A 144,179-nucleotide genomic window follows, 5' to 3' on the forward strand; every position below is an offset into this window, starting at 1 on the left:
GAAGCCAGAAAAAATAAGAAAGTAATCAAGAATCTGTCCAAAAGAAACCAATTAAGAACAGTATGAATGCTTTCATGATGCATGGATCTGTTAAAACATGTATCTGAGCTCCTCCTCCTGATCCAGTTGGTTGTAGTTAACATCGGCAGCCAAAACAAAATTTGTGTAGATTGAGGGATAAAAGAAGATCATTTATCCGTGCATCTATGCGGCCGGCCGGCCAGATCGATATCTAAAAGCTAGCAAGGTTGTTCGATGGTAGTTATATACCTAGCGAAATTATGGGATAAGCTCACGATCAGTACGCCGTGGATAAGTACCAATTAATCTAATATATATATAATTAATAATAATACCAAATGGGTCAGTGGAACCTAGTCTAACCCGCTATGATTCTGTGGCGATTTAAGAAAAAAAACACGCTCAGATCTAATGGTGGATTCTTAGGTGGTAGTTACCACTAGGTGGTAGAATCCATTTTCCCTATATATATATATATATATATATATATATATATATATATATATATATATATAGGGTCGCGCTATTCGTCACCCTGGATGAGGAATAGTTATTCTTCACCCCCTTCTATTTTACCATCAATGCACCGTAATTTTACGTTTCGTAAGTTTTGTCTTATTTCCGACGCAAAAAGGGACCGTGAGAAAATATATAATCGCCGTAAAAATATTTTATGTTATGTAAAATTACAAACGTAAAAACATAGTCCAAAATACACATAAACTGCAAATTTTCTTGTCTTATGACCTATATTTTTATTTTCTTGTGTCAAATTTTACCTAGTGAATCAATAAGAATGTAACTATTTGAATTCCAAACATAATTTAATTATGAAATGATCGTAAGATTACCTCGGGTGAAAAATATCTCATTCTGCACCCCGGGTGATATATATATATATATATATACATCTAGGCTATTCTGTTACGCGTAACAGAATATTATTCTGTTACCCTTTTTGAACTGACGAATTCGAGCGGTTGAACCGATCTCTCGTTTTCGTCGAACTTATTTTTCAAACATGAATCATATTGAATGCGGACAGGGACGGGCATGGTGTCTCCCTCCACCCCCGCCGGGGCGCACTTGTCCCATCCCACCCCGCCACCCCCCTAGCACCGCCTACGCGGTACCTCGCCACCATGAACTAGCCGGCGCCAGTACGCCACCATGGATTCTCTCGATTCGGATTCAGGGGTGGCCTCGATGGTGGCAATGGAATGGTGGCTGAGGTCCAGGGCATCATGGGAGGCGAGGGCGGCGCGTATGCCATCGGGGTTAGTGGCAGCGAGGAAGTGGAGCTCTTGCAGGAGAGCCCAGATGCGGCGCCAGCGGGGGCGAGGGCGCTGGTCTGAGAGGCGACGGGGGCGTCCAGGAGCTTGAGGAGGATGTGGATGAGGAGGTCGTCCGGCAGTGCGCTGAGCTGGTCCTCGACGCCGGCGGCGTTGAAGGGCGGCCGCTACTCCGGCATGCGCTCCGTGGAAGCACGAGGCAAGAGGTATGCGGTGCGCCTCAGGTCACATCGGGACAGCGGTGGCTGGGGATGGGAATGGATCGGTACTCGGGAGGAGGCTGCACTCAATCGATTTGGGAGGATCCAGGGACGACGTCCTGCTCCAGCACTTGAACCTCGGTTGCCTCCGCTGGGAACGACGCCAGGCTGCTGAACACCGTCCAAGCCTTGGGTGTTGGCGACCTCGTCATCTGCCTCCCCAGGCACAACATTATGATAAAGGTTGTTTGAAGCTAGTTTGTTGGGGTAATCATTTCATAAGTGTAAAATCAACACTGAACCTTGACATGGAAATTACTGCAATCCTGGATTGTGCCTGAACTCTACTGGAATCCTGCAGGCAATTCCTCTTCAGGCATCAATCTTGTTTTCCATTCCCCTCGCCTTGCATTGGGAAGGATCTGAAGCTGGTGTTCACAAGTACGGCCTCTACTCTGGACTGCTATCGGTCTCCACCCATGAGGCGACGCTATCAAGGAAATCTAGGAGGTCTTGCTCCCATGTATTTGTTGATGAATTGCTGCTCTGTTAATCCTTTTGCTTGCCTGCGTGCAGCACTTCCTGTGGTGTTTGGTGGAAGATTAGTCTAGTTGAGCACATCTTTGTAGATCCTAGATTTTAGTTTTTCTATTTTTACGTCTTGCAAGACTGACAGCCTTAGGCTGAGACCCTTGTATCAAGCTGGTTTTGTTTTTCTATGACAAATGGAGCCGGGGAGGTTGCCTCCTTATTCATCTAAAAACATGGAAATTACTGGTTTTGATGCCACTATGCTTCGATTCAGATGATTCAGTTCAAACAATAGTATTTCAACAAAAAACAGAGTACTCGTACTGTTCTATTTGTGTGTTTGTACTAAGCTATTTTCACATATTGAACTTTACTCTGTTTTTTTGATATGGTTTTCCTCATAACTTAATTTAACCATTCGAACTGATGATTACGTTAGCTCCAAACTTTTTAACTCATAGTAGCAAATCTCTTTAAGTTATCTTTGTTCTCATTTGAACTTATGGCGTCACCACATCCGAACTCGTGGTGTTCATCACTTTTTAGGTGAATTCCTTGTTATAATTTTTAGCATTGGCACAAGCACTTCAACTAGCACTAAGAGGCAGCATGAAGGGCCAGCATCGTCAGTAACTTGAACCCATGGGTGAGTTCATAACTGCGCCTTTTAGACAGTAATACTTGAATATCTCAGAAAAACATCCAGATGAAAACTACAATTAGAATAAGAAAAGCACACGCACACAACACGCACAACCCACACCAGTACAACACATGAGCACACGCAAGCATGGACACGAAGCCGTCGTCGTCCAGCAGACGCACGCCATGGCTGGGCTTGACAACTCGAAAGGCTCTGACCTCGACCAAGTGCAGTAGTTGAGCCACACTGCTGCAGGACAGCGAGGACGTGCTCGAACGGATGTCGCTGGTGGGAACCAGTGGGATCGAGGTTGCTGCTACGATGAACCGCCTACGGAGGTGGCGTTGAACGGCCTGCAGTGGTGGCTGTGATCGGCCAGGGCGCTCCTAAAGACATGACAACATAAAAAATCTTAGTGTTACAAGAGATAATACAAGCAAAGATGCACTCCAGTCATATGAGCAAATGAATAAAAATTCAGCCATACAAGCCAAAAAGAAATGAATAATCACATGTAATTTCCAGAAAGGGAAGAACATTTTGAACTCTTTTGCAAGTATATGTGATAAACAGATACAATGTATCCATTGAACTGACTTTTTTTTGCAATGAACTTTTGTGATATAGGTACTAGAATTTGTACCAATAGTTTATATATACCATGTCAAAAGCAAACAACGTGCATATATATTGATCTGCTAGTCCACATCAACAAGCACGACACCAACATACAACAATAACCAGTTATGGCACCTTGACCCGACCTCCTTCGACCTATGATCTGGTGTCGTTGGTTTGTTGTCCTTGCTATCAGTCGCAATGCTCCTGAGCTTGGCTTAGACTGGTAGTAGAACTTACCGACTCTCCACACTAGCACTGAAGACATTTACACAGACACAAAATGAACCTCCTAGCATTTATTCTGTGAACTTTTCTCAAGGTACACATGTTTCCCTAAATTTGCAAGTTGATTTTCTTCTTTCTTTATCAGATAACTTACACATATATACCTTCTTTACAAAATTATATAAACAACACCACACGTGTGTACTGGTTTATTTGAACATCCCATAAGTATAAAATCTGTATAATAAGAATAAAAGTGCTTTTTAGGAGTACTTAGGGAGTGAATACAAGCTTATTTAGAACATGCTATCAAGAATTCAGCAAGGGGAATGGATGTTCTTCAAGAGAATTTAGGGGAGAGAGCGAGGGGAAACCCTGGCGGCGGCAATATGAGGTTGTGGCAACTAATATGACAGTGGGCTTGACCTCATCCGAGCATAGGAACTAGGCGAATGAACTTACCACGTCCATGTCAGCACAGGCAATCGGACATTGGCAGGGAGATGTAGGCCTTAGTAGCTTGAGACGTTTGGACCTGCAAAAAATGGTGAATGAACTGCTAACCTAGGCACATGAACGCATTGGTTTACCAGTTAATACATCCGTCTCATTATTCAGTTTTACCAGTTAATTCAAACAAACCAGAAGTGTAGCTTAGTTGCGAGCACTTGAATACGAGGAAGTCCAACTCTGCTGCAATCATAAGGTCCACTAGAGCATCAGAAAAATGTAATCATCCAAGAGTTCTAGTACAGAGCATGTATAACACTGAATTTGTTTCTTCGAACTTACCAGTTTTCAGGGTCAGAACTTTATCTATGCATTTTACCTATCCTACTGAGGGCTTGCAGATGTCAGCTTGGAAAACATACCCTCCTTTTAGCATTCCTTCATTGTTTATGGAAGAACGCCAAGAGTTATTGCATGCCAAGTCACATCATAACAGCCATAGAACTATCGAGTGACAGAATTAATAAGTACAGAGATCAATTTTTGTAGTTATAACCAAAATAGTGAGCTTGAAACAAATCCTTGTTCATGATGCATTTTTCAAACCCTCCCGATGCTCATTTTGGATCATTTTTTCCTGAACTCCCAGATTCCAGAACTACCGGGTGTTCTGGGTTTTTTTATGAACTTTTTTGTTATATCTTATTCAAAACTTAATACCAATATAACCTTTTTTGTTATGATGGTACTGATCTGTTTGTAATGCTGTTACCGATCTTCTGAAATATACACCGTGGACCCATCAGACTAGTGACCTGCCATCTCAAACTTAGGATATTGGATTTATCTCCAAGATTAGATAGTAAATCAAGTGGCCTTATACTGATTGCTGAAGCGTTTGTACATGTAAACTTTTTTTGCTGAACTGCTACAATTTTTCTGCTCCGCACTTACTACCTCTCAAGGGTGAACTGATATCAAACTTCTATTTTTTGCCAAACTGCTAAAAAAATCTGTGTTGTTTACGTCCATGGCGGTAGTGTGCAGCAAGTCGAGCATGTAGTGTGTGTGCTGGCTGCCAATGCTGTTTGTGGTCTCCGTTATTACGGAAAGCATGCTGGCCGCATCTCGAGCAAGCTTCCATAGAATTGACATGCAGAATTCAAACTAATATAAAAGATGTTGAATCCATCAATGATCATACATCAGCTTGGACTATTGTGTGTGCTCGACTTGGACGACCGTGCAGTGCTTGGTGAAGATGGTGTCCGCGATTCTACTTGGACTGATATCTACGCTCCACTTGGACGACTGCCAGTAACCATGGTGGACGAGCTCATGGCCGAGGGTGGCTTAGGCTACAACCGGGAACTGTAGGTGGCCGTGCTTGTTCTCGGCAATGAACTCGACGAGGTGGAGGTGATGAAGGGAAGCAGGGATCACAGGTGGCCTTCATCTCGCCACCGGATATGGGGTGCTCGCGCTCGTGGACACCGAGGACGGGATCGACAGCAAAATAGGTAGCCTCCCGAGCTGTGGTGTCTAACGGCTCAGCGATGTTTGTTGAACGGACTGGTTTGGCAATAGTGAACGGCCGGGGCGCTGCAGTGATAGAGCCCCACCGGCGGGAGGAGGTAGCGTGGTGAGCTTAAGACTCCATTTGTGCAGGGGAGCACCGGGTCTGCAATGTACTTTTTAGAAAGGTGTACCTGTACTTCTCAAAGTAATGGAATAGGGTACTTTCTCCTATAACTTTTTAAATTCAAGTATGACGCACCCATCGGTATTTTAAGCACTATGATTTGTAGCCCTCACAAAGGAAAGCATGAGAATTATTCAACAAAACACAAAAAGTGAACAACAAAATATTTTTTGATTTACCAAGTGATATGTATCTAGAGTGCAAAGCTATCAAGCAAATGCACAATACTTTTTCCTAACACATGAGGTGGATGTATGCGTGCCTTGTAGCGTAGGGTTGTACTAACACACTCAGCATCAGGAAATTTCCAATTCGCACAAGATCAAACTGCACCTGTTCATGATGCGAAGGCCAGCAGCCTGGCTCGTCATCATCGAACTGAACCCCGCGCCCCTGTTGAACTGCTGAAACATTTTAGTATGGATTAGATACAGTTCCAAACTAGTACCTGAAAATCCCATCCGCAAATATGCATGTAAGCTTCAGAGTTGGAAGTAATCTAAACATAGCCATCTCAAAACATTGAAACTGATACATGCACGCAGGAACGAAACAGGTACAAGCAATACAAACAGGCAACATGAGCAGAAATCTCTAGATGGATAAGAACAGAGCATCAAGAAGATTCATCAAATTCATACCAAAAATGCCGGATTAGGGGGCGGAGCACGGGGTGGCCTGCATGCTACTCTTTTTTGAGTGACCGGAAGCTAAGCAATAAGTTGGACTGAGGAGTTGTAGATCTTCCAATTGACTAGCCCCAACGACCACATTGGCAGCAGCATGAACGTTGCCAACTGAACGGGCTCTGGTGGTGGTGGTGAACGGCCTGGTGACTGAGCTTGAACGGACTATGAGCTGAGGCGGCAGAGGGCGATGCTGAAGTGGCAGTAGCAACATGGGGTGGATTGGGGAGGCGTGGAGGAACGCAGCCGGCAGTATTGTAGGCCACGATGGCCGTGGTGGAGGGTGGTCTCCAGGGCTGGCTGCGTACAGGGCTGCAGGGAGGCAGCTGGGTGGAGGATGGCGCCACCGGTGGCCACTTCCTGAGCTCGACACCAGCAATAGGAGAGCAACACTCAGCCGGGATGGCACATGGTTTGGGGTTAGCACATGGAGGCGGGAGGCGGGGACGGCGCGTGGCGGCCGTGGAAGGCCGGGATTGTGCTCGGCGGCTGTGGGAGGCAGGGACGGCGCGCGGCGGCCGTGGGAGGCAGGGACGGCGCGCGGCGGCCGTCGGAGGCAGGGACGGCGCGCGGCGGCCGTCGGAGGTAGAGACGGTGGCGGCGGCCGGGGGAGGCAAGGACGGCGCGCTGTGACCGGGGCGGCGGTGCGATGGGGTGCCCGGTGGCAGGGGCGGCGGCACGGTGGGGGGGCGGCGGCACGCTGGTAAGGCCGGCTGGTCGGAGCGGCCGCTCCCCTCGCTGCCGAAGAAGGAGTTGGGAGAAGTGGTGGGCCGCGGGGAGGTTGTCGGGCCCTATAGGAGACCGACGGTAACAGAATAATATTCTGTTACTAGTAAGAGAATAGCTCTGTCCTATATATAATAGTGTTACTATTCATCACCCAGGGTGCAGAATAAGTTATTCTTCAACCAAGGTAATCTTACGATCATTTCATAATTAAATTGCGTTTCGATTTCAAATAGTTACATTTCTATTGATTCACTACGTAAAATTTGACATAAGCAAATAAAAATATAAGTCATAAGACAAGAAAATTTACAGTTTATGTGTATTTTATACTATGTTTTTACGTTTGTAATTTTACATAATATAAAATATTTTTTACGTCGATTATATATTTTTTTACGCTCCTTTTTTGCGTCGGATATAAGACAAAACTTACGGAACGTAAAATTACGGTGCATTGATGGTAAAATAGAGGGGGTGAAGAATAACTATTCCTCACCTAGGGTGACGAATAGCGTGACACTATATATATATATATATATATATATATATATATATATATATATATATATATATATATATATATATATATATATATACAGCCGGTCAATTCTGATAATATTATCAGAATAACTATTCTGATAACAATTCCGCACTGCATGCTCAACGGGAGGGCACTGCACTTTCTTTAGCTGGAGCACTGCATTACAGAGGCAAGTGAACTTCTCGTCGGAAAAAACTGCACGCGTTGTTTTTCGGTACTGTTTTTGTTCTAAGTTTTTAACCGTTTATCGGAACGTGGCGTATGATATACCGTTGGAAAGCTATGGATTAGGCGCAACTTCATCATGTTAATCACTTTTCGAGATTCCTCACGGTTTAAGAGCAGTTTTGAAAATGGTGCGACCCACAAAGAGTGGCAGCGAACGTTTTTTCGAGTTTTTTTCTAAACCGCTTGTCGGAATGAGGCAAATGATACACCGTTGGATAGATATCATCAACGTTTAAGAGCAGTTTCAAATTTACTAAATCACGGAATTCTGTTTTTTTTTAATTTTTGCAGTTTTCGGTACTGTTTCCGCTCTAGTTTTTGAAACATTTGTCGAAACGAGGCGTGTAATACGTCGTTGGAAAGCTATGGAGAAGGAACAACTTTCATATGTAGAAATAATTTTAAGATTCTTTACAGTTTTAAGTTAATTTTGAAAACCGTGCGGCGGACGACGAGAGGCAGCGGCCGTTTTTCATGAAATTTTCACAAATCGCTGGTCGAAATGATTCAAATTATACGCCATTGGAAAGATATCGACGAGACGCAACTTATTCATGTAGAACACTTCCGCTAATTCCTTACGTTTCGGACACTGTTTTTCGCGGACCCAAAATCGATGAAGGAAACTGCGTCGGACAGAAAAACGCACTGCTTCGAACAGGAAACCGCACCCCATTAGATGGTCACTTACAAGATGAACAACATCAGACACCCGACCGCACTGCTTCAGTTAGGAAACCGCACTGCATCAAATGGTCAAGTGAACGGCATTACATTTTTTGTCGTTTCTCTACCATTTTTCATTTAACACATCTTTGCACTTCATTTCCTTCTTTCTTTTTTCTGGTTGAAGGTTTGGGTTTCCACATTGGCAAGTTGTACACATGCAAAGAAGCGAACCGCATGGTCAAGGTAAATGAGCTGCAACACAATTCGAAATGAACTTCTTTGGTAAACAACTTTCAAACGAGTCCATATAACTTTTACACATAAAATCATCAAACACTGAAAAATGGTTGCACTACATGTCCACATGGTTGAAACTGCGTGCTCATGTCTGTACATCACCATGTTTCGCTGCAATCAAATGAGTCCCTATAATCTTTATACAAAAAAAATCCACAAACACAAAAGCAGCGTCTGCACTACATATGCAGATACTCCAATCAGCAATTTCTGAACACATACAAATAAAGTCCCAACAACAGGGCGAGCTGCATGCAAAATTCAACCTTTTTTAAAAAAAATCTTCTAAATTTTCTGCACTTGGCAACATAGTGGACTGTTGGGAGATGCGGCGATCAAACAAGTGAGCTGCACTTCAAATAAAGTACTGTTGTTTTCTTCTATACATTTCAGGGCTACGAGACATGGAGAATCCACAACACAAACACATACAAATTACAATGAGATGGGACTTTTTTCGGTGAAATGCAAGTCGGTCGCCGGTGCACTGCATGTCCAACCCCCCACGGCACTGCACCTGGGTGCCCTTGCGACTGCAAGCAAAATCTGAAAAAATATGCAAAAACTGCAACCCCCACAGCACTGCATGTCCAAAAAAGAGAGAGTGACCACTAGCTTTTTTTGATGTAAATGTGACCCATGAACAAAAACGCACGCGAAGCAAAACAAATCACCATGCTGGCGAACTGCAATGAGGGTCTTCGGGAACTGCCGATGCTATTTTGCACCTCTGGATCCGGCGACCAGGGGGTGGGGATGAGAGGGGTACTGGGGAGGACCAAATACGCTGGCGAGCTGCACAATCACATCGTGCGTACTGCACGGCAGCGACAAAGATAGAGCACGACGGCGCTGCACGATGCAGCCACCAACGTGGTAGATGGCGAGGGATGGGCAGCACGGACAGCAGCTGCACCACCTGAGCCCCCCATCCTCGACCTCCTCCTCCGGCGAGCCAGGCGGCTAGCGCGACGGGATCCCTTCTTTCCTCCTCCCGCGGGCACCGGGCCGCCTGGATCCAGCGATGGGAGTGAAAGAGAGGCGCGGGGCTCCGGGGTCGACGAGGTGGGGCTGACTGGGGAACACACGCATGGGGGATCCACGAATCCAGTGGCTACAGGCGCGGTGGAGGCCGGATCCGACGATCGCCGACGTCCACGGCCACTAGAGGGGAGGTGAGGGCGGTGGTGGGAAGCCGGGAAGGTGCGGGAGAGGGAGGCGGAGGAGGATCGCGTGGAGGAGCTCCGGTAGTGGTCGTAGGGGGGCGGTGGCCGCCAGATCCGGTGGAGGAGGCCTCGCCGGGCGGCAGTGGCGGCCGGATCCCACCATCGCCGCGGGGTGCGCTGGTAGTTGGGACGCGCTGGCCCGAACCGGCCATGTTGGAGGAAGGAGGCGGGGTGGGGCAGGTCCCCGATGGAGCTGGAGGAAGGAGGAGGCGGGGCTCCGGCGGTGGAAGGAGGTGGAAAAGGAGGGGGCTCGATGGGGGAGACGGAGGTGGCACTAGTAGAAAAAGGGTCAAACGTGAAGCACATTTGTGCCGGTTTGAATTTGAGTCGGCACTAATGTACCGGTTCGCTGTCGTTAGTACCGGTTCGTGGCGAACCTTTAGCACCGGTTCGTGCCACGAACCGGTACTAAAGTGAGTGGTGGCAGGATGTTGTCAGTCCGGGGCCCCTCCAGCACCTTTAGTACCGGGTCGTATCACGAACCGGTACTAAAGGTCGTCGTACATAGACCCTTCGTCCACCCGAGCTTGCTCTGTTCTTCCCCTTTCCCCTGTCCTCTCTATTCTTTTCCCTCTTCCTCTCAAGCTCATCACACATTTTGCCCAAGATTTGAAGGCCCCCATCCATTCAAAATGATCACAAAGGTTAGCAACTCTTTCCGTTCATCTCTCGTTGCTAGATTAGCTCGTGCAATGCTTTATATAGTGATTGATTTTTGAGTTTAGTAATTTGGGAGGAATTATATATATGTGCTAGTATTTGATTTATATGCAATTTGAGGTCAAAAATAACACTTAGTTTTGCATATGCAGGTGTGGTTTACTTAGTACCTTCTAAATCTCCATCGTAACCACCGTCGATCGCTCGCAACGTCCCGTCGCCGGCACCACCTTGTGGTGAGCCTCTTGTTCATGAAGTTTTATATAAAAAAATGATGTTTGTGTGATTTGGATATATAGTTACTCGTATAATTATCTTACCCATACGTTGTTTGTTATGCATAGTGCCATGGTTTTGATATCCGTCCCCGTCATCCCTCGTCCGGGTTATGATTCGGATGTGGTATATTCTTTTTTAAAACTATTCATTGCATTTCGTGTTTATGACAAATTATGCCCATCAAGTTGACATAGATATTTGTATGTAGGAGGTAGTTGAACCCGAAATTCGAACCGACCCTATTGTTGAGAGGTTAGATTTAGTTGAAAGAGAAAACGAGGATTTGAAGGAAAAATTGAAAAGAATTGAGGGGGAGAAGATGGAATTGGAGTTGCATGTTGCCAATGTTGTCGGATGATCACAAGATTAAGATGGAGAAAATGCGCTTGAAGATTAGAAGGATTAGAAAATATGCCATTCATAGTGAGGCTTGGTATCATTATGCTGTTGAATCAATTGTTATCTTAGTTGCGATCTTGATCGCATTTGTTGTTGCATTTGATCGAGAGTTATTTGTTTGTTGCATTAAAGTGTTGTATGCTCTTTACGTATGAACTTTATGTATTGTATTAATTTGATGTTTTTGGTGCTGTGTATTGAAGATGAGCCAGCAATGGATGTACAATGACCGATGCTCTCCTGAGTTCATTAATGGCGTGCGTACTTTTCTGCTTGCGGCTGAGGCAAACAAGCGAGCGGATGGTTTTATGCATTGTCCATGTGCTGGCTGTAAGAAGGGTCGCAATTACTCTACGTCAAGAACCATTCACGTCCACCTGTTTGAGTCCGGTTTCATGCCCCACTATAATGTTTGGACCAAGAATGGCGAAAGAGGGGTTATGATGGAAGACAATGAAGAAGAAGAGGACGACGACAGCTATCCTGGCCATGGGTTCCCTGAATACAATGATACAACTATGAGGGTAGAAGCTGAGCCGGTAATGCGGGAAGAAGCTGGGCCGGCAATGCGGGAAGAAGCTGAAGAAGAGGCATCGGATGAGCCCGTTGATGATCGAGGTCGGGCCATTGCCGATGCAAAGAGAAACTGCTCAAGTGATTTGGAGAAGAAGAAGTTGCAGCGCATGTTAGAGGATCACAAAAATTTGTTGTACCCGAATTGCGAAGGTGACAAGAAAAAGCTGGGCACCACACTGGAATTGCTGCAATGGAAGGCAGAGAATGGTGTATCTGACAAGGGATTTGGAAAGTTGCTGGTAATGATAAAGGATATGCTTCCAAAGGACAACGAATTGCCCGAGAGTACATACCAAGCAAAGAAGGTTGTCTGCCCTCTAGGGTTAGAGGTGCAGAAGATACATGCATGCCCTAATGATTGCATCCTCTACCGTGGTGAGTGCGTGGATTTGAATGCTTGCCCGGTATGTAGTGCATTGCGCTATAAGATCAGCCGCGATGACCCTGGTGATGTCGAGGGCGAGCGCCCCAGGAAGAAGATTCCTGCCAAGGTGATGTGGTATGCTACTATAATACCACGGTTGAAACGTTTGTTCCAAAACAAAGAGCATGCCAAGGCGATGCGATGGCACAGAGAAGACGGTAAGAAAGACGGAAAGTTGAGAGTACCCGCTGACGGGTCGGAGTGGAGAAAAATCGAAAGAAAGTACGGGAAGGAGTTTGCAGATGACGCAAGGAATGTATGGTTTGGTCTAAGCGCAGATGGCATTAATCCTTTTGGGGAGCAGAGCAGCGACCATAGCACCTGGCCGGTGACTCTATGTTTGTATAACCTTCCTCCTTGGTTGTGCATGAAGCGGAAGTTCATTATGATGCCAGTGCTCATCAAAGGACCTAACCAAACCGGCAATGACATTGATGTGTACCTAAGGCCATTAGTTGAAGAACTCTTACAACTGTGGAATGGAACAGGTGTACGTGCGTGGGATGAGCACATGGGAGAAGAATTTGACCTAAAGGAGTTGCTGTTCGTGACCATCAATGATTGGCCTACTCCCAATAACCTTTCAGGACAGGCAAACAAGGGATACCGCACATGCACGCACGGTTTGGATGATACCGACAGTATATATTTGGCTAATTGTAAGAAGAATGTGTACCTGGGACATCGTTGATTTCTTCCGAGCAGGCATCCCGTAAGAAAGAAAGGCAAGCATTTCAAAGGTGAGGCGGATCACCGGACAAAGCCTCGCCACCGTACTGGTGTTGTTGTACATGATATGGTCAAGGATTTGAAGGTGGTCTTTGGAAAGGGTCCTGGTGGACAACCTATTCCGAATGACGCTGACGGACGCGCACCCATGTGGAAGAAGAAATCTATATTTTGGGACCTGCCCTATTGGAAAGACCTAGAGGTCCGCTCCACAATCGACGTGATGCACGTGACGAAGAATCTTTGTGCGACCCTTCTTGGCTTCTTGGGCGTGTATGGGAAGACAAAAGATACACCTGAGGCACGGGAGGACCAGCAACGTATGCACGGAAAAGACGGCATACATCAGGGTCATGCAAGCTACGCTCTTACCAAAGAAGAGAAGGAAATCTTCTTTGAATGCCTGCTTAGTATTAAGGTACCATCTGGCTTCTCGTCGAATATAAAGGGAATAATAAACATGGCAGAGAAAAAGTTCCAGAACCTAAAGTCTCATGACTGCCATGTGATTATGACGCAACTGCTTCCGGTTGCATTGAGGGGGCTTCTACCGGAAAACGTTCGATTAGCCATTGTGAAGCTATGTGCATTTCTCAATGCAATCTCTCAGAAGGTAATCGATCCAGAAATCATACCAAGGTTAGAGAATGATTTGGTGCAATGTCTTGTCAGTTTCGAGTTGGTGTTCCCACCATCCTTCTTCAACATCATGACGCACGTCCTAGTTCACCTATGCGAAGAGATTAACGTTTTGGGTCCTGTATTTCTACACAATATGTTCCCCTTTGAGAGGTTCATGGCAGTCTTAAAGAAATATGTTCATAACCGTGCTAGGCCAGAAGGAAGCATCTCCAAGGGCCGTCAAAATGAGGAGGTCATTGAGTTTTGTATTGACTTTATTCCTGACCTTAAGCCGATTGGTGTTCCTGAATCGCGGCATAAGGGCAGACTGGATGGAAAAGGCACGCTAGGAGGGGAACAAATAATATGTATGGACGGACATTCTCTCACTGAAGCACACTACACAATTCTACAGAATTCCGCCTTGGTGGCTCCGTATATGGACGAACACAAGAATTTGCTACGCTCCAAACACCCGGAGCGGTCTGATGACTGGATTACACGTGAACAAACCAGGAGTTTTGCCAGCTGGTTGCAGACACGTACCATGCATGACACCTCTATTGAAGATGACCTGTACTTGCTGTCCCAGTTACCATCTTCGAATATAATGACTTTCAAAGGGTACGAGATAAATGGTAATACATTTTACATGATCACCCAAGATAAGAAGAGCACCAACCAAAACAGTGGTGTCCACTTTGATGCAGAAACCAAGACAGGAAAGGAAACATATTATGGCTATATACAGGACATATGGGAACTTGACTATCGACGTGGTTTGAAGGTTCCTTTGTTTCGGTGCAAATGGGTCAATATGACACGAGGCGGGGTAACGGAAGACCCGCAGTACGGAATGACAACAGTGGATCTCAACAATCTTGCGTATGCAGACGAACCATTCGTCCTAGCCAATGATGTGGCACAGGTTTTCTATGTGAAGGACATGTCTACCAAGCCAAGAAACAGAAAAGATAAGGAAGCGAATGCATCGTACGATGAGCCAAAGCGCCACATAGTTCTTTCTGTGTAGAGAAACATCATGGGAGTGGATGACAAGACAGACATGTCAGAAGATTATGAAAAGTTTGATGAAATTGCTCCATTCACAGTGAATATTGACCCGAGCATCACGTTAAATGATGAAGATTTTCCATGGTTACGGCGCAAAGGGACACACGCGAAGAAAAAGTTTCACACCCAAAGATTTGGGATGTGATCGGCTTCACTATCATCACTTTCTTCTGTGTTTCACACCTAGGAGGGAATCTCTGTAATAGTTAGGGTAGTTATGTGTTTTGGCATTTGAAACGCTAAATGACCCTGAAATTGAAAAGCATTTCAAATGAACTCAGAAAAGGTTGAAAGTTGGCATGGTATCATAATTTCACCCACATAGCATGTGCAAAAAATTAGAGAGGGTTACCGCAAAAACTGGATGCACTTCGTGTACTAAGTGGACAATCTCTTTCGAAGTATCAGGGTTTCGGACGAAACCTCATCCGTTACAAAAGGCATTTCATTTTTTAAATAACCTAATCATTACCAAATTGAATATAATGATAAAACACATTAATATTAAACATAAGAAAAAAGAATCACTGAAAAATCAAAATCTATTCTCAAAGTTAAGTTATTCACAAACTAGTGATTCACACAAATTTCAAATAAATCAAAATTTAAACTATTCAAATCTGTAAACTACCGGTACTAACAGAAAGTTTGTAATGTTTTGTACCTAAAGTAAAAATATTCACAAAGAAACTCTAAATACATCAAAAAAACAACTCAAACAAAAATAAATAAAGGAAAAAAAAAGAAAAAAAAAGGCCACCTACTGCGCCACAGTGGCCTGCATACGACTAGAAACCCAACCTGTTGTTGGGCCAGGATGCAGGCCCGCAAAGGCCCAGTAGGTCCACAAGGCAGCACAGAACATTTAGGCCCAGTAGGCCTGCTTTGGAGAGGAGCTCGAGGGAGCTACCGCACTGGGGCTTATAAACCAGTGCGGACGCCCCTCGGCTGGCGAGGTGGGACTAAACATTTCGCACCGCACCTGCTCCAGTGCACCCCCTTTAGTACCGGGTGGTGGCTCAAACCGGTACTAAAGGGGGTGTCTTTAGTACCGGTTGGAGCCACCACCCGGTACTAAAGGCTGCGGTTCCCGCCGCTTGGCCTGGCCCAAACAGGCCTTTAGTACTGGTGGTGGCTCCAACCGGTACTAAAGGTCCATCCTATATAATTAAGCACTTCAAAAATTTCAGTTTCTCATCTGCTTCTTCTCCTCTGCCCCGTCGCCCGCCGCCCCCGTCTCCATATCCCTCGTCGCCGCCCCATCCCCGTCGTCGCCGCCCCGTCGTCCCCGTCCCCGTCGTCCCCGTTGTCACCGCCGCGCCGTCCGGGCCCGTTCCGCGTCATCCCCGTCCCCGTCATCGCCGCCCCGTCCCCGTCGTCGCCGCCCCGGCCCGTCCCCGTCGTCGTCGCCATGTCCCTGTCCCCGTCGTCGCCATCCCCGTCGTCGTCGCGCCCGCCGCCGCCCCCCCTCGCCTCTCGCCTCGTCGGTGAGCACACACACACACATACATTTTTTTTAGTTTTTTAGTTATAGAAATAGTTATAAAAATGTTAGAAATTTTTCTTTTTTTTAGTTATAGAAATAGTTAGTTATATAGCATTGTTAGAAATGTTATAGAAATGTTAGAATTGTTAGAAATTTTTCTGTTTTTTAGTTATAGAAATAGTTATAAAATAGTTAGAATTGTTAGAAATTTTTCTGTTTTTTAGTTATAGAAATAGTTATAAAAAAGTTAGAAATTTTTCTTTTTTTTAGTTATAGAAATATTAGAAATGTTATACAAATGTTAGTTATATATATAGAAATGTTATAATTTTTTTCTGTTTTTCAGTTATAGAAATATTAGAAATGTTATAGAAATGTTAGTTATATAGCATTGTTAGAAATGTTATAGGAATGTTAGTTATATATAAATGTTAGAAATTTTAGTTTCTCAAAATCCAATCATTAAAAAAATGTTACTTTTTGGGGGCATATAGCTAGTATTTGTTCTCGACGATTCCCGGCCCGCATCCTCGCCATCGACCCATCCGCGATGACGTCCGGATGACCCATGTCCGGGACTGGGCTCCACCGGGCTAGCACTGGGAGGTGTTGCCTGGAGGGGCGCGCCGCTTGATGAGGAACCCGGCCCCGGGTCCCGTCGTCGACCCTAATCTCGTTTGGTGGCGTTCGCGTGGGCCAGTTTCGGTGAGGAGGGAGCCGGCCCCGCCGGAGGTGGTACGTCGCCGTGTCAGGGAGGAGGACGAGCACGTCCATCGCTACATGGTTGCATTAGAGGGCGGCAAGTTCTCCAATACCTGGCAGTTTCTTCAGGGATCTCACTTCAGCTATGATCCTGTGAGGGTTCCTTCTCTTTGGGTGTCCACCACCCGCGCCGCAGGAACCGCGAGTGTCCTAGATTCTTCTATAGTATTCGATCTTTATTAGCTACCTAGCCAGTGATGTACTCGATATATAATATTCGAGACGATGTATTCGAGATTATATATTATTCGAGACGATGTATTCGATATTATATCTATTATTTGAGACGATGTATTCAAGATTATATCTATTATTCGAGATGATGTATTCGAGATTATATCTATTATTCGAGACGATGTATTCGAGATTATATCTATTATTAGAGACGACGTATTCGAGATTATATTCGATGATGCTTATTATGTACTATGATTGATTCAGTTTTTCCTTATTAATTGATTGCATCCATTCATTGTAATTTGAATATATTTCTTTTGGATTAGTTAAACAAAACCTATGGCGGACAATACCGGCAGAGAGGGAGAAGAGGACCTGTTCAATATCATACACAATCCTCGCAGGCCAGATGATGATCAGAATGAAGAAGATTATGACGGCTCCGAATATCTAAACAACACCGGGGAGGGTGATATGATATTCGATCGCGACGACCGAATTGATGAAGTCATGAACTATGACTATAAAAATGTTGATCTTGAAACAACAAAGACCGGCAAGGTATATATATTTATATAAGTAGGCATCTGGTGATCATCACATGATTTAAATGACTTGAAGATATATTAACGAATCGATCTTTCTTCTTTCAGCCATCCGGATCGAGCAAATCTTCAGGCAAAAGGACGAAACGAGGCCCGAACAAAAAGGTGAAGGAGGGCGTAAAGTACAATATCGAGGCAATCAGACCTAATGGCGAACCATTCGCGCCTAAGAAGATTGCGGAGAAGTTCGTTCGTTAGTGCGGAGTTCTTGTGAAGGACCAACTCCCGATCTCCCTTCAAGAATGGAGAGAGCCAGCAAAGCCACGTCCAGGAGTTACTTTTGTCGACGACAGACAAAAACATTTGCTTTGGGAAACGCTCATGGAACATTTCACCCTACCAGATCATTTCACAAAAGCAGATGTGGAGAAAGTCAAGGACGCTGCTCTTAGGAAGATGGCGGTTGCATTCAAGAACCACAAGATTCGTGAATGGGCCAAGTACGTCAACGGAGGAATGAAGACTCCAGTATTCGAGGGAACACTAGAGAACCAAAGTGCTCATTGGGACGATTTCATGAAATTCAAGGATTCAGAATTATATAAGGAACGGTCAAGAATAAACAAGGCCAATGCCGCAAAAAAGGATAAGTTCCATAAGTTGGGGCCAGGTGGCTATGCGGTGGGAATGCCTAAGTGGGATGAAGTTGTCACTCCAGAAACATTGACCTGGCCCCCAGGTGCAGGACTTGGTTCTATGCGCATGGGGGGGAGTTGGACCCGAAGACAGGCAAAGTTTCCAAAAAGGCATGTCTGGACGGAGCCGACGATAAGCTACTTGTTGCAATAGAAGAGGCTCGATCTGGGTTGTTTGAGCCCAATAGAGAGAACGACGAGCTTACACGTGCCCTGGGAAATCCAAAACACCCGGGAAGAACACGAGGCATGGGCACTATTCCGTGGTATGAGGGGTTTTCGGACTGGAACACGGACTACAGAACCCGTGCGAGAAAGAAGATTGTGGAGGAGAAGAAGAGGAAGATGGAGGAGGAGCAGAGGAAGCTAGACTATGAACGCCTTCAAGGCCTAGAATCAGCGCGCATGGACTAGGCAATCAAATTCCAGTGGCAGCAGGAGCAGATCGACTCACTTAGCCAGCAAAGGGGGTCTCAGTAGCTAGCGGATGATCCACCAATGGATAGCACCGTCGCATCCATGCCGAGAAGCAGCGTGGGTTCCGTCCCGGGCGATGCTTTGCTGGATAGCTACCTAGTGGATGACATCATGGAGAACACTAACTGCGAGCTACACTTCAAAATGAAGAACATATCCATGAAGGTGGCAGACGACCTTGCTTTTACAAATCCCCCCGAGGCAACCTTCCATTGCAACCCGATTCCAGCGGGCTATGCTCGTGTCTTGGTTTATGAGGTGGTGGACCAATATTCGGGGCTAGAGCTTGACATTCCTGTAGGTGACGAGGAGCACACACTGGGAGAGGCCCTCCATCGTATCATCCTATGGAGAAAGGATTGCATCATCTTTCGAAGGCCACCGACACCGCGTCATCCGACTGCTCCTCCAAGTCCACCAACACGTCAGGCCACTCCTCCTCCAAGTCCGGCACAGCTACAGGCCACTCCTCCTCCTCCAAGTCCGGCGAAGCATCAGGCCACTCCTCCTCCAAGTCCGGCATAGCTTCAGGCCACTCCTCCTCCTCCAACTCAGCCACGTCAGCCGTCTTCGCCGCCTCAGCAATAACAGAAGAGAGCCGCCTCAGCTATGGTGCATAGCGGTACAAGTCGAGGTAGTACTGGAGGTACAGCCGGAGGCAAGCGATTTCAATATGGTCCAAGCCTCGCGCCTCTTCCGCAGAGGCCTTACGACAAGTCCGAGGAGGAAAACTTAGCCATATCAAAGGCCGAGGTGGAAGCCCATTTTGCACCGAAACCGCCACCGCCACCAAGGGAGAAAGTGCCTGAGGAAAAGATTGACCACTTCATTCATATGGCTACACCACCAGAACCCAAGCCTGTTGACACAGACTATGAGCGCCACATCAGGAAGTTAAATCGAGCACGTCTACAGAAAGAGGCGAGCTCGAGCTCGAGCAAATCAACTGGCAAAACATGCGGTAAAACCGTTCCCCAGCTGGGAGAACAGGCGGTGCAATCAATCCCCCCGCCTGTTGTGCCAACAACAAATGAGAGTAGGCGCGCCCAATATTATTGTGGGCAAACCGTTAACGTTCCCGGGCTGGGCGATGTGGTAATAACCGAGGAGCATATTGAGCAGGCTGAAACGCTCATGCTCACTGTTGGACAACTCCTCGATATCAATCCCATGTCTCCGACTAGAGAGGAGGAAATAAAACAGAAATATGTCCGGGGCCAACCTTTGGTCGAGCCAGACGAGCCAGACGAGGTATGAATTGCATCAATGGTACATGGACATTACCAAGTTTTCCAATCGTGTGTCCCTCATGGTGAATGTCAAGAAGGATCATTACTACCATGAGAATGCTGTGTCTATTGAGTATTCAGAACTATTTCAGCTATACAATCAAGACGCACTCGACAAATCTATCGTCAGTTGCTATTGTCTGTAAGTGATTTCTTTCTGTAATTTAAGTCTCAAGCTAGTTGTAGTGATCATTTTGATCAATCATTACCTGTAATTATCCTCACTATATTCTTTTATGTGGTATTATGCAGGATGAAGATTTATGAAATGAAAAAAGGTGGACGCTATGGCATTGGGTTCATTGACCCAAATACCATTAATGAATACATATGGAAAATAGATCCATATCACGAAAAAAGTGTAGAGGAAAGCATGCTAGAGTTCTTCAAGTGCCTCAAATACAATGAAGATATACTACTTCCTTACAACTTCAAGTGAGTCACACTGTCTTGTACTACAAATTCTGTTTTTTCCTACTAGCTAGCTACATGTTTTTGCTTAATTAAATATGCCCACTTAATTAAGACATGCAAACGTGTGTGCATGCAGATTTCACTGGATCATGTTAATCATTAAAGTTGATGAAGGAACAGTTGAGGTACTAGACTCACTACTTAAGAAAGCAAGTGACTACACCATCGTGAAGGGGATAGTCAACAGGTAATTTCAATCATTATTAAGTATATCTCAGCCTATTTAATTAGTTCGTCATTTCCTGATAACAACTATTTAATAACTCATTTATTCATTTTCTTTATCGGCGGGCAGGGCTTGGGCAAAGTTCATAAGGGCCACTCCAGGCCCATGGAAACAAAATCTGATATGGTATCGACCCCACGTAAGTAATTAAGTAGTACTAGCTAGTTGCCATCTCTTTAATTATCATGCTTGATTAATTATTATCTGAACAAATTCCATTCTCGTAAAGGCCCTGAAGTAGGCACCGGGGAATAATCTGTGTGCATACTACGTTTGCGAGAACATTCGCATGATGGCGTCCGAAAGGAGCAGATCTCAAAGACAGGAGTGGGTACGTTTGTCAGAACTCTATTCACAATTTTTACACCATTACCGATATCTAGTCACACAACTAATACACATGCATATTGATCTCCTTCTTAACAGTTGAAAGATGTGCGGGAGAAGCTCCTAACAGAGGACCGCATAGAAGCAATTCAAGAGGAAATAGCGGGATTTTTGCTCGACCAGGTCATAGATCCCAAAGGAGAATACTATTACCCGCTACCGCCCCCATGAACCACTTCCAATTGTTATCGTGCTCCGAAGGCACCAATTAGCTAGGCTAATGCCACTGGCTCCGAAGGCACCAATTAGGAGAAATTGTATATATATATATATATACATGTGTGTATATATGTGTGAATTAATTAATTAATGGTGGTTGTGAGACATTCGATGATATATATATATATTATGATTGGTTCTATTAGAAATTCTATTTATATATATGCATAACGTGTACAATATGTAGTATCGTAAAATACCAGCAAACGAAAAAGAATTAAATGGAAAACACAAAATTAAATGAAAAAGAAATCATAAACCCAAAACACCCCTAACATTTTAATACCGGTTGGTGACACCAACCGGTACTAAAGGGCTCCCTACCCCCGAAGCTGTCTCGTGCCACGTGTTGCCCTTTAGCACCGGTTCGTGCTGAACCGGTACTAAAGGGGGGGCCTTTAGTGCCTACATTTTAGCGCCGGTTACCAAACCGGCACTAAAGGGCCTTACAAACCGGTGCTATTGCCCGGTTCTGCACTAGTGTGGGGAAGAGGATGTCGTGGGGCAGCGAGATGTGAAGAAGTGGATGTGGGTTTTTTTGTGTGCAGTTCGCCTCGTTTTGGGTCTGTAGTGCGGGTCGGGGTGGGTAGAGTATAGTTTCTTCGGTGTTAGCAGAATAAGAGGAAGTGTTATTAGAATAAGGTCTTAAGGGTTGTTATTATAATAGACCCACCCTATATATATATAATGTCTCACAACCACCATTAATTATTCACACATACACATGTGTGTGTATATATATATATATATATATATATAATTTCTCCTACATGTTGCCTTGGTGCATTCGGAGCAATATGACAAGTGGTTCATGGGGGCGGTAGCGGGTAATAGTATTCTCCTTTGGGATCTATGACCTAGTCGAGCAAAAATCCCGCTATTTCCTCTTGAAGTGCTAGTATGCGCTCCGTTGGTAGGAGCTTCTCCCGCACCTCTTTGAACTGTTAAGAAGGAGATCAATATGCATGTGTATTAGTTGTGTGACTAGATATCGATAATGATGTAAATATTGTGAATAGTGTTTTGGCAAACGTACCCATTCATGTCTTTGATATTTGCTCCTTTTGGACGCCATCATGCGAATGTTCTCGCAAACGTAGTATGCACACAGATTATTCCCCGGAGCCTACACTACAAAAAAAAGACACATCCGTGACATTTTGGGCCAAACGAAAAAAACTTCTGTCATACATATGACACTTCTATGATGATAATCGTGACAAAACCCGGTATCATCATAGATGTGGTGGGCTCGTACTTCTATGACAGAAAATGGGCTTTTCGTCCTGGGCGGGCCGGAGACGCAGCTGCATGACATTCTTTGGGCCGTCCATGACGGAAAAAACCATGGTAGAAGCGAGGGGGAGGAAAATTTCGGGGAGTTCCCGGTTACGGTGGGAGGTCGGGGGCCGAGCGATGCGCGTTTCTCTCATACACGTATGCACGTGTGTGCGAGGCGTTGGCTCTAACTGAACCCAAGCGAGGCGTTGAGCTCTAACTGAACCCGAGCGATTGCACTGCAGGCTACGCGTTACTGAACCCGAGCGATCGATCGATGGCTGTTAACTGAACTCAATCGAGCAATTTCTTCACTACTGCTGCTAACTGAAGCCGATCGATTGGATAAACAGTGAGCGTTGCGCGCGGGGGGGGGGGGGGGGTTGGATAAAAAGTGAGCGGTGGCGTTGCCTCTGGATGAACAGGACCCCGTGGTGTGGTGGAGGGCTGGATGAATAGTAGATGGTGGAGGGGTGCCCGTGGAGGGCAGGTTGAACAGGACCCCGTGGTGTGGAGGGCCAGATTATTAGTAGACGGTGGAGGGGAGGTTGAACAGTAGCCGGTGGAGTAGCGCGCGGTGGAGGCTGGATGAACAGGAGCCCGTGGAGGCTGGAGAAGGTCGACGGTAGCCCGTGGAGGCTGGAGGATGTCGACGGTGGAGATGAACAGTATCCCGTGGAGTCCTGTTTTGCGGTACGCCACACCCCTCCCGATAAACAGGACCCCCGTTTCGACCGTAGGAGGTCCGTTTCGTCTGTTTTGTGGTACGCCACACCCCTCCCGATCAACAGGACCCCCGTTTCGACCATAGGAGGTCTGTTTCCTCCGTTTTGCGGTACGCCACCCCCCTCCCGATCAACAGGACCCCCGTTTCGACCGTACGAGGTCTGTTTCCTTCATTCTACGGTACGCCAGGCCTCGTTTCCATCGCCTGTTCCATCCAAGCCCTCCCGATGAACACGACCACGCATTGCGTTCCGACCCAGCCGGTTGGCTACCACGCGTTCCGTTGCCTCCCGATGAACATGACGCATTACGTTGCCTCCCAATGAACACAACACATTCCGTTGCCTCCCCATGAACATGACGCATTCCGTTGCCTCCCCATGAACACGACGCATTCCGTTGCCTCCCCATGAACACGACGACGACGCTGTTTCTCCGTTCCGACCCAGCCATGTACACGAGCCCTGGCCGTACGTATGCGCGAGTAGGCGTTCGAGACCCTACCCGTACGTACACATACGTGGCCGTATTTTCTTTCTTGCACCCTGGCCGATGTAAGTACGTGTACATGCTACGTGCGCGCCTCTACTATGACACGTGCGCACCTCTACATCGACCAGTATGTACGTACACGTTCACGACCAGAATGACAAAGCTACGTATGCTTCGACCAGGTGGGTCCCGACTGTCAGGCACTTCGTTGCCTGCGAAGATGTAGCTGGTGGGTCCCAGCAGTCAGGGGGCGAATCGTTTCTTTTTTGCCCGAACGTACTACCTTGCGTGCGAAGGTGTAGCTACTGGGTCCCAGCAGTCAGGGGGAGAATCGTTTTTTTTTGCCAGGATGCACTTCCTTGCGTGTGAAGGTCTAGCTGGTGGGTCCCAGCAGTCGGGGGGCTAATCGTTTTTTTTCGGACGCACTTCCTTGAGTGCGAAGATGTAGGTGGTGGGTCCCAGCAGTCAGGGGGGCGAATCGTTTTTTCGGACGCACTTCCTTGCGTGCGAAGATGTAGCTCGTGTGTCCCAGCAGTTAGGGGGCGAATCATTTTTTTCGCGAAATACGGTGGCCCGTCCGGTGGGTCCAGGCTGTTAGGTGGAGGAATAATTATTTTGCGTGTAATAAGGAGGCACTTGCTTGCGGCTGTCGTGGACCCAGCTGTCAGCCTCTCCACGTACAGTCCACGTCCGATGGAAGTCGTTCTTTGACCACGTTGACCAGGCCGCGCCGAGAGCACCATGGCGGTGGACGACGGCGAGGCTTAGGAAGGGGACAACGCGGAGCCGGGGAAGACGCGGCAGTGGATGCACACGCGGAGAGGAGTACGAGGGTTCACTGGTTCGGCTGCGCTGCTGTCACCGCAGAATAACAGGGGGTGTGGGTGAGTGGAAGGATGGCCTGGCCAGCGATTGGAGTAGTAGGGGGTGGTGAGGCCTCTGCGGCAGCACATCCGGCCACGGGAGGCAGGAGCAGGCGGCACGACCAGCGCTGCTTTGGGCGGCTGGAGCAAGAAGACCAGAGGTTGAAGAAGCACGACGGACGTTGGATAGACATCGTACGGTCACTGCAGCTAGAATCGTTTATATTGACTAAGTTGACAAAGCCCTTGGTAAATCAACTTAGCAGGCCCACAGGTCAGCTTCCGAAACAGTACGCCTCAGATGTTAGGGGGAGGAATCATTTTTTGGGCGGGTGAAGCTAGAATACCCAAGATTGAAGAAGAAGCACGGCATCCATTGGATGGACATCCAAGGGCCACTGCTGCTAGAACCGTGTGTTGACTATAAGTTGAAAAAGTCTTGCATACGCGTCAACTCTGTTTTTTTAGGGACGCGTCAATTTAGTAAGGCCAGAAGTGTGTGGCAGAGAACTTATAGCCCATTTGAGATTTGTAAGAATGTGTAGCCCATTTTTGAATTCTAATGGAATTTACTACAGCCCATTTACAGTTTGTTAAAAGTACAGCCCATTTCAACCAACCATTCAAAACAGAATTCAATAAAATTTCACACATTTTGATGGGATCTAAAATATTTTTGTCCCGAAATTTCTAGTCAGATTAAATACAATTTCAATATAAATTTATATTACGTAAAAATCCAACGAAACATTGCTCGCAACAATTAATGAAATTAAAATTTTAAATATCCAAAAATAATATTTTATAAAGTAATCATGTGTTTGGTGCATTTTTTTATAGTTACTGCCCAGTTTTTATAATGGCATCCCATTTATTATTTCTTAAAGCCCATTTTCTTCTTAAGCCTAGTGCATCCCTCCTAGGAAAGATTTGCAGCTCAGCGGGGCGGAGAATAACAACTTGACCTTGCCTGGGTATTCCTAAAAAAAGTATAGCTGGGCTAGCCATTTTCAGCTTGAAAAAAATAATATCTGGGCTGGATATCTGGCCTGGGCTAGACGGGCCACAGCCCGCCCAGTTAATACCTACTGCGATGTTGTCGTTATTGTTCAGAGGAGAAAAATTAATATCTAGGCTAAACATCGAAAAACTCTGCAGTGCTCACACCTCAAAAACACAAATACTGCTCGAGCTGCTTGGTCCCAGCTGTCGCTTCTTGTGCAATTCTCTCGTTTTAGTGCACCCTGAAGTCTTGCGTGCATGCATTGGTCAGTTTTCTCTTAATACTTGCATGCAATGATTTAATGCACCTTGAAGTCTGAACATGTGATGGGGAACAACCAAATTGAGCCTTATAAAATGGAAAAACTAAAATTTTGAGATAAGCCCTATAAACCGGAAAGGAGGAAGTATTACATAGGTTGACAATGGTATGGGACCGTGATGTCAGGAAACCAGGAGGAAGCAAAATATATATATAATAAGGAGGCAATTGCGTACATGAGGCTATGGACTTGGTGGGTCCCCATTATCATCCTCTCCAAGTAAAGTTATCTCCTAGCCCGCGCGCGCTTTCCGCCCGAAACAGCCAGCACCGACCGCCCTGCTTCCTGGTGCAGGCGATTGCTCCGCCTTCAAACGACAAAAGCGTCGTCCGTCCGTCCATCTTCCGCCCACATTAATGATACACGGTTGCCGAGGCGGCTACTCCGGCGCCAAACGTCCGTCCCTCCGCCCGCCCACCATTGCTATATAAACTGCTGCGTCGGCCATAGCCGCAGTCATCCGCATTCGTTCCCTTTCTCCTGTCCACACCACTACTGCCCACCATGGCTTCCTCGTGCTCCAACGCTCTTCAGGACGGGCAGACGACGGACCACAAGGAGATGGCAGCCATTGCTGCAGACCGGCTGGCCGGCAGGCAGCCGGTGGGCGACGACGTCCCAATGGAGAACATGGTAGTCGACGATCTGGCGCCAACCCCCTCCTTCGCGCCATCCTCGCCGGTGCATTGCACCATGACCATCGGCGAGGCCCGTGCGCAATATATGGACAGAGTGAGTCAGATGCATGAGGAGCAGTTCCGGGAGGCGCAGGCCGACGCCGCCTACAACCACCATCTCCTCCAGGAGCATCTGCGGGCGGAGGAGCAGATCGCCGCGGAGCGGGCGGAGCAGGAGGCGCTGCTCGACTCGTACCGCTCCGCCCGCAAGGGCCGCCTCGAGCGCTGGCGGTACCGCATGCAGGTGGCGAAGGCTGCGGCCGCCTATAAAGAGGCTAGCAAAGAGGGCGATGAAGCAGGCGAGGTGCTGTTTGGCGAGACCGAGGACGAGGCAGAGGACAATGCCGGCTCCGACAAATCCTCGCTCCGCTGGCGTCGTCGAGGCCCCGCGGTGCCAACAACGAGGCAGAGGACACCGCCGGCTCCGACGAGTCCCCACTCTGCTGGCATCGACAAGGCCCTGCTTCGCCGAGGCCCCGCAGCGCCAACAACGAGGCAGAGGACATCGCCGGCTCCGTTGAGGCCCCGCCCTACCAACAACGAGGCAGAGGACATCGTCGGCTCAGCCGAGGCCCCACCCTGTCAGCAACGTGGGGGAGGATTTTCACCGCTCCGCTGAGGCGCCACCCGCCGGCAACGAGACAGAGGACATCGCCGGCTCCATAGAGGCCCCGCCCCGCTGCCAACGAGGCCACGCCACACAGAAAATGAGGAAGAGTAGAACACGGTAGGTCGCCGCCGCTCGGGTCCAAGTAAGGCCACCGCTGCTACCCTCCTGTTGAAGCCAAGCTAGGCAGGTTGACCATTGACAGTCGGTTAGCTTCTTGGCGGCGACGTGTAGTCGGAGAGCTGCGCAGGAGAAGAACGCTGCTTCTACTTAACTGCCGGTGAAGTTGGCTGACTGACACGTGGGCCCAACAGGCCACATGTTAGTTACGCACCTGCACCTGCAGTTAAGTCACAGAAGCTTCTGTTAAGCTCAGCGGGACACAGGTGGGTAGCTTCGGTTAATTAATTATACCTCCAGCGCACCCCTTTTTAGTTGAAGAATGTATGAAATGTAATGAAACCCGGCATGTTTATATGAAATCCGACCGTGTATGAATGAATTTATTTCGATTAGTTCAAATTCCTGTATCACTGGCATTGGATGAACATGCAAAACAATACGTACTAGCATTATTCCCAGGATGATCAGCTCGTTTCCAGCAGTTTCACATGTACTCCCTCCAGTCCTTTCTAGTCTGCATATAAGTTTTGTCTGCAGTCAAAGTATCTCTACTTTGACCAATCTTATACAAAAAAGTATGCACTTTCACAATGTGCAAAGTAAAATGGAACAGAAGGAGTATGTAACATCCCAAATTTTCAATTTGGAATGTTATACGTAGATCATTCTTGCATATCATATTTTATATGCATTTCGTCTCGCAATCCTCGAAATCCTAAGAAACTCAAGGACCCTCGGAGAGAGTTGGGGATTTTCCCGGTTTTCAAATTTGATTTTATCAAATTTTGACACAAGGATTTTGGTTTTAATTATTTTTCTCTCCGAAAATATTTCATATTAAAAATATATGAGAGGAGATAATATGACTTCTCCAAGATAATTGAAATATTGGAGAAAAATATTAAAATCAAATATTTGTTTTATTTGGATTTTATTGCAATTTTGTTTGCATTAGAAAAATTGCACGTTTTCAAAATTGCATTTTAGGGCCAAGAAAATGTTCATCTCGTTCTATATTTTATTAAGACGGTGAAAATTTATTTTTGGCATTTTTAGTTTTTATTTATTTTTCTAATATTTTATTTCTATCAGTGAAATTATTAAAAAAAAGTTTCCTTGCCCGACTAGGCCTAAGGCCCAGCCGAGCCAAGCTGACGCTAGCCGTCGCCGCCTCCTGCGCGTGCGCGCCACCGCCACCGCTCGGACCGGAGTCCGAGTCGGACTCCGCCTCCGCCGCGCCTTGCCCCCTCCTCCAAGACGCCGCCCCCGCCCCTTTATATACGCGCCCCCTGAGCCCCAACACCAGACCACCACCGCCGCCAACCCCGCCGCCCCGCAGCCGCCGCCGCCGCCCGCGCTTGCCGCCGCCGCTGCTTGTCGCGCCTCGCGCCGCCGTCGCCCCACAAGCCACCGCCCCGCAGCCCCCGCCTAGCCGGAGCCCCTCGCCGGAGGTACCGCGGCGGAATCCGAGCCGTTGGTTTTTTTTTTGAACCATTCAGTTTTTTTAGAAAACCCTAGATTCGTTTTTTTCGGATCACCGGTTTTTTTCAGTTTTCCTGTTTAGCGTATGTTCGTCCGTACGTTCGTTCTAACGAACGGTTTTCACCCGTTAGTTACAGCTAACGAACTTTCGTTGGTACGTCTGTTCGTCAGTTTTCTTTTATCGAATTTATCTGCGATTATTCTCGATCGTGATTTCTGATCCGATTGTAGTTTCTGTTTATCTTTTCGCTCGTTAGTCAGAATCAGGCGATTCAAGCACCTAGATCTTCGTCTTGAGTTCCTCTTTCTGCTTAATCAACTTGAACAAGTTTTTGATACTGTAAAATTTTACCTAGGTCCAGATTATTAAACGGATCTTATTTCTTTCGCCATTTGAGTTTTTTTTACGCTGAGTGTAGGACACGACCACTAAGATAAACCATAGGCCAGACTTCTCTACTCATTTCTGACTCCTCTCCACTTTCTACTCTTTAGGATGGCGGAGATGAAGAACAAGTTTGCACAACCGGATGAAGACACACCATTTGGACGCCACCTAAAGGAAGTCACTAGGTACTTGAACATTGGAATACCAAGCTTCACCGGGATGTACAACGCCACTTTACCTGAAGAGGAGCGCTGGATGATTCAATTACAAGTTCCAGGAAGGACTTTCTCGCCAACTTCTAAACCCATAGAATTTTCTTTCGAAGCACCCACTTGGAGCCTAGGCAAGAGCATGGCAGCCCACATTACCATGGGACGCATTGGAGAAGTCTACCACAGGGAACTCAAGGACACTATCTACCAAATATGTGGGCGCCGAGACGAGCAATGGGAAGTAATCAGCACCAAGAAGGATAGATCCATTGCAGCTTTCATCCAGGAGTTAAACCAGCACATTCGACGCCAGGAGAACCAGATGTGCGCGGACATGATGGACTTGAAGAAGGCGAAGACTAGGATCATCGAACTGGAGGAAGAACTCAAGTTGACACACGATGGATATGAGGAGGAAATCAAGACACTACTGGAGAAGAATGACAACCTGGTTAAGAAGATCGGAGTATTCATGGGAGGACCGGCGCCGGGAGAAGAAGACGATGATCCCACTTGCCCGGACAACAACATCATCATCGACGACACCGATTCCAACCCTAGTGATGATGACTTCGAAGACGAAGCTAGAGTAGACATCATGGAGTCTTCCACCGATCAAAATTTCTAGATGACCACCAAATATTAGCAGTATTCCCCCCATGTAATTAGTAGTAGATGAGCACTTTGCGATAGTCCTAGACCGTTGTATGCCCTTGATTGATTGATTGAGTGAAATGTTTGTGTTTGTCTCATGTGCATATGGGTAGTGCTTTCTGATTAGACCCCTTTTTCTATTCTGATCTCTTCCATCTAAACCCATCAGATGCCTCCGAGACATGACACCGGTTTTGCTTTCCCACCAGAGCTCACCCAGTTGATCCAGCAGCAGAATGCCTTGATGCAATTGCTAGTTCAGAACCAGGGCAACAACAACAACAATAACAACAACAACAACAACCCGCCGCCAGTGGACAACCTAGCCCATTTTCTAAGGTTACAGCCAATGGTGTTTTCCAGTAGCACCGAGCCTATAGTTGCTGATGATTGGCTACGCCGAATTGGAAGGGAGTTGACCACCGCAGGTTGCACAGATGCTGAAAGAGTGCGCTTTGCCGCACACCAATTGGATGGACCTGCAGCCTCATGGTGGGAGAATTACACAGCCACCTTTCCTATAGCCAATATCACTTGGGACACGTTTCAGCAAGCTTTCCGCACAGCCCATGTCTCAATTGGAGCTATGCAAATGAAGAAGCGGGAGTTCCGCAACCTACGCCAGGGGAACCGTACTGTGGCTCAGTACGCGGATGATTTTAGCAAGTTATCACGCTATGCCCCTGATGATGTGGCCACGGATGCCGCGAAGCAGGAGAAGTTTATGGAAGGGCTGAATGATGAGATGAGAATGCAGTTGATGGTAGCAACCTTCAACAACTACCAGGAGTTGGTAGATAAGGCTCTTATGATTGAAGAGAAGCAGCAGCAGATTGAGAGCCGCAAGAGGAAGTATGGACAAGGGAGTATAACTCAGGAGCTCAGCAGAAGCCTCGCCTAACCCCGAACTCGAGAGGACTTGTTCATAACCATGGAGGTCACAACCACACTGGAGGAGGATCGCATAACCACAACGGTTCTAAGAATGGGAATGGGAACGGAGCCAACAATAATCAGAACCGCCCCAATCCAGCCACACCCGCCAAAAGGGACTTAAGTCACGTTACTTGCTTCAAGTGCGGGTAGACTGGACATTAAGCCACGGAGTGCCCTGAAGGAAAGAACGGAAACGGAAATGGGAGCGCTGGGATGAAGCCTAATCCATTCAACAAAGGACAAGTGAACCACGTTAACGTGGAGGAGGTTGAAGAGCAGCCGGATGCGGTAATAGGTATGTTTTTGGTTAAGTCATTTACCGCTCTTATTCTTTTCGATACTGGTGCATCGCATTCATACATATCAAGGGGATTCGTGGATAAGTTGAAACTACCAACCCAAACCATTTGGACCCCTCTGTTAGTAAGCTCACCTGGAGCAGAATACATGGCCAGCCGATGGTGCGACCAGATACCCGTAACCATTGGCACCCATGTCTTTCTGTCCGACCTAATTATCTTGGAGTCACAAGGATTGGATGTGATATTAGGTATGGACTGGATGTCAAAGTATGGAGGAAGCATTGACTATAGTAGTAAATCGATTTACCTCACCATCCCGGAGGGGAAAAGGATTAAGTATGTATCTAGGCATGTGCCTAGGAGGAGCCAAGTGAATACCCTCAGGGGAATTGTTCAGGAGGAAGTGCCTGTAGTGAAGGATTACCCAGATGTTTTTCCAAAGGAGTTACCAGGCATGCCACCGGATAGAGACATTGAGTTTTTGATAGAGCTATTGCCAGGTACCGGGCCAATATCCAAGAGACCCTATCGGATTCCCATGAATGATCTGGAGGAAATTAAGAAACTAATCAAGGTGTTATTGGAGAAAGGGTACATTCGAAGAAGTTCATCACCTTGGGGAGCCCCAGTGCTCTTGGTTGAGAAGAAGGATAAATCCCTAAGGATGGTTGTTGATTATCGAGCCTTGAATGAAGTGACAATCAAGAACAAGTACCCACTGCTGATGATCAACGATTTGTTTGATCAGCTGCAAGGAGCTAAAGTGTTCTCGAAGATCAATCTGCGATCCGGATACTATCAGTTGAAGATTCGAGAGAAGAATATACCAAAGACAGCGTTCACCACGCGGTATGGATTATACGAGTATACGGTCATGTCGTTTGGACTGACTAACGCCCCTGCCTATTTCATGAGCATGATGAACAAGGTGTTCATGGAATATTTGGACAAGTTTTTTGTGGTGTTTATTGATGATATTATGGTATACTCGAAGAATGAAGAGGAGCATAAAGAGCATTTGCGGTTAGTTCTCGTGAAACTCAGGGAACACCAGTTGTATGCCAAGTTTAGCAAATGCGAATTTTGGTTGAAGGAAGTCGGATTCCCTGGACATGTTATATCAGGAGAAGGTATCGCAGTAGACCCCAGCAAGGTACAGTCAGTCACTGAATGGTTGGCACCCACCTCAGTTAGCGAGATCCGCAGCTTTCTTGGACTCGCAGGGTACTATCGGAGATTCATTGAGAACTTTTCCAAGATTGCGAAACCAATTAATGAACTATCGAAGAAGGATACTAAGTTTAAATGGACAGACGATTGCGAGGCAAGTTTCCAGGAGTTGAAGAAATGTTTAACTACTACGCAAGTGCTAACATTGCCAGATATACATATGGAGTTCCAAGTGTATTGCGACGCCTCTCGCTTAGGACTTGGATGTGTGCTTATGCAGGATGGAAGAGTTGTTTCGTATGCCTCACGACAACTAAAACCTCATGAGTTGAACTATGCCACGCATGATTTGGAGTTAGCAGCCATAGTGCATGCATTGAAGACCTGGAGACATTATCTCATAGGAAACCATTGTGATGTGTACACGGATCATAAGAGTTTGAAGTACATTTTCACCCAAAAGGAACTGAACCTTAGACAGAGGAGATGGTTGTAGCTTATAAAGGATTATGACATGAAGCTACACTATCATCCAGGAAAGGCCAATGTCGTAGCAGACGCTTTGAGCCGGAAGAGTTATGCTAATATCCTTGAAAGTAAGGGACTGCCGAAGGAGTTAGTAGAGGACATCATGGAACTTCGGTTAGAGATAGTTCCTAGAGGATTCGTTGCAACAATGGAGGTCCAGTCGATGTTGCTGGACAAGATTCGGGAGGCTCAGAAGGATGACAAGGAGATTGCCGAGATAAAGGAGAAAATGGGCAAAGGAAAGGCAAAAGGTTTTTGTGAGGATGAGCACGATACCTTATGGTTTGAAGACCGAGTTTATGTGCCCAATAACCAGGAAATCAGGAAGTTAATACTTCAAGAGGTTCATGACTCACCCTACTCGATACACCCCGGAAACACCAAAATGTAACTGGATTTGAAGGAACGTTTCTAGTGGACTGGTATGAAGAAGGATATTGCTGAGTACGTAGCTGTATGTGATGTATGTCAAAGAGTGAAAGCAGAGCATCAGAAGCCAGAAGGACTGTTATAGCCTATGCCGATACCCGAATGGAAGTGGGATAAACTGGGCATGGACTTTATCACCGGATTGCCCAGGACCAAAGCAGGATATGATTCCATATGGGTAGTAGTTGATCGCTTGACCAAAGTGTCTCACTTCATCCCAGTGAAAACCACTTATACCAGTGCAAAGTTGGCCAAGATATACATGTCACGGATCGTATGTCTACATGGAGTTCCGAGGACCATCGTATCAGACAGAGGAACACAGTTTACTTCAAAGTTTTGGCATCAGTTACACCAGACTTTGGGAACGAGATTGGAGTTCAGTACAGCATTTCACCCGCAGACAGATGGGCAGACCGAGAGAGTCAACCAAATTCTGGAGGACATGTTGAGAGCCTGTGCGCTAGATTATGGATTTAGTTGGGATGACAATTTGCCTTACGCGGAGTTCTCATACAACAATAGCTACCAAGCCAGTTTGAAGATGGTACCGTTTGAAGCCCTGTATGGACGAAGGTGCAGAACACCGTTGATGTGGGATGAGGTAGTAGACCGACAATTGTTTGGACCAGAAATGATTAAGGAGTCTGAGGAAAAGGTTAAATTGATTCGCGATAGACTGAAGATTGCTCAGTCCAGGTAGAAGAGTTATGCAGACTCAAAACGCAAGGAGGTAACTCACGAAATTGGAGATAGAGCATATCTGCGAGTATCGCCCTTGCGAGGAGTGAAACGTTTTGGATTTAAGGGAAAGTTAGCTCCGAGATTTGTAGGACCATATCATTTTTTGGAACGGATGGGGGAAGTTGCCTACAAGTTGGAATTACCCGAGGCATTGTCAGGAGTTCATGATGTGTTGCACGTTTCAGAGATGAAGAGGTGCCATGCTGAGATGGCCGATATACCGTTAAGGGATACAGTACCCTTGGAGGCGATTCAGTTGGACAGTGATTTGACTTACGAAAAGAAGCTAGTTAAGATTCTTGAGTTTGCCAACAATACCGAAAATCGACGAAGGAAACTGCATCAGATAGAAAAACGCACTGCTTCAAACAGGAAACCGCACCCCATTAGATGGGCAAGGGAACTACTTGATTTTTTTTTATTTACACGTAAATTTTCTCATGCAAGGAAGTGGACGGGACTTCACATCGGGCCGTAAGTGAACCACAAAATTATGGAGAAGTAAACCGCATTACTTTATTTGTCGTTTTGGTAACATCTCTTCTTTGCACTTATAAGATGAACAACATCATACACCTGACCGCACTGCTTCAGTTAGAAAACCACACTGCATTAAATGGTCACTTACAAGATGAACAACATCAGACACCCGACCGCACTGCTTCAGTTAGGAAACCGCACTGCATCAAATGCTCAAGTGAACGGCATTACTTTTTTGTCGTTTCTCTACCATTTTTCATTTAACACATCTTTGCACTTCATTTCCTTCTTTCTTTTTTCTGGTTGAAGTTTTGGGTTTCCACATTGGCGAGCTGTACACGTGCAAAGAAGCGAACCGCATGGTCAAGGGAAATGAGCCGCAACACAATTCAAAATGAACTTCTTTGGTAAACAACTTTCAAACGAGTCCATATAACTTTTATTCATAAAATCATCAAACACTGAAAAATGGTTGCACTGCATGTCCACATGGTTGAAACTGCGTGCTCATGTCTGAACAACACCATGTTTCGCTGCAATCAAATGAGTCCCTATAATCTTTATACAAAAAATCCACAAACACAAAAGCAGCGTCTGCACTGCATATGCAGATACTCCAATCAGCAATTTCTGAACACATACAAATAAAGTCCCAACAATAGGGCGAGCTGCATACAAAAATCAACCTTTTTCAAAAAAATTCTTCTAAATTTTCTGCACTTGGCAACATAGTGGACTGTTCGGAGATGCGGCGATCAAACAAGTGAGCTGCACTTCAAATAAAGTACTGTCGTTTTCTTCTATACATTTCAGGGCTACGAGACATGGCGAATCCACAACAAAAACACATACAAATTACAATGAGATGGGACTTTTTTCGGTGAAATGCAAGTCGGTCGCCGGTGCACTGCATGTCCAACCCCCCACGGCACTGCACCTGGGTGCCCATGGGACTGCAAGAAAAATCTGAAAAAAATGCAAAAACTGCAACCCCCACAGCACTGCATGTCCAAAAAAGAGACAGTGACCACTAGCTTTTTTTGATGTAAATGTGACCCGTGAACAAAAACGCACGCGAAGGAAAACAAATCACCATTCTGGCAAACTGCAATGAGGGTCTTCGCGAACTGTCGATGCTATTTTGCACCACTGGATCCGGCGACCAGGGGGTGGGGATGAGAGGGGTACTGGGGAGGACCAAAGACGCTGGCGAGCTGCACAATCACATCGTGCGTACTGCACGGCAGCGACAAAGATAAAGCACGACGGCGCTGCACGATGCAGCCACCAACGTGGTAGATGGTGAGGGATGGGCAGCACGGACAGCAGCTGCACCACCTGGGCCCCCCATTCTCGACCTCCTCCTCCGACGAGCCAGGCGGCCAGCGCGACGGGATCCCTTCTTGCCTCCTCCCGCGGGCACGGGGCCGCCTGGATCGAGCGATGGGAGTGAAAGAGAGGCACGGGGCTCCGGGGTCGGCGAGGTGGGGCTGACTGGGGAACACACGCGTGGGGGATCCATGAATCCAGTGGCTACAGGCACGGTGGAGGCCGGATCTGACGATCGCCGACGTCCACGGCCACTAGAGGGGAGGTGAGGGCGGTGGTGGGAAGCCGGGAAGGTGCGGGAGAGGGAGGCGGGGAGGATCGCGCGGAGGAGCTCCGGTAGTGGTCGTAGGGGGGCGGTGGCCGCCGGATCCGGTGGAGGAGGCCTCGCCAGGGGGCAGTGGCGGCCGAATCCCGCCATCGCCGCGGGGTGCGCTGGTAGTTGGGGCGCGCTGGCCTGAACCGGCCATGTTGGAGGAAGGAGGCGGGGTGGGGCAGGGCCCCGATGGAGCTGGAGGAAGGAGGAGGCGGGGCTCCGCCGGTGGAAGGAGGCAGAGAAGGAGGGGGCTCGATGTGGGAGACGGAGGTGGCACTAGTAGAAAAAGGGTCAAACGTGAAGCACATTAGTGCCGGTTTGAATTTGAGCCGGCACTAATGTGTACATTAGTGCCGGTTCCAACGGCTAGCCGGGCCGCTGTCATTAGTACCGGTTCGTGGCGAACCTTTAGCACCAGTTCGTGCCACGAACCGGTACTAAAGTGAGTGGTGGCAGGATGTTGTCAGTCCCGGGCCCCTCCAGCACCTTTAGTACCGGGTCGTATCACGAACCGGTACTTAAGGTCGTCTAACATAGACCCTTTGTCCACCCGAGCTCGCTCTGTTCTTCCCCTTTCCCCTCTCCCCTCTGTTCTTTTACCTCTTCCTCTCAAGCTCATCACACATTTTGCCCAAGATTTGAAGGACCCCATCCATTCAAATGATCACAAAGGTTAGCAACTCTTTCCTTTTATCTCTCATTGCTAGATTAGCTCATGTAATGCTTTATATAGTGATTTAGTTTTGACTTTAATAATTTGGGAGGAATTATGTATATGTGCTAGTATTTGATTTATATGCAATTTGAGGTCAAAAATAACACTTAGTTTTGCATATGTAGGTGTGGTTTACTTAGTACCTTCTAAATCTCCATCATAACCACCGTCGATCGCTCGCAACGTCCCGTCGCCGGCACCACCTTGTGGTGACCCTCTTGTTCATGAAGTTTTATATAAAAAAAATGATGTTTGTGTGATTTGGATATATAGTTACTCGTATAATTATCTTACCCATACGTTGTTTGTTATGCATAGTGCCATGGTTTTGATATCCGTCCCCGTCAGCCCTCGTCCGGGTTATGATTCGGATGTGGTATATTCTTTTTTAAAACTATTCATTGCATTTCGTGTTTATGACAAATTATGCCCATCAAGTTGACATAGATATTTGTATGTAGGAGGTAGTTGAACCCGAAATTCGAACCGACCCTATTGTCGAGAGGTTAAATTTAGTTGAAAGAGAAAACGAGGATTTGAAGGAAAAATTGAAAAGAATTGAGGGGGAGAAGATGGAATTGGAGTTGCATGTTGCCGATGTTGTCGGATGATCACAAGATTAAGACGGAGAAAATGCGCTTGAAGATTAGAAGGATTAGAAAATATGCCATTCATAGTGAGGCTTGGTATCATTATGCTGTTGAATCAATTGTTACCTTAGTTGCGATCTTGATCGCATTTGTTGTTGCATTTGATCGAGAGTTATTTGTTTGTTGCATTGAAGTGTTGTATGCTCTTTATGTATGAACTTTATGTATGAACTTTATGTATTGTATTAATTTGATGTTTTTGGTGCTGTGTATTGAAGATGAGCCGGCAATGGATGTACGATGACCAATGCTCTCCTGAGTTCATTAATGGCGTGCGTACTTTTCTGCTTGCGGCTGAGGCAAACAAGCGAGCGGATGGTTTTATGCATTGTCTATGTGCTGGCTGTAAGAATGGTCGCAATTACTCTACGTCAAGAACCAGTCACGTCCACCTGTTTGAGTCCGGTTTCATGCCCCACTGTAATGTTTGGACCAAGCATGGCGAAAGAGGGGTTATGATGGAAGACAATGAAGAAGAAGAGGACGACGATAGCTATCCTGGCCATGGGTTCCCTGAATACGATGATACAACAATGAGGGAAGAAGCTGAGCCGGTAATGCGGGAAGAAGCTGAGCCGGCAATGCAGGAAGAAGCTGAAGAAGAGGCATCAGATGAGCCTGTTGATGATCGAGGTCGGGCCATTACCGATGCAAAGAGAAACTGTGCAAGTGATTTGGAGAAGAAGAAGTTGCAGCGCATGTTAGAGGATCAAAAAAATTGTTGTACCTGAATTGCGAAGGTGACAAGAAAAAGCTGGGAACCACACTGGAATTGCTGCAATGGAAGGCAGAGAATGGTGTATCTGACAAGGGATTTGGAAAGTTGCTGGTAATGATAAAGGATATGCTTCCAAAGGACAACGAATTGCCCGAGAGTACGTACCAAGCAAAGAAGGTTGTCTGCCCTCTAGGGTTAGAGGTGCAGAAGATACATGCATGCCCTAATGATTGCATCCTCTACCGTGGTGAGTACGAGGATTTGAACGCTTGCCCGGTATGCAGTGCATTGCGCTATAAGATCAGTCGCGATGACCCTGGTGATGTCGAGGGAGATTGCCCCAGGAAGAAGATTCCTGCCAAGGTGATGTGGTATGCTCCTATAATACCACAGTTCAAACGTTTGTTCCAAAACAAAGAGCATGCCAAGGCGATGCAATGGCACAGAGATGACGGTAAGAAAGACGGAAAGTTGAGAGTACCCGCTGACGGGTCGGAGTGGAGAAAAATCAAAAGAGAGTATAGGAAGGAGTTTGCAGATGATGCAAGGAACGTATGGTTTGGTCTAAGCGCAGATGGCATTAATCCTTTTGGGGAGCAGAGCAGCAACCATAGCACCTGGCCTGTGACTCTATGTTTGTATAACCTTCCTCCTTGGTTGTGCATGAAGCGGAAGTTCATTATGGTGCCAGTGCTCATCCAAGGACCTAAGCAACCCGGCAACGACATTGATGTGTACCTAAGGCCATTAGTTGAAGAACTCTTACAACTGTGGAATGGAACAGGTGTACGTGCGTGGGATGAGCACATGGGAGAAGAATTTGACCTAAAGGCGTTGCTGTTCGTGACCATCAATGATTGGCCTGCTCTCAGTAACCTTTCAGGACAGACAAACAAGAGATACCGCGCATGCACGCACTGTTTGGACGATACCGACAGTATATATTTGGCTAATTGTAAGAAGAATGTGTACTTGGGACATCGTTGATTTCTTCCGAGCAGGCATCCCATAAGAAAGAAAGGCAAGCATTTCAAAGGTGAGGCTGATCACCGGACGAAGCCTCGCCACCGTACTGGTGCTGATGTACATGATATGGTCAAGGATTTGAAGGTGGTCTTTGGAAAGGGTCCTGGTGGACAACCTGTTCCGAATGACGCTGACGGACGCGCACCCATGTGGAAGAAGAAATCTGTATTTTGGGATCTGCCCTATTGGAAAGACCTAGAGGTCTGCTCCGCAATCGACATGATGCACGTGACGAAGAATCTTTGTACGACCCTGTTTGGCTTCTTGGGCGTGTATGGAAGACAAAAGATACACCTGAGGCACGGGAGGACCAACAATGTATGCACGGAAAAGACGGCATACATCGGGGTCATGCAAGCTACGCTCTTACCAAAGAAGAGAAGGAAATCTTCTTTGAATGCCTGCTTAGTATTAAGGTACCGTCTGGCTTCTCGTCGAATATAAAGGGAATAATAAACATGGCAGAGAAAAAGTTACAGAACCTAAAGTCTCATGACTACCACGTGATTATGACGTAACTGCTTCCGGTTGCATTGAGGGGGCTTCTACCGGAAAACGTTCGATTAGCCATTGTGAAGCTATGTGCATTTCTCAATGCAATCTCTCAGAAGGTAATCGATCCAGAAATCATACCAAGGTTAGAGAATGATTTGGTGCAATGTCTTATCAGTTTCGAGTTGGTGTTCCCACCATCCTTTTTCAACATCATGACGCACGTCCTAGTTCACCTATGCGAAGAGATTAACGTTTTGGGTCCTGTATTTCTACACAATATGTTCCCCTTTGAGAGGTTCATGGGAGTCTTAAAGAAATATCTATCTATCTATCTATCTATATCTATACCTATACTAATTCTGGACTTCCAAAAAATTCCCATGTTAATTAGAAAATACCAACCGTTAATCTGATGGGACCGAGTTATAATGGTGCGGATTCACCCATATAATCCTTGCAATTTGAGAAAAAACCAACATAGCACAGCTATATAAAAAACCAATCTAGGGTAATAGACCGCAATCGTATAAAAATCCAATCTAGGGTACCTATCAATCTATCATATACTTCTCCTAGACAACTTCACGATCGATCCTTCCCAAATAATCCTCACACAAAAAACTTGACGATCTCTTTCCTTGGTTCTACAGAAAAAAAACTGCCATCTTATAACCTATCCTCTCGAAGCAATCAGGAAAACCAAAAGCAATCTCTAAGCCCTTAAAAAAACAATCTCTAAGCAATTATCCTCTCAATGCGAATCCCGTGCAATTCGTTGTTGTGTTCCTGCGCAACCATGCCTTCCTCCATCGCCACCTAGGCCCTCCCACCTCTCCGTTCTTTTTCTTATCCAGGGAATCCAATCGGCTGGAACAAGGACCATGGCGTTGTGAAGGCAAGAGGCGGCCGCTAGCTGGCTCCTCCTCGCGTGGCTGGACTGCTCAAGTGATAGATTGGAGAACAATATGTGTGTTCCTGCTTCTCCCTGCTTGAGGAGGGTCAACAGGGAAGATCTGGGGCAGAGGATATCGAAGGAAGACGAGATTGGGAAGAGGATTGGCTAGAAGATGTTGTTGGGGTTGTTCTCACGGTGGGACGGCATGACGATCGACGAATGAGGTTGGGGCTGAATTGATGGGGGAGGAAGAACTTAGGTTGGGCATATGCTGCTGCAGGTGGCTGCACTAAGCGAAATCGATTAGGATGGATACTCCCAAATGACTGCGGCACCGTCCAATCAAGATGCATGAAGCAATGAACTCAAATGATACAACTTATCTAGGGATGGCGTTCACATGGGTTCCATGTTCTTTATTATGCTGATGGTGATTATCTTTCTAATGGGGCTCTTCATGAGTCTGGACAATTTCCAGTGCCTACCGGAGGTCATGATCAACAAGGATGTCAGCATGTCTTCTTGAACAAAACCTGAAGCAGCGACTTTGAGGAGAGCAGTCTGTAACAAGGTCAGACATGCCCATGAGCCTGCATGGCCAAATCTATTTAGCATGTGGTGACTGCCGAGATGCCGACATGTAAAATAATTGATGTCATCAAGCAGGTTGGATTTACACAACACTGGAAGCGTCAGTGGCAGGAAGAAATACATATGTTACGTATGCGTACTTACAAATGTACGATGCTAGATCAACCTCTTTCTGAAAGCCGGCTTTCTTTGTTGCTGAACAACTCCCAGCATGCTCCTTCCCTCTTTACTACTGCTGCTAGCTAACTCTGATGATCTTCTCCAGCTTTTTCCAACAGATTCTGAGATGGCACCACCTCGCCGAAGCTAAACCATGTTTATCGGGTTCTACAAGATAGCGGCAAGGACACATGGCGGTCAGAGACAAGCCATACTTTTTGGAGGACTGCCGCTAGAGTTGATATCCGATGGCTGGAAAAAGAATACAACATCCTTTTGTCCAGAGTTAATATCATCTGTGGTTCACACTCAAGAAAGGTACTCGCTGTTTTTAATAGATGGACAGTTTTATCTCTGTAGCTATTTTATGGATGAAACTGATTACGTGTTACATGCACGACTCATGTCTATGTATTTTAGACACTGCTATTTTTGAGAAGATGGTAACATTGTCTGTCAAATCTTTTTCTTTGTTAGATTCTTCCGATATAATTTTATTTTTATTCCAAACAAGTCAAATCCCTCTAATGTTTCTGAAATTCCTGTTTATCGCAACATGTAAATGTCCATTACGTATATATGTAGGATCAGAAAGTATTTTATTGGTCTTTCAGTGTAACATACAAAACAAATTCGAATAATGTTTGAAGTTAGGGAGTAGACATCTAAATGTACAGTTTTTATGGAACTTCAAAAAACATTTTTCTTTAATTTTTAGCTGAGCTGAAAGGAGGCATTGAGGGTTTCCACCCAATATCATCATATATTAATGTGACTGAGTAGTAGAAAGTGGAGTTGTCAACCACACAAAATTTTTAATTGCACTATTAATAAAAGGATAAAGATAGTATTTTGGTGATGAAAGATTTTTAAAGCAAGCCATGTAACCAAATAAAATAGGGCTGGAGGAGATCCAATTAGTACATATACAGATGAAAATATTGGTGAATATTGTACTGTTGTCAAAGCGCGTGTGTGATTTCACGTTTAACATAAATACATTACATCAATCCTATATCACCTCGACTATAAAGAAATCTTCCTCCATGCAGCTGGCACTGAACGCATGAGCCATACATTGCCGTCGGTGATCCATGTAGGCTAGGTAGCATCACCATCAACATAAAGCTAACCTAAAGTTAGCTACATGAGCAGTACATCTTTAATTTATAGTCTCGATACAAACATATCAATGCATGCACTACCATCCGTTGATGCGTGGAGATCAGGTCGCATGAGCCATACATTGCCGTCGGTGATCCATGTAGGCTAGGTAGCATCACCATCAACATAAAGCTAACCTAAAGTTAGCTACATGAGCAGTACATCTTTAATTTATAGTCTCGATACACACATATCAATGCATGCACTACCATCCGTTGATGCGTGGAGATCAGGTTACAATGGCAACATTGACACTACTGTTTTTATCCATATATTTATCAATAATTTCATTTTTCTATTCAGGGTTGATCTATAAATACCCTTTTTCCTGTGAGTGCTTCTGCCAAATTTGAAGTTCTTCATGTGTCGGCTTCACATGCGTTATGTTTTTCTGCTGCATATTCATGGCAAGGACACATGGCTCATTGATGCTTAGGGGGCGGAACCATGCCCACATGACTAATGGAATAGTACGTAAGAATTAAGCTAATCGATTCTGTGAAATTATCTATGAGGAAAACGGATTTAGCACAGGAGATGTTCACACATCATGAACTAAACGGCTGCGATCCAAGGGTATCGACGAGGATGACCATCAACACCATGGCACTCTTTAGCTCAAATGGTTATATGATGGATAGCACTTAGATCCTACATAAAGTTATAAACGCACTTAGAGATTACATTAATTGACAAGCAGTATTTGGCTTTCGGGTACACCTCTGAAAATGTTACGCAACAACAACTCGCTGTTTGGAAAATATCATATGAAATACCCTTTTTTGTGTACTAAATATTCTCTGTGCAGTAATTAGAACAATGATATATTTCATATATAGTTCTTCGATATTTGTGAAACAACATTTTGCTTAATATAACTACTGGACTAACCAGTAGTTGGCATTCTGTCTTACCAATAAGTAGCTGACATTTCTACAGTAAATTAGTGTTGATACCATGAACCCGTCAAAGTGGCCTCTACATATTTGCTCATGATTAGATGACATAAACCCAACACCCAACTACCAACAATATGAAGGTATCTATCCTTATAACTCATGATTAACTTGAGACACAATAGAAGATAAATACGTTGATCAAACACCACGAAGAATCTTAGGTTTTGTTATGCACTTAATTTAGCTAACACGGTTATTATATCCTCAGAAATTCTTGAATGTCATATGTCATCCTTCTATGGTCCAACGGGAAATAGTGTCGTGGATCGACCAAATTTGTATGTACGCATATCATCCTCATATATATTTCAACAATTAGTTTATACAAGCCTCAAAATCACTGATTTCCAATAAATGTTCTCTCTTTTCGTTCTCTGTGTTCTCTTCCTTAAAAATTTTATAGTATGTAATGACTTTGAAACTGAAAAGCATGAACATAGCAAAAATAAATTATAATTATTTTGTTGGATACATATCGGATATACAAAGCAGCAAGGTTAATGGAAGCAAAATACAATAATAGCGAAAGTGTTAAAATACATTATTCAAATCATATTTGGTCACTTAGAATTGAACTACTGAGAAAAATGGCTGACACCCTACACGTGCTTCATGTTGAAGTGGATGGATAGGTCTTTCACTTTCTTCCTTTCATGATAGGTATTATTTATGCAAAAATAAGTACACAAAACTTATTGACTAGCCCGTGCGAATGCATGGGTTGACGACTAGTGTTCATAACCGTGCTAGGCCAGAAGTGTAACATCCTCGATGCGACTATATCTCCCACGTGTCGAGGCACGACTTAGAGGCATAATCGCATTGAATTCATATGTCGCAAGTCAGGTAATCATCACAAACATCCCATGTAATATAGATAATGAAAAGGGATAACATAGTTGGCTTACACTCGCCACGTCAATCAAGTACATAAATAACATACATCATCCAAACACTCATGGCCCGACTACGGCGCCAAAATGAAAGATAACCCAACAAGCGACATGGTCCCGATCACCCCCAACAGGGCACCACTACTGATCATCAGGAAAGGAAACATAGTAACGTTGAGATTCCTCGTCGAACTCCCACTTGAGCTCGGACGCGTCACCTGGCGCGGAATCACCTGGACCTGCATCTGGTGTAATAGTAATCTATGAGCCACAGGGACTCAGCAATCTCGCACCCTCACGATCAAAACAATTTAAGCTTAATAGGAAGGGTAAGGTAAATATATGTGGAGCTGCAGCAAGCGACTAGCATATATGGTGGCTAACTTATTGGCAAAAGAGAGAGAGAGAAGAGGAGGCAAAGCGCGAGCGAGAAACTAGAGAACAACCTGCGCAAGCATTACTCGAACACCGTGTCCACATCCCGGACTCCGCCGAGAAGAGGCCATCACGGTAGATTCATTTTAATTAACTTAAGGTTCAAGTTATCTACAACCGGACATTAACAAATTCCCATCTGCCCATAACCGCGGGCACGGCTTTCGAAAGTTCAATCCCTGCAGGGGAGTCCCAACTTGGCCCATGACAAGCTCTCACGGTCAACGAAGGAATAGACCTCCTCCCAAGACGTTCCGATCAGACTCGGTATCTCGGTTCTTCAAGACATTTCGACAGGTTAAAACAAGACCAGCAACACCGCCCGAATGTGCCGACAAATCCCGATAGGAGCTGCACATATCTCGTTCTCAGGGCACACTCAGATGAGACATCCTACGAGTAAAACCAACCCTCAAGTTGCCCCGAGGTGGCCCCGCAGTCTACTCGGTTCGGACCAACACCCAGAGGAGCACTGGCCCAGGGGGGTTTAAAATAAGATGACCCTCGGGCTCCGGTAACCCAAGGGAAAAGAGGCTAGGTGGCAAATGGTAAAACCAAGGTTGGGAATTGCTGGAAAAGCTTTAATCAAGGAGAACTATCAAGGGGTTCCCATTATAACCCAACCGCGTAAGGAACGCAAAATCCGGGAACATAACACCGATATGATGGAAACTAGGGCGGCAAGAGTGGAACAAAACACTAGGCGAGAGGCTGAGCCTTCCACCCTTTACCAAGTATATAGATGCATTAAGATAACATGGCAATATAATGATATCCCAACAAGTAAATAAATGTTCCAACAAGGAACGGCCTCCAATCTTCACCTGCAACTAGCAACGCTATAAGAGGGGCTGAGCAAAGCGGTAACATAGCCAATCAACGGTTTGCTAGGACATGGTGTGTTAGAGGTTTGACATGGTAATTTGGGAGGCTGACAAGCAAATGGTAGGCATCGTAGTATTGGCATAGCAAAAGAGCGAGCAAACTAGCATAGCAAAGATAGTAGTGATTTCGAGGGTATGATCATCTTGCCTGCAAAGCTGTCAGAGTTGACTGGATCCTCGAAAGCAAACTCAACGGGCTCCTCGTTAGAGAACTCGTCTCCCGGCTCTACCCAAACAAGACAAACAAGCAACAAGGATACAATCAACCTGTGACGCCCGGATAATCAAGCTACAGTAACCTCTGCTAATGATGCCACGTCACCACTCTTACTGTTGTAAATCTCACGATGGTTCAATCCCGTTCGAATTCAAAATTTCAAAATCAGGTCAAACGGTAAAGTTTTCAAACATTAAAATTAAAATGTTCTAGAGGTGGCAAATAATGCTTAGGTAATTATGGTGGAGGATCACATTTTTATAAAATAATTAAAAGCACTGAACTAAATAAAACAGTGGCTTATACAAATAATTAGATGCATTTTATAAATATTAAAACATTAAACTATTTTATTAGGTATGAGAAATTAATGTGGCAATAGAGTATTTATAAATACTAATTTAGGGGCTAGTGGTATATTTTATAAAACCAAATAAATAAATAAAACAAAAGAAACAACAAAAAAAACAAAGAAAAGGAAAAGTGCCGCTGGCCCGACTGGGCCAACCGGCCCAGCTGGCCACATCCGCCGGCCCGGTCGAACCGGCCCAACCGGCCACCCCTTATCCCCACGACCGAACCCTAACCCCACCCCGTCGCCCCACTCGCACCCCCCCACTCCTCTCCCCCTCTCCCGATCCGATCTGGGGGCGGGATCGAACCCCCCCAGTGCCCGAGGCCGCTGCCCCTGACACCGCCCCGACGGCCGCGCCCCGCCACCCGGTGCTGCCCGACGCCGCTTGCCGTTGCCCGCCGACGCCGTTGCTCGTCGCTCCCCGACCCCGTCGCTGGTGCCGTCCCAGGCCGCCGTCAACGCTCACCGGAGCCCCACGCCGCCACGACTGCGTCGCCGCCCGTCGTCCTCGTCTCCCCCTCGCCGGGACGCGACCTCAACTCCTCCCCGAGCCACTGCCAGATCCCTACGCCCCCCCTGTGAGCTCCCCTTCTCCTGGCCCAGTCACCGTGCGACCGCGTCGCCCCGCTCACCGCGGTCGGGCCGCTCCCTGGCCGCGCCCGTCGCCCCGCACCAACGCGCCTCGCCTCCCCTGCTTCCTGCAGCCTCGCCTGTGTCGTCCAGCCGCGCCCGCCGTGGACCTCTGGTCGCGAACGGCTACGTCCGGCAGCGCCTCCACGCTCGCCTTGGCTGCCCTATGCGCGCCTTGGTCACGCACCTCGCCCTGCCCCCAGCCGCGCCTGTACCCCTCCTCGACGCCGTTCAAGCCGCCCCGGTCGCCGCCGTCGACCGCCGTCGCGCGCCTGGCCCCAGGCCGCGCCGCGCCCGTGCCCCCTGCTGGCCTCTCCGAGGCCACGACCTTGCACCACCGTGCCGGGCTACGGCCCCGCCGACGCCCTGTTGCCCCGTGCCCTCGCACGGGCGCACGCCCGTTAACCGCGCCCGATAGGCCCCCTGGGCCTATGACAACGGGCCCCACCGCCCCAGAACGTTTTAATTAAAAAAAAGAGAAGAAAAGAATTAAAAAAATATAATAATAATAAAATTAATTAATTAATTAATTAAGGAATTAATTAAGTTAATTAATTATAATTAGATTAACCTAATCACTAATTAACCTAATTAACTGTTAGTTAATCGAAACTGAGTGTGACGAACGGGACCCACCTGTCAGGTTGACCAAGTCAACTACTGACGTCATGCTGACGTCATGATGACGTCGGCAGACACTATTCTGGATAATGTTGATTAAATTAATTAAATAAATCCTAAAAATGATTTAAATCTTTTAAAATTAATATAAAATAAACCGTAGCCCGGATGGAAAAACTTTGTACATGAAAGTTGCTCAGAACGACGAGACGAATTGGGATACGCATCCCGTTCGCCCGCCACGCGTCCCTAGCATAGTGAACCTGCAGCATTTCACCTCCGGTTCATCTGTCCGAAAACGCGAAACACCGGGGATACTTTCCCGGATGTTATCCCCCTTCACCGGTATCACCTAATACCGCGTTAGGGCACCTCTAACGTCGTTACTTGTCATGTCATGCATCACTATGCATATGCTTGCTCATATATTTATTGTTTCTCCCCCCCTCTTCTCTCGATAGACACCGAGACCGACGCCGCTGCTACCCAGTACGACTACGGAGTTGACGATCCCTCTCTCTTGCCAGAGCAACCAGGCAAGCCCCCCCTTTGATCACCAGATATCGCCTACTCTTCTCTATACTGCTTGCATTAGAGTAGTGTAGCATGTTACTGCTTCCCGTTAATCCTATACTGATGCATAGCCTGTCCTTGCTACTACTGTTGTTACCTTACCTGCAATCCTAATGCTTAGTATAGGATGCTAGTTTTTCATCAGTGGCCCTACATCCTTGTCCGTCTGCCATGCTATACTATCGGGCCGTGATCACTCGGGAGTTGATCACGGGTATATACTATATACTTTATACATGATACATGTGGTGACTAAAGACGGGTCGGCTTGAGGAGCACCCGCGAGTGGATCTTTGAGGCGGAGCGACAGGGCAGGTTCCGACCACCTAGGAGAGAGGTGGGCCTGGCCCTGGTCGACGTTCGCGGATACTTAACATGCTTAACGAGATCTGGGTATTTGATCTGAGTTTGGCCATTTGGTCTATTCGCACTAACCATCTACGCGGGAGTAGTTATGGGTATCCCGGCGTCGTGGTATCAGCCGAAGCCTTCGTGACGTCAGCGACTGAGTGGCGCGCGCCGGATTGGAACGTAAGCCTGCTCTTGTATTAAGGGGGCTAGTTCTGCTTCCGGCCGCGTACGCAACGTGCAGGTGTGCTAAGGGCGATGGGCCCAGACCCCTGTGCGCTTAGGTTTAGACCGGCGTGCTGACCTCTCTGTTGTGCCTAGGTGGGGCTGCGACGTGTTGATCTTCCGAGGCCGGGCATGACCCAGGAAAGTGTGTCCGGCCAAATGGGATCGAGCGTGTTGGGGTATGTGGTGCACCCCTGCAGGGAAGTTAATCTATTCGAATAGCCGTGATCTTCGGTAACAGGACGACTTGGAGTTGTACCTTGACCTTATGACAACTAGAACCGGATACTTAATAAAACACACCCTTCCAAGTTCCAGATACCACCGGTGATCACTCTCTCACAGGGCGACGAGGGGAGGATCATCGGTTAGGATTATGCTATACGATGATACTTGGAGGACTTCAGTCTACTCTCTTCTACTTGTTGCAAGACGGAGGCTGCCAGAAGCGTAGTCTTTGAAAGGACTAGCTATCCCCCCCTTTTTCCGGCTTTCTGCAGTTCAGTCCACATATGATACCCTTATTCCATGTGATACCAATGCATACATATGTAGTGTAGCTCCTTGCTTGCGAGTACTTTGGATGAGTACTCACGGTTGCTTTCTCCCCCCTTTTCCCCCTTTTCCTTTCTTCCTGGTTGTCGCAACCAGATGTTGGAGCCCAGGAGCCAGACGCCACCGTCGACGACGACTCCTACTACACCGGAGGTGCCTACTACTACGTGATGCCCGCTGACGACGACCAGGAGTAGTTAGGAGGATCCCAGGCAGGAGGCCTGCGCCTCTTTCGATCTGTATCCCAGTTTGTGCTAGCCTTCTTAAGGCAAACTTGTTTAACTTATGTCTGTACTCAGATATTGTTGCTTCCGCTGACTCGTCTATGATCGAGCTCTTGTATTCGAGCCCTCGAGGCCCCTGGCTTGTAATATGATGCTTGTATGACTTATTTTATTTGTAGAGTTGTGTTGTGATATCTTCCCGTGAGTCCTTGATCTTGATCGTACACATTTGCGTCCATGATTAGTGTACGGTCAAATCGGGGGCGTCACACAACCACGTGCAAGGATCAAACAATATGATGCAACGATGATATGCTATGCGGGATGCAAAATGCAAGATGTGACAGGAAATGCATGAACCTGGCCTCAACTTGGAAATCCAAGTGTGCCACTGGAAAGACGAGATGAAATCGCTTGAAAACGATATAAAGAATGCCGGAATTGGAGTTACGGTTTGGAAATGGCAAGCGATTCAAATATGACACCGGTCTACGATTTACAGCAAGTAGGCATCTAAATGCAATGAGGTGAACATGCTACATCACTCAAACATGGCATCAAAATACATGGCAGGGAAGCATTCAAGATGCTTAACAAAAGTATAGCACTGAGCTATGGCCAATTCATCCATTAACAGGTACAAACAAGCATGGCAAAAACGCAAATGGCAAACAGATCTCAGACTTGGTGAAATTAACACTTGTCTAGAATTTCAGATCATATAGCCCTCTTCGGAGCAATAAAACAACATGCTACAGGACCTGAACATGACAAAGAAGAACATGGAATGGAGCTACTCAACAAGCTTAACAAAAGTCCCTTAGTGACCTTGAGCCAAAAGGGATCAGAAAATATACTAACAAGCACACGAACATAGCAAAAATATAATCAGTTTTCAGACTTGGTGAAAACTGAGACATGCTGAAATATAACTCAAGTAGGCATGTTTACAAGCTCGATGCACTCACTACGGAGCAAGTCATGGCAATACAAGCATACATCCATTAAGAAGGCACAAAATTCAAGATAGACATGGCAAGAACAATGGCATAGCATGCACGGATCAACTACAACAACAACGGCAAAATCGCAAACAAGTTGACGATCTGCCCAGATTCACAAAGTAGCAAAAGTAGAGCTCGATTGACTCAAGCTAGGTTGCTCCATAATTGCAAACAAAGGCATAGATGGATAGAGAAATACAATATTAACAGAACTCCTTTACTGATCATCCTCAAAAGAGGCACGGATCACTAGGAAACAACACGAACATAAGGCATCATGAGATAAACGATCCCAGGACTTAGTGAAATCACTAAGTCCCTGAAAACAGAGTTACCGGGTGCCTCACTTTGCAAGCTTGCACTAGGCACCACACACATCACAAAAATACATGGGTTGCACCTCGGGAAAGATGACAAAACCCTTAACAAAACATATGTAGAGCATCAGGGCATATCATGCACACAATAATCATGGCAAAAATGACAAAACTCTAAATGGAGTAGTAGATCTGACAATTAACTCAAGTAGCCCTCTTCTAACAGCATTTCGGGCATCAAGATGAACTCAAATGAAAATGATGAAATGGAATGAAATGATGTACTCTTTGAGACGAACATTTTGATATGCTATATGCATGAATCGGATCTACAGATGCAAAGTTACGAGGCCTCGAACAGGAGCATATGGACTGAAAAATTTAGGGACTTGGAGAAAATTCAACCTCCTAGGGTTTACTGTTCACGGATCCCAGATCTGCACGCAAAACGAGGTCGGCTGGATCCCTTGCCGGAGCTCGTCACCGAAGGAGAGGGAGGGGCCGGGCCGGAGCTTGGGGCAACGCCGGCGAGCTCCTGCGGCGGCGCGCGAGGCGGCAGCTCGGGGCGGCGAGGCGGCGGGGTCGGAACGGCGGCGGCGGACGGCTGGGCGGCGACGGCCGGGCGGTGGCGGCGCCGACCGGAGAAGGAGGCGAGGCAGCGCCGGGCTGTCACGGCCGGGGAAGACGGAGGCGCGGGCGGCGGCGCAACCCGGGCGGCGGGGCTGGCGATGCGGGCCTCGGGGGCCGGCCATGGGCTCCCGGGCCTGGCGGCGGAGGCGAACGGCGGCGCCACGTGGCACGCCCGGAGTGGCTTCGGGCAGGCGGCGCGCAGGTTGGACACATCCGATCCGGCATGGACGTTGTCCGGCGGCGCGAGGAGAAGCGGATCTAGGGTTTTTGGATGAGGGGATCCAAGATTTTTCGAGGGGGACCTATATATAGGCATTGGAGGAGCTAGGAGAGTCCAGATGAGGTGCGGTTTTCGGCCACGCGATCGTAATCAAACGCTCTAGATGATGGAGCAGGGTTAGGTGGGTTTTGGGCCAAAATGGAGGGGTGTTGGGCTGCAACACACACGAGGCCTTTTCGGTCCCTCGGTTAACCGTTGGAGTATCAAACGAAGTCCAAATGATACGAAACTTGACAGGCGGTCTACCGGTAGTAAACCAAGGCCGCTTGGCAAGTCTTGGTCCAATCCGGAAATGTTTAATCCCCACACACGAAAGAAAGCTAGAAATGACCACCGGAGGAGAACGAAGCGCCAGAATGCAAAACGGACAACGGGGAAAAACCTCGAATGCATGAGATGAACACGTATGCAAATGCAATGCACATGATGACATGATATGAGATGCATGACAACGATAACAACACACGGAGACAAAGACCCGAACCCGAGAAAATAAATATAACTTAACGCCAGAAACGGCAAGAGTTGGAGTACAAATTGGGAAAGTTATATCCGGGGTGTTACAACACTCCACCACTACGAAAGGATCTCGTCCCGAGATCTAGGACTGAAAGAACGTCGGGTACTCAGAACGGAGGTGATCCTCGCATTCCGAGGTAGCTTCACGGTCGGAATGGTGTGACCACTTGACTTTGAGAAATTTGATTGACTTGTTGCGAGTCTTGCGTTCAGTCTCTTCAAGAATAGCAACTGGGTGCTCACGATATGAGAGATCTTCTTGGAGCTCAATGTCCTCGAAGTTGACGGTGCGGTCGGGAGTCTTGAAGCACTTTCGGAGCTGAGAGACATGGAACACGTCATGAACATTTGCAAAGTTTGAAGGAAGCTCGAGTTGATAGGCGAGGTCGCCTCTCTTGCTGACAATCTTGAAAGGTCCCACGTATCTAGGGGCAAGCTTCCCTTTGATACCGAAGCAATGAGTACCTTTCATAGGAGAGACGCGGAGGTAAACATGATCTCCGATCTCAAAAGCCAAATCACGGTGCTTACTATCATAGTAGCTTTTCTGGCGGGATTGGGCTGCTTTGAGGTTATCACAAATGACTTTGCACATTTCTTCTGCTTCTGTGATTAAGTCATTACCCAGCAGCTGACGTTCACCGGTTTCAGACCAGTTGAGAGGGGTACGACACTTCCTGCCATACAGAATTTCAAACGGGGCCTTGCCCGAACTTGCTTGAAAACTGTTGTTGTAGTAGAATTCAGCATAAGGAAGACAATCCTCCCACTTCATGCCGAAGGAGATCACACAAGCCCTGAGCATATCTTCAAGAATCTGGTTGACACGCTCGACTTGACCGCTTGTTTGAGGATGGAAAGCAGTGCTGAAGCGGATGTTGGTGCCCATGGCCTTCTGAAAAGAATCCCAAAACTTGGAGGTAAAGATGCTGCCACGGTCTGAAGAGATCACTTGTGGAATACTGTGCAGAGAGACAATTCGAGAGGTATAGAGTTCCGCCAATTGAGCTGCAGTGATCGACTCTTTGATAGGCAGAAAGTGAGCCACTTTGGTGAGTTTGTCGATGACAACAAATATAGCATCATTGCCACGCTTGGACTTTGGAAACCCAGTCACGAAGTCCATTTCAATGTGGTCAAACTTCCATTCTGGAATGGCAAGAGGTTGGAGGAGACCAGCTGGCCTTTGGTGTTCTGCCTTCACTCTTCTGCAGACGTCACACTCATTCACGAATTGCGCAATCTCGCGCTTCATTCGAGTCCACCAATAAGCTTGCTTGAGGTCCTGATACATCTTCGTGCTCCCAGGGTGGATGGAGAGGAGAGAATTGTGAGCCTCGTTCATGATCACTTTACAGAGGTCACCTTTGGGTACAACAATTCGATCCTCGAAGAAGAGAGTATCCTTGTCGTCAAGGCGGTAGCACTTGTACTTGGGTTGACTCTTGGCAATCCCAATCTTCACCTTTTTCACCATAGCATCAAGAAGCTGAGCTTGGCGAATCTGATCTTCCAAGGTAGGAGAGACTTGAAGGTTGGCGAGGAAACCTTGAGGAACAATTTGCAGATTAAGTTTTCAGAAAGATTCACAAAGCTCGGGTTGATAAGGCTTGAGAATCATACTGTTGCAGTAAGCCTTTCTGCTCAATGCGTCAGCAATCACATTGGCCTTGCCTGGAGTATACTCAATACTCGGATTATACTCTTGAATCATTTCGACCCATCGAGTTTGCCTGAGGTTGAGATTAGGCTGAGTGAAAATGTACTTGAGACTCTTGTGATCAGTGAAAATGTCCACTTTTCTTCCCAATAGAAGATGTCTCCAAGTCAAAAGAGCATGCACAACTGCCGCCAACTCGAGATCATGAGTGGGGTAGTTCTTCTCATTAGGCTTCAACTGGCGAGAGGTATAAGAAACAACTTTCTTCTCTTGCATCAATACTGCGCCAAGACCTTGGAGAGAGGCATCAAAAAAGACCTCGTACGGTTTGGATTCATCAGGCGGAGTCAGAACTGGAGCAGTGATCAATTTCTCTTTCAAAGTGTTGAAAGCAATATCACACTCCGGAGACCAAACGTACTTGACGTGCTTCTGGAGAAGATTAGAGAGAGGCTTCGCGATCTTAGAAAAGTTTTCAATGAATCTTCGAAAATAGCTTGCGAGACCGAGGAAACTACGGAGTTGCTTCACGTTCTGAGGAGGTTCCCAATTCACAATTGCAGACACCTTCTCAGGATTCACGGCAATGCCCTTGGCAGAGATGATATGACCAAGATAAAGAACCTCATCGAGCCAAAATTCGCACTTGGAGAACTTGGCGTAGAACTGATGTTCCCTGAGCTTATCAAGCACCAAACGCAAGTGTTTGGCATGATCTTCCTTGTTCTTTGAGAAAACCAGAATGTCGTCGAGATAGACCAAAACGAAGTCATTGGTGTAGGCGTTGAAGATGAAGTTCATCATGCGAGAGAACGTCGGAGGAGCGTTGACGAGGCCAAAAGACATGACAGTGTATTCATATGAACCAGAGCTTGTCCTGAATGCCGTCTTGGGAATATCTTGCTCACGGATACGAATCTAATGATAACCCATACGGAGATCAAGCTTGGAGAATTTGAGCACCTTTGAGTTGTTTGAACAGCTCATTGATGTTGGGAAGTGGGTATTTGTTCTTGATGGTCTTCTTGTTCAATGGACGGTAATCAACACAAAGTCGGTCCGTTCCATCCTTCTTCTTCACAAAAAGAACACCACAACCCCACGGAGAAGAACTAGGCCGGATGAGACCCATTCTTTCTTGCTCATCGAGTTGCTTCTTCAGCTCCTTCAACTCTTCAGGTCCGAGCTTGTAAGGACGTTTGCACACAGGTTCCGTACCGGGCTCAAGATCAATAACGAATTCAACTGGCCGGTGCGGAGGCATTCCTGGGAGCTCTTCTGGAAAGACATCTTGATATTCGCGAACGACTTGAATTTGAGAGATGGCATCCAATTGACCCTTCTCATTGAGAGAAAACAAACGGATAGTATTATCCCGAGCGGCAAAGACAATTACATCCTCAGACGAATGAGTCAATTGAATCTGCCTGGCTGCACAATCAAGATGTGCCTTGTGCTTAGAAAGCCAATCCATTCCGAGAATAAGATCAATATCCGAGTTACCAAGAACCACCGGAGAAGAGAGAAACTTGTAATCGCCCAACGTGATAGAAATATCGGGAGCAACCAAACTAGAAGTCAAAAGCTTGTCGGGAGAAACAAGTTGCATGACTTTGGGCATGATCTCGGTATCAACATTGTGCTTCGATGCAAACGGGCATGACAAGAAAGAATGCGATGCACCAGTATCAAAAAGTACTTTAGCGGGAACATCATTAATAGGAAGGTTACCCATGATGACATCTGATGAGTCCTATGCCTGATCTGCAATCATCAAATTGACCTTGGCGTGCTTGGGGTTATGCTTGACCACCGCTGTACTTGCCGATCTTACAGGAGGAGGAGGAGGAAGGCGCCTCTGGTTGAAACACTTGTTGGCATGGTGACCCTTTTCTTGGCACTTGTTGCACGTGACCTCTGAAAGCGGACGGTGGTACGGAGCACTCGATCTTGGAGCTTGAGACGAAGTTTTGTTCTGAAAGCCAGGGTTGGGTGGGTGGGAAGAACCACTGCCACCTTTGCTCTTCTGCTGATACGGCTGATGGAACGGAGGAGGAGGAAGCCAATACTTCTGCTGCTTGGCCACTTGAGTAGAGGAAGAAGGAGTAGCGTCTCTGACTCGCTTCTTGGAACCATCACACCTCAACTGAGCGGCCTCTTGCTTCAGTGCCATGTTGTAGAACTCATCGTACATCAAGGGCTCAAAGAGGACAAGAGCTAGCTGAATTTCTTCTCTGAGACTACCCCTGAACTGGTATATCATGCTCTTCTCGTCAGGTACGTCCTGCTTGGCAAAGCGGGCGAGCTTCTGAAACAGCTTGTTGTAGTCATAGACAGACAAAGAGCCTTGCTTCAAGTTGCGGAATTCCTCACGCTTACTTTCAACCACGCTCTGAGGGATGTGATGAGCTCGGAAATCTTGGCGGAATTCATCCCAAGTGATCAGACGTCCACCTCTGGAATCCTTGTACTGCTGGAACCATTCTGCAGCTTGATCTTTGAGTTGGAAGGAAGCGAACTTGACGAAATCTTCAGGCCTGACGTTGCTGCACTCAAAATGCTTACACAGATCCACAAGCCAATCGTTAGCATCGGTTGCCTCGACACAATTGCTGATAGTCTTTGGCCCATTAGCAAGTAACTGGTTGAGTGTAGCAAAGTGATTCTGATTGTTGCCTTGATTCCCTTGGCTGCCTTGATTGCGCTCTTGGAGGATTTGCATGATCAACTGTGTGTTTGCATTGGTTGCGGCCATCACAGCTTGCCATGCCTCCGGAGGAGGTGGAGGTGGTGGCGGATCTTGATTCTGATTCTGACTGGTGCTCGTAGAGGGAGCCATCCTGAAGAGGTTGACCACCGTTAGCACATAGACAGATAAATGAAGCTGAAACCAACGGAATGAAAATTGCAACATAAAGTCTTCACATCCGAACAAAATGAACGAATGTATTCCTCTTGAAATGGTCACATATCCATAAATTGAGAAGCCACGTTGAATGAAGGTAGATAAATAAATCAACAAGGTACGGCTCAAGAACGAATAATCGGTAAGAAATCCCAATCTCAAACCAATATCCGTGGAAGAAGAACTAGAGCTACAAGAATTCCCACCTATGAAACTCCCGAACCATTCTGGTTATGCAATCAGGTGTTGGGGATACAGGGGAAGCATAATATCTCACCCAAACTAGCAATTCCTACATCCAGCTGTATCCATCCTTCAACATATAACCAAGAAACCTTCGGAAACCATCTACCTCACCCTTTGAAAAGCATCCGTTATACAAGTTATGGCGATACTCCCGAACTCCCGCCCCAGTACTGGGTGGCGTCGAGGTTATCTCACCAACGAACTGCATAAAAGAGATTTTCGATGTCGGCGTACTAAACTCAAGTATTCGAGAACTGCAATGATAAAATTATGATGACAACACCTCAGAGCTCAACTCCCCGGGACACTTCCACTAAACCACTGACAGGAGGCACCAAGACAATGTTCTCATCATAAAACCATCGGAACAATTCCAAGATACCCGCGTGATCCTAAAGAAAAATTTAGTGAAATTTGAGAAGAGAAGAGTCAAAACTCTACGTCAGGATGCCTTACCAGAGCGATGAGGAGACTGGGAAGTAAAAAGAATTCCTAAGCTCTCCGATATATAATTCCTAAATGACTCAAAACATTTTTTTTCTAGACACAACTCGGCCACTAAAAACGATCAAGCAATGGGGCTCCTAAGGTCGGGGAAGGCTCTGATACCAACTTGTAACACCCTCGATGCGACTATATCTCCCACGTGTCGAGGCACGACTTAGAGGCATAATCGCATTGAAGGCATATGTCGCAAGTCAGGTAATCATCACAAACATCCCATGTAATATAGATAATGAAAAGGGATAACATAGTTGGCTTACACTCGCCACGTCAATCAAGTACATAAATAACATACATCATCCAAACACTCATGGCCCGACTACGGTGCCAAAATGAAAGATAACCCAACAAGCGACATGGTCCCGATCACCCCCAACAGGGCACCACTACTGATCATCGGGAAAGGAAACATGGTAACGTTGAGAGTCCTCGTCGAACTCCCACTTGAGCTCGAACGCGTCACCTGGAGCGGAATCACCTGGACCTGCATCTGGTGTAATAGTAATCTGTGAGCCACAGGGACTCAGCAATCTCGCACCCTCGCGATCAAAACAATTTAAGCTTAATAGGAAGGGTAAGGTAAATATATGTGGAGCTGCAGCAAGCGACTAGCATATATGGTGGCTAACTTATTGGCAAAAGAGAGAGAGAGAAGAGGAGGCAAAGCGCGAGCGAGAAACTAGAGAACAACCTGCGCAAGCATTACTCGAACACCGTGTCCACATCCCGGACTCCGCCGAGAAGAGGCCATCATGGTAACACACACGGTTGATTCATTTTAATTAACTTAAGGTTCAAGTTATCAACAACCGAACATTAACAAATTCCCATCTGCCCATAACCACGGGCACGGCTTTCGAAAGTTCAATCCCTGCAGGGGAGTCCCAACTTAGCCCATGACAAGCTCTCACGGTCAACGAAGGAATAGACCTCCTCCCAAGAAGTTCCGATCAGACTCGGGATCTCGGTTCTTCAAGACATTTCGACAGGTTAAAACAAGACCAGCAACACCGCTCGAATTTGCCAACAAATCCCGATAGGAGCTGCACATATCTCGTTCTCAGGGCACACTCATATGAGACATCCTACGAGTAAAACCAACCCTCAAGTTGCCCCGAGGTGGCCCCGCAGTCTACTCGGTTCGGACCAACACTCAGAGGAGCACTGGCCCGGGGGGGTTTAAAATAAGATGACCCTCGGGCTCCGGTAACCCAAGGGAAAAGAGGCTAGGTTGCAAATGGTAAAACCAAGGTTGGGCATTGCTGGAAAAGCTTTAATCAAGGCGAACTATCAAGGGGTTCCCATTATAACCCAACCGCGTAAGGAACGCAAAATCCGGGAACATAACACCGATATGACGGAAACTAGGGCGGCAAGAGTGGAACAAAACACTAGGCGAGAGGCCGAGCCTTCCACCCTTTACCAAGTATATAGATGCATTAAGATAACATGGCAATATAATGATATCCCAACAAGTATATAAATGTTCCAACAAGGAACGGCCTCCAATCTTCACCTGCAACTAGCAACGCTATAAGAGGGGCTGAGCAAAGTGGTAACATAGCCAATCAACGGTTTGCTAGGACATGGTGGGTTAGAGGTTTGACATGGCAATTTGGGAGGCTGACAAGCAAATGGTAGGCATCGTAGCATTGGCATAGCAAAAGAGCGAGCAAACTAGCATAACAAAGATAGTAGTGATTTCGAGGGTATGATCATCTTGCCTGCAAAGCTGTCAGAGTTGACTGGATCCTCGAAAGAAAACTCAATGGGCTCCTCTTTAGCGAACTCGTCTCCCAGCTCTACCCTACAAGACAAACAAGCAACAAGGATACAATCAACCACGTGCAAGGATCAAACAATATGATGCAACGATGATATGCTATGCGGGATGCAAAATGCAAGATGTGACAGTAAATGCATGAACCTGGCCTCAACATGGAAATCCAAGTGTGCCACTGGAAAGATGAGATGAAATCGCTTGAAAACGATATAAAGAACGCCGGAATCGGAGTTACGGTTTGGAAATGGCAAGCGATTCAAATATGACACCGGTCTGCGATTTACAGCATGTAGGCATCTAAATGCAATGAGATGAACATGCTACAGCACTCAAACATGGCATCAAAATACATGGCAGGGAAGCATTCAAGATTCTTAACAAAAGTCTAGCACTGAGCTACGGCCAATTCATCGATTAACAGGTACAAACAAGCATGGCAAAAATGCAAATGCCAAACAGATCTCAGACTTAGTGAAATTAACACTTGTCTGGAATTTCAGATCATATAGCCCTCTACGGAGCAACAAAACAACATGCTACAGGACCTGAACATGACAAAGAATACCATGGCATGGAGCTACTCAACAGGCTTAACAAAAGTCCCTTAGTGACCTTGAGCCAAAAGGGATCAGAAAATATACTAACAAGCACACGAACATAGCAAAAACATAATCAGTTTTCAGACTTAGTGAAAACTGACACATGCTGAAATATAACTCAAGTAGGCATGTTTACGAGCTCGATGCACTCACTACGGAGCAAGTCATGGCAAGACAAGCATACATACATTAAGAAGGCACAAAATGCAAGCTAGACATGGCAAGAACAATGGCATAGCATGCATGGATCAACTACAACAACAACGGCAAAATCGCAAACAAGTTGACGATCTGCCCAGATTCACAAAGTAGCAAAAGTAGAGCTCGATTGACTCAAGCTAGGGTGCTCCATAATTTCAAAAAAAGGCATGCATGGATAGAGCACTACAATATTAACAAAACTCCTTTACTGATCATCCTCAAAAGATGCACGGATCACTAGGAAACAACACGAACATAACGCATCATGAGATAAACGATCCCAGGACTTAGTGAAATCACTAATTCCCTGAAAACAGAGTTACCGGGTGCCTCACTTTGCAAGCTTGCAGTAGGCACCACACACATCAAAAAAATACATGGGTTGCACCTCTGGAAAGATGACAAAACCCTTAACAAAACATATGTAGAGCATCAGGGCATATCATGCACACAATAATCATGGCAAAAATGACAAAACTCTAAATGGACTAGTAGATCTAACAATTAACTCAAGTAGCCCTCTTCTAACAGCATTTCGGGCATCAAGATGAACTCAAATGAAAATGATGCAATGGAATGAAATGATGTACTCTCTGAGACGAACATTGTGATATGCTATATGCATTAATCGGATCTACGGATGCAAAGTTACGAGGCCTTGAACATGAGCGTATGGACTGAAAAATTTAGGGACTTAGAGAAAATTCAACCTCCTAGGGCTTACTGTTCACGGATCCCAGATCTGCATGCAAAACGAGGTCGGCCGGGTCCCTCGTCGGAGTTCGTCGCCGGAGGAGAGGGAGGGGCCGGGCCGGAGCTTGGGGCGACGCCGGCGAGCTCCTGCGGCAGCGCGCGAGGCGGCAGCTCGGGGCGGCGAGGCGGCGGGGTCAGAACAGCGGCGGCGGACGGCTGGGCGGCGACGTCCGGGCGGTGGCGGCGCCGACCGGAGAAGGAGGCGAGGCGGCGCCGGGCTGTCGCGGCCGGGGAAGACGGAGGCGCGGGCGGCGGGGCTGGCGATGCGGGCCTCGGGGGCCGGCCACCGGCTCCGGGGCCTGGCGGCGGCGGCGAACGGTGGCGCCACGTGGCACGCCCGGAGTGGCTGCGGGCGGGCGGCGTGCAGGTCGGACACGTCCGATCCGGCGTGGACGTTGTCCGGCGGCGCGAGAAGAAGCGGATCTAGGGTTTTTGGACGAGGGGATCCGAGATTTTTCGAGGGGGACCTATATATAGGCATTGGAGGAGCTAGGAGAGTCCAAATGAGGTGCGGTTTTCGGCCACGCGATCATGATCGAACGCTCTAGATGATGGAGCAGGGTTAGGTGGGTTTTGGGCCAAAATGGAGGGGTGTTGGGCTGCAACACACACGAGGCCTTTTCGGTCCCTCGGTTAACCGTTGGAGTATCAAACGAAGTCCAAATGATACGAAACTTGACAGGCGGTCTACCGGTAGTAAACCAAGGCCGCTTGGCAAGCCTCGGTCAAATCCGGAAATGTTTAATCCCCACACACGAAAGAAAGCACTACTAGGAAAAGGCCTACTAATGGCGCACCTAATTTGGCCATTAATGGCGCATTAGTGGTGCGCCATTAGTATCTGGTATACTAATGGCGCACCTCAGATGCGCCATTAGTATATACAACAGTGCCCATTAGTATGCCTCCCAGGGGGCCATGTATACCCAGGTGCTTTGGCATACTAATGGCGCACAACAACAAGATGCGCCATTAGTAACTTCGGCATACTAATGGCGCACTGTTTAATGATGCGCCATTAGTATCCTTTGGCATACTAGTGGCGCACCGTGATGTGATGCGCCATTAGTATGAATATTAGGTTTTTTTAATTTTTTTATTTTCTGTTTTTTGCACAGGTTACAAAATGTATAATTGGACAAAATATAGACAGCACACATCAACAACAGATTCATCGAATACAATAGAAGATTAGTCTCTGAATACAATTCATCATATTAGTCTCCGAATTGAAAAGACTGAAGAAAGATAGAACATTATATTACAAGTCTCGAGACCGCGAGTAGCGAGTTTGTCTTCACATTACAAGTCGATATCGATCATCTAAACTACCATCACATAGAAGAGAGTTGCGGTCATCACGATGAGCATCATCACGATGAAACTCGTCTTCATCCGGTTCCTCCAGCGCTCCCTCCCCTCTCCCGCTAGATAGCGGGCGTATCTAGATTCGGCCTCGGCCCTAGTGGTGTACCCTTTGTAACTGTTACCGCTGAATCGGTGAACCTGTCTCCGACACTCCTCCCAGTCGTCGTAGACTCCGGGAACCATACCCTTGTACATGACATACGACGGCATCGCTATGCAGTAGCCAAACGAAACGTTAGTACCAATTCACAGACAATACATAAGCAATATATAAGTATGCAACAGAACGATCGGAAGAGAAAAGCAAGACATTAATAGCATCGATTACATCTAAGTTGAACGACTCTCGAAACCAAAGAGACATACTACAAGTTCATTAAAGTTTAATTACAACATGAGCCAATTGATGTTTCAGAACTAGACACAGCATCACTGCTTTCGACTCGACTCAAGGGACCGGAGCGTGGATGAAGCCGCCGTCTATCGTGGGAGTCATGAAATAATGGTCGTTGTCAGTCTGCATTTGTAGCATTGTGTCGATGTCACTGTTGGACGGGTGATTTCTGAGGTAGAACTGCCCCGAGGTATGAAGGACATCTTGATGGATGATTTCCGCAAACTCTGACTGGATGCGAAAGAATTCTTGTCTGATGTCCGTGTCCTGGATTGCCGACACGCTCGTGGCCCAATCTTTGAGTTTACTCGGTAGGAGAAGTTGATGATGGTCCCGTACGATCGCCCGCATGTGATGGATGGCGTAGTAGGCACCCTTCTGACCGCCAGGCGGCTGCTTGATGCAGCAGAACGTCGTATTGTGGGAGAACACGTGCTTGCCGTACTTATGAATAGGCCTGGTGAAGGTGCCTCCAGATTTGACGTAGCCGGGGAGAACATCATCAAGAACCTTCTTGACATTTGTGTAGTCTACGTTCGACTGACGGTCTGGGTCGAAATACGTGGCCATGGAATATTTGGGGCTTAGGAGGATGAGCGTGCAATGTGTGTCACTGTAGAAAACACGGAATGTTAAAAGAAAAACGATCGAAATCTAAGAATTCATATGTTACGGGGCGGTTGAGGGGAGGACTTACTCGGGAAAGTAAGGCACGAGGAAGTTATCCTTATATTGGTTTGCCAGAATGACGCCTTCGAGGTAAGAAGTCGCGACTTGCCGGTCCCCAGCGCTTCCCAAGATCTTGGCACGCATGTAGAAGGGGTCGACTATCACGATGTCCGGGGTCTTGTCGCGAATGATCCGCATCTCCATACTCAGCGAAAATAGCCGAACGAAGGTGTAGTGCAGCGGATGAAGGTTCAACATAGCGTGGATGTCATCAAACCGCAGGACGATCGTACCCCCGATGGAGTTATCCACAAAGCCCTTGCCCTCTGGCACCTTGGCCGCGAAAACCGGGTATGCCACATCTTTCTCTCCGAGACGCCGCTTCTCCAAAGAAAGAACACTGTCATGCAGACTCCGCATAGCACCGGTTGCAGCATCGAGCATATTTCTCGGTAGCATCGGCCTACCCGCCACATGCACCCTCCTCGAGATATCCTCAGGTGAAGGTGGCCCGTCCTGAGCACGGATCGTACTCGGTGCCGGCTGGCCCGCACCCTTGTTAGTCTTTCTTTTGCGTGCCTTCTTCTTCTCTTGTAATGGGACCGAGTTCTGCTCACAGACCGCCTTCTTGAGTGTGTTGGGGCTGATAATATTTCGCACCTCGCCTATCTGAGGCTCGGTGAAGTCGGCAGCTGGAGGCGTCTCCTGAGAGCTGAACGGCAGACGACGCCTGTTGCAACTTGGCTTCTCCGCGGTACCAGCTAGATCGCGCACGTCTTTTGTTGGGTTGGGTTCTTGAGAAGGAGGCCCCATGAAGTCGCCACCGTACCCATGATCGGCAAAGTACTGATCGACGTTGGCAAATGTATCATCGTCGTCGTCATTCTGATCCTGTGCCATATGCATGTTTGGATCCAGTGGCATAGGGATGTCCGACACTGTTGCGGCGGTCTTGCCATGGGGCCGAATTGGCGCCGGCAGGACTAGCGGTGTTGTCTTTGGGGTGGTGTCACCCGCCCCCAAACGAATCTGGCTCTTAGGCCAAACCAGGGGCCAGCTCAGGCAGGCGCTGAGGGTCATCACGTCATCATCGTCGGCCCCGACGTGTCGAATCGGAGGTAACAACTCGTCGCAGCCTGGCAGCACCCGAACCAGTTGAACCCTAAACAAGTTGGGTGGCATCTGGGTACCGTGGAACAAGGGGTTGCTCGGTTGAACGACTTTGCCCTTGGCGACATCGACCAACTCGTTGTTCATGAAGTGCAGGAGAGTGCACGGAACGTCGGCGGCGCCCTGCGAAAACATGTAGGGCGTCAGGGATGCCCAGTCAAAGGCAAGGAGATGAAGTCCTCGGCCGAGAGAGGCTTAATTAGTTACCATGATGATGGCGTCGAGCTCGGCTAATGTCGAGGCACCACCAACGGCGGGCGTGCAGTTGACGGAGGGGCCGCTTGCTGCAGAGGTGCCGGCCGGCATACACCCGGGTGCATTAAGCTCCCATGCCGGCGTCGGAGACACCAATGCCGCCTCCGCCGGAGACACCAATGGCCCCGCCATCGCGTTCTGCGAGTTGCTGGCCGTGAAGCTAGGAATTGGGGGCAGCCCCTGTTGGCCGCCCGCAATCCACGCACTAATCCCCTAGATCAAGGTAGGCACAATGGCGGTGATCGTCGCTTCGAGTTGTTGTTGCACTTGCTCTTGGACAATCTCCGGAATCCGCGCCACCTGTGCCCTGAGTTCTTGAACCTCGCGCGCCTGGCTTTCCGAGCTGGTCTTTTTCTCCTTTCGCCCACCAGTGTTATAGTATGACGACCATTTTGTCGACAAGCCTTTGCCGGCCACACGACCAGCTAACGTCGGCTTACTGAGCTTATCCTTGTTCTTCATTACATTCAACGCCCTATTTAGAGTGGTGTCCCAAGGGTTGCTCTTAGTCAACCCCGCGCTACTGCTTTCAGTCACCTGCGGAAGGAATATGAACCATTTTGAAATTTGGCTTCATTAATTAGAATGCAACCATATGGAGCTAATTACGTGGGAGTGTATTCCTTACCAGAACAAGCTCAAGCGCCCTGGTCTTTGGATCCGTGGTAAGCTCCTTTGTTTTTGGGTCCTTCTTGTACCGGGCCCTGACAAAGTTCCTGGTCTGCTTGTCACCGTATTTATCGAAGAGGGGCGGTAGGCCTTGCTCGGCACGGTCTGCCTCCTCCTTGTCCCATATAGGCTCCGCCACTCTGTAACCGCCGGGACCGAGTGTGTGTTCCCCTAAGTTCAGCTCCCGCATTTCTTTCCCCCACTTACTTGATTCGGAGTTTGCGGTGGTCGAGCAATTGATCTTGAAGTCGTTGTAGTCATCTTCGGTGATCGAAGGATTTTTCTCCTTGATCTTCTCATAACTCTCACCTTTCTCGATCATTCTCTTCACATTGCTTTTCCAAGTAGACAGGGCCATGCTCATCTTCGTGAGGGCAGCATTGTTCACTTTATTCCCTTTGAGTCTTGTGTTTTCAAATTCAGCAGGGAACTTGTATCGTTCATGCAGCTTCGTGAAGAGGAGGTTGCGCAAATTCCCTCGGTCAGGATGCCTCAGGTTCTCGGTGTTGATCGAGACGGTGCTCCGGAGAATGCACCCGAGCTGAAGCGAGTACCCCTTGACTATTCGTTCGGGCGCCGTTGGATTCCCGTCGGAGTCCACTTTAGTAACTTCCTCCTTGAGGGTGCGGAGCACAGTCGGGCGCCGGTCCTTCCGTTGCCTCTTCGGTTGGCTGCCATCTGTGCGTGCGTCGCCATCATCAGTGGTGGCATCCTCGGCGGCACCATCAGTGGTGGCATAAGTGGGGTCATCCTCGGCGGTACCATCAGTGGTCTCAGGATCGGTGGGGAAGGTGGCGTCCTCATACAAGTGAGGTTGTTCCTCCATCTCCTGGGACAGCTCCCAGAATGCCTTGCCGCCCGAACCCCCGGCCTCATCATTGTTGGCCATGTTTCTCTCTAAATAGGAACAAAGTTTGGTCAAAAAGTTGGTTATTGTCAAGGAACAAGATCATGGTCTCATCATTTATGGTTTGTCGACACCGAGGCATCCTAAAAGCTAAGCTTTTATCATTGAGGGTTTTTCGACGCCGAGGCACCCTAAAAGCCTAAGCTTTCATCATTTCGGTTTTTATTGACACCGAGGCACCCTAAAAGCCATGCATTAGTCACAAGTACGCCGGGGCACTTGATCCTACTTAATTAACTACTAAGATACCCCGACCCATGCATTAGTCACAAGTACCCCATATGTCCTATTTTTAGCAAAGTCATGCTAAAATTCACGGAAAATTTTAGCATGACCTTTCCTGAAAATAGGACATATGGAGTACTCGAATTTGCCGGAACGGAAGTTAATCGACATTCCGGCAAACTCAAGGGCCTCTCGGGGTACCTGCAAAATCATTATCCAATGAAGGGATTGTGCCGCACACTGCTGCCTCACACTGCTGCCAAAATCATTATCGACATGCTGAACTTGTATTTCACTCTGCATAGCTGAACAGTCTAACAACCAGAAATATATAACAAGAACTACACTGCAACTAGAAAATTTAATCATGGAGATTACACTGAAAATATGGGCTAAATTACACTGTAATTGTAGGGTATATTACACTGACAAATACACTCAAAATATGGGATAAATTGCACTATAATTCTGGGGTATATTACACTGAGAATTCATCAAAAGTTGCTGAGCTTACACTAAAATACATCTGCACTGCAGGGCTTGTACACACAAATTCAGTGAGATGATCTAACACTGACAAAATAAAGGAAACACCTACTGAACCAATACAGGGCTAAAAACACATGGGGATTACACTTAAAAACATCCAGTGAAAGGCACTAGAAAACCATATAGACACAGGAATAAAGCAGAGCTGACTCATTAAATCTGATACACTGAGAAAACCCTAAACTAGGGAAACTAATCACCTGCATCTAACCTACCAAGAGGTAACTAAACAAAATCAAGAACTACAACAGCAACACGAACCAATACATAGATATGAAAGCACAAGTTACTAGCATTTGCCTAAAAACTACATAACTAGGATATGAAAGCACAAGTTACTAGCATTTTCCTAAAAACTACATAACTAGTGGACCAACTCTCTGTCTGTAACAAGAACTATAACTAGGAAGCTAGCACCAGATGCACTTGGGGATATACTAGTTATGCACTTCACATCCGGATGGCAATTACCTAGTATTTTAAGCTAAAATTACCTAGTAAGTGCTCAATCAATAAGGTACAAGGTAAACTGAATTGACTTTCCAAATTGACAAGCGCAGACAGAGCATAAGCAAAGAGGTCAACTGCTAATATCTATTCAATGCAAATAGTAGACATCCGAGTTCTGGTGCTCATATTGGAATATCCAGAACACCAAAGGCATCTTCAAAGTGAAAATTCTTACCCCTACACAACTATTCGGCATAATCAGAATTCAAAAGTAACATTCTTCGATATAGATCATGGGTGCTCGGGGAAAGTAGCACAAACAGACAATGCAAACAACCAATCAACTAGTGAAGCCAATCAAGAACCTAGAGATATAGCTAGCAAACCGAGAAGCACATGCAGAGCAAAAGCGAAAAGTTTACATGTTCAATGCGAAATAATAGATGCGTGAGTTCCAGTGCCCATATATAAAAAATCTTGAGCAGCAAAGGGCATCATCATCAAAGTGAAACTCTTAAGCCCTACATAATTATGCAGCCTTGATCACACATGACATTACTAGATTTAGATCTATTATAGTAAATATAAGTACTTGGATGCTCAGATTTAAAGTAAAGTGCACGAGCAGGCAATGCAAACACACAATCAATTGGTGAAAACCATCGACAACCTTGGGACAAATACGTTGCATCAAACCTAGATAATCAGTGGACCAATTCTAAGTATGAATCAAGAACTATAGCTAGGAAGTTAGCAACAGTTGAACTTGGGGATATACTAATCATGAACAATCTCTCCTGGTCGGTCCAACTCAGAAATCATACCATTGTCTAAAACTGCTTAATAGGTTCAGATCATCTAATTGTGAATCATGTGATTTGGGGTTTCAATTTCAGATCATCTTTTACTTATCAACAAGATTGCAACAGTTGCAGACACCTCACACTAACAGTTTCATACTTGAATAGATTCAGATAACTAAGAAGAACATATCCGGAGGAGGGAGGGAGGATGGGGGTGCATTACCCTAATGTGCTAAACGACGTAAGCGCGTGCGCGCGAGGGGGAGAGGGGGAGAGGAGGAGGGGGAACTCACGGTGGCCGTAGGGATAGGGCAGTGGGGCGCGGGAAGGATGTCGGGGACGACGACGACGCAGGGGAGGAGGCGACGAGGTCCGGGTGGTGGTGGTGCTCCGGCGACGGTGGTGTGGACGGGGCGGCGTCCGGGCCTCCGGCGACGAGGGCGGCGGGGCGATGGCGTCCAACGAGGTGGGGCGACGGGGAGAGCGGCGCCGACATCGGGGCCTTAGGCGGCGGTGGTTGGAGACGTCGCGGCGGGGTCGAGGCGGCATCGGGGCGGCGTCGAGGCGGTGGGGCAGCGGCTTCGGGAGAGGAGAGGGGAAGGGGATCGAGGGCGAGGGCGAGGGAGAGAGAGGGGATAGGTTTGGGCCGGGGTGGAAATATGGATGGGGGCGGCACAATACTAATGGCGCACCACCCCTCGGTGTGCCATAAGTACATCCATACTAATGGCGCACCTCACCCTGGTGCGCCATTAGTACATCCATACTAATGGCGCACCTCACCCTGATGTGCCATAAGTACATCCATACTAATGGCGCACCTCACCCCGGTGCGCCATTAGTATTTGTGTTTAAATATGTTCAAACTTGTTTTATAAGACAGTAATAATTTTTTTATAAGACAGTAATAATTTTTTTTATAAGATGGCTACTGCAACAGTAATATTTTATTTATAAGACAGTAATAATTTTTTTAAAAATATCATCAAACAGTAATGCCGGTGGAGCGGGGGAGGGTGCGCGGGGTGCGGGGGGTCGGCGGTGGCGGTTGAGTAGGGGAGGGTTGCGGGGGGTCGGCGGCGACGGTTGAGTAGGGGAATCGAGGGTGCGGGGAGTCGGCGGCGGCGGCCGGTGGACCGGGGGGTGCTCGGCGGCGAGGGGAACCGGATCTGGCGAGGTGGGATAGCGATCGAGATGGAGGGGGATCGAGATCGAGTGTCCATGAAATTTAAAAATATTCATGATAGTTCAAAAAGTGCCCATGAAATACAATCGAGAAATGAAGGCTACGATTTAAATACAATCGATCTTAGCTAGCTATCTGTTCACAATCTTCTTGCCCTTCTTTTTCGCAAATGGAGTTCTTCTGTGGAACGGACGTCCTTTAGGTAGGGTGGTCCTGCTTCTTCTTGTGGTGTATGCTGCTACTTCATCATCGTCGTCATGTTCGATCCTCGGGTCGCCGTACTTGTCGAAGTCTTGCTCATTGGCTACTCCATCCATTCCGATGATCTTCCTTTTGCCTCTCCTCACGACAACACGACTGGGCTTTGACGGGTCAGTAATGAAGAAGCATTGGTCCACTTGGGAAGCCAGTACCCATGGCTCATTTTTCGCGGTGACGTTTGCGCCCGCGGTCTTGGATTTGGCTTCGGGTATAACCATGGTGGTGAAATACCGGTCTTCTTTTAGGACGCTCTTCACCCATCTGACACGAAACATCGGGACCTTCTCTCCAGCGTAGCTCAGCTCCCAGATCTCCTCGATCCTTCCGTAGTATCCGTCCTTGTCGTTACCGGTGTAGGATTCCATCGTTACCCCGGAGTTCTGATAACCATCGCTCTTCATGTCCTTGGCCTCGGTGTAGAATGTGTAGCCGTTGATATCGTACGCCTCATAGGTCATCAGGTTGTGCTCGGCGCCCTGTGACAAGGCGAATATGAGTTGTTCTTCCGCGGAAGAATCCTCATGTAAAGGGTACGACAGAAGCTTCTGCTTGAACCAACGCGTGAAACATGAGTTGTGCTCTTTGAGTACATCTCCGTCCGTCCTCTGTTGGCCTCGGTCATTGTACATCTTCTTAATAATGGTTTTGTGCTCTACCACCCAAGGATCGACCACGTCTATGTGTTGTAGAGCGACTAGGTTTGCTCTTTCAAAGTCGGTGAGTCGACCCTCGAAGTCGACATACATTTTGCGGCGACCCTCAGGGTGACCCCATCCAGCGAGCCTGCCAAGGTGCCTCTTGACGGGCAGACCAACGGGGTTCTCGATGCCTAGATAATTCGTGTAGTAGGAGATGCACTCTTCGGTCAGAAAGCCCCTGGCTATGCTTCCATCTGGACGTGACATGTTGCGAACCTATCCTTTGATGACACCATTCATCCTTTCGAACGGCATCATGCTGTGCAGGAATGTCGGCCCGAGTTGGATGATATCGTCCACGATATGGACCAGCAGATGCACCATAACGTCGAAGAATGCGGGCGGGAAGTACATCTCAAGCTCGCATAGTATCACCACGATCTCTTCCTGTAGCCTTCTGAGTTGCCTCACGCCAACAGACTTCCGAGAGGTGACGTCGAAAAAGTTTCATAGGCCAAATAGCGTTTCACGGACGTGCGCGTCCATGATCCCATGGATTGCAACTGGAAGTATCTGCATCATCAGCATGTGACAGTCGTGAGACTTCATCCCGCTGAACTTCTGCTTCACTGGGTCTAGGTATCTGCTTATATTCCCCGCATAACTGTAAGGAAGTTTTACTCCTAGGAGGCAGGTGAAAAACTGCTCGATCTCCTCCTGACTTAGAGTGAAGCATGCGGGAGGGTAGTCATTTCCGGTCTTCTTGGCCTTTTTGCCTTTGCGACGACTTTCCGTGTCCTGCTTCGCCTCATCATCATCATCATATATAGCGTGAAGCTCCTGCCTGATGCCCATTGATTTCAAGTCTGCCCTTGCTTTCGGCCCATCTTTTGTCCTCTCTGGCATGTTGAGCAGGGTACCAAGCAGACTCTCGCACACGTTCTTCGTGATATGCATTACATCAAGGCTATGAGGCACACGGTGGATCTTCCAGTACGGCAAGTCCCAGAAAACAGACCTCGTTTTCCATACCTTCACCAGCGGCTCTGGCGCCTTTCGCTTCTTTCCCAGCTCTGGCGCCTTTTGCTTCTTTCCCGGCAGTGGGCAATCTTTCCAATTTTTCAACAGCTCATCTATTTCCTCGCCGCTCCTCGTACGCGGGCGTCCTCGGGGTTTGGTTTCACCATCGAACAGATCCTTGCGTTTTCTCCACGGGTCATCGTCGCGAAGCCACCTTCGATGTCCCATGAACACGGTTTTCAAAGATCCAGGATCTCTATCTAGCTGGCGATACGTTGTGTCATCCATGCACCTGACGCATCCATAAAATCTATGGACCACCTGCCTCGCGACATATCCGTAACCGAGATAGTCGTGCACCGTTGTGAGAAGCGCGGCTCTCATAGGGAAATATTCTTTCTCTGCGGCGTCCCACGTATTGGCTGGCGTTTTCCACAGCGTGGCAAGCTCCTCTTTCAGCAGCCCCAGATACAGATTGATGTCGTTCCCTGGTTGTTTCGGTCCTTCAATTAGCATACTCATGTGAATGTACTTCCTCTTCATGCACAACCAGGGGGGAAGGTTGTACATCCACACAAACACAGGCCAGGTGCTATGTGTGCTTCTCTGGCTGCCAAACGGATTGACTCCATCGGTGCTCGCGCCCAGCACGATGTTCCTTGGATCGTTCCCAAATTCTAGGTCTTCGAAGTTCAACGCTTGCCACTGGCTCGCATCCTTAGGGTGACTCAGCGTCTTGTCTTTTTTATCTATCTCCGGATCATTTGCGTCATCTTCTCGCTTCTTCTCCTCCCTATCCGCGTGCCAACGCAGGAGCTTTGCTACCTTAGGGTCCGCGAAATACTGCTGCAAACGAGGAGTGATTGGAAAGTACCACACCACTTTTCGAGGAGCTTTCTTCCTCTTCTTGTATCGAGTGACGCCGCACACCGGACATATGGTAGACTCCGGGTGCTCGTCCCGATAAATGATGCAATTGTTCATGCACACATGGTATTTCACGTGCGGTAAATCCAGAGAACACACGATTTTCTTCGCCTCCTCCAAACTGGTCGGGCACTTGTTCCCCTTGGGAAGACATTCGTGCCAGAATGACATGTTCTCGTCGAAGCATGCGTCGGTCATTTTGTGTTTTACCTTCATCTCCAGAGCCATGAGCGTTACTTTCAGGCGGGTATCCTCGGGCCTGCATCCTTCATACAATGGAGTAACCGCGTCTAACTCAAGTTGATCCATCTTGGCTTTCTCTCGGGCGGCAGCTCTTGCGTTATCCATCTGCTTGAGAAGCAGCTCTTGAATATGAGGGTCCTACACCCAGCCCATCGATGGTCCAGCTTCGTCTGCTCCACCGGCATCATCATCTTCATGATCATGCCCGTCGTCTGCTCCGGCATCTTCCTCATCATCATGTCCTGCATCTTCTACATGATGACTGTGTACAGAATCACCGTCGTGATCATCTCCTGGGGATTCTTCGTCTTCTCGCCCGCCCGAGCCACGGTGTTTGTCTTGCTGCCCTTCCTCATTTCTTGCCCGGCCCCCATGGACGACTTCGTAGTCATCTTCATCACCTTGCCACCGATAGCCATCCACGAAACCACGCAAGAGCAGGTGGTCCCGCACCTGCCTGGATTCCGAGTCCGCAATAAGGCTCTTCAGCTTGCATCTTCGACACGGACATCTTATCTCCGTCTCGTTCTTTTGAAGCATCTCGGCCTTCGGGGACCTCAAAAACCTATTCACGATGCCTTCGGTCATCGTGCGGACCATGGTCGCCTGCGGGGTAGAGCAAAACGATATTTTAGAACCAAGAAAAAATTTGGCATGACTTTCCCTAAAAATAGGACCAAAAAGAATGCTTAATGCCAAAATTCTCGCCGAAACGGAAATGAATCAACATTCCGGCAAAATATTGGCAACTATCGCATTTCAAATACCGGTACACCTCCAAACACAAACACATATGCAACACCACAAACATATGCAACACCACGAACATACATAGATCTAGCTAGGCCATAAAAAGTGCATGTGCACATTGTTGTAGGGAGAACAACATAAATATAGCTTCCCCCCTTACTTACCTATCAAAACAAGGTAATTTAACCACTTAAATTGAATGAATCTATGGTGGAAATGAGGTGAAAAATAGGAGGCACCCGAGACAAGGAGGAGGTGGAGAGAATGAAGTGGGGAGAAAGTGAGTGTGGGTAGGAGAGGCTGTCCAAAATATCTTGTTGCTGCCCACTTACTAATGGCGCACCAATTCTAAATGCGCCATTAGTAATCCGGTTTACTAATGGCGCACCTTCTGGTGGTGCGCCATTAGTAGTTTTGCAAAAAAAAACATACTAATGGCGCACTGTTCCACAGTACGCCATTACTAGTTTAAACTAGTAATGGCGCACGGTCGAACAGTGCGCCATTAGTAGTTTTGCAAAAAAAGGAATAAAAAATATAATAAAAACAACATTAGTGGCGCACTTTCCGACAGGTGCGCCATTACTAGTTACAACTAGTAATGGCGCACTGTGTCTGGATGCGCCATTAGTATGTTTGGACAGGCGCACTAGTTCAAAAAAAAATTTGATACTAATGGCGCACCCTGGGCCAGGTGCGCCATTAGTACTTTCAGCTCTAATGGCGTATCAGAAGGTGGTGCGCCATTAGTATATACTAATGGCGCACCGCTTGTCTGGTGCGCCATTAGTGACAATCCCATCTATAGCCCTTTTTCTAGTAGTGAAGCTAGAAATGACCACCGGAAGAGAACGAAGCGCCGGAATGCAAAACGGACAACAGGGAAAAAGCTCGAATGCATGAGATGAACACGTATGCAAATGCAATGCACATGATGACATGATATGAGATGCATGACAATGATAACAACACATGGAGAAAAAGACCCGAACCCGCGAAAATAAATATAACTTAACGCCGGAAACGGCAAGAGTTGGAGTACAAATTGGGAAAGTTATATCCGGGGTGTTACAAGAAGGAAGCATCTACAAAGGCCATGAAAATGAGGAGGTCATTGAGTTTTGTATTGACTTTATTCCTGACCTTAAGCCGATTGGTGTTCCTGAATCGCGGCATAAGGGCAGACAGGATGGAAAAGGCACGCTAGGAGGCGAACAAATAATATGTATGGACGGACATTCTCTCACTGAAGCACACTACATAGTTCTACAGAATTCCGCCTTGGTGGCTCCGTATATGGATGAACACAAGAATTTGCTACGCTCCAAACACCTGGAGCTGTCTAATGACTGGATTACACTGAACAAACTAGGAGTTTCGCCAGCTGGTTGCAGACATGTACCATGCATGACACCTCTATTGAAGATGACCTGTACTTGTTGTCCCAGTTACCATCTTCGAATATAATGACTTTCGAAGGGTACGAGATAAATGGTAATATATTTTACAGGATCACCCAAGATAAGAAGTGCACCAACCAAAACAGTGGTGTCCGCTTTGATGCAGAAACCAAGACAGGAAAGGAAACATATTATGGTTATATACAGGACATATGGGAACTTGACTATCGACGTGGTTTGAAGGTCCCATTGTTTCGGTGCAAATGTGTCAATATGACACGAGGTGGGGTAACGGAAGACTCGCGGTACGGAATGACAACAGTGGATCTCAACAATCTTGCATATGCAGATGAACCATTCGTCCTAGCCAATGATGTGGCACAGGTTTTCTCTGTGAAGGACATGTCTACCAAGCCAAGAAAAAGAAAAGATAAGGAAGCGAATGCATCGTACGATGAGCCAAAGTGGCACATAGTTCTTTCTGGGAAGAGAAACATCGTGGGAGTGGATGACAAGACAGACATGTCAGAAGATTATGAAAAGTTTGATGAAATTGCTCCATTCGCAGTGAATATTGACCCGAGCATCCCGTTAAATTATGAAGATTTTCCATGGTTACGGCGCAAAGGGACACACGCGAAGAGAAAGTTTCACACCCAAAGATCTGGGATGTGATCGGCTTCACTATCATCACTTTCTTCTGTGTTTCACACCCAGGAGGGAATCTCTGTAATAGTTAGGGTAGTTATGTGTTTTGCCATTTGAAACGCTAAATGACACTGAAATTGAAAAGAATTTCAAATGAACTCAGAAAAGGTTGAAAGTTGGCATGGTATCATAATTTCACCCACATAGAATGTGCAAAAAAGTAGAGAGGGTTACCGCAAAAACTGGATGCACTTCGTGTACTAAATGGACAATCTCTTTCGAAGTATCAGGGTTTCGGACGAAAACTCATCCGTTACAAAAGGCATTTCATTTTTTAAATAACCTAAGCATTACCAAATTGAATATAATGATAAAACAAACTAATATTAAACATAAGAAAAAAGAATCAATGAAAAATCCAAATCTATTCTCAAAGTTAAGTTATTCACGAACTAGTGATTCACACAAATTTCAAATAAATCAAAATTTAAACTATTCAAATTTGTAAACTACCGGTACTAACAGAAAGTTTGTAATTTTTTGTACCTAAAGCAAAAATATTCACAAAGAAACTCTAAATACAGCAAAAAAACAACTCAAACAAAAAAAATAAAGCAAAAAAAAGAAAAAAGCCCACCTACTGCGCCACAGCGGCCTGCATACGACTAGAAACCCAACCTGTTGTTGGGCTAGGATGCAGGCCCGCAAAGGCCCAGTAGGCCCACAAGGCAGCACAGAACATTTAGGCCCAGTAGGCCTGCTTTGGCGAGGAGCTCGAGGGGGCTACCGCACTGGGGCTTATAAACCAGTGCGGACGCCCCTCGGCTAGCGAGGTGGGACTAAACATTTCGCACCGCACCTGTGCCAGCGCACCCCCTTTAGTACCGGGTAGTGGCTCAAACCGGTAGTAAAGGGGGGGTCTTTAGTACCGGTTGGAGCCACCACTCGGTACTAAAGGGTGCGGTTCCCGCCGCTTGGCCTGGCCAAAACAGGCCTTTAGTACCGGTTTGTGGCTCCAACCGGTACTAAAGGTCCATCCTATATAACTAAGCACTTCAAAAATTTCAGTTTCTCATCTGCTTCTTCAGCTCTGCCCCGTCGCCCGCCGCCCCCGTCTCCATATCCCTCGACGTCGCCCCGTTCCCGTCGTCACCGACGCGCCGTCCGGGCCCATCCCGCGTCGTCCCCGTCCCCGTCATCGCCGCCCCGTCCCCGTCGTTGTAGCCCCGGCCCGTCCCCGTCGTCGCTGCCCCGTCCCTGTCCCCGTCGTCGCCATCCCCGTCGTCGACGCGCCCATCGCCGCCCCCCGTCGCCTCTCGCCTCGCCGGTGAGCACACACATACATTTTTTTAGTTTTTTAGTTATAGAAATAGTTATAAAAATGTTTGAAATTTTTCTTTTTTTAGTTATAGAAATAGTTAGTTATATAGCATTGTTAGAAATGTTATAGAAATGTTAGAATTGTTAGAAAATTTTCTATTTTTTAGTTATAGAAATAGTTATAAAAATTTTAGAATTGTTAGAAATTTTTCTATTTTTTATTTATAGAAATAGTTATAAAAAAGTTAGAAATTTTTCATTTTTAGTTATAGAAATATTAGAAATGTTATACAAATGTTAGTTATATATATAGAAATGTTATAATTTTTTTCTGTTTTTCAGTTATAGAAATATTAGAAATGTTATAGATATGTTAGTTATATAGCATTGTTAGAAATGTTATAGGAATGATAGTTATATAGAAATGTTAGAAATTTTAGTTCTCAAAATCCAATCATTAAAAAAATGTTACTTTTTGGGGGCATATAGCTAGTATTTGTTCTCGACGATTCCCGGCCCGCATCCTCGCCGTCGACCCATCCGCGACGACGTCCGGATGACCCATGTTCGGGACTGGGCTCCACCGGGCTAGCACTGGGAGGTGTTGCCTGGAGGGGCGCGCCGCTTGATGAGGAACCCGGCCCCGGGTCCCGTCGTCAACCCTAATCTCATTTGGTGGCGTTCGCGTGGGCCAGTTTCGGTGAGGAGGGAGCCGGCCCCGCCGGAGGTGGTACGTCGCGGTGTCAGGGAGGAGGACGAGCACGTCCATCTCTACATGGTTGCGTTAGAGGGCGGCAGGTTCTCCAATACCTGGCAGTTTCTTCAGGGATCTCACTTCAGCTATGATCCTGTGAGGGTTCCTTCTCTTTCGGTGTCCACCGCCCGCGCCGCAGGAACCGCGAGTGTCCTAGATTCTTCTGTAGTATTCGATCTTTATTAGCTACCTAGCCAGTGATGTACTCGATATATAATATTCGAGACGATGTATTCGAGATTATATATTATTTGAGACGATGTATTCGAGATTATATCTATTATTCGAGATGATGTATTCGATATTATATCTATTATTTGAGACGATGTATTCAAGATTATATCTATTATTCGAGACGATGTATTCGAGATTATATCTATTATTTGAGACGACGTATTCGAGATTATATTCGATGATGCTTATTATGTACTATGATTGATTCAGTTTTTCCTTATTAATTGATTGCATCCATGCATTGTAATTTGAATATATTTCTTTTGGATTAGTTAAATAAAACCTATGGCGGACAATACCGGCAGAGAGGGAGAAGAGGACCTGTTCAATATCAAACGCAATCCTCGTGGGCCAGATGATGATCAGAATGAAGAAGATTATGACGGCTCCGAATATCTAAACAACACCGGGGAGGGTGATATGATATTCGATCGCGACGATCGAATTGATGAAATCATGAACTATGACTATGAAAATGTTTTAAATGACTTGAAGATATATTAACGAATCGATCTTTCTTGTTTCAGCCATCCGGATCGAGCAAATCTTCAGGCAAAAGGATGAAACGAGGCCCGAACAAAAAGTTGAAGGAGGGCGTAAAGTACAATATCGAGGCAATCAGACCTAATGGCGAACCATTCGCGCCTAAGAAGATTCCGGACAAGTTTGTTCGTCAGTGCGGAGTTCTTGTGAAGGAACAACTCCCGATCTCCCTTCAAGAATGGAGAGAGCCAGCAAAGCCACGTCCAGGAGTTACTTTTGTCAATGACAGACAAAAACATTTGCTTTGGGAAACGCTCATGGAGCATTTCACCCTACCAGATCATTTCACAAAAGCAGATGTGGAGAAAGTCAAGGACGCTGCTCTTAGGAAGATGGCGGTTGCATTCAAGAACCACAAGATTCGTGAATGGGCCAAGTATGTCAACGAAGGAAGGAAGACTCCAGTATTCGAGGGAACACTAGAGAACCAAAGTGCTCATTGGGATGATTTCGTGAAATTCAAGGATTCGAAATTATCTAAGGAACGGTCAAGAATAAACAAGGCCAGTGCCGCAAAAATGGGTAAGTTCCATAAGCTGGGGCCAGGTGGCTATGCGGTGGGAATGCCTAAGTGGGATAAGTCTGAGAAAGAGATGCTGGATGCAGGTGTCACTCCAGAAACATTGAGCTGGCTCCCCAGGTGCATGACTTGGTTCTATGCCCATAGGGGGGAGTTGGACCCGAAGACAGGCAAAGTTTCCAAGAAGGCATGTCTGGACGGAGCCGACGATAAGCTACTTGTTGCAATAGAAGAGGCTCGATCCAGGTTGTTCGAGGCCAACAGAGAGAACGACAAGTTTACGCGTGCCCTGGGAAATCCTGAACACCCGGGAAGAACATGAGGCATGGTCGCTATTCCGTGGTATGAGGGGTTTTCGGACTGGAACGCCGACTACAGAACCCGTGCGAGAAAGAAGATTGCGGAGGAGAAGAAGAGGAAGATGGAGGAGGAGCAAAGGAAGCTAGACTATGAACGCCTTCAAGGCCTAGAATCAGCGCACGCGGACTTGGCAATCAAATTCCAGTGGCAGCAGGAGCAGATCGACTCACTTAGCCAGCAAAGGGGGTCTCAGTAGCTAGCGGGTGATCCACCAATGGATAGCACCATCCCATCCATGCCGAGAAGCAGCGTGGGTTCCGCCCCGGGCGACGCTTTGCTGGATAGCTACCCAGTGGATGACATCATGGAGAACACTAACTGCGAGCTACACTTCAAAATGAAGAACATATCCATGAAGGTGGCGGACGCCCTTGCTTTTACAAATCCCCCCGAGGCAACCTTCCATTGCAACCCGATTCCAGCGGGCTATGCTCGTTTCTTGGTTGATGAGGTGGTGGACCAATATTCAGGGCTAGAGCTTGACATTCCTGGAGGTGACGAGGAGCACACACTGGGAGAGGCCCTCCATCGTATCATCCTATGGAGAAAGGATTGCATCATCTTTCGAAGGCCACTGACACCGCGTCATCCGACTCCTCGTCGAAGTCCGCCACCGAGTCAGCAGACTCCCGCTCCTCCAAGTCCACCAACGCGTCAGGCCACTCCTCCTCCAAGTCCGGCACAGCTACAGGCCACTCCTCCTCCTCCATGTCCGGCAAAGCGTTAGGCCACTCCTCCTCCAAGTCCGGCACAGCTTTAGGCCAATCCTCCTCCTCCAACTCAGCCACGTCAGCCATCTTTGCCGCCTCAGCAATCACGGAAGAGAGCCGCCTCAGCTATGGTGCATAGCGGTACAAGTCGAGGTAGTACTGGAGGTATAGCCAAAGGCAAGCGTTTTCAATATGGTCCAAGCCTCGCACCTCTTCCACAGAGGCCTTACAACAAGTCCGAGGAGGAAAACTTAGCCATATCGAAGGCCGAGGTGGAAGCCCAGTTTGCACCGAAACTGCCACCGCCGCCAAGGGAGAAAGTGCCTGAGGAAAAGATTGACCACTTCATTCGTATGGCTACACCACCAGCTCCCAAGCCTGTTGACACAGACTATGAGCGCCTCATCAGGAAGTTAAATCGAGCTCGTCTACAGAAAGAGGCGAGCTCGAGCTCGAGCAAATCAGCTGGCAAAACGTGCGGTAAAACGTTCCCCGACTGGGAGAACAGGCGGCGCAATCAATCCCCCCGCTTGTTGTGCCAACAACAAATGAGAGTAGGCGCGCCCAATATTATTGTGGGTAAACTGTTAACGTTCCCAGGCTGGGCGATGTGGTAATAACCGAGGAGCATATTGAGCAGGCTGAAACGCTCATGCTCACTTTTGGACAACTCCTTGATATCGAGCCCATGTCTCCGACTAGAGAGGAGGAAATAAAACGGAAATATGTCTGGGGCCAACCTTTGGTCGAGCCAGACAAGGTCCACAAGCTTCCAACGAGAATGTATGAATTGCATCAATGGTACGTGGACATTACCAAGTTTTCCAATCGAGTGTCCCTCATGGTGAATGTCAAGAAGGATCATTACTACCATGAGAAAGTTGTGTCCATTGAGTATTCAGAACTATTTCAGCTATACAATCAAGACGCACTCGACAAATCTATCGTCAGTTGCTATTGTCTGTAAGTGATTTCTTTCTGTAATTTAAGTCGCAAGCTAGTTGTAGTGATCATTTTGATCAATCATTACCTGTAATTATCCTCACTATATTCTTTTCTATGGTATTATGCAGGATGAAGATTTATGAAATGAAAAAAGGTGGACGCTATGGCATTGGGTTCGTTGACCCAAATACCATTAATGAATACAGATGGAAAATAGATCCATATCACGAAAAAAGTGTAGAGGAAAGCATGCTAGAGTTCTTCAAGCGCCTCAAATACAATGAAGATATACTACTTCCTTACAACTTTGAGTGAGTCACACTGTCTTGTACTACAAATTCTGTTTTTGCCTACTAGCAAGCTACATGTTTTTGCTTAATTAAATATGCCCGCTTAATTAAGACATGCAAACGTGTGTGCATGCAGATTTCACTCGATCTTGTTAATCATTAAAGTTGATGAAGGAACAGTTGAAGTACTAGACTCACTACTTAAGAAAGCAAGTGACTACACCATCGTGAAGGGGATAGTCAACATGTAATTTCAATCATTATTAAGTATATCTCGGCCTATTTAATTAGTTCGTCATTTCCTGATAACAACTATTTAATAATCATTTATTCATTTTCTTTATCATCGGGCAGGGCTTGGGCAAAGTTCATCAGGGCCACTCAAGGCCATGGAAACAAAATCTGAAATGGTATCGACCCCAGGTAAGTAATTAAGTAGTACTAGCTAGCTGCCATCTCTTTAATTATCATGCTTGATTAATTATTATCTGATCAAATTCCATTCTTGTAAAGGCCCTGAAGTAGGCGCTGGGAAAAAATTTGTGTGCATACTAATTGCGAGAACATTCGCATGATGGCGTCCGAAAGGAGCAGATCTCAAAGACAGGAGTGGGTACGTTTGTCAGAACACTATTCACAATTTTTACACCATTACCGATATCTAGTCACACAACTAATACACATGCATATTGATATCCTTCTTAATAGTTGAAAGATGTGCGGGAGAAGCTCCTAACAGAGGACCGCATAGAAGCAATTCAAGAGGAAATAGCGGGATTTTTGCTCGACCAGGTCATAGATCCCAAAGGAGAATACTATTACCCGCTACCGCCCCCATGAACCACTTCCAATTGTTATCGTGCTCCGAAGGCACCAATTAGCTAGGTTAATGCCACTGGCTCCGAAGGCACCAATTAGGAGAAATTGTATATATATATATACATGTGTGTATATATGTGTTAATTAATTAATGGTGGTTGTGAGACATTCGATGATATATATATATAATATATATATAATGATCGGTTCTACTAGAAATTCTATTTATATATATGCATAACGTGTACAATATGTAGTATCATAAAATACCAGCAAACGAGAAAGAATTAAATGGAAAACACAAAATTAAATGAAAAAGAAATCATAAACGCAAACCCCCCCCCCCCAACATTTTAATACCGGTTGGTGACACCAACCGGTACTAAAGGGCTCCCTGCCCCCGAAGCTGGCTCGTGCCACGTGGTTGCCCTTTAGCACCGGTTCATGCTGAACCGGTACTAAAGGGGGGGCCTTTAGTGCCTACATTTTAGCATCGGTTACCAAACCGGCACTAAAGGGCCTTACGAACGGGTGCTATTGCCTGGTTCTGCACTAGTGTGGGGAAGAGGAGGTCGTGGGGCAGCGAGATGTGGAGAAGTGGAGGTGCGTTTTTTTGTGTGCCGTACGCCTCGTTTTGGGTCTGTAGTGCGGGTCTGGGTGGGTAGAGTAGTTCCTTCGGTGTTAGGAGAATAAGAGGAAGTGTTATTAGAATAAGGTCTTAAGGGGTGTTATTAGAATAGACCCACCCTATATATATAATGTCTCACAACCACCATTAATTATTCACACATACACATGTGTATATATATATATATAATTTCTCCTACATGTTGCCTTGGTGCATTCGGAGCACGATGACAAGTGGTTCATGGGGGCTGTAGCGGGTAATAGTATTCTCCTTTGGGATCTATGACCTGGTCGAGCAAAAATCCCGCTATTTCCTCTTGAAGTGCTAGTATGCGCTCCGTTGGTAGGAGCTTCTCCCGCACCTCTTTTAACTGTTAAGAAGGAGATCAATATGCATGTGTATTAGTTGTGTGACCAGATATTGATAATGATGTAAATATTGTGAATAGTGTTCTGGCAAACGTACCCATTCCTGTCTTTGATATTTGCTCCTTTTGGATGCCATCATGCGAATGTTCTCGCAAACGTAGTATGCACACAGATTATTCCCCGGAGCCTGCAATACAAAAAAAAGACACATCAGTGACATTTTGGGCCGAACGAAAAAAACTTCTATCATACATATGACACTTCTATGACGATAATTGTGACAAAACCCGGTATCATCATACATGTGGTGGGCTCCTGCTTCTATGACAGAAAATGGGCTTTTCGTCCTGGGCGGGCCGGAGGTGCAGCTGCATGACATTGTTTGGGCCATCCATGACGGAAAAAACCATGGTAGAAGCGAGGGGGAGGAAAATTTCGGGGAGTTCCCGGTTACGGTGGGAGGTCGGGGGCCGAGCGATGCGCATTTCTCTCGTACACGTACGCGTGTGTGTGCGAGGCGTTGGCTCTAACTGAACCCGAGCGAGGCGTTGGGCTCTAACTGAACCCGAGCGATTGCACTGCATGCTACGCGTTACTGAACCCGAGCGATCGATCGATGGCTGTTAACTGAACCCAATCGAGCGATTCCTTCGCTACTGCTGCTAACTGAAGCCGATCGATTGGATAAACAGTGAGCGTTGCACGCGGGGGGGGGGGGGTGGATGAAAAGTGAGCGGTGGCGTTGCCTCTGGATGAACAGGACCCCGTGGTGTGGTGGAGGGCTGGATGAATAGTAGACGGTGGAGGGGTGCCCGTGGAGGGCTAGTTGAACAGGACCCCGTGGTGTGGAGGGCCGGATTATTAGTAGACGGTGGAGGGGAGGTTGAACAGTAGCCGGTGGAGTAGCGCGCGGTGGAGTCTGGATGAACAGGAGCCCGTGGAGGCTGGAGAAGGTCGACGGTAGCCCATGGAGGCTGGACGATGTCGACGATGCAGATGAACAGTATCCCATGAGCGTTGCGGGGGGTTTGGATGAACAGTGAGCGGTGGCGTTGCCTCTGGATGAACAGGACCCCGTGGTGTGGTTGAGCGCTGGATGAACAGTAGTCGGTGGAGGGGTGCCTGTGGAGGGTGGATGAACAAGACCCCATGGTGTGGAGGGCAGGATGAATAGTAGACGGTGGAGGGGTGCCCGTGGAGGGGTGGTTGAACAGGACCCCGTTGTGTGGAGGGCTGGATGAACAGTAGACGGTGGAGGGGTGGTTGAATAATAGCCGGTGGAGTAGCGCGTGGGGGAAGCTAGACGAACAGGAGCCCGTGGAGGCTGGAGGAGGTTGATGGTGGATGAACAGTAGCTCGTGGAGGCTGGAGGGGGTCGACGGTGGAGATGAACAGTATCCCGTGGACTCCCGTTTTGCGGTACGCCACACCCCTCCCGATAAACAGGACCCCCATTTCGAACGTAGGAGGTCCGTTTCCTCCGTTTTGTGGTATGCCACACCCCTCCCGATCAACAGGACCCCCGTTTCGACCGTAGGAGGTCCGTTTCCTCCGTTTTTCGGTACGCCACCCCCTCCCGATCAATAGGACCCCCGTTTCAACTGTACGAGGTCTGTTTCCTTCGTTCTGCGGTACGCCAGGCCTCGTTTCCATCGCCTGTTCCGTCCAAGCCCTCCCGATGAACACGACCACGCATTCCGTTCCGACCCAGCCGGTTGGCTCCCACGCGTTCCATTGCCTCCCGATGAACACGACGCATTCCGTTGCTCCCGATGAACACAATGCATTCCGTTGCCTCCCCATGAACACGATGCATTCCGTTGCCTCCCCATGAACACGACGCATTCCATTGCCTCCCCATGAACACGACGCATTCCGTTGCTTCCCCATGAACACGACGACGACGTTGTTTCTCCGTTCCGACCCAGCCATGTACACGAGCCCTGGCCGTACGTATGCGCGAGTAGGCGTTCGAGACCCTTCCCGTATGTACACGTACGTGGTCGTATTTTCTTTCTTGCACCCTGGCCGCTCTACGTACGTGTACATGCTACGTGCGCGCCTCTACTACGACACGCGCGCACCTCTACATCGACCAGTATGTACGTACACGTTCACGACCAGAATGACAAAGCTACGTACGCTTCGACCAGGTGGGTCCCGACTGTCAGGCACTTCGTTGCCTGCGAAGATGTAGCTGGTGGGTCCCAGCAGTCAGGGGGGCGAATCGTTTTGTTTTTTTGCCCGGACGTACTACCTTGCGTGCGAAGGTGTAGCTGCTGGGTCCCAGCAGTCAGGGGGAGAATCGTTTTTTTTTCCTGGACGCACTTCCGTGCGTGTGAAGGTGTAGCTGGTGGGCCCCAGCAGTCGGGGGGCTAATCGTTTTTTTTCGAACGCACTTCCTTGAGTGCGAAGATGTAGCTGGTGGGTCCCAGCAGTCAGGGGGCCGAATCGTTTTTTTCGGACGCACTTCCTTGCGTGCGAAGATGTAGCTCGTGGGTCCCAGCAGTCAGGGGCCGAATCATTTTTTCGCGAAATACGGTGGCCCGTCCGGCGGGTCCCCGCTGTTAGGCGGAGGAATAATTATTTTGCGTGTAATAAGGAGGCACTTGCTTGCGGCTGTCGTGGACCCAGCTGTCAGCCTCTCCACGTAAAGTCCACGTCCGATGGAAGTCGTTCTTTGACCACGTTGACCACGCCACGCCGAGAGCACCAAGGCGGTGGACGACACCGAGGCCTAGGAAGGGGACGACGCGGAGCCAGGGAAGACGCGGCAGTGGATGCACACGTGGAGAGGAGTACGAGGGTTCACTGGTTCGGCTGCGCTGCCGTCACCACAGAATAACAGGGGGTGTGGGTGAGTGGATTGATGGCCTGGCCAGCGGTGGGAGTAGTAGGGGGCGGTGAGGCCTCTGCAGCAGGACAGCCGGCCACGGGAGGCAGGAGCAGGCGGCACGACCGGCGCTGCTTTGGGCGGCTGGAGCAAGAAGACCAGAGGTTGAAGAAGCACGATGGACGTTGGATGGACATCGTACGGTCACTGCAGCTAGAATCGTTTATATTGAATAAGTTGACAAAGCCCTTGGTAAATCAACTTAGTAGGCCCACAGGTCAGCTTCCGAAATGGTGCGCCCAGGATGTCAGGGGGAGGAATCATTTTTCGGGCGGGTGAAGCTAGAATACCCGAGATTGAATAAGAAGCACGGCATCCATTGGATGGACATCCAACGGCCACTGCTACTGGAACCGTGTGTTGACTATAAGTTGACAAAGCCTTGCATACGCGTCAACTCTGTTTTTTTAGGGGACGCGTCAACTTTGTAAGGCCAGAAGTGTGTGGCAGAGAACTTATAGCCCATTTGAGATTTGTAAGAATGTGTAGCCCATTTTTGAATTCTAATGGAATTTACTACAGCCCATTTACAGTTTATTAAAAGTACAGCCCATTTCAACCAATCGTTCAAAACAGAATTCAATAAAATTTCCCACATTTTGATGGGATCTGAAATATTTTTGTCCTGAAATTTCTAGTGAGATTAAATACAATTTCAATATAAATTTATATTACGTAAAAATCCAACAAAACATTGCGCTTGCAACAATTAATGAAATTAAAATTTTAAATATCCAAAAATAATATTTTATAAAGTAATCATGTGTTTGGTGCATTTTTTATAGTTACTGCCCAGTTTTTATAATTACATCCCATTTATTATTTCTTAAAGCCCATTTTCTTGTTAAGCCTAGTGCATCCCTTTTAGGAAAGATTTGCAGCCCAACGGGGCGGAGAATAACAACTTGACCTTGCCTGGGTATTCCTAAAAAAAGTATAGCTGGGCTAGCCATTTTCAGCTTGAAAAAAATAATATCTGGGTTGGATATCTGGCCTGTGCTAGACGGGCCACAGCCCGCCTAGTTAATACCTGCAGTGATGTTGTCATTGTTGTTCAGAGGAGATAAATTAATATATGGGCTAAACATCGAAAAACTCTGCAGTGCTCACACCTCAAAAACACAAATACTGCTTGAGCTGCTTGGTCCCAGTTGTCGCTTCTTGTGCAATTCTCTCGTTTTAATGCACCCTGAAGTCTTGCATGCATGCATTGGTCAGTTTTCTCTTAATACTTGCATGCAATGATTTAATGCACCTTGAAGTCTGAACATGTGATGGGGAACAACCAAATTGAGCCTTATAAAATGGAAAAACTAAAATTTTGAGATAAGCCCTATAAACCGGAAAGGAGGAAGTACTACATAGGTTGACAATGGTATGGGACCGTGATGTCAGGAAACCAGGAGGAAGCAAAAAATATATATATAATAAGGAGGCACTTACGTACATAAGGCTATGGACCTGGTGGGTCCCCATTATCATCCTCTCCAAGTAAAGTCATCTCCTCGCCCGCGCGCGCTTTCCGCCTGAAACAGTCAGCACCACCCGCCCCGCTTCCCGGTGCAGGCGATTGCTTCGCCTTCAAACGACAAAAGCACCGTCCGTCCGTCCATCTTCCGCCCACATTAATGATGCGCAGTTGCCGAGGCGGCTACTCCGGCGCCACACGTCCATCCCTCCGCCCGCCCACCATTGCTATATAAACTGCTGCATCGGCCATAGCCGCAGTCATCCGCATTTGTTCCCTTTCTCCTGTCCAAACCACTACTACCCACCATGGCTTCCTCGTGCTCCAGCGCTCTTCGGGACGGGCGGACGACGGACCACAAGGAGATGGCTGCCATTGCTGCCGACCGGCTGGCCGGCAGGCAGCCGGAGGGCGACGACGTCCCAATGGAGAACATGGTAGTCGACGATCCGGCGCCTACCCCCTCCTTCGCGCAATCCTCGCCGGTGCATTGCACCATGACCATCGGGGAGGCCCGTGCCCAATATATGGACAGAGTGAGTCAGATGCATGAGGAGCAGTTCCGGGAGGCGCAGGCCGACGCCGCCTACAACCACCATCTCCTCCAGGAGCATCTGCAGGCGGAGGAGCAGATCGCCACGAAGCGGGCAGAGCAGGAGGCGCTACTCGACTCGTACCGCTCCGCCCACAAGGGCCGCCTCGAGCGCTGGCAGTACCGCATGCAGGTGGCGGAGGCTGCGGCCGCCTACAAAGAGGCTAGCAAAGAGGGCAATGAAGCGGGCAAGGTGCTGTTTGGCGAGACCGAGGATGAGGCAGAGGACAATGCCGGCTCCGACGAGTCCTCGCTCCGCTGGTGTCAACGAGGCCCTGCTACGCCGAGGCCCCGTGGCGCCAACAACGAGGCAGAGGACACCGCCGGCTCCGACAAGTCCCCGCTCTACTGGCGTCGACGAGGCCCTACTCCGCTGAGGCCCCGCGGCGCCAACAACGAGGCAGAGGACACCGCCGGCTCCGCTGAGGCCCCGCCCTGCCAACAACGAGGCAGAGGACATCGTCGGCTCAGCCGAGACCCCACCCTGCCGGCAACGTGGGGGAGGATTTCCACCGTTCCGCTGAGGCGCCGCCCGCCGGCAACGAGACAGAGGACATCGCCGGCTCTATAGAGGCCCCGCCCCACTGCCAACGAGGCCGCGCCACACAGAAAATGAGGAAGAGTAGAACATGGTAGGTCGCCGCCGCTCGGGTCCAAGTAAGGCCACCGCTGCTACCCTCTGGTTGAAGCCAAGCTAGGCGGGTTGACCATTGACAGTCGGTTAGCTTCTTGGCGGCGACGTGTAGTCGGAGAGCTGTGCTGGAGAATAACGCTGCTTCTACTTAACTGCCGGTGCAGTTGACTGACTGACACATGGGCCCAACAGGCCACATGTTAGTTACGCACCTGCACCTGCAGTTAAGTCACTGAAGCTTCTGTTCAGCTCAGCGGGACACAGTTGGGTAGCTTCAGTTAATTAATTATACCTCCAGCGCACCACTTTTTAGTTGAAGAATGTATGAAATGTAATGAAATCCGGCATGTTTATATGAAATCCGACCGTGTATGAATGAATTTATTTCGATTAGTTCAAATTCCTGTATCACTGCCATTGGATGAACATGCAAAACAATACGTACTAGCATTATTCCCAGGGTGATCAGCTCGTTTGCAGCAGTTTCACATGTACTCCCTCCGGTCCTTTCTAGTCTGCATATAAGTTTCGTCTGCAGTCAAAGTATCTCTACTTTGACCAATCTTATACAAAAAAGTATGCACTTTCACAATGTGCGAAGTAAAAAGGAACAGAAGGACTATGTAACATCCCAAATTTTCAATTTGAAATGTTATACGTAGATCATTCTTGCATATCATATTTTATTTGCATTTCGTCTCGCGATCCTCGAAATCCTAAGCAACTCAAGGACCCTCGGAGAGAGTTGGGGATTTTCCCGGTTTTCAAATTTGATTTTATCAAATTTTGAAACGAGGATTTTGGTTTTAATTATTTTTCTCTCCGAAAATATTTCATATTAAAAATATATGAGAGGAGATAATATGACTTCTCCAAGATAATTGAAATATTGGAGGAAAAATATTAAAATCAAATATTTGTTTTATTTGGATTTTATTGCAATTTTGTTTGCATTAGAAAAATTGCACGTTTTCAAAATTGCATTTTAGGGCCAAGAAAATGTTCATCTCGTTCTAAATATTTTATTTAGCCGGTGAAAATTTATTTTTGGCATTTTTAGTTTTTATTTATTTTTCTAAGATTTTATTTCTGTCGGCGAAATTATTAAAAAAAGTTTCCGTGCCCGACTCGGCCTAAGCCCAGCCGAGCCAGGCCACCGCTAGCCGCCGCCGCCACCGCTCGGACCGGAGTACGAGTCGGACTTCGCCTCCGCCGCGCCTTGCCCCCTCCTCCATGACGCCGCCCCCGCCCCTTTATATAGGTGCCCCCCGAGCCCCAACACCACACCACCACCGCCGCCAACCCCACCGCCCCGCAGCCGCCGCCGGAGGTACCACGTCGGAATCCGAGCCGCCAGTTTTTTTTGAACCGTTCAGTTTTTTTAAAAAACCCTATATTCGTTTTTTCGGATCACCGGTTTTTTTCGGTTTTCCTGTTTAGCGTACGTTCGTCCGTACGTTCGTTCTAACGAACGGTTTTCACCCGTTAGTTACAGCTAACGAACACTCATTGGTACGTCTGTTCGTCAGTTTTCTTTTATCGAATTTATCTGCGATTATTCTCGATCACAATTTCTGATCCGATCTTAGTTTCTGTTTATCTTTCCGCTCGTTAGTCGGAATCAGGCGATTCAAGTGCCTAGATCTTCGTTTCAAGTTCCTCTTTCTGTTTAATCAACTTGAACAAGTTTTTGCTACTGTAAAATTTTACCTAGGTCCAAATTAGTAAACGGATCTTTTTTCTTTCACCGTTTGAGTTTTTTTTACGCTGATTGTAGGACACGACCACTAAGATAAACCATAGGCCACACTTCTCTACCCATTTCTGACTCCTCTCCACTTTCTACTCTTTAGGATGGCGGAGATGAAGAACAAGTTTGCACAACCGGATGAAGACACACCATTTGGACGCCACCTGAAGGAAGTCACTAGGTACTTGAACATTGGAATACCAAGCTTCACCGGGATGTACAACGCCACTTTACCTGAAGAGGAGCGCTGGATGATTCAAGTACAAGTTCCAGGAAGGACGTTCTCGCCAACTTCTAAACCCATAGAATTTTCTTTCGAAGCACCCACCTGGAGCCTAGGCAAGAGCATGGCAGCCCACATTACCATGGGACGCATTGGAGAAGTCTACCACAGGGAACTCAAGGACACTATCTACCAAATATGTGGGCGCCGAGTCGAGCAATGGGAAGTAATCAGCACCAAGAAGGATAGATCCATTGTAGCTTTCATCCAGGAGTTAAACCAGCACATTCGACGCCAGGAGAACCAGATGTGCACGGACATGATGGACTTGAAGAAGGCGAAGACTAGGATCATCGAACTGGAGGAAGAACTCAAGTTTACACGCGATGGATATGAGGAGGAAATCAAGACACTACTGGAGAAGAATGACGACCTGGTTAAGAAGATCAGAGTATTCATGGGAGGACCGGCGCCGGGAGAAGAAGACGATGATCCCACTTGCCCGGACAACTACATCATCATCGACGACACCGATTCCGACCCTAGTGATGATGACTTCGAAGACGAAGCTAGAGTAGACATCATGGAGTCTTCCACCAATCAAAATTTCTAGATGACCACCAAATATTAGCAGTATTCCCCCCATGTAATTAGTAGTAGATGAGCACTTTGCGATAGTCCTAGACCGTTGTATGCCCTTGCTTGATTGATTGAGTGAAATGTTTGTGTTTGTCTCATGTGCATATGGGTAGTGCTTTCTGATTAGACCCCTTTTTCTATTCTGATCTCTTCCATCTAAACCCATCAGATGCCTCTGAGACGTGACACCGGTTTTGCTTTCCCACTGGAGCTCACCCAGCTGATCCAGCAGCAGACTGCCTTGATGCAATTGCTAGTTCAGAACCAGGGCAATAACAACAACAATAACAACAACAACAACAACCCGCCGCCAGTGGACAACCTAGCCCATTTTCTAAGGTTACAGCCACCGGTGTTTTCTAGTAGCACCGAGCCTATAGTTGCTGATGATTGGCTACACCGTATTGGAAGGGAGTTGACCACCGCAGGTTGCACAGATGCTGAAAGAGTGCGCTTTGCCGCACACCAATTGGATGGACCTGCAGCCTCATGGTGGGAGAATTACACAGCCACCTTTCCTATAGCCAATATCACTTGGGACACGTTTCAGCAAGCTTTCCGCACAGCCCATGTCTCAATTGGAGCTATGAAAATGAAGAAGCGGGAGTTCCGCAACCTACGCCAGGGGAACCGTACTGTGGCTCAGTACGTGGATGATTTTAGCAAGTTATCATGCTATGCCCCTGATGATGTGGCCACGGATGCCGTGAAGCAGGAGAAGTTTATGGAAGGGCTAAATGATGAGATGAGAATGCAGTTGATGGTAGCAACCTTCAATAACTACCAGGAGTTGGTAGATAAGGCTCTTATGATTGAAGGGAAGCAGCAGCAGATTGAGAGCCGCAAGAGGAAGTATGGACAAGGGAGTATAACTCAGGAGCTCAGCAGAAGCCTCGCCTAACCTCGAACTCGGGAGGACGTGTTCACAACCATGGAAGTCACAACCACACTGGAGGAGGATCGCATAACCACAACGGTTCTAACAATGGGAATGGGAACAGAGCCAACAATAATCAGAACCGCCCCAATCCAGCCACACCCGCCAAAAGGGACTTAAGTCACGTTACTTGCTTCAAGTGCGGGAAGACTGGACACTAAGCCACGGAGTGCCCTGAAGGAAAGAACGGAAACGGAAGTGGGAGCGCTGGGATGAAGCATAATCCATTCAACAAAGGACAAGTGAACCACGTTAACGTGGAGGAGGTTGAAGAGTAGCCGGACGCGGTAATAGGTAAGTTTTTGGTTAAGTCATTTACCGCTCTTATTCTTTTCGATACTGGTGCATCGCATTCATACATATCAAGGGGATTCATGGATAAGTTTAAACTACCAACCCAAACCCTTAGGACCCCTCTGTTAGTAATCTCACCTGGAGCAGAATACATGGCCAGCCGATGGTGCGACCAGATACCCCTAACCATTGGCACCCATGTCTTTCCGTCCGACCTAATTATCTTGGAGTCACAAGGATTGGATGTGATATTAGGTATGGACTGGATGTCAAAGTATGGAGGAAGCATTGACTGTACTAGTAAATTGATTTACCTCACCACCCCAGAGGGAAAAATGATTAAGTATGTATCTAGGCATGTGCCTAGGAGGAGCCAAGTGAATACCCTCACTGGAATTGTTCAGGAGGAAGTGCCTGTAGTGAAGGATTACCCGGATGTTTTTCCAAAGGAGTTACCAAGCATGCCACCGGATAGAGACATTGAGTTTTTGATAGAGCTATTGCCAGGTACCGGGCCAGTATCCAAGAGACCCTATCAGATGCCCGCGAATGATCTAGAGGAAATTAAGAAACAGATCAAGGAGTCATTGGAGAAAGGGTACATTCGCAGAAGTTCATCACCTTGGGGAGCCCCAGTGCTCTTGGTTGAGAAGAAGGATAAATCCCTAAGGATGGTTGTTGATTATCGAGCCTTGAATGAAGTGACGATCAAGAACAAGTACCCACTGCCGATGATCAACGATTTGTTTGATCAGCTGCAAGGAGCTAAAGTGTTCTCGAAGATCGATCTGCGATCCGGATACCATCAGTTGAAGATTCGAGAGAAGGATATACCAAAGACAGCGTTCACCATGCGGTATGGATTATACGAGTATACGGTCATGTCGTTTGGACTGACTAACGCCCTTGCCTATTTCATGAGCATGATGAACAAGGTGTTCATGGAATATTTGGACAAGTTTGTTGTGGTGGTTATTGATGATATTATGGTATACTCGAAGAATGAAGAGGAGCACAAAGAGCATTTGCGGTTAGTTCTCGTGAAACTCAGGGAACACCAGTTGTATGCCAAGTTCAGCAAATGCGAATTTTGGTTGAAGGAAGTCGGATTCCTTGGACATGTTATATCAGGAGAAGGTATAGAAGTAGACCCCAGCAAGGTACAGTCAGTCACTGAATGGTTGGCACCCACCTCAGTTAGCGAGATCCGCAGCTTTCTTGGACTCGCAGGGTACTATCGGAGATTCATTGAGAACTTCTCGAAGATTGCGAAACCAATGACTGAACTATCGAAGAAGGATACTAAGTTTAAATGGACAGACGATTGCGAGGCAAGTTTCCAGGAGTTGAAGAAACGTTTAACTACTGCGCCAGTGCTAACACTGCCAGATATACATAAGGAGTTCCAAGTGTATTGCGACGCCTCTCGCTTAGGACTTGGATGTGTGCTTATGCAGGATGGAAGAGTTGTTTCGTATGCCTCACGACAACTAAAACCTCATGAGTTGAACTATGCCACGCATGATTTGGAGTTAGTAGCCATAGTGCATGCATTGAAGACCTGGAGACATTATCTCATAGGAAACCATTGTGATGTGTACACGGATCATAAGAGTTTGAAGTACATTTTCACCCAGAAGGAACTGAACCTTAGACAGAGGAGATGGTTGGAGCTTATAAAGGATTATGACATGAAGCTACACTATCATCCAGGAAAGGCCAATGTCGTAGCAGACGCTTTGAGCCGGAAGAGTTATGCTAATATCCTTGAAAGTAAGGGACTGCCGAAGGAGTTAGCAGAGGACATCATGGAACTTCAGTTAGAGATAGTTCCTAGAGGATTCGTTGCAACAATGGAGGTCCAGTCAGGATTCGTTGCGACAAGATTCGGGAGGCTCAAAAGGATGACAAGGAGATTTCTGAGATAAAGGAGAAGATGGGCAAAGGAAAGGCAAAAGGTTTTCGTGAGGATGAGCACGATACCTTATGGTTTGAAGACCGAGTTTATGTGCCCAATAACCAGGAAATCAGGAAGTTAATACTTCAAGAGGCTCGTGACTCACCCTACTCGATACACCCCGGAAACACCAAAATGTATCTGGATTTGAAGGAACGTTTCTGGTGGACTGGTATGAAGAAGGATATTGCTGAGTACGTAGCTGTATGTGATGTATGTCAGAGAGTGAAAGCAGAGCATCAGAAGCCAGCAGGACTGTTATAGCCTATGCCGATACCCGAATGGAAGTGGGATAAACTGGGCATGGACTTTATCACCGGATTGCCCAGGACCAAAGCAGGATATGATTCCATATGGGTAGTAGTTGATCGCCTGACCAAAGTGTCTCACTTCATCCCAGTGAAAACCACTTATACCAGTGCAAAGTTGGCCAAGATATACATGTCACGGATCGTATGTCTACATGGAGTTCCGAGGACCATCGTATTAGATAGAGGAACACAGTTTACTTCAAAGTTTTGGCATCAGTTACACCAGACTTTGGGAACGAGATTGGAGTTCAGTACAGCATTTCACCCGCAAACAGATGGGCAGACCAAGAGTCAACCAAATTCTGGAGGACATGTTGAGAGCCTGTGCGCTAGATTATGGATCTAGTTGGGATGAAAATTTGCCTTACGCGGAGTTCTCATACAACAATAGCTACCAAGCCAGTTTGAAGATGGCACCGTTTGAAGCCCTGTATGGACGAAGGTGCAGAACACCGTTGATGTGGGATGAGGTAGTAGACCGACAATTGTTTGGACCAGAAATGATTAAGGAGTCTAAGGAAAAGGTTAAATTGATTCACGATAGACTGAAGATTGCTCAGTCCAGGTAGAAGAGTTATGCAGACTCAAAACGCAAGGAGGTAACTTACGAAATTGGAGATAGATCATATCTGCGAGTATCGCCCTTGCGAGGAGTGAAACATTTTGGATTTAAGGGAAAGTTAGCTCCGAGATTTGTAGGACCATATCGTGTTTTGGAACGGATGGGCGAAGTTGCCTACAAGTTGGAATTACCACAGGGATTGTCAGGTGTTCACGATGTGTTGCACGTTTCAGAGCTGAAGAGGTGCCATGCTGAGATGGCCGATATACCGTTAAGGGATACAGTACCCTTGGAGGCGATTCAGTTGGATAGTGATTTGACTTACGAAAAGAAGCTAGTTAAGATTCTTGAGTTTGCCAACAAAGTCACTCGCAGTAAGGTTATCAAGTTTTGTAAAGTTCAGTGGAGCCACCATACCGAGGACGAAGCCACCTGGGAACGAGAGGATGATCTCCGCAAAGACCACCCGCACCTATTTTCTAGCCAACCCGAATCTCGAGGGTGAGATTCATCTTAACGGGGGTAGATTTGTAACATCCCAAATTTTCAATTTGGTATGTTATACATAGATCATTCTTGCATATCATATTTTATTTGCATTTTGTCTCGCGATCCTCGAAATCCTAAGCAACTCAAGGACCCTCGGAGAGAGTTGGGGATTTTCCCGGTTTTCAAATTTCATTTTATCAAATTTTGAAACGAGGATTTTGGTTTTAATTATTTTTCTCTCCGAAAATATTTCATATTAAAAATATATGAGAGGAGATAATATGACTTCTCCAAGATAATTGAAATATTGGAGGAAAAATACTAAAATCAAATATTTGTTTTATTTGGATTTTATTGCAATTTTGTTTGCATTAGAAAAATTGCATGTTTTCAAAATTGCATTTTAGGGCCAAGAAAATGTTCATCTCGTTCTAGATATTTTATTTAGATGGTGAAAATTTATTTTTGGCATTTTTAGTTTTTATTTATTTTTCCAGGATTTTATTTCTGTCCGCGAAATTATTTTAAAAAAAAGTTTCCGCGCCCGACTGGGCCTAAGGCCCAGCCGAGCCAGGCCGCCACTAGCCGCCGCCGCCTCCTGCGCACGCGTGCCACCGCCGCTCGGACCGGAGTCCGAGTCAGACTCCGCCTCCGCTGCGCCTTGCCCCCTCATCCAAGACGGCGCCCCCGCCCCTTAATATACGCCCCCCCCCCCCCCGCCCCCCGAGCCCCAACACCACACCACCGCCGCCGCCAACCCCGCCGCCCCGCAGCCGCCGCCGTCCGCGCTAGCCGCCGCCGCCGCTAGCCGCGCCTCGTGCCGCCGCCGCCGCTTGCCACCGTCGCCCCGCAAGCCGCAGCCCCCGCCTCGCCGGAGCCACTCGCCGGAGGTACCGCGCCGGAATCCGAGCCGCCGGTTTTTTTATGAACCGTTCGGTTTTTTTAGAAAACCCTAGATTTGTTTTTTTCGGATAACCGTTTTTTTCGGTTTTCCTGTTTAGCGAACGTTCGTCCATACGTTCATTCTAATGAACGGTTTGCACCCGTTAGTTACAGCTAATGAACGCTCATTCGTTAGTCTGTTCGGCAATTTTCTTTTATCAGATTTATCTGCGATTATTCTTGATCGCGATTTCTGATCCAATCTTACTTTCTGTTTATCTTTTCGCTCGTTAGTCGGAATATGGCGATTCAAGCGCCTAGATCTTTGTCTCAAGTTCCTATTTCTGTTTTATCAACTTGAACAAGTTTTTGCTACTAGAAAATTTGACCCAGGTCTAGATTAGTAAATGGATCTTGTTTCTTTCACCGTTTGAGTTTCGTTGCTTCGTTTGTTTTGATTCTTTTGCTAACCGGAGTTCTTAAGTTCAACTTTCCGGTCAACCTCTTTTATTTGAGTTTTGCTTGCGCGTCTTTGCTTGTTGCTTATGTATGTTACTGTTTGTTTGCGATAGAACACCCGGAGTGCGAAGCGTGCTACTACGAGTCCCTTGGTTTCGCAGATCGTCAGCAAGGCTAGTAACACATTGATCATACTCTTTTCATACCCAGTTTTTATGCATTAGTATCAAGCCCCCCCCCAAACATTGCATGATTAGGATGTATTTAACATGTGGGTTGGGAAGTAGTTGTTGAGGTAGAACCTATTGCCCTGTTATATTCAAACCCTGGGGAGTTACTTCTACGCTTGCTTATATTACTATGTTATGCTATGCTCATAGACGTGGTTTGGGTTTGAGTGAAATCCATGACAGATGTGAGATTGTTAATTAATGGTTCAACTTAAGGTGGCAACTTAAATTTACATATGGGTGGATTGAGGCACCTGGAGTACCCAGTGTTGCCTGTATTTTTTGGTAATCCCGGAGTACCCGTGTGATCTTCCTATGGACCACCACCCAGGCTCAAAGGGAACTGAGATGATTCATGCTAGAAACTTCCGTGTGCAGCCACAAGCTATTATGGGCTCTAGCATAGTTGAGTAAGTTACGTGAAGCTCTTGAAGAGGCAGATCAGCAGGTAGTGGGATGTAGGTTTGGTATGGTCTGTCCGGAGTAGAGAGTTAATGTTTCTGAAAGACTGTGTCTCCATCATCCGTTTCTCAAACACTTTGTAGTGCGAGAAATCCAATGGAGGCGATCGAGTCTTGTGGGGAAAAGTGCGCAAACCTCTGCAGAGTATACAATCTAATCATGGTTAGCCGTGTCCCCGGTTATGGACAATCTCGAGTATCTAGTACTTGGAGTATCTTAAGGATCTCATCACTCTTAATTAATATTGTTGGGTTGTTAACCACTTTAATTGGGATTGAGTTGGAGGAACCTTCTCAGTAATGTTTCAACAACCATGATAGTTAAATTAAAAATCTATTCCTTTGTTGTAGGAAAAAATTGGCTTTTCGCAAAAACTTTAACCATAGAGCTTTCCACCAGCCAAATATGCATGTAGTGATAGTACTATGCCGTTCTTGCTCTACTGTGTTATATTGCCAGCATATTCCATGTGTTGACCCATTTTCAGGTTACAACATATTATGTTGCAGACTTTTCAGATGAAGAGTAAGGTTCGTTAGGTCGTTGTCGTGCAGCTGAGCTATACCGTTGGAGTTGATGGACTCACTTTATCTTCCAAGCCTTCCGTTGTTATCGCATTAGATGGCCTTAAGCCATATTATTGTAATAAGTTCTCTCTTGAGACATTCGATGTAATAAGTGTGTGATTGCTACTCTGTTATAAATCCTTTGAGTACTATGTGTGTCAGCATTACCGATCCAGGGATGACACTGAAGCACAGAGACTTGACCATCTGAGGTCGGGTCACTACAGAGTACAAAGAGTTTGAGCAGCTTTTTAGCGTTTCTGTACATTGCAATCAAACACACATGCCTGGCAATTCATAGAGAACATTCAAAACAATCGATGATTATGCATCTCAGCGACTCACATGTCAGAGGTAATATTTACTTCACAACTAAAGAATAAAGAAAAAATTGATCGACGCTGCTGACAGCAAAGGGCGTCCCATTCAAAAATATCAAACGCATGTCTTGCTAAAATCAATGAGCAAAATTTTTTGACAAGGTTGTCCCATTCCAAAATATTAAATGTCTACGATTGTGGAATGGGAAGGGTTTGCCATCAGTTCGGACATTGACATGGCATCTCGTGCTAAATAAACTAGCTGTTCTTTTTTGTGCAGTTCCACCAAAATCAACCAAATTCGCGCGTAGCTTGTATGATTTCGCCCTTATATGTTGCAACGCCTTGAACTTATCGGCACCTCCTTTCTTGTGGTGGAAATGAATGATTCGATGTATTCATGAACATTTTGTGCAGTTCCCATTGAAATCAAGCTGAGCACCCATGTTTGCACAAATACAAAAAAGTGATTAGTATAAAGAAAATTGTACTATGAATTGACTATTTTAACAGGCACATACATGGTCCATGTAGAGCACACTTTTAGAAAAATGGAACTCACCAGAAAGAATCCTAGAACAATATTGTACTCGCGCATCACAGCAAAAAATGGAGATTTGTCAGTCCTTCTCAGCTGAAGTTAGTTTGGTCTTGTGGGGAGTAATGTAACCATCTTTCAACTGCTCCTTCTGATGAGAAGATAGACAGGGCTTCCTCATCCTGGCATAGTCGAAACTAGTCACTTCACGTACTCCATATTCTTCTTCAAAGGAAGATGGTCCTGTTGTGCAAAGAAAAGAGGACTACTAAATCCTAGCATCCCTGTTTGCTCGAAAAAAAGGAAAGGAAATATTTAAAACAGCACAGATGAAGCACTTCTCAAGGACAATACCACTTTTTCTTGACAGTGTCTATATAGTAGCACAACACCAATAGAGATGAAAAAGCTCAATCACATGGATGAAATCAGTGGGCGAGTACCAACCTTTGTCAGGAGGCTTATTGTGTAGAGCATACAGATGAAGCACTTCTCCGGAACCATCTGTTGCTATATACGGTGGTGGCCATGCTTACTATATACTCCTCAATTAGTTTAATGTTTCCAACATATTCTTGTGCAGTTCCACTAAAATATATGGTATCTTCAAAGAAGATCCATGTTTGCACAAGTAGAGATAATTACATATTACATTAAGAGTGGCATCAAATAAGTGGCAAAACAATTGCTCGTTCTAGCCATAGCAATAAATTAAGATGCAAAACTATATCATTACTTGTGTCATCACAGTTCCAGTGCTTCATTACAGCACCGGGAGTTGATTTTTGTTTTTCTTCCGCTTGTTCTTCCCCTTCATCACTTGGTTCAATAACAGACAAGCTTCGCCTTCAATGTAAGATTTGGCATGTCAATTAGGGAGCACAAGTATAGTACTAAACTTAATTTTCTAATGAAAGTGGCAAAATACAGGCCAGCAGTTGTGAAATGTCCTTATCTTACCTCAATGGGATATTATGGTGCACATACAGATTGGAAGTCTTGTCTCCATTTGTGCAGTTCACTAAAATCAAGCAACATTATCGTACTAGTAGCACAACATATGAAAGCACACTGCAGAATCATGTGAAAGAAGGCTAGTACTGACCTCTCATGATGCGGAATTCAAACAACTCACAAGAAGAAGATCTGAACCAAATTCGCCCTAACGGATAGGAAGTAAGATCTCCTCTTGTGCAGTTCCACTAAGATCAAGCAATCAAGCAACGATGTCAGTGTGACATTTTGGTTGAACTGCACAAAACACTCTTGAAACAGAAGTGTTTTGTGCAGTGCAACAAAAGGTTACAATGGCAACGAGGTGAAGTAGATAACGCTGTTTACACAGATGTGCAAAGGAAACAATTAGTGGTCAATAACGGTGGATGACACAGAATCCAACAAAAAGAAGCATCTACCTTATCTAAATGGGAAAGAAAGCAAGACAGTAGCATTTCTCAAACGGTGGCATTGATTAATATTAACATAGAGATTGTATTAACAATAAAAATCGTTAAACATGTAATTTGCTTTTAACTATGGCATTGCATCAATTTTCCAACGGCATTATTAGAGGGTATTTGTTTACAGGGACATTTTGGTGTAGGGACTAAAAAAACTCCGTGTCAGTCCCATCTAAACCAAACAGGAGGGACTTTTAGGGACTAAAAGTAGGAATTTGGGGCTAAAGAAAGAAGACCCCGAGGGAGTCTTTTTAGGACTTTTTCCAACAGTTGCCCCTGCCACGCATCGCACCTTGTCTCTATTAGTTCATTACTAGGGGTAACATGGTCTTTTAGCATGTCATTTAATAACCTATAGTCCATGTTTAGTCCCTGGAACCAAGCAGGTAGGGACTAGGGAGTTTTTAACCAAACAGGGCCTTAGATTAACAATAGCTAATGAGTTGCACGGGACAGTGGACGCACCACCACCATGTGCATCTACCGATGTACTGTGGTCATGCACAGTCTGTTGCAACAAAGAACAAACAACCAAGGAGCATATTTGTGTTGGTCCCAGTTTTGTTATCTTTAGACACCTTTCGCTATGTGAGCGCAGCAAATCTAGTCCTGCTCAAACTCTACAGCCTTGTTCCTTCCTTTCCTTTTTGAACTAGTACTTTCGCCCCTTCCTTTCCTCTTTGAACCACGTCCTAGATTTATACGATACAACTTTCCCCACTACTTTCCCCCATTCCTTTACTCTTTGAACCACGTTCAAGATTCATTCTATACAACTTTCCCCCTTCATTTCCTCTTTGAACCATGTCCTAGATTCATGCTATATACAACTTTTCCAACTACTTTCCCCCACTACTTTCCTCTTTGAACCACGTCCTAGATTCATGGTATACATGCAGCTAGAGCAATGCATGTGGAGTAACTAAATTATACATTAAGGTTTTTGGGGCGTGGTTCGGTGGGCGACGGGACGGCGGCGAAGAAGAAGGGGTCGGAGGCACTCCCGCGCCGCCACTGGGTGGAAAGTGAACAGCTGCGCCGGTAGTCCCTCGCCGACGGCGACAGCGTTAAGCCTCCTTCCCTTCCCAGTGGACGGATCCTGTCGGCTCTTTGAGCAGCAGTGAGGGGAGAGAGAGGCCAACGAAGTCTTGTTTAGATCTATAGAGGGCGAGATAGTGTGAAGAGAACAACTACAAGCGCTGAGGCTCCAGCGTGTATATATATATTGGAGAGAGAGTGTGAAGCGTGCAAACCCTAGAAAACATTTTGACCAGTCAAAGAATCCTCCTGGCACAAATTATGCTCAAGTTTGATGAGCGAACGGGCTAACCATCTACACAACCCTCCCGTTATGTTCAATGAGAGGGAAATAACCTTTTATACATTCCTGCATTCATGTGACAAGCATGCCATGTTTTTTTGTGTGTGTGGGAGTCATTGGGATTTCAATCATAATCGTGTCATGTCATTTTGGTGGTAAGACTATCCACAGTGGTGCAGAAATAATGCAGCCTTAGTCACCTTACCTCTCTCCACGTAGTACGTTGGGTCCCACCAGTCAGAGGGTGAAACAAACAAATTAATAAGAAAAATTAAAAGCGCCAGCAGTGTTTCTTACCTCACACATCTCACTACTGCTCGGGAACACTATCCAATTGATCCCTCTGTTCGCTCACAAACTATTTTAAGTGAATCCTTATTATAACATGCACACAAATTTTGGGAACTTGTATTCGACTTAAGTCAGTGTGCCACCGTATCTCGTATACTTACTACTCCCTCCGTCTAGGTGTAATAAGTCACGTTAGAAGGTGCAACGGGACCAAGGTGCGTGCGTGTGCGTGTGTGTGTGTGTGTGTTTAACAGCATGTGTGTGTTAGAGAGAGCGACAGATCAACCTACTCCTACAGAGAGTTGTTGTGTAGTGTACGGTTTTAGCCGCAAGATTCGGTGCATCCTCTTGTTTTCGGGCGTGTCCGGTAGGGACATGCGAACATCTACCACGCCCGATCCTGACCATCCTGGCCCACCCAAAGCCCCTCCATCAGCCGCGCGCGCTTCCCGCCCAAAACGGACAGCGCCGCTCCAAAGAATTGATGCCGCATTCATGCTCGGGCAGAGCGGACACGACCTCTCACTGGCGCAAGAGTGATGGTTGCTTCATTCGTCCAACTTACTTCTGGTTCTATGTGATTTGACGGCTCATTGGTCTTTATTACTGAGGTGGTAGGACTGCTGGATGTTCCACGCTTTCGGCGAAAGGAGGTACTACTACTAGATTACAATTTTCTTCATTCTTACAGCGGAGGCATGAAAGAGAAGTGAAAACACGCAGGCTCAGTGATTACATGGCCCACCTCACACTATCACCGCGTGACACCTAACTCTTTACATAGTACTCCCTCCGTTCCTAAATATTACTAGATGAGTCCCCGCGCGTTGCCGGGGAACAGCGCTATATCTCTCGGCCCAAAATTATCGATTTCATAGAACTAAAAACACTCTATAACCGCATGACAAATGTGGTAGCCAAACTAAATAAACTTCCATCATCATTTAGATCATCCCACGTAAGGAAAAAAGATCAGCCAACTCCTACTGCATAATGGGATTATATTTTTCTTTTTGACATGTTAATGGGACTTAAAAGCTCACTTAAATGCATGCTACCGGTGCATGCTTGCATGCAGACATGTTGATGTGATTTAAAACCCACTTACATGCATGTGCCACGGTATTTCTGCATGCTTGCATGTGGCTTAGTGCGGAGCCTCTCAACGTCTAGATCAGATGGCTATTATGGACTGATTTACTTCATCTAATGGCTACATCAATTTTGATGATGTGGCTCAAGGAGAGGATAGAGAATTCCTAGTAGTGGGGGCTAGCTATTACTAGTAGATAAGTCTTTGTAGAGATTCCACTACATACGGAACAAAATGAATGAATCTACACTTAAAATGCATCTATATACAGTCGCATATGGTTCATGGTGAAATCTCTACAAAGACTTATATTTAGGAACGGGGGAGACGGCGTACTAAGCAAGCTTCTCCTCGTTCTGTGAGTTGACGGGACACATCAAAAGTAATCCAGTGTATAGAGCCTTGCCTCTATGGTAGGCCCCACATGGTTTGCCTCTTTTTTTAACATAACACGTCAAGTCGCAATTTGTTTGTTCACCCGTGGTAGACGATCCTCCCTCCACCAAGTGGACAACCAGTACACGTGCCAAATTACCATGTGGGCTACCTTTTTCGTACAGAAATGAGCTCCATCATGTACCCGCGCGGGTGTGGTTGGGGAAGAGACGGGAGTTCGTGCGCCGTGCATGCACCTCTTTTCTTCGTGCACGTCCCCCACCTACGTGGGTGTGTGTGAGAAATACAAACTGCGTTAGTGAGTGTTTTTTTGTTTTGGGGTGGGGGTTGATTTCGTGAATTATTTGTGGGAATATGTGTCGATGACATCTCAAAAAAAATTGCATGCAATGTGTGTGAAATGGAGGCGTATCCATATCATACATAGAGGGTCGAGCAATCCACGAGAAGAGAGGGAGCGGTCATAGCTATCGATAGAGTCAAAGAGAGGATCAAGTGGGTGGGTGCGAGATCGATGAAGAGAGCCATCGAAATTGTGTGTGTGTGCAAGTCAAAGATATAGGGCGACTGGCCTACCAGAACGTTAGAGGGCACATGTCAAGTTTTTGTGTGGCAGGGAGACATGACTAGCGTGCTCGATGTATCGGTGTGTGTGGGGGGGAGGGGGTGGGGGGAGGGGTAGGCAGAGGCCTAACTATAGTGGTAGAATGACTCGTATATGTGTTGAGAAGGAGAGACCCAGCTATGTCTTGAGTTAGATCGGTCGACATCCATACATAACTGAAGGACGGGTAATATGATGGGACAGAGAGAGAGAGGAGAGAGAGAGGGAGGGAGAGGGAGGGATAGGGGTAGAGTGTTGGATGGGTGATGGAGTTTCTTCTCGAAGATGGTGGGAGAGGCCTACTAGACAAACTGAGGGTGGAACTGCAATGTTATCAATTAGAGTGGGGATGTGTTTCTGTGTGTGCCTGTGCGTGATAGATCTGTCGGGACGCATCCATGGATGATGAAGGGGAACCATGTGTTTGGTAAGCAAACCTAAGTAGATCGGTAGATTAATTGTTGTTTGTCAGAGGAAGGGAGAGACACAACTAATGAGGTAGATCGATTGACGTGTGGGTAAAAACGAGTTATAAGGACCTAGCTAGCTATATGTATAGCGAGAGATCGGTCGGTGCACGTCCATTTGTTAGAGGGAAATAAGGCCCAGCGAGACAGATGGACAAAGAGAATGGAGCTAGGAGGTGGTGCGAGAGGCCCAACTACTAGCTAGATAGGGGAAGGAGTGTGCGGTTGTGAGATCGATGAAAAGAGGGGCAAGAGTTTACATGTGTGTCTAACCGTATGAGAGACATGAGGCAAGGACACATAAAGGAGGAGATTGAAGGTGTGTGTGTATGTTGTAGGCAGGCATCGCTCGAGAGGTTTATCGATCGGTGTGTGTCAGAAAGGAGTTGTGGAGACTCTAGGAGAACGACCTAAAGAAAAAAATGAATGTGCCCGGTGGATAGAATGCCAAGGGAGGGGGAGGGCGAGGAGGGCGTGTGCATGCACGAGAGAAAGTTAGTGGTAGCTACAAAGGTTAGAGGATTGTGTGGGTGTAAGAGACTAACAAAGATCATAATTTGATATGAAAGCGGATTCATATATTTGAATAGAAGATCATAGTGTTTTAAACATTGCATGCATGAATATAGCGGTGATACACGTGTTGTGCACATGTTATACCATAATGTGATAATGCATGGCGTTTGCAACTCACAGCTAAATGCCGAACAATCTAAACCATACTATACATCAAACAATCTCACATTTTATTTGAATTTGTGATAATGTGTGGCGTTTGCAGCTTACAACTAAATATCGAACAATCTAAACAATACTATATATCGAACATTCTCACATTTTATTTGAATTTGTGGTAATGTGTGGTGTTTGCAACTCACATCTAAATACTTGTAGGCGTAGGGGGCGGGGCACCATACATAATGTGATAAACACATTATAAATATGAGACATGGTTTAGATTATGAAGATCTAGCTAGACCTAGAAATGTCATGTGATTTGAAATCAAAATAAAGTGGATTAAAAAATCTAGTTCAAGTTCATATAGTACACATAGTTCATATGTAACTCGAGACTAATCCTGTGGTGTGCTGTGAAGATAATACACAAACGATGGTTTAACTTGACAATAATGATGATTGTAGATCTTATTAAAACAGAGAAACGAATTCAAATGCTTTGACTTCACAACAATCATTACTGTAGATCTTATTCAAATAGAGAAACGACTTCAAATTTAGTTCATATTGAAGCGGTAGTATATACGTTTGGAATGCACTAAAACGTTCATTTGAGTAGTAGGTTGCATGCATTATACGAAATATTTTAATTGAACATAACATGAATTCAAAGTTTTGAATGACATTTGTAGTGCGCATTGATTTGGTACAGTACATGTTAGGCTTGTCAGAAATTTCAACCCGTGCCTTGTTAGCCCTAAATATTTATGATATATCTTTGTCTCGTTGTGCTCCGACAACTCCCTCCATCTCAACTCGCACCTTGCTATTCCGAAATTACAACGCGCGCGAAAACTCCCACCTCCTGTGAAATCCTGACACGCGAAATGCCCGTGGTACCCCTGAACCCAAAGAACCGCCTCAAATCGGTGGTGGTACTTTCGTAACTTGCCCCGCATTTTGGACAAGCTCGTCTCTAAGCCATGGTTCCCCACTGCCATCCCATCTGCCCACCCATTCGTACACCGAGGCCGCGAAAACCCGCGACGAAACCCCACACCCTGCTCCGTCCGCCACCCAGCTGGAGCCTCTTCCCCGACGATGTCGTCCACAGCAACACCTCGACGTCCCTCATCCACCGTACCAGATGAGGTTCCATCGTCGATCTCATCGTCCCGCTGGTTCAGCCACCCCGTCCTCCACCTCCAAGGGGCTGCCCCGACGTTCCCCTCGTCTTTCGCGCCACCTCCATTCCCACACCATCTTCTTAACCTGCACCACTGGAAGATCATCATCATCACCGTTTCCTCGGATGAAGCTGCGGCCTAATCGGCGCCACCAAAGAGGTTGTACACTAATCGCTGCATTTTCTTCTTGATTCGATCTCACGGTGCTGTCGGCACTCGGTCCCGAGCCGACACGGCGCGGCTCCATCCACGCCGGCGTCGCCGGCCACTTCCTCCAGGCGTCGCTCCCTCGGCGGCGACGTCCACATCAGTAGGAGATGCTGCTGCTTTAGCTCTCGCTTGCGATGCTGCTCCGATTTAGCTACACTTCAGTTGACTGAATCGACTTTTAGGTCAGTCGATTTTCAGAGGGTGGGGGGGCTCACCGGGGTGAAGGAAGAACCAGCCGTAGCGGGGAGGGGGGCTCACCGAAGAGGTACCCCACTATCTATCACTAGTAGAAAACAGGGCTTTGGTCCAGGCCGGGTCAGCCCATTAGTCCCGGTTCAGTCCAGAACCAGGACCAATGTGGGCATTGGTCCCGGTTCGTGAGCCCAAGGGGCCGGCCGGGCCACGTGGGCCATTGGTCCCGGTTGGTGGGATGAACCGGGACCAATGGGCCTCGCTCCTGGCCCACCACCATTGGTCCCGGTTGGTGGCTTGAACCGGGACCAAAGGCTCCCCTTTAGTCCCAGCTCATGCCACCAACCGGGACCAATGAGGTGCCTATATATACCCCTCGGTCGCGAGAAGAGCACCCCAGTGCTCTGTTTTTCTCTGGCCGAGGGGGAGAGGGCTTGGTGGTGCTCTAGCTCACCTCCTATGCACACAAGGTGTTCGATGGAATGCCCGAGCCACACTACTTAAGCTTTCTCCTCTCCAAGCTCGAACTCCAAGCTCCATTTTCCATAATATTTGTCTAGGTTTAGCGGTCCGTCACGCCCCGTCCCCGTCTTCACCGCCGTCGATCACCCGCGCCGAGCTCATCGCCGGCACCATCGTGGTGAGCCTCTTGTTTTATCTTCTTTCTGAAAGGAAAAATATTCTTACTTGTATGTTTACATAGATACTTGTATTATTTTCTAACTTTTATTATTGCATCTTATATAGTGCGATGGTTTTGGTATCCGCCCCCGTCGGCCCTCGTCCTGTCTATGATTCGGATGTGGTATACATATTATCTTTATAACTATTGGTTCATTTATTGTTTATGGAAATTATGCCGACCAACGTGACATACATTTTATTTATGTAGGATGTATGTGAATCGGAAATGCCAACCGACCCTATTGTCGAGAGGTTAAATTTAGTTGAAGAAGAAAACAGTTTGTTGAAGGAAAAAATAAAAAAAATTGAGGACGAGAAGATGATATTGGAGTTGCATGTTGCGGATGTCGTTGATGATCACAAGATCAAGATGGATGCAATGCGCTTGAAGATTAGAAAGATTAGAAAATATGCCATTCATACCGAGGCTTGGTATCATTATGCTGTTGGATCAATTGTTACCTTGGTTGCGATTATGATCGCATTTGTTTTCGCATTGAAATGTTTTACATAGTTTCAATGTATGGTTTAATTAATTAGATGCTCTGGAGAGCTATATGTTGTTAGATGAGAACTTTGTATGCACTTTGGTTTTAATGTGATGATGAACTTCTATTAATTTGGACACTTAATTATATATAATGCACGCAGATGAACCAGCAATGGATGTACGGTGACAGACACACCTGCGAGTACATTAAGGGCGTGCATGAGTTTCTCGATGCGGCTGAGGCAAACAAGCAGAATGGTTTTATGTGTTGTCCATGCACTGAATGTGGGAATACGAGGTCTTACTCTAACCGGAAAAGCCTTCACTCCCACCTGCTTTACAAGGGTTTCATGCCACACTATAATGTTTGGACGAGGCACTGGGAAATAGGGGTTTCTGTTCATGACCATCAATGATTGGCCCGCTCTCAGTAACCTTTCAGGACAGACAAACAAAGGATACCACACGTGCACGCACTGTTTAGATGACACTGAAAGTATATACCTAGACAAATGCACGAAGAATGTGTACCTGGGCCATCGTCGATTTCTTCCGACCAACCATCAATGTCGAAAGAAAGGCAAGCATTTCAAAGGCGAGGCAGATCACCGGAAGAATCCCGCCATGCGCACCGGTGATCACGTGCTTGCTATGGTCAATGATTTACACTACGTAATATTTGGAAAGGGTCCCGGTGGACTAGCTGTTCCGAATGACGCTAAGGGACACGCACCCATGTGGAAGAAGAAATCTATATTTTGGGACCTACCCTACTGGAAAGACCTAGAGGTCCGCTCCTCAATCGACGTGATGCACGTGACGAAGAACCATTACGTGAACCTGCTAGGCTTCTTGGGCATGTATGGGAAGACAACAGATACTCCTGAGGCACGGGAGGACCTGCAACGTTTGCACGAAAAAGACGGCACGCCTCTGAAGCAGTATAAAGGTAATTCCAGGTACGCTCTTACGAAAGAAGAGAAAGAAATCTTCTTTGAATGCCTGCTCAGTATGAAGGTCACGACTGGCTTCTCGTCGAATATAAAGGTAATAATAAATATGCCAGAGAAAAAGTTTCAGAACCTAAAGTCTCATGACTGCCATGTGATTATGATGCAACTGCTTCCGGTTGCATTGAGGGGGCTTCTACCGGAAAACGTCCGATTAGCCATTGTGAAGCTATGTGCATTCCTCAATGCAATCTCTCAGAAGGTGATCGATCCAGAAATCGTACCCAGGCTAAGGAGTGATGTGGCGCAATGTCTTGTCAGTTTCGAGCTGGTGTTCCCACCATCCTTCTTCAATATCATGATGCACGTCCTAGTTCATCTAGTCGACGAGATTGTCATCCTGGGCCCGTATTTCTACACAATATGTTCCCCTTTGAGAGGTTCATGGGAGTCCTAAAGAAATATGTCTGTAACCGCGTGAGGCCAGAAGGAAGCATCTCCATGGGCCATCAAATAGAGGATGTTATCGGGTTTTGTGTTGACTTCATTCCTGGCCTTAAGAAGATAGGTCTCCCTAAATCGCGGTATGAGGGGAGACTGACTAGAAAAGGCACTCTTGGAAGAGACTCAATAATATGCAGGGACGGATATTCTTGGTCTCAGGCACACTACACAGTTCTACAGAACTCTACCTTGGTGACCCCGTATGTCGATGAACACAAGAACAGTCTGCGCTCCAAACACCCGGAGCAGTGCGACGACTGGATTACATGTGAACACATCAGGACTTTCAGCAGTTGGTTGGAAACACGTCTCAGAGGTGACAACACTATTTGTGATGAGTTGTACTTGTTGTCCAGGGGACCATCTTTGACTGTATTGACTTACAAAGGATACGAGATAAATGGGAATACATTTTACACGATCGCCCAAGATCAAAAGAGCACCAACCAAAACAGCGGTGTCCACTTTGATGCTGCAACCGAGAGCGGAAAGGACACATATTATGGTTACATAGTGGACATATGGGAACTTGGCTACGGACCTGATTTTAAGGTCCCTTTGTTTAAGTGCAAATGGGTCAATCTGTTAGGCGGCGGGGTACAGGTAGACCCATAGTACGGAATGACAAAAGTGGATCTGAAAAATCTTGGGTACACTGACAAACCATTCGTCCTAGACAATGATGTGGCACAGGTTATGTGAAGGACATGTCTACCAAACCGATAAAAAGAAAAAATAAGGAAGCGAATACATCATACGATGAGCCAAAGCGCCACATAGTTCTTTCAGGAAAAAGGGACATCCTGGGAGTGGACGGCAAGATAGACATGTCTAAAGATTATGAAAAGTTTCATGAAATTCCTCCCTTCAATGTCAAGGCTGACCCAAGCATCCTGATAAACAATGAAGATTATCCATGGTTACGGCGCAATAAGCAAATGACACAAGCGAAGAAAAAGTGAAGACTTTCTCCCGCAACTTTGTAACACACGAACATGCTACCATTGTCCGTTTTGTACATGCACATGCTATGTGGGTGAAATTATGATACAATCCCAACTTTCAACTTTTTCAGAGTTCATTTGAAATGCTTTCATGTGTTATGGTTCGGCCCTCATAATACCATGACCATTAGTCCCTGGCCCATGCCAACTTTCAACTTTCAACTTTCTAAAACTAATGGCACTAACAGAAAGTTTATAATTTTGCTCCTCGCCCCTGGCCCATGACCATTAGTCCCGGTTCGTGCCACAAACCGGGACTAAAGGGTTGGTCCTCGTTGCGGGCAGAGTTTAGTCCCACCTTGCCAACCGAAGGGGGATCACACCGGTTTATAAGCCCTTCCCTCTGTGCCTTGTTGAGCTCTTCTCAAAGTGAAAATAGATGCCCTAATAGAGAAAAGTTTAACCTAAATTCATAGTGAATTTCTCTGAAATTCAAAGAAATTTACTAGGAATTTAGGTTGAATTTTCTCTATTAGCGCATCTATTCTCATTTTTTTAGTAAGTTAATCACAAACTTGTGATTCAAACAATTTTCAAAGAATTCAAATTTTAACTATTCAAATTTGAAAACTAATGGCACTAATAGAAAGTTTATAATTTTTCTAAAACTAATGGCACTAACAGAAAGTTTATAATTTTGCTAACCTAAAAGCAAACAGAATTAAAAATTAAAGCAAAAAACAAAAGAAAATAAATAATGCAAAAAACAAATCAAAAAAACAGGAAAAAAACTATTTCTATAGTAAAGTTAATCACAAAATAAAATAAATAAAGCAACAAAGAAAACAAAAAACTAAAAAAGTGTTTTCAAATTTGAAAACTAATGGCACTAACAGAAAGTTTATAATTTTTCTAAAACTAAAAGCAAAAAAGAATTAAAAAATAAAGCAAAAAACAAAAGAAAATAAATAATGCAGAAAACAAAAAAAACTAGAAAAAAAATAGCAACAATAAGTGTTTTGTTGTAAGTAGAAACAAAATAAAATAAATAAAGAAACAGAAAGTTTATAATTTTGCTGACCTAAAAGCAAAAAGAATTAAAAAATAAAGCAAAAAAAAGAAAATAAATAATATAGAAAACAAAACAAAAAACTAGAAAAAAAATAAAAATAGCAACAATAAGTATTTTGTTGTAAGTAGAAACAAAATAAAATAAATAAAGCAACAAAGAAAACAAAAAAACAAAAAAAAGTGCCACCTACTGGGCACCCACGGCCTGAATACGACTAGAAACCCTACCATGGGCTAGGATTCAGGCCCGCGGGAGGCCCAGTAGGCCCACAGGCACACATCGCATGGTTAGGCCTGAAAGCCTGCTTTAGAGAGGAGCTCGAGAGGGAGGGCGCACCGCACCTTATAAACGGGTGCAGCTCCCTCTCAACTAGCAAGGTGGGACTAAACATTTGGGCGCGGGGCAGCACAAGGCCTTTGGTCCCGGTTGGTGGCACCAACCAGGACTAAAGGGGGGCATTGGTCATGGTTCGTGGCACCAACCGGGACTAAAGGGGGGCATTGGTCACGGTTGGTGCCACGAACCATGACCAATGCTCTCAGTATATAAGAAAACACTTGTGAAATTTTCATTAAGTTCCTCATTCTCCCGCGGCCCCGCCGACCTCTGCCCCGTCGCCGCCGCCGTCGTCGCCGCCCCCGTCGCCGCGCGCCACCCCACGCCGTCGCCGTCCGCCTCACCGCCGTCGTCGTCGCCCCCATCGCTGCGCGCCACCCCGCGCCATCGCCGTCCGCCTCACTGCGCTACCCCGCTCCACCGCTGCCCCGACCTCGTCGCCTCGACGCCACCGCTGCCCCGCGTCGCCCCGGCGCTGTCCCTGCCCCACGCGCCACCGCCTTTGCCTCAGGCCAGCCCCGACCCCTCCCCGCGCCCGTCGTCGCTATCGTCTGCCGCCACACCGATTCCGGCCGGCGACCTCGACCCCTCCCCGCGCTATGAGCCCCTGCCTCCTCCCCTTTCCTACTCATTGCAGTCCCCGCATGCCATCCGTAAGCGCCACCGCCAACCATCGTCGCCGTCGCCGACCACCGCGGCCTATTTTTCATTTTTTTCTGTTAAGATGTATGTATGTATGTTTAATGTATATATAATGCTCTGTATATGATGTATAATGCTCTTTATATGTTCATATGTAACATTTAAGAAAAAAAGTGTTGTGTTGGAGAAGAAAAGAGGAAGGAGGAAGAAGGAAAAGAAGGAAGAAGAAGGAAAACAAGGAGCATGTATATGCCCTTTTTTAGATTTTTTGTTTTTTGCATTTTTATAAAAATGTATATATGTATGTATGTTCTCTGTGTATATATATGTTCATGTATGCAAAAGATAGGTTTTTAGAAAAGTTAGGATTTTTTTCTGTTAATAGAAGAAAAAAAAGAATGAGAGGAAAAAGGAAAATAAGAAGAGGAAGAAAGGAGAAGAAGAGGAGAGGAAGAAGAGGAGAAATAAATAAGAAGAAGAAAAAAAGAAAAAGAAGAGGAAAAGAAGAAAGGAATAGAGGAGAAGAAGAGAAAATAGAATATTCTATTTTCTCTTCTTCTCCACTATTCCTTTCTTCTTCTCCTCATTTTTTTCTTCTTTTTTTCTTTGATCTTCTCCTCTAGCTATTCCTTTCTTCTTCTCCTCTTTTTTCTTCTTCTTCTTCTTCTTCTTCTTCTTCTTAATTTTTATCGGGAACGAGCGTGTCGAGGATCGCCGAGGGGTCGAGGGTCGGGAACTAGGGTAGAGGGTCGAGGGTCGGGAACTAGGGTAGAGGGTCGAGGGTCGTTAAGGGGTCAAGGGTCGAGGGTTTCAGGGTTCGAGGGTTCGAGGGTTCTATAGGGTCGAGGGATCAAGGGTCGAGGGTTCCAGGGTCGTCTAGGGGTCAAGGGTTCCAGGGTTGTTGAGGATAGCAAAGAAGAAAATAAGAAGAGGAAAGAAAGAAGAAGAGGAGAGGAAAAGAAGAGGAGAAATAAATAAGAAGAAGAAAAAAGAAGGAAAAGAAGAGGAGAAGAAGAAAGGAACTATTCCTTTCTTCTTCTCCTCTTTTTCTTCTTCTTTTTTTTCTTCGATCTTCTCCTTTAGCTATTCCTTTCTTTGAGGGTTCTATAGGGTCGAGGGATCGAGGGTCGAGGGTTCTAGGGTCGTCTAGGGGTCGAGGGTTCCAGGGTCGTCAAGGGTTCGAGGGGTCGAGGAACGCCGAGGGATCGAGAGAGGTTTCCTAGTGTCAAAGTATTGATGAAATCCATGGCTTCATCATTAGCCGGAAGTAACCAGGGCATGACGATGTCCTCCAAAGTTATTTTGGAATGGTGTCCCGGATAGGATAATTTGCCTTTTTGTGTGAATTTCAGCAAAGGCCTTCCAAATAACGATATTTGGAAGGTGTTGCTGAACTTTGTACCAAAAACCGAATTATCTTATCTGGGACTCCGTTCCAAAATAACTTTGGAGAGCTTCGTACCATCATGCACATGTTACTTTTGCCTAATGATGAAGACATGGTTTTGTTGAATCCTTTGACACTAGGCAACCTCCCGACCCCTCGGCGATCCTCTCGAACATGAGAGGAAGAAGAGAATAAAAAAAGAAGAGGAAGAAGAAAAAAAAGAGGAGAAGAAAGAATAGAGGAGTTCTCCTCTATTCTTTCTTGTCCTCTTTTTTTTCTACTTCTTCCTCTTTTTTTTATCGGGAACGAGGGTCGCCGAGCGGTAGAGGAGAAACCCTAAATAGAAATTATCGTCGGTGTGAGATACATGTACCATCGGTGTCGGACACTACATCCACGTCCCACAAGTGGTGCGGGCTTCGATGCCCACGTCACTTGTGGGACGTGGATGTAGTGTCCGATGGCCACAGGTATCTCACACCCACGATACTTGCTATTTAGGGTATCCTCTACCATTCGGTGACCCTCGACGACCCTCGTTCCCGATAAAAAAAGAGGAAGAAGAAGAAAAAAAGAGGAGAAGAAAGAATAGAGGAGTTCTTACTCCTCTATTCTTTCTTCTCCTCTTTTTTTTCTTCCTCTTCTTTTTTTATCCTTGAAGCGTTGTCGAGGCCACCCCAACCCTAGAGAAGCAGCGTCGAGGCCACCCCAAACCCTAGAGAAGCAGCATCGAGGCCACTAATTAATATTAGTTCTACGTTTTTGCCACTAATATATCCATCTGTCATGTTTGAATAATAATTGCCATGTTGTCAATATTTGTAGAAACTATGGACACCGCCCGAGACGAAGTACAAGAAGAGTTGTTGGGGGACATAATTGCACAACGAAGTGATGCCATCTGCTCGTTGTTTCTCAACGAGACCGATGGTCTGGAAGCAGCTGATTATGATGGCTCCGGTGACCTAATGCCGGTGCAAGAAGGAGACCGTGAGGACGTCTCCGGTGACCGAACCGAGTCCGGCCAGGTATATATATTAGTTAAGCTTCTGCTGACTAGCTAACTGATGCATTCATTGTTTTGGTATGTACACATATTAATTAAGTCTTTGTTCTTTTTTCTAGCCCTCTGGATCGAGCACAACTTCGGTAAAGAGACGAGGCCCGAAGAAAAAGTTGAGCTCGGATGAAAAGTTTGAGATCATAGCAATCGCGCCCGACGGCCAACCGATTGAACCCCTCCAAACAAAGAGCGCATTTGTTGCTCAGTGCGGGGTTTTGGTTAGGGACAAGATCCCGATCAGCATCCAGCAATGGTTTAAGCCGGCTACAGAAGACCCTGAGGTGTCTTATGTCAATGATATGCAGAAAAATGATCTTTGGACTGAGCTAAAGTCAAATTTCTCCCTACCGCCAGAGAATAATCCAGAGAAGCCAGTTAAAGAGCAATTAATCAAGTCTTTTGCTCTTAAGAGGATGGTAGAACTATTCAGGAGGTGGAAGAAAGAGCTGAATAAGTTTGTCAAAAATAATGAGACACCAGAACTCAAGGGCAGATATGAGAAGATCAGAGATCACTGGCCCGCATTTGTGGCCCACAAGACATCGGAAAAGAGTAAGAAGATGTCGGCGACAAACAAGCAAAATGCTGCGAAGAAGAAGCATCACCATCGCACGGGGTCAGGTGGCTACCTCGTAGCCCGGCCTAAGTGGGCCAAGACTGAGAATGATCTGGTTGATAAAGGGATCGAACCAGAGACAATTAACTGGCCAGACCGTTGCCGGACTTGGTTCTTCGGGGCTGGCGGAACCTTGGACCCTGTAACAGGGAAGTGCATTTGGACGAATGATCAAATGGACATACCAGTCAGGAAGCTTCAGCACTATATCGAAGCAGCACAGCAAGGGACGTTCCTTCCAGACAGAGAGAACGACGAGCTCACAATGGCCCTCGGGAATCCTGAGCACCCTGGACGGACACGAGGCACGCCAGGCTCCATTCCGTGGAAGGTTGGGTTTCCGGACGCAGGCGGTTACAAATCCCATGAGAGGAGGAAAAAAGTGCAGCAGACCCAAATGCAGGCGCTGCAAGCAAGGGTACAAGCGATAGAGGAACGAGAAGCAAATTGCAGCAAACGTACTGCCGAAGCTTCCCCCGAAGCTACCCTGCCATCTCAGCGGAGAAGCAGCGTGGCTTCCACCGAGCTGCTTCAGCCGGAGCATGCCTTGACGGCTCGTGCCAGCTATCCCGTGGATGCTATCACGGAGTCTCAAAATTGCCACCTTATGACGCAATGGACGAATTTGAAGGTCAAGGCGGCTGTTGGCTCTGTTTATCCTACTGAACCCAGCGCAACTTTTCACTGTCGGCCGATTCCAGAAGGATATGCTAGGGTGATGGTGGATGAAATAACGGAGGGATTTGAGGACCTCCAGCTTGACCACCCTACCGGTGAAGGGGAGACTCGGCTGGGTTCTGCTCTGAAGACTCCATGCCTATGGCGGAAGGAGCTCATCAACCTTCCGAACTGGACGCCTCCGCCTCCTCCTCCTCCTCCGGCGAGTCAGGAAACTCCACCTCCTCCACCGCCTCCTCCTCCGGCGAGTGACGATCAGGGCCCTCGGACGGCTCCTTCTCCGGCGCGTGGTGGCACTCCGCCTCCTTCTCCGCCTGCGCCAGCGCGCCCGAGCAGCCAGCCTCCTCCTTCTCCGCCTTGTCAGCAAGGGCGGAAGAGACCCGCCGCCGCTCCGGCAGTTGCTCCGGCGCGTCGTAGTCCTTCTCCTCTGCCTCGTAAGAAAGTAAAGAAGACATCCGCTCCGTCTGTTCGGCCGGTGTCTAGCAGTACAGCCAGAGGCGGGAGGACATACAGATTCGGTCCTTCTTTGAAGAGTCCACAGAAGTTACCATACGAGAGGACCCCGGAGGAGAACGCGAAGATTGCGCGAACCGAAGTGGATGACTGGTTTCAAGGGTTGAAAGCAAAGAGACATCCACCTCCGGAGGAGAAGGTAGATCCGGTGAAAGTGAAGCGCACTCTGGCTGCCCTGGCAAAACCACCCAAGTCTCCGCCGAAAGGCAACTATGAGCGCATTATTGCAAAGACATGGGCCGAAGCGGAGCGGTCCGGAAGTACAGTCAGTGATCAAAGGCTGAAAGAACGACGAGCAGCTGGGAAACAAATTGTCCAGCTCGGCGAACAAGCGAAGCAATCGTGCCCCCCCGCTCAAGGTGCCTAGCGACATCGTCCATCCGAGGATTGTGCCCGGTTATTGCAATGTTGACGATTACCTGCCCGATGATGTACATTATGATCCCATGGAGGTGCATATACAGAGATACGAGTACGGGAAGCCTCTCGTCAAAGATGAAAAATCTTTAACAACGATGATGCGAAGATTACATGATTGGTACTTGAAAATCTGCAAAGAGTCTGGGGGGAGGAGTACTTTGTATGCGAGAGTTAAACCGGAGCATGACCTTGTTGGAATTGAACTGTTGCCTATTCCATTTGAGGAGTTCTATCAGTTTTTCAATCAATTGGCCCTCGATAAAACAACGGTCACCTGCTACTGTCTATAAGTACTACTACTTCTATCATTAAGTCTCTCTATATAGCTCATCTCTTTCATTGCATGTATTTATAATTATCCTCACTATATTATGCAGATTGAAGATGGCCGAATTGAACAAAAGACAAATCGGTGATATTGGGTTCGTTAACACATATCTCATAGATGCAACTGAGGTTGAACATCGTCCCAAAGATACCGAGGCCAACTTGCTACGATCATTCAAAAAAATGAAAACAAAGATATAATACTCTTTCCTTACAACTTCAAGTGAGTGTTACTGTCTTGTGCATATACGGTTTCCCTTATATATTAGTCCAGGTTATAGTAATGTAATTGATGAGTTATGCATGCGTGCGCAGGTACCACTATATTCTCCTAGAGATTAGGCTTGAGCAGGGAGTAGTAACTGTCTTGGACTCTAAACGAAAAGATCCCCAGGAGTATGCGGACATGACTGAAATCCTCAAGAAGTAAGTTAAATCGATCATTATCCACCATATCAGCAACTTTGTTCATTTCCTGATATCAAGTAATTGTTTTCTTTGTTCGGCAGGGTTTGGAGAAAATTCACCAGAAAAGCTCCGGGACTGCCGAAGGAGCTGGAATTTATACACCCAAAAGTAAGTACTATAGTAGCATGTTCCGCGCATCTCCTAGTGATTCAAGCGCTAGTTTCATCAATACCATTTAGCATTCTTGCTTATCAGTTTGATTGACCTCTATTTCTTGTAAAGTGGTTGTGGCAGGAACAAGGGAATGACTTCTGTGGATACTACGTCTGCGAGTCCATCCGCCACACGACCTGTGAGCGGGGCGGGTACTCTGACGAACAATATGAAGTACGTAAATAACAACATTCACAATTTTATTTTATTACCATCATTTGTGTTCAGTTTCATTCATTCATATATATATGTATTGACCCCCTTCTTCAAATTAGATGTTTCGGAAGCGGGATGAACTCCTAGCACCAGCTTGCATGCGAGCAATTCAAGAAGAATTGGCGGCATTCTTTCTTGACCACGTGATCGCTGAAGACGGAGAATACTATGTGACCATGAGTCCGTATGATTATATTTGTAAGAGATAATTATTGTATATATGTAGCCGGTAGTGTCGGATAGATATACGAGAACTTGTTGTTCGACCAATCTCTCGGAGAAGGAGAGGTGGTCGATATCACTTCTCTCTGTATGCATATATGTTCATGACGATCTTCTGTTTCCTTCGTTGGCTTACTAGCTAGCTAGCGTGTCTAGTCCTCTCTATACGTATGTATAGTACGTAGCGTCGACCAAGCACGGACATAAGAGAGGACACTTCTCTCTATTAATTATAGCTAGCTAACACAATATATGAAACACCTAAATTAACCCCTCCAAAACCCCCAAAACCCCCAAACCCCCCCCCCCCCTTCAAAAAAAAAACAAAAACCCCAGCCACAGAAATGCTGACGCGTGGATGCCTATTGGTTCCGGTTGGTGCCACCAACCGGGACCAAAGGGTCTCCTACCTGGGCTCCGCGCACAGGCCATGTGGAGGCCCATCAGTCCCGGTTCTGCATTGAACCGGGACTAAAGCGCCGTGGCATTAGCACCGACCCTTTAGTCCTGGTTCAAGAACCGGGACTAAAGGCCCTTACGAACCAGGACAATAGGCCCTTTTTCTACCAGTGTATCTTAGGGTTCAGGATGGGGGCGGTGGTTGCCGGCGGTGGCGGGGCGTTGGTGGGGCGGTGGCGTGGGGATCGCCGGAGAAAAAGCTCGGCACGGGGGGGCTAGAGGGATGGACGGTGTGGTGGCGGACCGGTGGTGGGGAGTGTTTTCGGGGCGGGCGGGGCGGCGCACCCCCGGCCGCGGGCGGCGGGGGGCTGCTGTTTGGCCGGTGGTGGCTGGCAGCTCAGGGGGGTGGAGGTTGAAGATGAACCGCAGGCCCTTGATTTCGTATCCAACGGTTGCAAAATCGACTGACCAGAGATGAAAAAGTCAGTCGACCGACGTGTAGCCTCACCTTGCTAGTGCGTTCAGTTTCGACAGCAAAATTCAGTTTCGACAGCAAAATTCAGTTTCGACAGTTAAGTTCAGTTTCGACAGTTAAGTTCATTTTTGACAGTTAAGTTCAGAGATGAGCGGCTGATGTATTTTACATCTAGCACTTTGTGGTTATGTATTTTACGTCATGTATTGGATATGCTATTAGAATTCCACTCAGGTTAACGTTGTTTGTTGTCTCTCTTGTCCTGCTTTAGCCTCGGCATCGTACAACTCACCGGAGCTGCTCCAACAACGAAACCCTCCATCGCAGCAGAACAGTACCTTGGGCGCCATCTCCAGACGCCTAAGATCTTCTTACCCTCTTCCGACAGCAAAGTCAGCCGGAGCATCCTCACCGGCCAACCCAATCATGCTGAGATCGACATGGCTTCGCCAAAGAGGTTGTACACTTGTTGCATCTCTTTTTTACTCTACATGTTATATATATTGTCCACTGAGCTCACGGATTTGTTCCTCTAGTGTCTCCTTGAAAGAAAAAATGTAGGAATTTTAATTTTCACTTGTCCTCCTTTTCAAATTCCTATTCATGAAGCATAAGACTAAGAGATAGTAGCATAATAGCATTATGACCTCACAAGACAAAGAGACCATGCTTCTTTGCATCCTGTGATCTTCCAATTGTTGTGAATCAAACACCCAGATTGGCAGAAATCCTGTGTTTTTAAATTCTCTGTTTTGCATGTGCATTCCTATCCTATTCCTGTCTATTTCCTATCCCTGCATTGTTGGAATCCTCCAATTCAAATGAGCCCTTATAGAATTACTTCTCTTACAGATAGTTGTCAAAGAAAACCTTGTGTGGTTTGTCCCGCTCCTACTGCACAGTCATCCACCCCAGCTCAGCTGCTCCAACGATAGAAGGGTCCAGCACAGCAGGGATCCGGCCTCTAGACTGCCTTCGCCGCCTCAGATCTTCTTCCCCGCTACTGGCAGCCATGAAAACTGCATTACCATCATCAACCGAGCAGATGACCTCAAGGACTACATGGGTCCGCAAGAGAGGTCGCACTCTTTCGTGTCTGCTTACGTTATGCATCGCTTAATATTACATGCTACTTTATCGTCCTGTTCACCGATTAGACTCTGAGTCAGCTCCAAACTAATGGTCAAACCTGAGTTTTTAAATGGTTGTGGGGTACATATCTGGGCCGCTATCAATAGTATCTATCTACTATCTGGTTAATCTCCGGTGTCTACTATGAGTTCCATGTTGGGTGGGAAACAAACAGTAAAGAAGCCATTACCTCTATTTTTTAACTGAAGCCATTATATGTCTGCTATTATTGGTTTTGGGTCTATCCACAGGTTGCTACCATCACTCTGGATTTCTGCATGCACTCCTTACATAATCTCACTATGTTTTACTCCTATGCATGACAGTTATTGTAAACAATGGAACTGACCATGTAGAGCAAAAGAGACGAGCCTTGCGTGGCAACAAAATTTCATGCAGACGTCGCTCCATGGTAGGTGCAAAGGCAGCCCCCCTCCACGCATTTCAGATTGTAATCGAGAGGAAGATATCTGTTTTGAGGGGGATTCAGAAGGAGAAGACAACTCCTATTTACCCCCTAAGGTGTTCGCTCTAACTTGGCATGCTGATGTTGGTTATGTCATGCATATGGTGTCTTGCATTGCTTACTTTATACATCAAATATGTCATCTGCTTAGTTTAGACATCCTTTGTGTGAATGCCATCTGTTTAGTTTATTCATCGTTTATGTGAATTATGCAATGCCATCTTGTTTAGCCAGGAATCATATATGTGAATTTTGCAATGCCATCCTGCTTAGCCAGTCATCTTATATGTAAATTATATCAGGCCATACTTTTTTTTCGTTACATATTACATTTGGCAACAATGTTAGTACATTCAACTGCACTTCGTGTGCATCAGCCATTTGACACAGTGATGGCAAATTCTGGAGTGAAAACAAGGTCTTCAGAGCAGACTATGCTATCTGTCGAAGCGCATATCTCGCTGGTTACGGATAGCTCCTGAGAGGAGGATTCAGAGACAGATGACCAGTCCTATCCCCCCCCCCCCGAGGTGTATGCTCTAACTTGGCAGGGTTATGTTGCTCATATCGTGTGTATGGTGTCTCGCATTGCTATTTCATCTGATTAGTTTAGACATGCTTTGTGTGAATGCCACCTATTCAGTGTCTAATTACCATATATGTGAATTATGCATTGCCATCTTGTTGCAAGACATTATATATGTGAATTATACAATGCTATCTTGTTGCAAAGGCATTATATATGTGAATTATGCAATGCCATGCTGTTTAGCCAATCATCATGTATGTGAAAATTATATCATGCCATCATTTTTTTGTATTACGTGTTCCATTTGTCAACAACGTTTGTATATTCAACTACTCTTCCTGTGCATCAGCCATTTGAAGCACTGATGGAAGTATCTGGAGTGAAAACAAGGTATTCAGAGCAGACAACGCTACCTGTTGAAGCAAACATCTTGCTAGTTACAAAAATCTCCTCAGAGGAGGATTCAGAGACTGATGACCAGTCCTATTTCCCCCCTGAGGTCTATGCTCAAACTTGGCAGGGTTATATTACCCATGTCATGCATGTTGTCTTGCATTGCTTAGTCTTTACATCATATATGGATTGCCATCTGCTTACTTGCTTACTATATAAATCATATATTTGAATTATATCATGCCATCATGTTTACATAGTACATACACATCATCTATCTGAATTATGGCATGGCAACCCATTTAATAAAGACATCATATAGTTATATCATCTCATCCTGTTTCGTGTTTACAGTCATCATATTTTGAATTATGGCATTCTATCCGTGAATGTATGTGAATTATGGCATGCCAACCTATTTAATAAACACATTATATAGTTATGTCATGTCATCCTGTTTACATAGTCTCATATTTTGAACTATGTCTTTCCATCTTTTTTAGTTAGCCATCATAATGTGAAATTGTGTCATGCTATCCTGTTTAGTTAGCCATCATATATGTGAAATTGTGTCATGCTATCCTGTTTGGTTAGACAACATAAATATGAATTATTTCATGCCCTCTTTTATTCGCCACTATCCATTGCACCTGTCTATCATACAATGTCTATACTTTCAATTACTTTTCTTGTTTATCAGCCATTTAAATTGGAGAGCATGATGGCAGTATCTAAGGGAGTAACAACACGGTCTTCAGAAAAGATAGTGCTACCAGTTGATGCAGATAGAACCACAGTTGTACTTGCCCAAGGACCAGATCCACCACACATAACCCAAACTCTCGCAGATTGTACCCCTACCCAGTTGGACAGAGAACCAGATACACCCCTCCTAACCCCAACCCCAGCAGATAGTAACCCAGTTCCAATTGACACAACACCGTCTCCACCACAGAGCACCCAAACACGAGCAGTTAGTAAGGGAACTGCAGTGCCCAAAGCACGAGTACCAACACTCTGAATCCCAACTCAACGCTTAAAGGAGAAAAAGATTTGTTCTCGAGTCAGGTTCTGTAGCTATGCTTTATATTCCTTTGCTCTTGCATTACTGTATTTACTCATACCAACTATTTTCAAATTTGAAGGATGGAATTGAAACTCCAATGGCGCAACAGGTATGTTTTAAACCTGTTTCTTTAACTGGTTTGCTGTTGTAACCTGCTCTATGTTGATTTCAGTTTCAATTGAATAAACAGTTATGTTCTCATGTCATGCACATTACAAGTGTTGTTATTGCTCTATAGTTACCCACACTTATATTCTGTCTATTCTGCTTTGTCTTGAACAAGTATTATTTGAACTGTGTATCTATCTTGATTTGGCAACAAAAACTAGAATGATATAGACCATAAAGTGACCATGGTACATAGATATATGTTTGTTTCATGCTGTTATCCTGTCCACTTTACTACTGAACTCATTTACCAAAATGAGTTTCATATACAACATGGTAAACATGTGATGTGTCTGCTTGTTTCTCTTTTAGAATGCGGACAAAATATTGGAGAACAGTACCGCATTATCCAATGGTAAAGGAAGTAATGCAGATAAGGTTCAAGATAGTGAGACATCCCTGTTGGTCTCCAAGAAACCTGATAAAAACTATCTTGACGACAGTGAGGGAACCCAAAAGTCCTGTCTTGATGTAGTGTTCGAGTTACTGGCCACTACTGTTGGCACAAGCTCTTCGAACTCACTGCCTAAATCAGTTCGTCTTCTTGAGTCTCAACTTCAAGTTGAAAGACATCAATCAGATGTGCTGCGAAAGGAAGCTGAAGGACTAAGGAAGTCCCTACAGAATTCAGATGCATATTTTCTGGTGCAACAGCAAGCGCTGGAGGATTTAAGCGCCAAACAAGAGAAATTTAATAAGCTTGCTAAGCATCTTGCCAGCATTATGGGTACCCAGGATATTGTTTCTTGAGATCTTCTGAAGTGGTTTCAGTTCGGGTTTTGTTTTGCTGTGGCATTTATTTGCGCTGGTCGCAAACTTTGGCAACCAGTGTATATGATATGCTGCTTTGTTCCCTATATTTGCACTTGTGGCGAACTTTGATGCCCAGTGGATGTAATATGTGTAATAGCCGTGATAGCCTAGCGTTAGTTGCTTGCTTATTTATTTCCTTGTTGTCCTGTTTATTTGTTTGCTTGTAGTCATTGCAGTTCTTTTTCTGGGGTTAGCTAGTGGCTGCAATAACCTATTTTTTAAAACTAGGCCACAATAACCATGGGCTAATATTTACCGTAGTGACACTGGGCCTCCTACTAGCCGTAGAAATAGTGGGCCTTCTACAGGCCGTAGAAACAATGGGCCTTCTACAGGCCGTAGAAACAATGGGCCTTCTGCGGGTCGTATCATCAATGGGCCTTATACGGCCCGTATGATCGATTGGCCAAACATGGGCCAAACAGACCACATTATGGTCGTAAACGGGCTAGAGTTGGAATCGTCCGTTCATGGGCCGACTATAATGGGCCATCATTAATAGGCCGTATTTGATGACGCTATGAAAACATCCCAACGTATTAACGGACCACAAACGGGCCGACTATAAACACGGGCTGAATTTGGCCCACAAGCAGAAAATGACAGTAACGGGCCGTAAGTAAACGAATGCTGGAAATGAGCCCAAGAATAAATGGGCTCTGAGAAGGCCAAAAGATAACATGGGCTGGAAACGGGCCAACAGAATAACAGGCCGTTAATGGGTATAAAGTGATGCACTGTTCATTACGGGCCAGTTTCACCACGGGCCATTAATGGGTGTAAAGTGATACACTGTTCATTACGGGCCAGTTTCACCACGGGCCGTTAATAGGCCAAGAGTTACATAGGGCCTCACATGGGCCGAAAGACGTCATGGGCTATACATGGGCCAGAAGTAAAAACGGGCTAGAATCATATTGGGTGGCCCAGATGACGCTACTGGGCCTAATTCGGATAGGGCGTAACTGTGACACTCCAAAAATTTTGTTTGGTTTTCAGCAAAAACTTTGTTGGTTTTTGAAAAGAGGCCATTTAAATTTTTTCCCAGAAAACCTCTCTCTTCAAAACTTTCACCTTTGGCAAGGATTTTCATTTCACATCCTTTTCAAATTTGGTGTTTGAATTATGGAACTTTTCTTCTGATTCTTTTCCTCTCAAATGTATTTCTGAATTTGGATTATTTTCATTTAAAAGGAAAACCCTAGGAGTTTTTAGGGCTTCTCTCATTTTGGAACCACCCATAATTTTATTTTGCCTCATGTGGAAAGACCTCCCAAAACCCCTCCCTTCACTTTGGAACAATCTAAATTCTCTGTCCCATCAAGTCCAAACCATTTTTGAATTTTATTTCATTTATTTTATCTCCAAAAACAATTCTGTCTTTTATTATGAGCCTAAGCAATTTTCAAAGCAAGTACCTTATTGCCTTTGAGTTTTAATCTCAAACCAACTCCTCTGGATTGTCCTTAGCATCCACAACCCAGAACCATCTTGATCCACTCCTCCTCTTTTCAAAATTTTCAAATTTCAGCCTCTGCAAGTTTGGACCAGATTTGCCAAATTTGGTGAAATTCATATCTCCTCTTCTCCAAAAATTCTACCAAAATTCAGGCAGCCTCCTGGTGCAATGAGAGGCCACTCCACCAAAAACCAGCTCAAGGAAAAATCCCTACATGCCAAAATCATTCTGTCAAACACCTGGCATGCACTGTTACTATTCATATTCAGAAAAATTCAGAGTTTCAGTGTCGTTTCTTCGTTAGAGTTTCAGTCACGAGGAAACTATGCATTTGGCTCGTACTCGCAGCCTCTTCTTTTTGTCCGGAGCACCACACGCGCGCTTGGCGCCTCCCTGGCGTCGGTGGCGCCCTGGCCCGCCTGCGCCGGCGTGTCCCGCGGCGGCAGAACCACCATAGCGGCCGACAGGGGGCAACACTGCGGCATAACGCCGTTCAGCACCGCCCAAACCCTCTGAGAGCTCCGCGTGGCCACCTCCTTGCCAGCGCACGCATGCAGCACCGTCGTCGTGGCCTGGCACGCGCAGAGCGCGTTCTCTGCCGCCGGCGTGCCGTGCGGCCGTTCCGTCGAGGGCAGGCCGTAATCCTCCCTCCCGTGCTGAGTTGGACACTGGGATGGCACCAGTGCTTCACCTAGATGATGCTCAAGCCCCTAAGCCGACCATCCACCCACAGCGCCGCCGTAATCGCCCGCCGGACTTATCCGTTCACGGCAACCACCTCGGGCCGTCTATATATAGCCTCCCCGAGCTTGCTCTTGCCCCCGGACAACTCCACCACCTCGCCAGACCTCGCCTAGCCACTGGAAGGGCCTCGAGGGGCCTTTCTTCCTCGACTCCGGCCACCTCCGTCCGCCTCGGGCTCTGGCAACGTTCTCTCCGGTGAGAACTCCTCCGCTGCCCTACTCTCGTCCGTAACCTCGTACCACCTCCAGAAAGCTAAACCCCACCTCAATTTGCTCCCCGCAGCACTCTTCGACGAGGACCACGACCACCCGAACCGCCGTCCGCCGGAGCAGGAGCCACCGTCGACGTGGTGCTCGCCGGCGACGACCACCACCACCAACCGACGCGGAATGGCACCCTAAATACGAAGGTACTTTCCGATCCCCCTGCCTCACCGTGGATCGCCGCCGGCGACCACCGCGGCTCTCGGGCACCGTCGTTCTCTGTCGCCCTTTTTGAATATTCAAACCTGACGGGCGGGACCCGCCTCTCAGCCTCTCTGTCCTTTCTAAATGAACCGTTTTCTGAAAGCGTCTTCTGCCAAAATGCGCTTTCCCTCTGGGCTGGCATATTCTCTATCGAAGCATTTTCTGTTTTTATAAGTTAGCCCCCAGAAAATTTCTGTTTCATTACAGATGAGTCCCTGGACAAAAACCTTTATAACTTTTAAACAGAAGAGTATTTTTGAGCGATTCTTTTTCTGTTCTCTTTGAAATTTTGTCTAGTTTTTTATCAGATTTATTTGAAAAAATATTTGTAATAAGTTTTGTGCACCTCTCGGTATTCACGATAGCTCGTATATTTTCTTTATACCATAGATACCGAAGGAGGTGACGGGACCGCAAACTTCACCGAGCTAGGCTCCGACTACTCTGAACCAGGCAAGCATGTTTGAACTTTTGATATGATGATTGTTTTGGCATGTTTGCATTAAGTAGTTTCATGGCATGTTGACGAGCATACCGACGAATGTCATGTTACATGCAACGTTGAAGCAAGTGAGTATCGAGAATCCATAAGTGGATGGATGTGAGTATGTATGGCCATGTGTTGGCATGAGGATGGGTAAGATGGCAGTGTTGTAGCATGCCAGTCTTATGCCAGACTATGTGACTTTAGTGTCAAACCGTATCGGTCCAGTTCCTCCCATTCTCTTCCCTGTACTACCACATGTTTTCTGCAAGGAATATGGCTTAGTAAGTTGCAAACTGCTTTCCTGGTACACACCAAAAGGAGAGGCCGTGATGATGGTTCCATGGCCCTGGATTAAAGCCAGTCATCCGGTCAGGGGGCATGGGTGTTTCCGGTTGGGACCGAGAGGGGGGCACCCCTTAGAGCGCGCATATATAAATTTGATCCCATGCTATTCGAGATTGTGATCTCCCCGTCTCAAAAGTTTTTCTTGGACGATGTCTAGGGTGATTCCTGGCATCGAGAGGTAGGATGGGTGTGTACTGGTTAGCTGTGTTTTCTTCCGAAATACCGTAAACGGAACTAGTCCTTCGTGACTATGGAAATCCGTTGGCTATGGGAAAAATTTTGTGCAAACTCTGCAGAGTCATATATTCCTTTGAATCATCTATTCCATGTCCAAATTCGTATTATCTTGTCCTGACCGTGTCAGTTTTATGACAGAGACTCCGGTGAATCACATGAGTGCTAAGTCCGGTTAAATGTTTAATTCTATGGATGGACTAACCCGTTTATTATCATGAGTTGAATATTTATTATGAGCATTATTTCCTTGTGAATAAAAGCCCCTTCTGCGATGTCGCTCAGACGTCCGACTGTGGCATTGTTATTATTTACTTTCAATAAAAGCCCTTTCTGCGATGTCACTAAGACGCCCGACTGCGGCATTTCTTTTTAAGCCCTTTATGTGGTGTCGCTAAGACGCCTGACTGTGGCATTTCTTTTAAGCCCTTTATGTGGTGTCGCTAAGACGCCCGACTGTGGCATTTCTTTTAAGCCCTTTATGTGGTGTCGCTTAGACGCCCGACTATGGCATTTCTTTTTAAGCCCTTTATGTGGTGTCGCTTAGACGCCCGACTGTGGCATTTCTTTTAAGCCCTTTATGTGGTGTCGCTTAGACGCCCGACTGTGGCATGATCTTTATTTTAATTGTTCACCTTTCGAGGCGTCGCTTCAGACACCCGATCGTTTCCTATTTATTTTTGTTGGGATTTCAGGCGGACTACCGCCGATTCCCTTTTACTTACTTGGTTATGCTAATTTTTGAATGTGCATTGGTGAATTAAATTTGACGCATTCATGCATGCATTTGTTATATCTTACGTCCGAACTGTCTTGCGAGTACTTTCAAAGTACTCACTGGCTTGTTGATTTCGCTAGATGCTGACGAAGGTGATCTCATGGATGAAGAGTTCGATAGCGAGTCCGACGCCTAGAGGAATCCCAGTCAGTATCGTGCGACCCTGGATTTGGTCACTGCATTATATCCGCTTCCGCAACCCGAATAAAATACATCGAGCCTCACCTCGACGCTCGATGAGATGCTAGTTTGAGAGCCATGTTATCTCACTCCCCACTGTGTTATTCCACCATCACTTTATCCTCGAGTTAGTAGTATGCCACCACACCATTGTGTTATAACCGCCATTATGTATAATTATTGGCGCGCTTGTAATAATTTGTTGAGCACCGTTAGCTCAACCCTGTAATATATTTTTTGCTACTGGCTTATTGTATCAACTATTTGTCTACCAGTGAGGAGGGTTTCTCTCAAACTGGACTCAAAAGATTGGTTTCTCAATAAATATTTTTATTGGAAAACCGGTCGTGACAAGCTTGGTACCAGAGCCAGGCTGACTGTAGGAAGCCACTAGGTGCGATCGCTAATCGGTTATTAGCATGACAGAGCCAATTTATATTTTTGCAATTGTAGTCATTTTCTGACTATCAGCATAAATTTATGATCTGACCATTCTGGATTTTTGCCTACTTTCGTAGATGGCCGACAACAGCTGCGAGTCTCAGACATTCGCCAACGTGCCCGATGGGTTCATCAAGCTTCTCTCATTCATCGTTCAGGTCACGATGGGGCCGTCTGTGCGCCCAGTCATCACACTCTGCCAGCATAGAGTCAACGACAGTCTGACCATGCACCAGGCCGCGGTGCAGTTCAAGGGAGGGCGTGGTGAGTTACGTCGCTTCCGGTTCGTGGGAAGAGCTATGCCTACGGAGAGGCATGCTATGCAGATGGCAGCCCGCGAGGCGATAGCTTGTCTCAGGATGTCCTTCCCGTGATGAAGGCTCGTCGTTACCGCTATCTTCCATGCCATGTGCCCTACACCTGTCACTACGCATTCTCCTGCCCCAGAGGAGAACGAGACGAGCCTTTTGAGATGCTTATTGAGTATCTCCGGGCCCTGGAGGCAGCCTTCGACAACTTGGTGGATGACTTCGTGGCTGCCCGCATGGACTCAGTCCATGGTTGTGCCGCCAACAGGAGGGAGCTCCTGCCCACCGCACCGCCACTGACTTTTATCTCGTCCTCAGCATCTTATGCACCTACTCGCCGCCTGCCTACCACCGAAGAGTTCAACCAAGTCATTGCGCCCACTCCAGCGCGCACTGCACCACCCTTCGCGCCCACTCCTGTTCGTGTGGTTCCGCCCCTGGCACCCACTCCATCTACTCGGCACAGCACTACGCGTATGGAGCCTATTAGCGAGGAGGAAGTCGAGTCCCCCGCCTCGCTGCGCCTCACCCTTGGCAGGGCCAAGGAGATCATCAACATCTCTGACTGAGTACGCTTAGCCGTCATGCGTTGTACCGCTTTGTAAGATATGTTTATATGTACATAGGTTGTGAGAAGTAGCTTGGTTGCGCATCATGTAGGAACTGGAGAAGTGCACTAGCCTAAATAACATGTCAGGATTATGTACGCATATCCTGAGTGATGTATTGTATGATTATCGCCCGCGTGTAAGATACGTAATGAGCAATCCTTCTCCGTGCGCAAATCGATTTGTTTTCCTTAAGTAATATTGGCTATTTGATTTATTTGCCAGCCTTGTGCATTTATGGATTTGTTTTTGCGACCATTTTTGCTTTTCTTATGAGTTTTACAAAATATATCCCCAGAGTGAAAAATGTCTCGTCCTTGGACTCGCTCCATGCCTACTCCGCCAGAGGAAAATTATGACACTCAACCAGGCAACAATTTCACACAAGGGCAGTCGAGTCAACAGGACAGTGAAACGGCACTTTCCCAAATGTGCCGCCTTTATGAAGAGAGTCAGCAACAACATCGGGAAATGATGAACCAAGTCATCAACATGGGAAATCACCATGGGCAGTATCAGCAGCATTCTAAGTTCTGAGCTACAGAAGACATGTCCCCAAACATTTTCTCACACTGACAACCCTCTTGAGGCCGAAGACTGGCTTCGAGATATGGAGAGGAAATTAATTATTGCAAAATGTTCAGACCCCGAAAAGGTATTGTATGCTCCGCACTATCTCACAGGAGCAGCCGCATCGTGGTGGGAGAATTTTCTGCACATGCATCCCAACGAAAAATGGCATAACCTGGGATGATTCCAAGGAAGGTTTCCGTGGTGCACACACTCCTAAGAGTATTATGAAAATCAAGAAGAGAGAGTTCGATGACCTCAAACAAAGGAACATGACAGTGTCAGATTATAACGGTCAGTTTACTCTATTGTCTCGCTACGCTAATGAGGAGCGTATGACTGAAAGTAAGAAGATGGAGAAATTCCTTGACGGTCTGGTGCCCGCGCTTAAATGCCAACTGGTCGTGCACACTTTTCCAGATTTTAAAATGCTGGTGGACAAAGCGATTACTCTGGAAAATGAGAGACGCAGCCTGGAAGATATCTGCAAGCGAAAAAGGGACCAGACTAACCATGCTCGCAATCACCAAAGCAAGACAGATTTTCAAATGGGTGGGACGCACAAATCCTCATCCAACGTCTCACGCCCAATCAAGAATTTTCATGCAAGGGACAAGGAGTTCACATATCGCCCCGGCGTTACTTGTTACGCCTATGGAGAGGAAGGACACTATGCCAAGCAGTGTCCCAAGCCTAGAAACTCAACCCCAAAGCCGAACAACAGCGGCAATAATTCAGCGCCCAAGCGAAACAATTTCAATGCCAACAACAACCACAGGAAGGGTCATCTGAACCACGTAACCAAAGAGGAGGCACAAAATGCTCCGGATATCGTACTCGGTATGTTTCCTGTCAACACAATACGTGCAATGGTTTTGTTTGATTCTGGAGCTTCTCACTCTTTCATTTCGAAAAGTTTTGCTTTGCAAAATAATTTTTCGATGCTTCCTTTGGAAAAATCCATGATCATCAAGTCCCGTGGAATTCAGCAAGTTACTCAGAGTTACTGTCAAGGTGTGGTTATTGAGTTTGAGGGATTGGAGTTTCACGCCAATCTTATTGTATTGGAAAATAATGGACTGGATGTCATTCTAGGGATGGACTGGTTAACCACCAACAAAGGTTTTATTGACTGTTCCAACCAAACCGTAATTCTCACACACCACCACGGGAACACAATAAGAGTTTCTGCCAAAGAGAGAAAAATATCCCGGCAACCAAGATTGAACAAGGGGGACGTTTCTGAATTGAGCAATGTTCCAGTTGTGTGTGAATTTCCAGACGTATTCCCCGAAGAGCTACCAGGCATGCCACCAGACCGAGAGATAGAGTTCAGCATTGAGCTCGCACCAGGAACCACCCCCATATACAAGAAACCATACCGAATGGCACCATCCGAGTTACTTGAGTTGAAGAAATAGATAAAGGAATTGCTGGACAAAGGATACATTCGAGCCAGCTCCTCACCTTGAGGATCACCAATTTTATTTGCCAAAAAGAAGGATGGAACACTGAGATTGTGTATTAACTATCAAGCACTTAAGATGGTCACGGTCAAGAACAAATACCCGATGCCCCAGATAAACGATTTGTTTGATCAACTCGCTCAGGCCAAAGAATTCTCAAAAATTGACTTAAGGTCCGGATACCATCAATTAAAGGTGCGAATAGAAGATATCCCCAAGACAGCATTCACCTCCAAATATGGACTGTATGAGTTTACAGTAATGCCATTTGGATTAACTAATGCCCCCGCATATTTTGTTCACCTCATGAACAAAGTATTTATGAAGTTTATGGACAAGTTAGTGGTGGTATTCATCGACGATATTCTGGTATACTCCAAGACACCAGAAGAGCACGCGTAAACCAAATTTTAGAGGACATGCTGAGAGCATGTGTCCTCACATATGGAACCAGTTGGGAAGAAAGCCTGCCATACGCCGAGTTCGCATACAACAACAGTTACCAGGCCAGCCTGCAGATGGCACCATTTGAGGCTTTATACGGACGGAGATGTCGTACCCCGTTAAATTGGTCAGAGACCGGAGACAGCCGCATCTTCGGCCCAGACATGCTTAGAGAAGCCGAGGAAAAAATCAAGCTAATCAGAGATCGACTCAAGACCGCTCAAAGCAGACAGAAGAGTTATTACGATCAGAAACATCGTGGGGTCAGCTTCGAACCCGGTGAGTTCGTATACCTGAGAGTATCCCCGATGAGGGGATTGCAATGATTCAAGATTAAAGGAAAGCTAGCGCCAAGATTCATCGGACCATTCTGTATAGTGGCACGAAGAGGCACGGTAGCCTACCAGCTAGACTTACCCGAGGAATTATCCGATGTCCACAACGTGTTCCACGTTTCGCAGTTAAGAAAGTGCGTAAGCAACCCAGAGAAACAAGTATCCCATGAGAACATTGACGTGCAGCCAGACCTCACCTATCGGGAACATCCAGTAAAAATATTAGAGGAGTCTGAAAGGAGGACCCGACAGAAAACCATCAAGTTTTTCAAAGTTCAGTGGAGCAATCACACCGATAGTGAAGCGACTTGGGAAAGAGAGGATTTTCTTGGGCAGAGCATCCACACTTATTTAAGGATCAGCTGAAATCTCGGGGACGAGATTTTTCCTAAGGGGGTAGGTGTTGTTACACTCCAAAATTTTTGTTTGGTTTTCAGCAAAAACTTTGTTGGTTTTTGAAAAGAGCCCATTTAAAATTTTTCCCAGAAAACCTCTCTCTTAAAAACTTTCACCTTTGGCAAGGATTTTCATTTCACATCCTTTTCAAATTTGGTGTTTGAATTATGGAACTTTTCTTCTGATTCTTTTCCTCTCAAATGTATTTCTGAATCTGGATTATTTTCATTTAAAAGGAAAACCCTAGGAGTTTTTGGGGCTTCTCTCATTTTGGAACCACCCATAATTTTATTTTGCCTCATGTGGAAAGACCTCCCAAAACCCCTCCCTTCACTTTGGAACAATCTAAATTCTCTGTCCCATCAAGTCCAAACCATTTTTGAATTTTATTTCATTTATTTTATCTCCAAAAACAATTCTGTCTTTTATTATGAGCCTAAGCAATTTTCAAAGCAAGTACCTTATTGCCTTTGAGTTTTAATCTCAAACCAACTCCTCTGGATTGTCCTTAGCATCCACAACCCAGAACCATCTTGATCCACTCCTCCTCTTTTCAAATTTTTTAAATTTCAGCCTGTGCAACTTTGGACCAGATTTGCCAAATTTGGTGAAATTCATATCTCCTCTTCTCCAAAAATTCTACCAAAATTCAGGCAGCCTCCTGGTGCAATGAGAGGCCACTCCACCAAAAACCAGCTCAAGGAAAAATCCCTACATGCCAAAATCATTCTGTCGAACACCTGGCATGCACTGTTACTATTCATATTCAGAAAAATTCAGAGCTTCAGTGCCGTTTCTTCGTCAGAGTTTCAGTCACGAGGAAACTGTGCATTTGGCTTGTACTCGCAGCCTCTTCTTCTTGTCCGGAGCACCACACACGCGCTTGGCGCCTCCCTGGCGTCGGTGGCACCCTGGCCCGCCTGCGCCGGCGTGTCCCGCGGCAGCAGAACCACCGTAGCGGCCGACAGGGGGCAACACTGCGGCATAACGCCGTTCAGCACCGCCCAAACCCTCTGAGAGCTCCGCGTGGCCACCTCCTTGCCAGCGCACGCATGCAGCACCGTCGCCGTGGCTTGGCACGCGCAGAGCGCGTTCTCTGCCGCCGGCGTGCCGTGCGGCCGTTCCGTCGAGGGCAGGCCGTAATCCTCCCTCCCGTGCTGAGTTGGACACTGGGATGGCACCAGTGCTTCACCTAGATGATGCTCAAGCCCCTAAGCCGACCGTCCACCCACAGCGCCGCCGTAATCGCCCGCTGGACTTATCCGTTCACGGCAACCGCCTCGGGCCGTCTATATATAGCCTCCCCGAGCTTGCTCTTGCCCCCGGACAACTCCACCACCTCGCCAGACCTCGCCTAGCCACTGGAAGGGCCTCGAGGGGCCTTTCTTCCTCGACTCCGGCCACCTCCGTCCGCCTCGGGCTCCGGCAATGTTCTCTCCGATGAGAACTCCTCCGCTACCCTACTCTCGCCCGTAACCTCGTACCACCTCCAGAAAGCTAAACCCCACCTCAATTTGCTCCCCGCAGCACTCTTCGACGAGGACCACGACCACCCGAACCGCCGTCCGCCGGAGCAGGAGCCACCGTCGACGTGGTGCTCGCCGGCGACGACCACCACCACCAACCGACGCGGAATGGCACCCTAAATACGAAGGTACTTTCCGATCCCCCTGCCTCGCCGTGGATCACCGCCGGCGACCACTGCGGCTCTCGGGCACCGTCGTTCTCTGTCGCCATTTTTGAATATTCAAACCTGACGGGCGGGACCCGCCTCTCAGCCTCTCTGTCCTTTCTAAATGAACCGTTTTCTGAAAGCGTCTTCTGCCAAAATGCGCTTTCCCTCTGGGCTGGCGTATTCTCTATCGAAGTGTTTTCTGTTTTTATAAGTTAGCCCCCGGAAACTTTCTGTTTCATTATAGATGAGTCCCTGGACAAAAACCTTTATAACTTTTAAACAGAAGAGTATTTTTGAGCGATTCTTTTTCTCTTCTCTTTGAAATTTTGTCTAGTTTTTTATCAGATTTATTTGTAAAATATTTGTAATAATTTTTGTGCACCTCTCGGTATTCACGATAGCGCGTATATTTTCTTTATACCGTAGATACCGAAGGAGGTGACGGGACCGCAAACTTCACCGAGCTAGGCTCCGACTACTCTGAACCAGGCAAGCATGTTTGAACTTTTGATATGATGATTGTTTTGGCATGTTTGCATTAAGTAGTTTCATGGCATGTTGACGAGCATACCGACGAATGTCCTGTTACATGCAACGTTGAAGCAAGTGAGTATCGAGAATCCATAAGTGGATGGATGTGAGTATGTATGGCCATGTGTTGGCATGAGGATGGGTAAGATGGCAGTGTTGTAGCATGCCAGTCTTATGCCAGACTATGTGACTTCAGTGTCAAACCGTATCGGTCCAGTTCCTCCCATTCTCTTCCCTGTACTACCACATGTTTTCCGCAAGGAATATGGCTTAGTAAGTTGCAAACTGCTTTCCTGGTACACACCAAAAGGAGAGGCCGTGATGATGGTTCCATGGCCCTGGATTAAAGACAGTCATCCGGTCAGGGGGCATGGGTGTTTCCGGTTGGGACCGAGAGGGGGGCACCCCTTAGAGCGCGCGTATATAAATTTGATCCCATGCTATTCGAGATTGTGATCTCCCCGTCTCAAAAGTTTTTCTTGGACGATGTCTAGGGTGATTCCTGGCATCGAGAGGTCGGATGGGTGTGTACTGGTTAGCTGTGTTTTCTTCCGAAATACCGTAAACGGAACTAGTCCTTCGTGACTATGGAAATCCGTTGGCTATGGGAAAAAATTTGTACAAACTCTGCAGAGTCATATATTCCTTTGAATCATCTATTCCATGTCCAAATTCGTATTATCTTGTCCTGACCGTGTCAGTTTGATGACAGAGACTCCGGTGAATCACATGAGTGCTAAGTTCGGTTAAATGTTTAATTCTGTGGATGGACTAACCCGTTTATTATCATGAGTTGAATATTTATTATGAGCATTATTTCCTTGTGAATAAAAGCCCTTTCTGCGATGTCGCTCAGACGTCCGACTGTGGCATTGTTATTATTCACTATCAATAAAAGCCCTTTCTGCGATGTCGCTAAGACGCCTGACTGCGGCATTTCTTTTTAAGCCCTTTATGTGGTGTCGCTAAGACGCCCGACTGTGGCATTTCTTTTAAGCCCTTTATGTGGTGTCGCTAAGACGCCCGACTGTGGCATTTCTTTTAAGCCCTTTATGTGGTGTCGCTTAGACGCCCGACTATGGCATTTCTTTTTAAGCCCTTTATGTGGTGTCGCTTAGACGCCCGACTGTGGCATTTCTTTTAAGCCCTTTATGTGGTGTCGCTTAGACGCCCGACTGTGGCATGATCTTTATTTTACTTGTTCACCTTTCGAGGCGTCGCTTCAGACACCCGATCGTTTCCTATTTATTTTTGTTGGGATTTCAGGCGGACTACCGCCGATTCCATTTTACTTACTTGGTTATGCTAATTTTTGAATGTGCATTGGTGAATTAAATTTGACGCATTCATGCATGCATTTGTTATATCTTACGTCCGAACTGCCTTGCGAGTACTTTCAAAGTACTCACTGGCTTGTTGATTTGGCCAGATGCTGATGAAGGTGATCTCATGGATGAAGAGTTCGATAGCGAGTCCGACGCCTAGAGGAATCCCAGTCAGTATCGTGCGACCCTGGATTTGGTCACTGCATTATATCCGCTTCCGCAACCCGAATAAAATACATCGAGCCTCACCTCGACGCTCGATGAGATGCTAGTTTGAGAGCCATGTTATCTCACTCCCCACTGTGTTATTCCACCATCACTTTATCCTCGAGTCAGTAGTATGCCACCACACCATTGTGTTATAACCGCCATTATGTATAATTATTGGCGCGCTTGTAATAATTTGTTGAGCACCCTTAGCTCAACCCTGTAATATATTTTTTGCTACTGGCTTATTGTATCAAGTATTTGTCTACCAGTGAGGAGTGTTTCTCTCAAACTGGACTCAGAAGATTGGTTTCTCAATAAATATTTTTATTGGAAAACCGGTCGTGACAGTAACGGGCCTTGGGTTAGCGGGCTGTAAATGGGCTATATGCGAATATGCCGTTAACAGGCTTTACATGGGCTGGCCTGCCACCTTTTGACCAAGTCAAACGGGTCGGGCTTTTCATAGGAATGGGCCGTGCCACGTGTCGACGTATCATAGGCGCCTTCTGTCCAATGAGTGGATGACATCTGTCCCAACGATGAGCCGACACGTGTTTCCTCCAGCCGATGATGATTTTACACGTGGAAAATCCCCGTTGGTTGGGGCTGTTAACGGGTTATCAGATCCAAAACCCGACCCGATATCTTAACGGCGTTTCGTTATGGTGGATGCCACGTGTCGGTCACCCTTGACGAAAGCACTTCTGTGACGCAGGATTTATCGTCATGGAAGTGGACACTTCCGTGATGATAATTTTGGTAATGTCATGGAACACTTCTACGACAGCACAGGTATGACTATCTTGATTCTGTCATAAAATCAGCATGGATGTACATGCATGACAGAAAATGCGACCTACTGTGACAAACACATATCATCACGGAAGTGTATTTTTTTAGTGTTGCCTCAGGGACTTTACAAGAATGGAATTTAATCAGATAATAATTAATTATTGGTATTGAAACAAGAATTAAAGAGATGGTAAGCTAGCTAGTAGTACTTAATTACTTACCTTGGGTCGATACCAATACAGCTTTTGTCGTCATTTGCCTGGAGTCACCTTGATGAACTTTGCCTAAGCCCTGCCCGCCAACAAAAAAATGAATAAAGGGGTTATTAAATAGTTGATATCAAGAAATGACGAACTAATTAAATAGGCCGAGATATAGTTAATAATGATTGAAATTACCTACCAACTTTCTGCCTTAAGTAGTGAGTCCAGTACTTCAACTGTTCCTTTATCAACTTTAATGATTAACAAGATCCAGTGGAAACTGCATGCACACACGTTTGCATGTCTTAATTAAGCGGGCATGTGCACAACACTAGTCAACTAGCCTAAACCCTATACACTTAATTATTAACATCTAGCTAGCTAGTAAGCAAAAATAGAATTTGTAGTACAAGATAGTGTGACTCACAGGAAGTTGTAAGGAAGTAGTATATCTTCATTGCTATTGAGGAGCTTGAAGAACTCTAGCATGCTTTCCTCTAAACTTGCTTGACAACTTGGAATATTCCATGTGTACTCATTAACGGTATTTGGGTCAATGAACCCAATTCCATATAGCGTCCAGATTTTTTCATTTCATACTTCTTCATCCTGCATAATACCACAGAAAATAATATAGTGAGGATAATTACAGGTAATGATTGATCAAAATGATCACTACAGCTAGCTTGAGAATTAAATTACAGAAAGAAATCACTTACAGAGAATAGCAACTGACGAGAGATTTGTCGAGTGCGTCTTGATTGTATAACTGAAATAGTTCTAAATACTCAACGGACAGAGCTTTCTCATGGTAGTAATGCTCCTCCTTGATATTCACCATGAGGGACTCTCGATTGGAAATCTTGGTAATGTTCATGTACCACTGATGCAATTCATACATTCTCGTCGGGAGGTTCTTGACCTTCTCGGGCTTGACCAAAGGTTGGTCGTGGACATATTGCTGTTTTATTTCCTCCTCTCTAAGAGGAGACATGGCTCGATGTCGAGGAGTTGTCCAACACTGATACCGAGCATTTTATCCTGGCTTATATGCTCCTCGGTTATTACCAGATTGTTCAGCTGGGGAACGGTTTGCCCATAATAATATACGGCGCACGTACTCTCATGTGTTGTTGGCACAACAAGCGGGGGGATCGATTGCGCCGCCTGTTCTCCTAGCTGGGGAACGGTTTTCTCGCATTTTTTGGCATATGCTTGTTGGCTCGAGCTCGCTTCCCTCTATAGTCGTGCTCGATGTGCCTTCCTGAGTTCGCGCTCATAGTCAGAGTCAACAGGCTTGGGAGCTGGTGGTCTAGCCATACGAATGAAGTGGTCAATCTTTTCCTCGGGCACTTTCTCCCTTGGCGGCGGTGCCGGTTTCGGTCCAAAATGGGCGTCCACTTGGTCCTTCACTATGGCTTTGTTTTGCTCCTCAGTCGTGTCATAAGGCCTCTGAGGAAGAGGAGCGAGGCTGCTTGGATCATATTTATATCGCTTGCCTCTGCCTGTACCTCCTGTACTACCTTGACTCGTACCGCTACGCACCATAGCTGCGGCGTGTCTCTTCTGCAATTGCTGAGGCAGCGGAGATGGCTGACATGTCTGATTTGGAGCAGGAGTCTTCTCACGCATTGGTGGACTTGGAGGAGCGGGAGTCTGCTGACACGGTGGCGGACGTCGAGGAGGAGTTGGCCCAAGCGTTCGTGGACTTGGAGGAGCGGGAGTCCGCAGACACGGTGTCGGACTTCGAGGAGGAGTCGGCTCACGCGTTCGTGGACTTGGAGGAGCGAGAGTCCCCTGACTCGGTGACGGACTTCGAGGAGGAGTCGGCTGACGCAGTGTCGGTGGCCTTCGAAAGATGATGCAATCCTTTCGCCATAGGATGATACGATGTATGGCCTCTCCCTGTGTGTGCTCATCGTCACCTCCAGGAATGTCAAGTTCTAGCCCCGAATATTGGTCCACCACCTCATCAACCAAGACACGAGCATAGCCCGCTGGAATCGGGGTGCAATGGAAGGTTTCTTCGGGGGTATTTGTAAAAGCAAGGGCATGCTCCACCTTCATGGATATGTTCTTCATTTTGAAGTGTAGATCATAGCTAGTGTTCTCTATGATGTCATCCACAGGGTATGTATCCAGCAGTGCGTCGCCCGGGGCGGAACCAATGCTGCTTCTCGGCATGGATGGGACGGTGCTATCCAATGCTGGACAATCATCCGCTTGCGGCTGCCGCTGCTGAGACCCCCTTTCTTGGCTAAGTGAGTCGATTTGCTACTGCTGCTGCTGGAATTTGAGTGCCAAGTCTGTGTGCCTTGCTTCTAGGCCTTGAAGGCATTCTGTGTCCTTCTTCCTCTACTCCTCCTCCAGATTCCTCTTCTTCTCCCCCTCCCTCTTCTTTCTTGCACAGGTCCTGTAGTCGTCGTCCCATTCTGAAAAGCCCTCATACCAGGGGAATAACGCCCTTGCCTCGTGTTCTTCCCGGGTGTTCAGGATTTCCCAGGGCGCGCGTAAGCTCATCGTTCTCTCTGTTGGGCGTGAACACGCCCTTTCGAGCATCTTCTATTGCGTCAAGTAACTTTTGTTTGGCTCCTTTTAGACTTGCCTTCTTCGAAACCTCGCCTGTCTTCGGGTCCAACTCCCCCCCATGCGCATAGAACCAAGTTATGCACCTGGGGGGCCAGCTCCTAGTAACTGGAGTGACCCCTGCATCCTCCATATCTTGCTCAGACTTATCCCACTTAGGCATTGCCACCGCGTAGCCACATGGCCCCAGCCTATGGAACTGCGTCTTTTTTGCTGCATTGGTCTTGTTTTTTCTCAACCGTTCCTTAGATAATTCTGATTCCTTGAATTCCACGAAAGCGAGCCAGTGTTCTCTTTGCTTCTCAAGTGTTCCCATGAATTCAGGAGGCTTCCTATTTGCAACGAGGTAGTTGGCCCATACAGTTTTCTTGTGGGTGTTGAATGCAATTGCCATCTTCTTAAGAGCAGTGTCCTTGACTTTCTGCACATCTGCATCAGTGAAATAATCTGGTAGGGTGAAATGTTCCATCAGAGATTCCCAAAGATTGGTTTTTGCTCTGTCGTCGACCCAAGTAACATCTGGACGTTTAGTTTTTGGCTCTTTCCATTCTTGAATGGAGATTGGGAGTTTGTCCTTCACAAGAACTCCGCACTGACGAACGAACTTGTTTGCAATGTTCTTAGGCGTGAGGGGTTCGCCACCGGCTTTGATGGAATCGATGTTGTACTTTACACCCTCCTTCAACTTTTTGCCCAGGCCTCGCTTTGTCCTGCTATCTGTAGAAGCAGATTTGCTCGATCCAGAGGGCTGAAAGAAGAAAGATCGATTCATTAATATATCTTCAAATCAAAAAAACATGTGATGATCACTAGATGCCTGCTTATATAAATATACCCCGTCGGTAGTCTTTGTTATTTCAAGATCAACATTGTCTGTGTCATCATAATCATAGTTCATGACTTCATCAACTCGGTCGTCCTGATCGAATATCTTATCATCACCCTCCCCGGTATTGTTCAGATATTGGGAGCCGTCATTTGCTTCATTCAGATCATCTGGCCTGGTATTGTCTGCCATAGCTTTTATTTAACACAAATCCAGAAGAAATATAAAACAATTTAGTATTCAAATTACAATGCATGGATGCAATCAATAAGGAAAAACTGAATCATATAGTACATAATACGCATCGTCTCGAATAATATATAATCTCGAATACATCGTCTCGAATAATATATAATCTCGAATACATCACTGGCTAGGTAGCGAATAAAGATCGAATACTACAGAAGAATCTAGGCCACTCGCGGTTCCTGGGGCGCGGGTGGTGGACACCCAAAGACAAGGAACCATCACAGCATCATATCTCCGGTCATCCGCCCAAAGAACATGCCAGGTATTGGAGAACCTGACGTCCATAGCAGCCATGTAGCGATGGATGTGCTCATCCTCCTCCCTGAAACGACGACGCACCACCTCCGGCGGGGCCGGCTCCCTCTGCACCGAATGTTCCCCACGCAAACGCCACCAAAGGAGATCAGGGTCGACGACGGGACCCGAGGCCGGGTTCCTCACCAAGCGGCACGCCCCTCCAGCTAGCACCTCCCAGTGCCAGCCCGACGAAGCCCAGTCCCGGATATGGGTCAGCCGGACGTCATGGCAAACAGGTCGACGGCGAGGATGCGGGTCGGGCATCGTCAAGAACAAATACTATATGCCCGCAAAAAGTAACATTTTTAAATGATTGGAAATTCTATATGCAAATTATAGCAATTTGACATTAATCTAATTCATCTAGCTAAAACTAACTCTAAAATTTCTAACATTTCTATATATATAACTAACATTTCTAATATTTCTATAACTAAAAAACAGAAAAATTGCTAACATTTCTATAAATATTTCTATAACTAAAAAACAGAAAAATTTATAACATTTCTATATAAGTAACATTTCTAATATTTCTATAACTAAAAAACAGAAAATTTGCTAACATTTCTATAACTGTGTGTGTGTGGACATGGCGGCCGGGGCAGGAGCTTACGGGCGAGGCGCGGCGACGGGGGGCGGCGACAGGGACAGAGACGGGCGGTGACGGCGGGGATGGGGATGGGGCGGCGACGACGGGGACGGGGACGGGCCGGGCGAGGACGACGGGAGGGCGGGGCGCGGTGCGGTGATGGGGACGGGGACGGCGACGAACGGTGACGGGGGCGGTGACGAGGGACGGCGACGAGGGGCGGTGGTGACGGGGCAGAGGAGAAAGAAGCAGAGGGAGAGATGAGAAACTAATTTTTTTAAAGTGTTTTCTTATATAGAATAACCTTTAGTATCGATTGAAGCCACCAACCGGTACTAAAGGTCTGTTTTGGCCAGGCCAAGCGGCGGGAAGCGCACCCCCTTTAGTACCGGGTGGTGGCTCCAACCGGTACTAAAGAACCCCCCCCCCCCCATTTAGTACCAGTTTGAGCCACCACCCGGTACTAAAGGGGGTGTGCTGGCGCAAGTGCGGTGCGTCATGTTTAGTCCCACCTCGCTAGTCGAGGGGCGTCCACACTGGTTTATAAGCCCCAGTGCGGTAGCTCTCTCGAGCTCCTCTCCAAAGCAGGCCTACTGGGCCTAAATGTTCTGTGCTGCCCTGTGGGCCCACTAGGCCTTTGCGGGCCTGCATCCTGGCCCAACAACAGGTTGGGTTTCTAGTCGTATGCAGGCCGTTGTGGCGCAGTAGGCGGGCTTTTTTATTTTCTTTATTTATTTATTTATTTCTGTTTTATTTATTTTTGAGTTGTTTTTTGGTGTATTTAGAGTTTCTTTGTGAATATTTTTGCTTTAGGTACAAAAAATTACAAACTTTCTGTTAGTTCCGGTAGTTTACAAATTTGAATAGTTTACATTTTGAATTATTTGAAATTTGTGTGAATCACTAGTTTGTGAATAACTTAACTTTGAAAATAGATTTTTTTCAGTGATTCTTTTTTCTTATGTTTAATATTAGTGTGTTTTATCATTATATTCAATTTGGTAATGCTTAGGTTATTTAAAAAATGAAA

The 144,179-nt window shown here is 46.6% G+C and overlaps 1 protein-coding gene across 1 annotated transcript; it reads left to right on the forward strand.

The window, feature by feature from the left end:
* The first annotated feature begins 29,629 nt into the window (after window positions 1–29,629).
* LOC147967607 (uncharacterized) lies at window positions 29,630–30,361 on the forward strand. The gene has a single exon (XM_087522861.1). The coding sequence runs from the start codon at window positions 29,630–29,632 to the stop codon at window positions 30,359–30,361; it is 732 nt and encodes a 243-aa protein (XP_087378987.1).
* The last annotated feature ends 113,818 nt before the right edge of the window (window positions 30,362–144,179 follow it).

The sequence above is a fragment of the Triticum urartu genome, chromosome 5A (assembly GCF_056163025.1).
Source record: "Triticum urartu cultivar PI428250 chromosome 5A, HENAU_Tu73, whole genome shotgun sequence".
Lineage (NCBI taxonomy): Eukaryota > Viridiplantae > Streptophyta > Magnoliopsida > Poales > Poaceae > Triticum > Triticum urartu.

Coding starts and splice junctions, on each gene's coding strand:
- LOC147967607 (XM_087522861.1), top strand. CDS start 29,630: ATGGCGGAGATGAAGAACAAGTTTGCACAACCGGATGAAGACACACCA.